A 144,179-nucleotide genomic window follows, 5' to 3' on the forward strand; every position below is an offset into this window, starting at 1 on the left:
TGCTGCCCGGGAGTAGGGACCAGCCTTAACCCTCACCTTTAGCTAACCCTGTTAGTCAGAGTCCTCTTAGGAGGAAGGGTCAGCGGTGGGTGGTGGTCTCCCCTGAAAATCGTGGGGGTTTTAGTGTGGTGACACAGGGGGATGCCTCTGTTGTCAGTCCTTCGAAGAGTTCACCATTTTGTGGCAAACGCATGAGTGGTAATAAACGTTCAGGTCTGGACCTGTGTGTGAGCGAGTTTGTATGGGTGTCCACCAATCACATCCGGTGGAAATGTGCTGCTGGATTCTGGAACTCTGCCATTCTTGGCCCAGCGACCTACCAGCTGGAGTTACCCTCTGTCATGCCCATACACAATTCATTCCCCAGGTCGGTGCTCTGGAGATGTGTGCCGCCTCCGGAACATATATATAACCACATTTGCCATAAACCTGTGAGTCAGGTGTTTATCTAGGTGAACTCAACTGTGTCCAGGCGTCCTCATAATAGGTTTTTTTTTGGTTAAGTGCTTTGTCCTGAGGCCCCTTTTGAGGGAGGGGTACTGTCACGATCTATTTCTTGGATCTGTGTCAGATCTGTATTTCCTCACATTTAAACCTTTTTTACTGTTCAGCCATTGGGGGTTAATATGAGTTTTTTCCCCCGGTGGCCGCTGGTGTTACTACAACTGTAGTTGATCTGCTGATGGGTTTTCCCCCTGGTGGCTGCTGGTGTTACTGCATAGTTACTGCATGGTGATTAATTATCTATGCAGGTGGTGACTACTCCCCCTCCTTCCTATAAGGCTATGTGCACACATAGTGAAAGGTGCTGCGGATTTTTCCACGCAGATTTGGAAAAATCTGCAGGTAAATCCACAGGTCAAAAGACCTGCAGTTTACCTGCGGATTAGCCTGTGGTTTAGTCCTGCGGTTTCGCACCTCTACAATGGAGAAGGTGTGAAACCGCTGCGGATTCCGCACAAAGAATTGACATGCTGTGGATTTGAACCTGCAGCAAATCCACGCGGAAAAATCCGCAGCATGTGCACAGCGTTTTTCATTTTACCATTGAAAACAATGGTACTGTACAAGGCAGCTAAATCTGCTGCGGTTCCGCAGAGCCAGAAATGCTGCGGATCCGCAGCAGAATTTGCAACGTGTGCACATGGCCTAATGGGTCGTCAGGTGCTGTAGATCACTGTTGGTTATACACTTGCTCTTGGGAGACCAACCAAGCTGGAGTTCAGGAGCTGACAGAGTTCTGTGGTGCTTCAGTTGTTTGCTGTTGTCAAGTGGCTACTCTGCTGTCCAGGAGCATTGCAGCAGAGCAAACTAAGTTTTGTTTTGTTTTACCTTGTGTATTGTATCTTTCCTTTGGGTTTTGTGCAGTACACTTTTTCCCGGGATTTGGATGTTTCGCCCCAGCAGTTCGCCCCCAGCAGTTCGCCCACGGGGACATTTCACCCCGCACATTTTGTCCCCAGCATTTGGCCACCAGGAGGTTTCGCCCCCGCACATTTCACCCCCGCACATTTCGCCCCCAGCAGTCCTCAGCAGTTCGCCCCCCGGATGTTTCGCCCCCAGCAGTTCGCCCCCGGATGTTTCATCCCCAGCAGTTCGCCCCCGGATGTTTTGCCCCCAGCAGTTCGCCCCTGGATGTTTCGCCCCCAGCAGTTCGCCCCCGGATGTTTCGCCCCCAGCGGTTCGCCACCGGATGTTTTGCCCCCAGCAGTTCGCCCCTAGCAGTTCGCCCCTGGATGTTTCGCCCCCAACAGTTTGCCTCTGGATGTTTCGCCCCCAGCAGTTTGCCCCCAGATGTTTTGCCCCCAGCAGTTCGCCCCCGATGTTTCGCCCCCAGATGTTTCGCGCCTGGATTTTTTGCCCCCAGCAGTTTGCCCCCGGATGTTTCACCTACAGCATTTTGTCCCTGGATGTGTCACCATCTGATGTTTTGCCCCTAGCATTTTGACCCCAGATGTTTCACCCTCAGCTTTTGGGGTCAACATGCAGGGAACAAAACATCTAGGGCTGAACATACCTGGGGGTAAAATATACAGGACCCCAATTGCTGGGGATTCTTGTGGCTGCCTTTTCAGCAGCTCTATTGGCTAGCCTTAAAGGAGTATTATCACCCTAGAACACAAAAAAACTGACATACTTACCTGTGGCAGCTGCAGCTCCTTGGGTCCCGGAGTGCAGTCTAGCGGTTCCCCGTGATGTCTTCTCCTGCTTCTGGCTGTCTTTTCATCTTGCCTAGATCACTGATCCATGAAGCATGAAGAATGCCGCGGCAGTAAGGCCGCTCACTGACATGACGTCACTCCTGCCCCATTCATCAGTCAATCCAGGGGGCAGGATGCCTCTCCTGTCACCAAAACACTGCTGCGAATGCGCAATGCCGCGATGATATCAGGCAGAAGACAAGGACGCTGGGAAGAAGGAGAGGACTCGTGGTGGCCTCTGGATCCAGCATGGCGATCGCCATCCCACACAGCCAGGAGAAGATCAGACAAAGATAAGCAGAAGACCTCTAGGTAAGTACCAGGAGGGGTAGATTGGCAGCATGCTTACCACAACATGATTGCTGAAAGCATGCTGCATTATTTTGCTGTTCGGCATGAAAATACCTCCTTAATGCAGGCTATGTATGGAAGCAGCGGGACTGTTGACTGACTACAGGGTTAATCCCACCAACCATCTCTGCAGAACTGAGATATTGGCTTTGCTGAACTAAAGTGGTTTTTAACCAGCTTCTACAGAACCTCTATATCAGGTCTTCAGAAGGGGGGTTTTGGGATTAGCCCTCATAGAACACTCTGCCAGTATACCAAAGAATGGAGCAGCAGATAAAAGTGGTATTTTCACTTCAGGATCCCTTTTTCTATTGATGCACATTCCTCAGATTAGGCCAAAAATTGGGTCCAGTTGTATTCTGCATTGAACCAGCTGTTTATCAGCAGCTTTCAGCACCAACGACAAGGACAAGTGACTGGAAGCTGCAGCCATAGCTCTCCATGATTTCAGTGAGATCCAGGGAAGATGTGACAGCGCCTAGTAAAGAGCTGATCGACGGTGACATGCCTTATACAGGGGCATGCACTGCTCTGTGCAGAGAAATGCATGTTCTGGACGGGACTCGATTGTGTGCATCTGGTCTTTCAGTAACAAACGGCCCTTTGGGGACAACTGTTGTGAGTTCATTTTCCCCTTCACCACTGAGGCCCGATGAACTCCCTCTACTTGTAAAGAAAGGTAGTGAGCCTGATTATCAAGCACCTGAGCCTAATGATGATGACTGGCTGAGTGGAGTTACTGACTGGATATAAGGCCGCCAATGCCCTTCTGCCCTGCGGGTGATTTCTCTGAGGGATTCTTGGAGACCAGTCTGAATTCCTGCTCTTCTAAAGCTAAGTTTTCTGCGCTGCTTTTTGCATTTGTGCTTTGACTTTGTTTTGCTTTGTTTTTTCTGGATTTCTGCCATTCCCTGCTGGGGTGAGCTGAATTCCTTTAGCTCTGTCTTCAGAAAATACCTGAGTGCTGATATAGTCTTTTGAAGCCTAGCTGCTTCAGGGTCTTTTTCCATATCAGCCTGTTGGCTTATGTCTTTGATAGGGTTTTGGCAGATTGCAGACAGCAACCTTCCTTTCCTGTCCTGTTTAGTTAGCTTGGGCCCCATCATTTGCTCAGCCTGTCTTTCTATCTGTGTGAGTGTTTTTTCATCTTGCTTCACCGTCATTATATGTTGGGGGCTGTCTTTTACTTTGGGGTCTGCTCTGGGGCAGTTTAGATTTCCTTTTCTGTCTTTAGGCTATTTAGCTCTCCGGCTGTGATCGAGGGGTCTACGGCACCGTAGGAACCCCCCACGGCTACTGCTAGTTGTGTTGATAGGTTCAGGGGTCTGCAATCTGATAGTTGCCAACTTCTCTGGTTTTCTGGACGTAGCTTCTATTTTTGTGTCTGCCTCCTACGGTGACTCATTCATAACAGACAACCTTTAAATTGGTGTGGCCCTTGGTGAATATGAGTTTGACACCCCTGATCTAAGACAAGTGACCATCATTTTACTGTCATGAACTAGTGGCGTTACACTTAATGGCTTCTTTTTGTCATCCACTACATATCATACTATACCTAGTGATAAGCAAACCCGATCTGGAAAGATCAGGTTTCGTATCGAACATTGCCTGCTCGGGTTCAACCACACCGACCCAAAACAGGCAATGTTTGGAGTTTGCTCATCAAAAAAGAAAAATCGCTTCTCTCCCCTTTGCCAAGGTCCCTACCTGTGTGGAGAGTCTTCTTGATCAAGGGAATCCCTAGCTAGGAATAATGAAAGGGATTCCCTCGGGAACAATGACATATTCACACAATGTGGAAGTGCATGGAAGAGGACTGAAGAGGACCCTCCGCGTCTGTCGGTACCTCATAGAACCATAGGAAAAAGGATGACCACAAGGCAATTATTTGTGTGTATAAAAATATAATTTTTATTGAAACAAATTCATTAAAACCATACTGCCAAAACTGGGGAAGTAGGAGACTACAGATACACTCATTGCTCACAGTCACTCATTAAATGCGCAAATCCAGGAAGAGACAGCTACCACGAAAACGGATAGACATAGGGACTGCCAGCAATATATTGCAGCTACAAGGGGCAGAACTGAAAAAGCCCTAATAATAAACTACTACAAATATTAATATAGCCATAATTATATTGCAAGGTGTATAGGCCACATCACAGATTATGATCTAGATGTCCATCATAAAACAATGCCGCTTGCTTGGCAATAACCCTCATACCCATAATTACAATAATACTCCGCAAATATAATCAGGTAACCGTGGTCACTTCTGGTCCGCGCGACTGGAACTAACGCTTACCACCCGGATGTGACACGTCACATCCGGGTGGTTAGTGTCACTTCCGGTCGCGTGGTATACCACGCTGTGGCTGGGAGATATAAATAATGGAGACACATGGTTGGTAGCAGGCCCCTTGAGAAAGGAGCTGAAACGTGCGTTGGGGCGGACGCGCTAGTTAAGGAGGTAGCGGCACCCTGTATAAGAGATACCCAAAGGTAATTTTACCTGATTATATTAAAAAACACACTCCCCTTGAAAAAGCAAATGTGAAACGCGCGATGGGGTACCGCCACCGCTTAAGGTAATGTAGCAACACTTTTTCTTTTATATATCTTCCTTATACCTTAGCTTTCAAATCTCTAATATGTACTCTGGTCATTTCTGCCACATGGATTAACGTTTCTCTACCTGGAGTTGCATATTTTTTCTTGGACACTTAGGCTAGCTTCACACTAATATTACTGGGCGCAGCACAGGGCCGCCGCTAAGCTCTGCCCCTGGCCGCGCCCCCTCCTGTCAGCTGCATGCGATCAGCATACCTTATACTTAGTGTTAGGTAAGCTGGTCGTGCGCTGGTACACTTTTGCCCGTGCATCCGCCCTTTTTGCGCTGCGCCCACGTGCGCCAAACGCACTGTGTTGCATTTTTGTGCGCTCGGGGCAGCGCAAAAAGGGCGGATGCACGACAGAGAATTTTGGGATGAATTCACAATAAATTTTCCTAATCAGAAGCATCCGTTGTTTATATCTCACATTAAAAACTCACATTTAGTTTCAGATTTTCTGATTTTATAACAAAAACATTAAATTGAAGCAAAATCTGGTGTGAAGGAGCTAAACAATAGTTTTTTCTACGACATGTATTGTCCCAGTGGAAAATGATATATTCCTGTTTAAAAATGCCTCCAAGATTCAAAAATGTCACATTTTCAAAGTCGTGAAAGGAATATCGGCGGCAGAAACTAGCAAAATGCTGAATTCCATGATAATAAAAGGTTTACATCAGGAAAAACAAGCAAACATGTAAGAAGTATTTGTGAAAAAAAGCATACTAACTCAACGGTTCATTAGGTCGGGGTCATATGCAGCGTAAATGTCTAAATCCCATCCACATGCTCATGAAAAAATGCACAGTTAAAAAAAATGACATGCAGCGCAGCAGTGGCGTACCTACCATGTAGGAGGGGACGCCACTGCCCTCGGGTCGTCAGGGGCCTGCCGCCAAGGGGTGTAATGCGCCCATGAACAGCGGGCCCCCTGGATCTATCATGCTCTGGTATGTGCCTGTCTCCTCCTGGAGCATGGCAAGGATAAACTAATACCGCCTGCTGCTGCGCTGCTTTCCTCACTCTGCTTTGATACAGATCCTGAGACGTGAGCGATCTCATGATTGCATACATCATTCCAGGTCCTGTATCAAAGCAGCGTGTAGCAGCAGGTGGTGAATATTAATTAGCCTGCCATGTTCCGGTAAGTGACCGGCACCTACCGGGGCATCGTGTACCCTCTTCCCAGCACTAATTCAGCATTGGAACTTCATTTCAGGCTGTTGGCAGGGGGCATGGCTAAAGGGGCAGGGCAGAGGTTAGGAGACATGTTAATGAATCCTTAAGGTCCATTCACATGCACTAAGGAGTTGCAGCAGACAATCTGCAGCTAATTTATAGCAGAACATTCTACACTAAAATTGACATCTAGTGATGCGGGTTTGATGCAACAACCTTGTCCTCTGGCTGTGATTGACAATGGCTGGATACCTGCAAAACATGGTTGGTGGACAAGGTTACCACTCTGCTTATGAACATGGCAGACCACTGTATCTCAAAGGCAGGACTTCTACTGAGCAGAGAATCAGACTGCAACTAAACAAGTGAGGCATAGTTGGAATCAGTAGGCCTCACCCTACATTATACTATCCTCAAAGTTTCCCTTTAAGGTAAAATAATCACATAGTATTCTATATCAGCACTTTGTAATAGATAATTTTTCACATTTGTGCAACATAAACTTTGCAATAATTCTATATAATGGAAATGTTAAATGCTCACCAGATCAATACAAAAATGGTGGGGGGAACAAGAGGCGCAATAGTGCCCTATCACTAGTGACACTAGAAGTATGAGCGGTATAATACAGTTCCACTCACCTATTCCAGTTGTGTAACCCACAACTGGCTTGAGAGCATATCACAGAATCAGCTGCTGCAGGACCTCCACCAACCACTCGCACGTGGAAAAACCTTCAGAAAGTTGTGGGAAGCAGGGTGTGTTGCAGTCCGCGCTGCCGAGATTCACAAATCACCTGGGATGCAAGATGTTGTAGCAGTGTACTCCTTTATTTCCTCCTACGCGTTTCGGCGCCCTTCCTGGCACCTTCCTGTATATCCCTGAGGAAGGTGCCAGGAAGGGCGCCGAAACGCGTAGGAGGAAATAAAGGAGTACACTGCTACAACATCTTGCATCCCAGGTGATTTGTGAATCTCGGCAGCGCGGACTGCAACACACCCTGCTTCCCACAACTTTCTAAATGCTCACCAGAGTCATGTAGAAGGAACTGCTGCTGGATACCATCAATATTGATCCCCTGGAACTCCTGGGGAATAACAAGTTGATCAAGGGTTTGGGGCAACCTTGGAATATTGCCAAGTTGCCTTGATAATCGTATTGTTCTCTTCAGTGATGCTTTCTTTGAGAGAAGTGCTACAACATTAGAATGGGCTTCTGAAATGACTTCTGTGAGAATCTGTGGTGGTGTCTCCTGTGTTGTCCTTGCCCTGGTGACCGCCTCATTGACAAGTCGGATTGCTTCAGGTCTTGCTGCTTGTGCTGCGTGGTTGTGGGGATTGGTTACTTGCAAGTCGACCGTTTTTCACAGACTCAGATGGAATGGACATCGTCAGCCGTCCGTTTGGAAAATACGTAAATGTGATTCTCGTAGACCAACTTCTTCTTCCCACGTTTGGATAGAACTGAATTCATACTTGTAGAAAGTGAATTGCTGTGTAAGCTGACTGATGATTTGTGCTAGTACACCTCTCTCTTTGTAGAGATTTTAGATACTGCTATATTCTGATGTAAAGATGGAATAAGAGCTAGTCTGATGTTTTCAAATAATTTTATTGTTTTTTTAGAAATAAACAGGGTAGGGAAAGGAAGGTAGGAAGGGAGGGAAGGGAGTGGGGAATAAACAACCTTGTACAGGTACGGAAAAAAAAATTAAAAACTAGAGAACCCACAAATAGGCATAGAGTAACATATATCGAATAACAACATAAAAGAAAAAAAAAATCGACAATCCTTATTATGGGGTAACATTCTTGGAAGGAGATACAGCATCCCAGTACTAAAGCGCCCAGGTTTAAACTTCAAAATATAGTGCCTCTTGTTAAGTCTATTTGATATGAAATTTGTTGTTCCAGGTCTTCCATTTTTTTGAGTATTTGTGAATGTGATTGTTGTTAATCGCAAATCTGCGTTCTAAATCGCTGTGTTGGCCTATCTTGTCAAGTATGTCTGTATTGTGCTAACATGGTCTTGGTCACTAAGAGGATGTGTATGATAATGTGTCTTACCGAATCATCAAATTGTTCCATGTCTAATGAAAGAAGTGCTCTTTCGGGTGTAATTGTGAAGTCCATAGCAATGAGGTTAATGTGCTGTGTGACTTGAAGCCAGAGGTTTTTGATTTTTGAACAACCCCAGAAAATATGGTAGAGGTTCCCTTGGTGTCAGAGCTAGTCTGATGTAACTTGCAGGACACCTGACATGAAAATTGTTACATCTGCAACAAAACTTGCAAAAAAGCAGATCAGTGCTGGGTCAGGTAAAAGTTCACAAAATGTTTTGTTTTTAGAGTGGTTTACATTCCCCACCTAAATCAGGCCTTATTCACACTACATTTTTTGAATCCGTTTATTTTTTTCATGTTATGTTTATGTAACACAAAAACGTTTCAGAAACATTTTGGAAAATGTCTTGTTAAAATTGTGGCAAAATGCTCTGACACTATAATGCAATCAGTTGTGAGGTTTACAGATGGAAACAGTTGATTTAAAAGGTCACAAAAGTGCAGCACTCTGTACAGTACTTTTGTGACATGTGAATTGATGACGGACGGGAATTCATGAACCACAAGGACAAACTGGCGAAACATCCAAACACAAAATTCTGGGGGCAAAACAGGGTACAGACATCTGGGGGCAAACTACCGGGGTGAACTGCTGGGGACGAAACATCTGGGGGCGACCTTCCCGGGGGCGAAAGATCCGGGGGCGAAAGATCCGGGGACGAACTGCTGGGGCGAAACATCCGGGGGTGAACTGCTGGGGGTGAAACATCTGGGGGCGAAACATCCGGGGGCGACCTTCCGGGGGCAAAAAATCCGGGGGCGAAACATCCGGGGGTGAAACATCTGGGGGCGAAACATCTGGGGGCGAACTGCTGGGGGCGAAACATCCAGGGGCGAGCTGCTGGGGGTGAAAAATCCGGGGGGGGGGGCGAACTGGCGGGGGCAAACTGCTGGGGGCGAAAAATCCGGGGGCGAAAAATCCGGGGGCGAACTGAGGGGGGCGAACTGAGGGGGGCGAAATGCTGGGGGCGAATTGCGAAACGTACGGGTGCGAAATGTGCGGGGGTGAATCCTCCTGGGGGCGAAATGATAGGGGCGAAATGTGCGGGGGCGAAATGTACCAGGGGGCGAACTGCTGGGGGCGAACTACTGGGGGCAAATTGCTGGGGGCAAACTGCTGGGGGCAAAACTTCCTAAAACCCTTTTTCCCTGTCTCCCCTCCTGGAGAGGGGGTTGGGGCCTTTTAGCTTAGGGCTAAACAGGACACAGGGACAGGTCGGGAACTTGGGCCTCACTACCATTAAGTGTACTCCCAAGTTAAGGAAAGACAGGGCACCCCCTTAGCCTGAGGGGCAGTTCGGGGGCCCTGGTTCCACATCATCTGTTTTCCCCTTACTGCCCCATGACAGAGACAATGACGATGAGGTTGTAGATCCTACTTGGTATGAATCCAGAGGTGTGCAGTTGAGTAGCTCAGCAGAGGGGGTGGAGGAGGAGGAAGACAAGGAGGTTATGTGGACCACTCAGACACAACAAGTACTGCATCCTGTGCCACAACTGTGGCTTTTGCCAGCACCAGTAACGAGTCTGCAGTTTGCAGGGTCAGCAAGGGTTGCCTTGCTTGCGCCTTTTTTGAAACCACAAAGGATGACCTAACTCACGTTATCTGACAAATTAGCAAAAAAAGACTTGGTAGAGGAAAAAAATTTCAATAATTTGACTACTACATGCATGAATCGGCACATGTGAGATCGACATGCCTTAATCTGGGAATCTCACCGGACATCCCATCAACCACATCTGCTGATTTTTTTCTTCTCTGTCATCGTGCCAAGTGTTCTCACACAAGTCTCAGCCAAAGAAACTCCACTTGTTTACCCCCTACAGCCAGGGTGAGTGAGAGCCTGTCAGCTGTTACAGAAGTGGAGATGCCTGTTGCTTTTGTTTACTGAGCACAACACATCTTTCTCAATCCAATATAACATCTCCACCTGCACCTCACTCACAGTCCAGCAGTCTGTCCTGTTTACCCTACTCCACGCTCTCTCAGCACTGCAACCAGGCCTCGGTCCTGCAGTTGTGGTCACATAGAAGAATGTTTCCTCCTACACAAGCCACAGCACCAGTTTCCGAGTTGCCATTACTTCTCTAAGAAAGCTGTGCCTGCGCTACACTAGCATGTTGCAGACAACATCACCCATTTCCTGAAAAAATCTCTTTCTGCCAGAGTGCATTTCACCACAGACACCTGGACGAGCAAACATGAGCAGAAGCATTACATCTCGCTGACTGGGTACTTGGTGACTTTGATGACTCTGGGAGCAGGTGGTTAAGGAACTGCTCCACAAGTCTTTGAATCCCCAAGATTTGTGGGACAAACCTCTGTACTTAACACTTCCTCCACTGCATCTGGCTCCTCCACCTCCTCTAGGACCTCCACCTGCACCCTCAACCTCTACCTTAATGATACACGTGTTACAACAGTGCAGAGAATCCCCCCACCTCAGTTCCAACTAGCCAGGGCTCACCAAAATCAGGCAGTGTTTAAATTAATATACCTTTGAGATCGCAGTCACACAGATCAAGATTTGTGGACATCTATCAAGGCCAAATTTGAGCAATGGCTGTCACTGTATGAAAACTACCAATGATCACACCCCGCAGATCATTGTCTTGCATTGCTACCGAGGTCTTTCAACCTACCGATTAACTGTTTGATTTGTGATTTTCCAACTCAGTGGAATTCCACTCTGCACATGTTGCAGCAACTATGGCAGCAGCGACGAGCCCTCGTGCATTATATCCTTTTGCATAGCTTGGGCAAACCCAGTATGGACGTGGTTCAAATCACGCATGCAGAGGTGGCACAGATGAAGGACCTCAGTATCTTCCAGCACAGTTTCGAAATGCCTACTAAGATGGCTAACACTGATGATCCTGTCATCAGCATCACTATTCCGGCCATCTATATGCTGGAGCACACGTTGAATAGTCTGTATGAGGAGGTGAAAGCTGAGGAGGATGCAGAATGGATAACAATATCTCTAAGTTCCGGACTTTCATTGCCCAGGCAGGTGCCATAGGAGTGTGGATTACAGAGATCGAGAAGGGCTTTTGGGACCAGACACATTGTTAGTGAAGGTGCAGGAGCCGAGGAACGAATGGAGGAGGACAAGGAGGAAGAGATGATTGGCGTGCAACAGTCAGAAGATGAAGAGGATAATGATCCCTCTCTGTTGTCCGTGGTTGGCAGCAGGGGGTGGAGGAAGCCACCTTGACTGTTACCCTGTCAACAACACACTATGGACTTGGATCTCATGGAAGCATCTGACACATGAGCGCCTTCTTGCTGCACTATCTTCATCATGATGCCCATATTCTTAGAGTTAGAAATACTGCTGAATACTGGGTTGCCACTCTGTTGGATCCACGGTACAAGAGTAAATTTTTCCAGATGCTTCCCCCCCTGAAAAGGGACCTGTGCAAACAGGAGTATTGAAACACGCTTGTAGACAATCATAAGGGTGGACAGCAGTGAAGCACACTGTGCGCATTGCAGTTCTAGACTTCCAACACCGGGAATGTCAATGCGTCACTGCAAAAACATTAGCAGCAGCAGCGTAAGTGGCATAAGCACTTTCTGTGAGTTATTTCACACATTTTTTAGAACAGTCCATGCATGAGCAGAACAGAGTACTGACACGTCTGAACGACTGTAGAGAATAGAGCAGGAGTATCTCAAGCTCAATATAAATACCATCAGGGGAAATTTGGACCCTTTTGCATTATGGTCTTCAAAAATGGAAGAATGGTCTTGCCTGTCATGCCTTTGAGGTTTTGTCATGCCCGGCTGGGTAGGGGAGGGAACAGATAAGCGTTAATATTGGAGCATAGCAAGGTACAAGACCTCACCATCTCCACCGTCCGGAGTAATCTAGGGGTAAAGAGATAGCCTAGGGTGTCCCTAGTTTGAGGGATCAGGTAGGTTCCCACAGTCCCTTGTCGCTACATACTCACTAACATGATGATCCAAAGGAAAGCAAATGCCCCATAAAGCACCTGCTAATTTCTCCAAATTAAGAGCAAAAATTGCTTCCCAACTTTACATATGACAATCAAACTAGTGCCCAGGATTATCATCCCATTATAGAATATCCAGTAATATAATAATTATTAAGAAATCTATCCAGGCCCTATTTTAACTTGTCTAGTGAATTGACCATTACAACATCATGTGGTAAATAATTCCATAATCTCACTGCTCTTACAATAAAAATCGCCTTCTGAAATGATCATTAATCCTTCTGCGCTTATTGCCACCTTCACATGTATCTGTTTCTGGTATGTGTGGTATCTGTTTTCATACATACCCGAGAGAAGTATCCACATATACCTATTAAAACCTATGGTGGTCTTCATATATACATTTTTTTTCTGGCAGCATGTATGACAAAGGCTAATACAAGTCAATACAAGCCAAGGGGTCCATGTAAATACATACAGCCCACGGATGACATCCGTGTGCCATCCATGTGACATATACCAGAATAGAATGCATTCAAGAAAGTACTGATCTTTATGTGTTAAAGATGTGCAAAGATATAGATAGATACTGTAGATACATAGATAGATATGAGATGGATAGATAGAAGGACAGATAGATAGATAAAGAGAGCTTATAGTACAGTTTTCTATTAACCTAATAAATAAATAAATTATATCTATCTATTATCTTTGTACATCTTTAACATATAAAAATAAGTAATTTCTTGAATGCATAATATTTATTAATATTATGTGTCACATAGGTGACACACGGATGGTTCACACGTACACACGGATTGTTCACACATACACTCGGATGGCCAACAGAAAACCACTTAGTATAAACGGACCATCTCACAACTACCGTATGTGTTTTTATGTGTTTTTATACTGACATGTGAAGAGGCCTAAGAGCCATCAATTCATATACAGTATATTTACAATGTAATTAGCTCTAAAATTTATATTTTAAATTCTTAATTTAAATGATTTAAGTTAAGGTGTAACACACTAGAATTCTATTGACCTGGCAGAACTACTACCCAAAATTTAACACATTTAGTGAACAGTGCTCCATAAATGATCTTAGCAATATGTTTGATTGTATAACAACTACCTAAATCTAGATATATAAAACTGAGTGTATGTGTGTGTGTATCAAGCCACGCCCACTCCACATAGCAACCAATCACTAAGCATCTTTCATTTCACAAGAGCTGTTTAAAAGATGAATACTGAGCTGTGATTGGTTGCTATAAGCAACAGTTTTCCTTGCAACCAATCACTAAGCATCTTTCATTTCACCAGAGCTATTTAAAAGATGAAAGGTGAGCTGTGATTGGTTGCTATGAGCAACAGATTTCCTTGTAGACAGTTGTGGTAACTGAGGCCTATCATTCTTATCATTTCTATGGTGTTATCATGCTTCTGTAAAGCTGCAAATAACACAATTTATTAGGGTATGTGTCCACAGGCAGGATTGTCAACGCTTTGAACGCAGAGGCTACCCGCCATGCCCAAAGCGCTGCCCCTTTTTGTACACGCGGTAATTCCGCATGTATTCATTGAACACATGCGGAACCACAACATCCTATACATAGACTGTGTTATTTATCTTGCCGAAACTGAGTGTCTTCGCAAGATAAATAGACATGCTGCGGATTATAAAGACGCGCCGCATGTCTGGTTACACACGACTGCCACCTGCGTGTTTGCACGCATAGTGGAGATGGGATTTCATGCAATCCCCTCCACTACACTGTAAAATCTGGATGCTGCAGATTGGACACTGCAGCAGTATGCAGCGTCCAATCCTTAGAAAATCCTGAACGAATCCTGAACGTGGAAACATACCCTTACTGTGCCGACACAGACCACCCTCTGACACAGACTGCAGGGGGAGCCCAGGTGGAGTCCAGTATCACACAGGATAGGATTAGATGCACAGCTCAGCAGACAGTATCACACTGGATAGGATTAGATATACAGCTCAGCAGACAGTATCACACAGGATAGGATTAGATACAGAGCTCAGCAGACAGGATCAAACAGAAGAGGATTAGATACACAGCTCAGCAGTCAGTATCACACAGGATAGGATTAGATACACGGTTCAGCAGTGAGTATCACAAGGATAGGATTAGATACACAGGTCAGCAGACAGTATCACACAGGATAGGATTAGATACACAGCTCAGCAGACAGCATCACACAGGATAGGATTAGATACATGGCTCAGCAGACTGTATCACACAGGATAGGATTAGATAGATGGCTCAGCAGACTGTATCACAAAGGATAGGATTACATACATGGCTCAGTAGACAGTTCACACAAGATAGGATTAGATACACGGCTCAGCATACAGTATCACACAGGAAAGGATTAGATACATGGCTCAGCAGACAGTAACACACAGGATAGGATTAGATACACAGCTCACCAGACAGTATCACACAGGACAGGATTAGATACACAGCTCAGCAGATGGTATCACACAGGATAGGATTAGATACACAGCTCAGCAACAGGATATCCCAAAGGAGAGGACATTTTCATTCCAAAAATTCCACTCATTCTATCTGAATTGCCTTTTAATTTTAAATGCCTCCATTTTCTAGTTCAACTGGCATTTGCAATGTCCATTAACAATGCTCAGGGACAGTCCTTGAAAGTAAAAGGGATTGATTTGCAATCTCCATGCTTTTATCATGGTGAACTTTATGTGGCCTGTTCAAGAGTTGGAACTGCCAAAAATCTGTTCATCTTTACATCAAAATTCTATCATTACTTGGGTATTCATTTAGTTAATTTGTGTTGCAAATCTGTAGTGTTGAATATATGTTGTGAAATGTTTTTATGTGCAATATAATCATTTTAATTTGTTATAACTAACCACAGTTAGTTAGTATGCCCAGGCAACGCCGGGCTCTTCAGCTAGTTCTTAATAAGTTCCATAATATTGATCATTTTGCACCAAAATATTGGAATTACGATATCACCATTTTATAAGAAATTTAGTCTTCAATTCTACTCCAGGGTTATGCAGCATTATAACTTGCCTTACGTAGCATATCACATTCATAATTTATTGAAGCCTTTTTCCTCAAAAGATCTTTTCATTTGCAGACACAACAAAGTCCTACACAGAATTCCTTATAAAATGTGTTCGATTCCAAAGTGTCACCTCTGTGCAATGACTTCTTTCTTAAGATCTGCTGTGATCACAAAGCACCCAAGTAATTAACTCATTCCAAATGAACAGCCAGGGACATAGCACGTGTGCAATGCCGTGTCCCAGGAAACTCATTACAGGAAAGAATTACTTGAATTAGCTAGTTTTTTAAAGCCCCCGTTACACACTGCGATATCGCTAGCAATATCGCTGTAAAGTCACCGATTTTGTGATGTTGCAGCGATATTGCTAGCGATATCGCTCCATGTGATACTTACCTCCGACCGGCTCCCCCGCTGGTTATCGCTGATCGCGCGAGAAGGTCCTGGACCATTCCTCGTCGGTCACTTCCTGCTGGGCTTCTTGTGTGCCGACGAGCGACGCGTGGAGCCGGGCGGGAGGATGCAGGATCGCCGCATCTGACAGGTAAGTAGCGATCCCCGTCCCCAGCGATGTCGCTGGTGAGATCTGCCTGTGTGGCAGCTCACTAGCGACCACCTAGCGATGCACCAGCGATCCTGATCGCGTCATATCGCTGGTCAGGATCGCTGGTGCATCGCTAGGTGTAACGGTACCCTAAGACTGTCTGTTGTTAAAATGCATCAGTGAACTGACAGCCAAAGCAGTCCCTGACAACATTTTAGCATTATTGTCAAATTTTTAGGATTCTTTTTTTTAGCTTTACTAATGTTTTTAATATTCATATATGCATTAATCAGTTATATGACATAAGAGATTTACTAAGTGATTATTTGGGATGGCTGTTATATAAAATACATAACCGTGATGTATGGCACCCCTCCAAGTATGGGCTGCAGAAGAGCTACAAAGTGTGGCTACTCTAAATAATTCCATATTGTAGTTCACATAAATACAAGTGGATTAATGTAGTTCTGCCAGCACAGTATTTAACGGACCCAACTGGCAAAATATATCTATGTGTGTGTGTGCATATATATACTGTATATATAATATATATATACAGTCATATGTAAAAGTTTGTGCACCCCTATTAATGTTAACCTTTTTTCTTTATAACAATTTTGGTTTTTGCAACAGGTATTTCAGTTTCATATATCTAATAACTGATGGACTCAGTAATATTTCTGGATTCAAATGAGGTTTATTGTACTAACAGAAAATGTGCAATCTGCATTTAAACAAAATTTGACCGGTGCAAAAGTATGGGCACCCTTATCATTTTCTTGATTTGAACACTCCTAACTACTTTTTACTGACTTCCTGAAGCACTAAATTGGTTTTGTAACCTCATTGAGCTTTGAACTTCATAGCCAGGTGTATCAAATCATGAGAAAAGGTATTTAAAGTGGCCACTTGCAAGTAGTTCTCCTATTTGATTCTCCTATGAAGAGTGGCATCATAGGCTCCTCAAAACAACTCTCAAATGATCTGAAAACAAAGATTATTCAACATAGCTTTTCAGGGGAAGGATACAAAAAGTTGTCTCAGAGATTTAACCAGTCAGTTTCCACTGTGAGGAACATAGTAAAGAAATGGAAGAACACAGGTACAGTTCTTGTTAAGCCCAGAAGTGGCAGGCCAAGAAAAATATCAGAAAGGCAGAGAAGAAGAATGGTGAGAACAGTCAAGGACAATCCACAGACCACCTCCAAAGACCTGCAGCATCATCTTGCTGCAGATGGAGTCACTGTGCATCGGTCAACAATACAGCGCATGCATAACGCCTTTTTGTATGACCAAACAACTCAATCTTTGTTTCATCAGTTCACAGGACCTTCTTCCAAAATGTAACTGGCTTGTCCAAATGTGCTTTTGCATACCTCAGGCGACTCTGTTTGTGGCGTGCTTGCAGAAACGGCTTCTTTCGCATCACTCTCCCATACAGCTTCTCCTTGTGCAAAGTGCGCTGTATTGTTGACCGATGCACAGTGACACCATTTGCAGCAAGATGATGCTGCAGGTCTTTGGAGGTGGTCTGTGGATTGTCCTTGACTGTTCTCACCATTCTTCTTCTCTGCCTTTCTGATATTTTTCTTGGCCTGCCACTTCTGGGCTTAACAAGAACTGTACCTGTGTTCTTCCATTTCCTTACTATGTTCCTCACAGTGGAAACTGACTGGTTAAATCTCTGAGACAACTTTTTGTATCCTTCCCCTGAAAAGCTATGTTGAATAATCTTTGTTTTCAGATCATTTGAGAGTTGTTTTGAGGAGCCCATGATGCCACTCTTCATAGGAGAATCAAATAGGAGAACTACTTGCAAGTGGCCACTTTAAATACCTTTTCTCATGATTTGATACACCTGGCTATGAAGTTCAAAGCTCAATGAGGTTACAAAACCAATTTAGTGCTTCAGGAAGTCAGTAAAAAGTAGTTAGGAGTGTTCAAATCAAGAAAATGATAAGGGTGCCCATACTTTTGCATCGGTCAAATTTTGTTTAAATGCAGATTGCACATTTTCTGTTAGTACAATAAACCTCATTTGAATCCAGAAATATTACTGAGTCCATCAGTTATTAGATATATGAAACTGAAATACCTGTTGCAAAAACCAAAATTGTTATAAAAAAAAAGGTTAACATTAATAGGGGTGCCCAAACTTTTACATATGACTGTATATATATATATATATGGAAAAAATTGAAAAAACAGCACAAAATAGAAAAAGGATTCGGGTGCAAGCCCTCCAGGTACATACCAAACCTCCAGATAGTCCATCAAAAAAGAAAGTAAAGTGCTGCAGAATATGTTGGCGCTATAGAAATAAATGTATTATTTATTATTATTAAAGCAGCACACCATGTTAGTTTTCAATAAAGTGCTTTTTTAATAGCCCATATGGCTATGTGCCCATGCAGCAACGTTTCGGTTCAGTGGATGTGAACCTTTCTCAAGCATGTATGTATGTATATATATATTATATATATATATATACACTCACTGGCCACTTTATTAGGTACACCTGTCCAACTGTGTGTTAAGACTTAATTTCTAATCAGCCAATCACATGGCGGCAACTCAGTGCATTTAGGCATGTAGACATGGTCAAGACAATCTCCTGCAGTTCAAACCGAGCATCAGTATGGGGAAGAAAGGTGATTTGAGTGCCTTTGAACGTGGCAAGATTGTTGGTGCCAGAAGGGCTGGTCTGAGTATTTCAGAAACTGCTGATCTACTGGGATTTTCACGCACAACCATCTCTAGGGTTTACAGAGAATGGTCCGAAAAAGAAAAAAAATCCAGTGAGCGGCAGTTCTGTGGCCGGAAATGCCTTGTTGATGCCAGAGGTCAGAGGAGAATGGGCAGACTGGTTCGAGCTGATAGAAAGGCAACAGTGACTCAAATTGCCACCCGTTACAACCAAGGTAGGCAGAAGAGCATCTCTGAACGCACAGTGCGTCGAACTTTGAGGCAGATGGGCTACAGCAGCAGAAGACCACACTGGGTACCACTCCTCTCAGCTAAGAACAGGCATCTGATGGCTACTTTCAGCAGGATAATGCGCCATGTCATAAAGCTCGAATCATCTCAGATTGGTTTCTTGAACATGACAATGAGTTCACTGTACTCAAATGGCCTCCTCAGTCACCAGATCTCAATCCAATAGAGCATCTTTGGGATGTGGTGGAACGGGAGATTCGCATCAGGGATGTGCAGCCGACAAATCTGCGCCAACTGTGTGATGCCATCATGTCAATATGGTCCAAAATCTCTGAGGAATAATTCCAGCACCTTGTTGAATCTCTGCCACGAAGAATTGAGGCAGTTCTGAAGGCAAAAGGGGGTCCAACCCGTTACTAGCATGGTGTACCTAATAAAGTGGCCAGTGAGTGTATATACCGTATTTTTCTTATCGCCATTGAGCTGAGATCTAAATCTGCACATGCAGCGCCTACTACAGCCATTTTCCTGAAGCCCACAGCAGAGGGATCAATGTGCAGAGTGGGAACTCTAATCCTACCTCACACCACTGACATTTTCTTGAAGCTCATCACCGGGAAAACCCCTATACCCAGCCCAGGGTTCGCAACATGCCATACTCCTGCCATCGCTGGCTACCTGCAGCGGCGACCTTACCTCCTGTAATCCTCCTCCACCGCTGCTACCGCCCCCCGGTAAGCTACATTCGGACTATAAGATGCACCTCCAGTTTCCTATTTTGAGGGAGAAAAGGTGTGTCTTATAATCCGCAAAATATGGTATACTAGATGGGCGGTAATGTCACGATAGGGGCAGGCTCTGCAGCATTGAGAATCTCTCCCCCCCCATGTGCTCACTCACCTATCCACTTTCTCTTTCCCCATGTGCTGACTTCTCCCATCTGTTCTCTCTTCTTTGACCTGTCTACCCCATGTGCTATCTCCCTTGTCTGCTGTCTCTCTCTTTAACTGACATTACAGCAGGAGATCGCAGAGTATGCATTTTGTGAGGTAAGATATTGCTTAAAAACAGTGAAATATTTTACCTCAAAACATGAGTCCTCTGTGATCCCCTGCTGTAATGTCAGTATTGTCTTTTGCTTCCTTCCCTGCCCAGGAGATGTGGTATGCTCCGTACATGGTCAGACAGAGACAATTTTTAAAATGAATGAACTTTCATTTGTGGGAAAACCCCATTAATGTGACCAGCTTCCTCTGCCTGTAGACACATCGAGCAACTGCCACCAGGATCAGCTGAATGATTCACTGCACCTGCGCGGAATTCACACAGGCGCAGTAAATCAGACCACCGCCATCTTATTTTTTGTAGTTAATGATGAAGTGTATGCACATGTCAGGATAAATTTTGGTCCACTCCTCTTTGCAGATCATCTCTAAATCATTAAGATTTTGAATTTGCCGCTTGGCAACTCGGAGCTTCAACTCCCTCCATAAGATTTCTATGGGATTAAGGTCTGGAGACTGGCTAGGCCACTCCATGACCTTAATGTGCTTCTTTTTGAGCCACTCCATTGTTGCCTTGGCCGTATGTTTCGGGTCATTGTCCTGCTGGAAGACCCAGCCATGACCCATTTTTAATGTCCTGGCGGAGGGAAGGAGGTTGTCACTCAGGATTTTACAGTACATGACTCCATCCATTCTCCCATTGATGCTGTGAAGTATTCCTGTGCCCTTAGCAGAAAAACACCCCCAAAGCATAATGTTTTCACCTCCATGCTTGACCTACTTAAAGATGGTCATCCTTGACCATCACAGCATCAAGGTTGCAGTGGGATAGAGGCATTTGTAATGCGGAACAGCACCTATAGGGGAGAAAACACAAGCGGAGAAACAGACAGAGAACACTGTTCTATGTATCGGGCTGGTGGAACCCCTGCAGTAGACCTCTGGGATCTCCAGATGTCTTGACTATCTTTCAGAGGAATACTTGCTGCAGAAGTTGTAGTAGGCTCTTGTCTGGACTCATCGTCACGTGGCGGCAGTGGTACCTCCAGAAGATTACCGTCTCTGTCTGGCTGAGGGCCCCCCACGGTGTCACGGCCGATCTACCATTCATCATTGATTTCATCAGCAGGCAAGACAGGTTCAGGAGGTGGAGCATCACCCTCAAGCGGCACTGGTACAAGATAGGCCTCGGACCAGCATGGCCGCAGCATATTTCTGTGGAGCACTCTAGGGGCGGACGCCCCATTCTCAACATGCACCTTGTAGACGGGGCCGTCAGCATACACTTGCTTGATTACTTTGTAAGGCTGTATTTCCCATCTCTCGCTTAACTTACCCCTGGGGCATTTCTCTCTGACTAATACTCGGTCCCCAGGACGGAGTGGTATCTCCTGATTCGGTTTACGGCCCGTATGTTCTTTCTCCTGTAGCTGCTGACCCACCAACCACCGTATTGATTGCAATTGTTGCCGATGTTCTTTCACCCATGAACAGGCCCGGATTGGCAATATAACCAACTGGGCATTTTCCCGCTGGGCCGCTGTCATGTGGGCCGCGGGCGGCAGCGCCCCATCATCTGGCCGCTTGCCAGCTGCTGCGGCCACTGTTGCTCCTGCCGCCGGCCCTCTGCGGGCATGGCGGTGATAGTTTCAAGTTCCTCCCGCACTGCAGGGAGATAAGCCGCCACGCCCCCCTCTCGCACCCCATCCTCGCCGTAGCATGAGACCCCCTCACCCCCCCAGCCACTCACAGCGTCGCACTCGCTTGCCTGCTCGCTCTGTTCGCAGGACCTGTGATGAGGTCACAGGAGGGGAGGAGTCAGGGGGTCACATGATCAGCAGGAGCCTTTGTCCAGACTCCTGATCATGTCACCCCTGACTCCGCCCCTCCTGTGACCTCATCACAGGTCCTGTGCGCTCAGCCTTGCCTCTACCGTCTGCAAGACTCTGCTTTGCTGTTGTCATGCTGCTGGTTGAGGTAAGTATGTGTGGGGTCAGGATTTACAGTGTGGATGTAGCAGAGCTGTGTGTGTATGAGGTGTACGGAGCAGAGCCGTGTGTACGAGGTGTACGGAGCGGAGCCGTGGGTGTACGAGGTGTACGGAGAGGAGCCGCGTGTGTACGAGGTGTACGGAGCGGAGCCGCGTGTGTACGAGGTGTACGGAGAGGAGCCGCGCGTGTACGAGGTGTACGGAGAGGAGCCGTGTGTACGAGATGTACGGAGCGGAGCCGTGTGTGTACGAGGTGTACGGAGCGGAGCAGCGCGTGTACGAGGTGTACGGAGAGGAGCCGCGCGTGTACGGAGAGGAGCCGCGCGTGTACGAGGTGTATGGAGAGGAGCCGCGCGTGTACGAGGTGTACGGAGAGGAGCCGCGCGTGTACGAGGTGTACAGAGAGGATCGCCTTGGAATCGGGGATGCCGGCCATGTGAGCGGATCATGATAGGTCCTGCACCGGGAGGCTCAGGTGGGCACTACAATGGGAGCCGGGCTGCTATAGTATCTTTGTAGAATCTCTCTTTATTTCTTTCTCTCTTTTTCTTTCTCTGTTCTTTCATTCTCTGTTCTGTCTTTCCCTCATTTTCTTTCTCTCTCTGTTCTTTCTCTGTCTCTCACTGTTCTTTCTTTGTCTCTCACTGTTCTTTCTTTCTTTCCCCTTTCTTTCTCGCTCTCTCTGTTTTCTTTTTTCTTTCTCTCTCTGTTTTCTCTCTTCCTTAGTGTCAGTCAGTGTGCCCATAATGCCAGCCACTGTGCCCTCAGTACCAGTCAGTGTGATCAGCAGTGCTAAATGGGTGCGATTAGGTGTGGACATGGGTGTGACTAGTTGTGAAATGGGTGTGGCTGGGCGTGGCCAAAATTTGCAGTGGTGCGCTATGCGCGCCGCAGTCTTTGTCCATCTTTCCCTTCTTCAAAAGTTGGGAGGTATGATAGGGGCGGCTATGACCAGGGGGTCTGGTTGCCCAATGGATAGCAGTTCTGCCAGGAATTCTGTCACCGTGCATACAAAAGGGGACAGAGATTTGGGAGGAGTACTGTACCTAAAAGCAATAAATAGGACTGAGCTGAAATACTGGGCACGGCTCTGACTACATGTTATATAGTTGTGTTAATCTCCTCTCACTTCTTGTAAACTACAAGTGTACAAAGATATTATATAGTCACCATGTGACTAGTGGGCCTGTGTAACTTCAAATGCCAGGGCTGAATTTTAGTCCCAGTCCGGCCCTGCCCATGAAGTGATGGTTCGCTCCATCAGCTCTTCTGGCTGTTCTAACTTCAACTCAATGATCTCTTGTCCAGCTCTTCCAAACAGCAGCAGATATGGGGTGTAACCCGCGGTGGAATGGACCCGATTGTTGTAGGTCCAGTCCAACTCTGGCGGGTAGTCTGGCCCGCATGCCTTCTTGTCCTCTTCCAAAGTCATGAGCATTTGCATCAAGGTTCGGTTGAACCATTCACATGCTCCGTTGCCTTGAGGGTGGTAAGGGGTGGTATGGGACCGCTCGATGCCATACAAACGATATAGTTCTTCCATCACCTTGCCTTGGAAACATGCACCTTGGTTAGAATGGATACGCTTTTGACACCGATACATTCGGATGAAGTCTTTGCAAATGGCCCACGCCGCCGACTCGGCAGTCTGATCTCTAGTCGAGGTGACCACCGCAAACTTGGAGAAATGCTCGGTCATCACCAAACTGTACTGTGGACCCCGGGCTGAGTGTCCCACGAGGAGATAGTCGATCATCAAAACTTCCAGCGGTTCCTTAGTGCGCATGGTCTGGTGGGTGCCCTTTGTTCAGTACTCTTAACGAGGTCACCTTCCCGACACTGCCATGGAATCCAACCGGGGGCAGTACACGTACCTCTGTAACCACTGGTAGGTCTTTGTGGACCCAAAGTGGGCTCCAAATTCGTGGGCTTCTTTAGCCACTTCCTGGGCCATTCCTCCTGCGATGACCACCTGCCACCTTACTTCAGTGTCTTTTGGCTGTTGTCTCTTGCGATATAGCACCAATTCTCACACTTCCAGCCTATCCCACTGGTGTAAGACACTCTTCATCTCAGCATCCAGACTATCCCTCTCTTGTTTGCCTGGCTTCTTCTTCAGCGCTACAAAGCATTTCATCTGTCTCAGCCCTTCGTCTTCATCTTGAACACATCCCCATTCTTCATGGGTTCACCCCAGAAATCGGGGAGATGGGCCTGACAGTCTTTCACAAGGATGAGGTCACCAATCCTCAGATTAGACCGAGTAGATTGCCACTTCGTCCGTGACTGCAAGGTAGACAAGTACTGTTTGTGCCACCTGTCCCAGAATGTATTGGCAAGACTTTGTACCTGTCTCCATTGGCACTTGTAGAAGTCCTTAGCATCAAATCCTCCTGGAGGGGTACTGGATAGTCCTGTTTTCTGGGTGAGGAGAGTAGCTGGAGTCAATGTATGAAGTGTAGATGCCTGAGGGCGGATTTCAGCATCTGCATCCTCACCCACTAGTTCAACAGTGTCTGGAAAACGTTTCACAGTGTACAATAGTTTTGTTCCTGAGTGCCATGTTGTGCTTCCTAGTCGACTTGCGTCAACTGCTCTAGTTGCGTGGTCTTCAGGGTTTTGGTCCTTGGGAATGTAATGCCACTGTTTTGGATGAACTGATCTCTTAATTCATAGCACTCTGTTGTTGACATAAACGTAGAATCGTCTAGTTTCATTGTGGATGTATCCCAGGACTACTTTGCTGTCTGAGTAGAACTTGGCTTGTGTCAGGTCGATGTCCTTCTCGGATGCGATGAACTCTGCTAACTCGACGGCTAAGACTGCAGCACAAAGCTCTAACCTTGGTATAGTGTGCTCTGGCTGTGGAGCAAGTTTGGCCTTCCCCATAACGAATCCAATGGGGTTCTAACATTTGGAGTCTACAGTTTTGAGATAGGCAACTGTGGCGCCCCTGAGGCTCAGTCACTAGAGTTGAGCGACTTTTGTTTTTTTAGGGTCGAGTTTCGTTTCATGAAACCCGACTTTTCCAAAAGTCGGGTCGATTAAAATCGCCCGACTATAGGGAAAAGTCGGGGGTCCCACCGAAACACGAAACCCAATGTAAGTCAATGGGGAATTAAAGTCGGCAGTGAGAGGAGGACAGGAAACACACCTACAGTGTCCATTTGAATGCCAAAAGCATCAATTCTTATTACTTAAGCTTGTCAACCTTAATTTACTTCATAATACTAGTTACGTACTGAAAAATGGGGGTTATTTGGCTACAGTTGTGGGGGGGTAGGGCTCCAGGTTTTCGTGGGCCCAGGGCCAAAGAGCGCCCCTTTAACACATACCACAACTCATGATGCTCTGATACGGCAGAGAAATAGCAGTATAGTACAATGAAAAATACTTCACTTCTTACATCTCATGACTGATATCCATTTTAAATTCTCCAATACCTCCAAAAACGGACAGTATATAACTCCATACAGTATTATGGCCAGCGCTTAGAGCGCTGGAATGTCACACGCATGTGAGTAGGAAAACTGTGAAAGCTGATGATAAACCACCACTGCATTTCATTGTGAGTCGACGTCCATAAGAAATGGAAGCCATTGATCATCTGGAGCTAGAGCCCGGCCAGCAGGACAGGGCATAGCTACATCTTAACCATCATCTTTCAGTTCAATCAATTTGTAGTGGCACTCCCAGTGAAGGATTTGACAGCCCAGACTACACAGAGGAGGAGCAGGGAGAGGTAAACATTGCAAATGCTGGGGCCCTGCCCAAGCAAGGGGGGCACACTCGTGGGCGTCGGTACTGGCACTGGGCCCCTCATAGTACGGCGGTGTGTCTGACGGCGGGTGTGCACCACCACCGTCAGAGACACTTGATTGCACTATGAGGGACCCTGTGCCAGTGCCCGTGCCCAAGAGTCGGCCTACCCACCTGTCCAGGGCAACGGCACTCGCATGGTTTCGTGCGCTAGGTGGTGACCCCGGCCATGGGGGGGGGAAGCCCAGTTAGGGCGGTTTACAAAGTGGCATATGTTGATGTGGGACATTCAGCTGCTGCAAAAGGCGGAATAGGTCAAGTTCGCGGAATAGGAGGAGGACCACAGCAAGCCATTTTTCTGGCAACCTATGTGTCATCAAGGGAAGGTGGGACAAAATCCTTGGAAACCCATGCATGGTTCATTTTAATGAAGTTTAGATCATCCACATTTTGGGTTGACAGACGGGTCCTTTTTTCTGTCAGGATTGATCCAGCTGCACTGAAGATTCTTTCCGATAGCACACTTGCGGCTGGGCAAGTGAGCTCCTGTAAGGCATATTGTGCCAATTCAGGCCAGGTGTCCAGTTTAGTGGCCCAATATTCAAAGGGGAATGACCTGTGCGGGAGAACATCGATATGGGAGGAAAAGTAGTTTGTAACCATAGTTGACAACTGCTGTCTCCTGTCACTTTCCATCGATGCAGTATTACCAGTTGTGTGAGCGGTACTTGAAAAATCAGTCCACAACATTGTCATGAAACCCCTGTCTCCAACGCCACTTCTGCTGTGTGCACCATGAACACCTCTGCCAAGCTGCCCCTGGCCCGTACGGCTCGTGTGAGAACCATCACCGCTGCTGTGTGCTGGGAATGCGGCAACCAACCGATTTACCAAAGTTGCTTGTTTAGTAGCCAATATTAGGTCAAGGTTCTCGTGTGGCATGATGTTCTGTAATTTGCCTTTATAGCGTGGATCCAGGATGCTGGCCAACCAGTAGTCGTCATCGTTCATCATTTTGGCAATGCGGGGGTCCCTTTTTAGGATCTGCAAGGCATAATCTGACATGTGGGCCAATGTTCCCGGTGTCAATGATGCACTGCGAGTGCTGGTTGGAGGAGCACTTTCTGGCAAATCCACATCCCTCCAGTCACGCACAAACCCTGTACCAGACCTTGCCATGCCAACATTTTCACTTGCCCCACGAGATGCATCCTCCTCCCCTAAGTAATCATCCCCATCATCATCCTCCTCCTCCTCTCCTTCTTCACCTCGTCCAGGAGAGGTCCCTGAGCAGACAATGGCTGAATGTCATCAAGGATTCCCTCCTCCTCTTCCTCCTCGTCAACATTGGCTACAGACGCCTGCTCCTTAAGGTACGTCAAAGTTTGCATGAGCAGACGCATAAGTGGGATGCTCATGCTTAGGATGGCGTCGTCTGCGCTTACCAGCCGTGTGCATTCCTCAAAACACTGAAGGATTTTACAGAGGTCTTTCAGCTTCGACCACTGCACACCTGTCAACTCCATGTCTGCTCTCCAAGTGCCTGGCCGTGTATCCTCCCACAAATGCATTATAGCCTGCCTCTGTTCGCACAGCCGCTCAACCATGTGCAGGGTGGAGTTCCACCTTGTTGCAATGTCGATAATGAGGCGGTGGTTGGGAAGGTGGAGCAATCGCTGCAGCTTCTGCATACGAATGGAGGGTACAGGCGACCGGCGGATGTGCGTGCACAGTCTTTGCACCTTCTGGAGCAGGGCTGTTAACTCCGGATAATTGTTGAGGAAGCACTGCACCACCAGGTTCAAGGTGTGAGCCAAGCAAGGTATGTGGCTGAGTTTTGAAAGGGCTATGGCTGCCACAAAATTACGGCCGTTATCACTAACTACCTTGCCTGCCTCAAGATGTATACTGCCCAGCCATGACTCAGTTTGTCGCTGAAAGTACTCGGCCAGCACCTCCGCGGTGTGTCTGTCGCCCAAACACATCATCTGCAACACAGCCTGCTGACGCTTTCCACTAGCTGCTCAATAGGGGGACACCTCGTGTGCAACAGTGACAGCTGCAGATGGAGTGCTCGTACGACTGTGCTCTGTGGACGAGCTTTCGCTTCTGGAGGAGGAGGAGGAGGGTTGAACGCCTACAGCCAACTGTTTCCTATACCGTGGGCTAGGCAGCACTGTCCCACCACCATTGTCCCCTGTGGACCCTGCATCCACCACATTAACCCAGTGCGCAGTGATGGACACGTAACGGCCCTGGCCATGCCGACTGGACCGTGGATCTGTTGTGAGGTGCACCTTTCCACTCACTGACTGCTTGAGTGCATGGACAATGCGGTCTTTCACATGATGGTGGAGGGCTGGGATGGCTTTGCGAGAGAAGAAGTGGCGACTGGGTAGGTCATAGCGTGGTACAGCATAGGCCATGAGTTCGCGGAAAGCTGCGCTTTCCACCAACCGATAGGGCATCATCTCTAACGAGATTAGTTTGGCAATGTGGGCGTTCAAACCCAGTGTACGCGGATGAGAGACTGAGTACTTTCTTGACCTACTCATAGTCTCTGGGAGGGTGAGCTGGACTTGAGAGCTGCATATGGTGGAACTAGCGGTGGACAGGGCGGACTGAGAGAGGGTTGACGATGATGATGGAGTTGGTGTTCTTTCTGATGGCCTAGATTCAGTCTTTCGTTGATATAACAGTGGGATTCCCTGACTGCTTTGGCCTTGCAATGACACCTCAACATTTGCTGCTGTGCTAACCGGTGGGCTTACATTGGGTGAAACAATGTAGCATTGCTGACTACCTTCTTTGTGATCAGTTGCACATGTGGTACTTGAGGTTTGGTGTTGTGTCCACGCTTGCAAGTGCATGCTGGTTAAATGTCTAAGCATGCAACTGGTATTCAAATTTTTCAGATTTTTCCCTCGGCTAAAGGTCTTTGCGCACTTCTTACAGATAACCTTGGCCTGATCATGAGGATTTTGTTCAAAAAAGTTCCACACTGCACTCTTCCTACATTGGAAGACATTTTGCGGCCTAGCACGCTGTGCTATTTTGACCGTCTGGACAAGCTGTACAGCAACTCTTTTGATTTTTGCAACCTGTCTTTGGAGTGCTCTGGGCCTGCCAGATAACAGCTGTTGCGATGTCGATGTCTGCGATGTCGATGTCTGCTGTGGATGCTCATCCTCCTCATCTGAGCTATTGGAAGCAGCACCCTCTTCCCCCAATGGATGCCAATCTGGGTCAACAACTGGGTCATCCATCATCTCCTCTTCAATGTCATGTGCACCTTCCTCTGTGTCACCGTGTAAGGTGGTATAGTATGCGGGAAGGGGCACCTGAGTCTCATCAGGGTCAGAATCTGGCTCATTACACTGCGAGGACAATGTAGTGCTCTGAGTGAATGTACCAGCAGAATCATCTATCAGTGGCTGTGCATCAGTGCACTTCATGTCAGATTCATCTTGGCCTGGGTAATTCACCATTTCACTTGATAACCCAGGCATGGTATGTGAAAACAGCTCCATGGAGTAATCAGTTGTATGGCCTGCGTCATCCTTCAATCTTGGTTGGGGTGAAGGACACAAGGAAAGGTGTGGTTCATGAACATGAGCCTCCAATGACGACTCAGTACTTTTATTTTTTACAACTTCAGAAGAGGAGGCGATAGAGCTGGAGGATGAGTCAGCAATGTAAGACAAAACTTTTTCCTGAAGCTTTGGCTTTAAAAGCGGTTTGCCAACTCCTAGAAAACTAAGCCTTCGAGGCCTTGTGTAGCCAGACGATGACGCAAGCTCAACACCTCCTGCATTCGGTCCTATTTTGCTTTTGCCACTACCATCAGATCCACCACCAACACCATCATTACCAGCTGGCAACCCCCGCCCAATTCCACGGCCTCTTCCACCAGCCTTCCTCATTTTTGGCAAAAATGTGCACAAAATCCCACAAACTATATAGTAATGTAAAACAAGGTACAAGGTGTATATAGGACAGGGGAGATGTAGAATTTCTGAACACACTTGTGGACACTGTTGGATTGTGTGGCCCAGTGAATATCACACCGCTATGTCACAGACTCAATGTCGCAGGTGTGAAAAATGTCACTATAGGACAGGGGAAATGTAGAATTTCTGAACACACTTGTGGACACTGTTGGATTGTGTGAGGCCCAGTGAATATCACACCACTATGTCACAGTCTCAATGTCGCAGGTGTGAAAAATGTCACTATAGGACAGGGGAGATGTAGAATTTCTGAACACACTTGTGGACACTGTTGGATTGTGTGAGGCCCAGTGAATATCACACCGCTATGTCACAGGCTCAATGTCGCAGGTGTGAAAAATGTCACTATAGGACAGGGGAGATGTAGAATTTCTGAACACACTTGTGGCCACTGTTGGATTGTGTGAGGCCCAGTGAATATCACACCGCTATGTCACAGGCTCAATGTCGCAGGTGTGAAAAATGTCACTATAGGACAGGGGAGATGTAGAATTTCTGAACACACTTGTGGACACTGTTGGATTGTGTGGGGCCCAGTGAATATCACACCGCTATGTCACAGTCTCAATGTCGCAGGTGTGAAAAATGTCACTATAGGGCAGGGGAGATGTAGAATTTCTGAACACACTTGTGGACACTGTTGGATTGTGTGAGGCCCAGTGAATATCACACCGCTATGTCACAGGCTCAATGTCGCAGGTGTGAAAAATGTCACTATAGGACAGGGGAGATGTAGAATTTCTGAACACACTTGTGGACACTGTTGGATTGTGTGGGGCCCAGTGAATATCACACCGCTATGTCACAGTCTCAATGTCGCAGGTGTGAAAAATGTCACTATAGGACAGGGGAGATGTAGAATTTCTGAACACACTTGTGGACACTTTTGGATTGTGTGAGGCCCAGTGAATATCACACCGCTATGTCACAGGCAGAAATTGGCTAGTGTATGACAAACCACAAGGTGTATATAGAATTGGGCAGAATAGGAATCTCCCTAGAGTGTAGGTCTGTAAACATGTCCTCGACTTATTCTTACAGAGTCACACACAGATAGCTTCACACGGTACTGAGAGAGGAGCGTGCACGTACACCGCTGTCCGGTGTCCGTAAAATTGTCAAGCTCCGTGTTTTTTAAGTATACGGACTGACACACGCTGTCTCTCTATAGTTTTGAATGTGATCAAACAGCAAATATACTTAACTGCATGAAAAACAGACAAAACCAGAAGGTGGAGGTCTGTAAGAACAAAACATGTCCTCGACTTATTCTTAGAGTCACACACAGATAGCTTCACTGTGGCCGTGATAACAGCCGTTACACGGTACTGTGTGAGGAGCGTACACCGCTGTATGGTGTGAAAAAATGCACGCTCAGTACCTCACCAGGACAAGAAAAAAAAATTTGGATTGCTTTTAAAAAAGCAGTTTGCAGAGCAGAGGGAAAACAGCAATGCAGCTATCAGGAAGCCTTATAAGGCAGCCTAACAACCAACACAGCTGATCCAGCAAAATATAGCCTCCACTTGCACTGCACACACAGTGACTGGTGTGTTGTACAGGCAAAATCGCTAGCAGCAGAAGCAGTTTTTGGTGTCTTCTTTCCTGCCTAACGCTCTCCCTACAGAATCAGCAGCAGCTCTCCCTATTCTGAGATCAGCATGAGTAACATGGCGGTCGGCGTGCACGCCCTTTTATACCCCCTGTGACGCCCCCCAAAGCAAGCCAATCACTTGCATGCCCCTCTCAAAGATGGTGGTGACCCCTGCCTATGTCATCACATTGCCCACAGTGTCCGTGGATCCTGATTGGCTGAAAAAGGGCGGAAAACAAACGTTTGAAACGCGACTTTGGCGCTAAAGTCGCCGAGCTCATGGCCAACCTCACCCTAGGGTCGGGTTTCGTCTCATGAAACCCGACTTTACCAAAAGTCGGCGACTTTTGAAATTTTTCGACCCGTTTCGCTCAACTATCAGTCACCACAGAGGTACTGCACCTCCTCCTGAGGTGTGGTACCCCACCATCCAGGTAAGTTGGAGGTTCCTGACCATGCTCCAACACCTGCATCCCACACAACACGATAGTTCAGCAAAGCCACATTGCAGCTCCCTGCTTGTAGTGTAGCAGAGCACCTTTGGTGGCTCCCTGCTTGGAACACGAAACGTGCTGGGAGGCGGATGGGGTTTAGAATACATAAAAGAGTGGGAAGGTTTAGGATTAGAGGTCAGTCTGGAGAGAAAGTCACTCAGTGAGGAGTGAGGGAAGAAGATCCCTGGGAGAGGGATGGAGGAAGGAGGTGCTGCAGCAGACCTCAGTGATCTGGGTCTGCTGGCATGGGAAAGGAAAGAAGGAGAAAGACATTGAACTGAAACCTGATCTTCCATGAGAAGGAGAGATTAGTACGGAACAATGGAGTAAAAGGGAACAGAGGACGTGGGTTAGGAGAGAACCCTGCCTAGAAGTTCTAATCGCAAGGCCGGGGCCCGGTCCCCGAGGTTGTATGGATGCTAGTGGTCCTGCAGCAGACACCGGTGGAGTAGTGGGCTGTAAATGCACTACTCCCATCTAAGACTTGGGGGCACAACAGCAACTTGGATAGTGAGCCGGGGCTCAGGAGTAAGGAGCCCCCAAAGCAGGCTACAGCTGTCTGCCGTACAAGTAGTGTTCTTGGGAACATCTGTCTGGAGGCACTCCAGTGTAACTCAGTACTGGGAGTACTTCACACTTAAAGGCGCTATAAGAGGAGACGTTCAGAAAGGTACATGTTGGCGGAGCGTTGGAAGGGAGCATTCCATCTGGCCTGGAGGTTGATTGAGCCTCTGACCCGGAGGACACAGTACGGAGGCAGGCACCCGTGTGTACTACAGACTGTGAGTAAAGCTTTGGAACTACAAGGCCTGGTGTCCTCCACTGATTCTTGCGCCCACACATCCAGCACTGCTACATCCGAATACCAGCTGCTGCACTGCCTGTGCCTCTCAGCTACCCCCTGCATCTACACTGCCCTGGGACTACAGCTCCACCTGTGGGGAGCTTCACCATCTTGGCTGCAACACACCACCAGTCCCAGAGGATCTGCATGCAGCGTCGGCTTAACATCTCCCTTGCCGAGCACCACAGGTGGCGTCATGAACTATTCCATTAACTACATTCCACCATTCAATCTCCCCTATTGCTTGGGCGCCCAGGGCCACGGACCGGGTCACTGCTGTTGTGACACATCCCGCTGACACCGGCCCAGTACCGAGTACCCCACAGCCCTGGGAGGGTGACCCACAACTGCAGCAATTGCTTTGACAGAAGCATTTGCAAATTCATACAGTCTTTGGCTTTGTATTTCTGTAGACAACACAGGGGTGTTTGGTCTTGGCACATTCAGGTTGTAGAGGGCTGCTAAAGAGTTCTTCCTTACTTCCCACTGGATTCTCTTATCAGGTGGTAGAGGTGCATCCCAGTCAGATGTTTCCCTAGTTAAGTCTCTTAGTATGGCTTTGCCTTGTATAGTAACAGGAGCCGCAAAACCCAAGGGATCGTACAGGCTGTTGATGGTAGACAGGACAACACAGGGGTGTTTGGTCTTGGCACATTCAGGTTGTAGAGGGCTGCTAAAGAGTTCTTCCTTACTTCCCACTGGATTCTCTTATCAGGTGGTAGAGGTGCATCCCAGTCAGATGTTTCCCTAGTTAAGTCTCTTAGTATGGCTTTGCCTTGTTTAGTAACAGGAGCCGCAAAACCCAAGGGATCGTACAGGCTGTTGATGGTAGACAGGACACCTCTGCTTGTGAAAGCCTTTCTTCCTGGCTGACCTGAAAGGTAAAGGTATCTGACTGTAGATTCCAGAGAAGCCCGAGGCTGCGTTGCATTGTTGTGGGGTCTGACCACAGGTCCAGGTCTCTGAGACCGTTACATAAGTCTTAAGAAGAGAATGCGTTCATAAGTTCTTGGCTGTTTGAGGCTATTTTGTGAAGCCTGAGGCTAGAGCAAGCAAGCAACTCTTGGGCTCTCCTGAGAAGACTGATCTCATTTGAAGGCATGGCTTTCAAACAGTCATCAACATAAAAGTCCTTTTCTATGAATTGTCTGACATCTAATTCGTATTCTGTTTCTTCTTCTTGAGCTGACCTTTTGAGACCATAACTGGCGACTGCAGGAGGACTATTACCAAAGATGTGCACTCTCATGCGATACTCTGTGACCTCTTTAGTAGGATCATTGTCTCTGTACCAGAAGAATCTTAGGAAGTTCCTGTCTCTCTCTCACAAGGAAACAATGGAACGTTTGCTGGATGTCCGCGATGAAGGCAATGGAATCCTTACGGAAGCTCATAAATACTCCCAGCAGTTTGTTATTGAGGTCTCGTCCTGTCAGTAGAACATCATTCAGGGAGACATCATCAAACTTATCACTGGAGTCAAACACCACTCTAATTTGGCCCGGTTTCTTAGGGTGGTATACTCCAAACATGGGTAGGAACCAACATTCTTCATAGTCTTTGAGAGTGGGAGCTAATTCGGCATGGCAGTTCTCAAAAATCTTTGACATGAAGGAGAAAAAGTGATCTCTCATCTCTGGCTCCCTTTGTAGATTATGTTTGAGAGAGGAGAAACGTTTTAATGCCTGATTTCTGTTGTTTGGTAGATGTGGTCTGTGGGTTCTGAAGGGAAGAGGTGCAACCCAGCTGTTGGTCTCATCTTTTACAAGTCCCTTGTCCATTACCTCTAAGAACAACTTATCCTCTACCGACATTGCCACTTGGTTGTCTTGCTTAGTTCTCTGGAATACTGTGCACCCCAACTGATCTTCATAGCTCCTTGACACCATACTGCTGTCATGAGTAAAGTCTATTAAATGATTGGGTAGTTGGATGCTGTGTGGTATTTCCTTGACATGGAACTCATTGTTGCAAGGTTGAAACAGAGATGGGCGTCCTTTCTCCAATGTATTTGTTAGCATACTTGTCACAGAACATGGGGAGTGCATATGTCCCAAGCATATGTTTCCTATTATGACCCATCCTAGGTTTAGCTTTTGGGTATAGAGAGCATTGTGGAGTCCATTGATATGACATCTAACTTTATGAACCTGTAGGATATCTCTTCTCAACAGCAGTATTTTCTGTGCCTGATGGTCGAGTTCCCGTATAAGGTGTGCTATGCGCTTCAAGTGAGCGTGATGGATTGCCACATCTGGCGTAGGTATTTCAGATCTATTGTCTGGGATCTGATTACACTCGATGATTGTAGGTAGTGGTAGGCAGAATTGTCTGTCTAAGGACTCAATTTGGTAGTCAGTAGCTTTCCTGCCTGCTGTTGTCACAGTATCTGCACGTCTTTAATGAATAGGGGGGTGCTTGGCCCTTTGATGTTGAATAGGTCAAAGAATGTAGATCTAGCCAAGGATCGATTACTTTGATCATCCAAAATAGCACACAGTCTTACAGCTTTGTCTCTATGACCCTTTGGGTACACTCTGATGAGGCATATTTTTGAACAGGACCTACTGTCTATTGTCCATTTACAGACTTCAGTACATTGTGAAGTGATCTCTGGCGTAGCTGCATCAGTGCTCCTTTCCTCCCCGCCATGCTCACTGTCAGCTGGCGTGTTTTGTGCACTCCATGGAGCTGGGCCAGGGTGTAGAGCAGTGTTGTGATCTGTGGTGCCGCACTCTGTGCATTTTACACTGACCTTACAATCCTTGGCGAGATGAGTTGAGGATGAGCAGCACTTGTAGCAGATTCCGTTCTCTTTCAGGAAGCTTCTGCGATCTGGCAAAGATTTTCCCCTGAAGGCTCTGCATATCAGGAGAGGATGAGGCTTCTGATGGAGTGGGCACTGCCTATCAAGGTCCTGTACCTTTGTCTCTGATTGAGAGCGGCCAGCAGACCTGCAATTGGAACTTGGAGAAGAAACATAAGTCTTGTGCACTTCCACAGATGTTCTGCATGGGTTTACAGCTGGTGATGGTGTGGCATATGACATTGCAAAATCAAAGCTGGGATCATTTCTGATTGTGACTTGTTTGTGTATAAAGTCTACAAAAACAGAGAAGGGAGGGAATGGAACACTGTGTTTGTATTTGTATGTGGAACCATGTGTGAGCCACCTCTCCTGTAGATTGTAGGGCAACTTTTGAACTTGGGCTGTGTCAAGGAATGCAAGTCCTTGTAGGTCACCTTCACATTTGGCAACTAGGACTTCCTTTAGCAGGTCACCTAGTTCTCTAAGCTTCTGGAAACCTTTGTTAGATATTTTAGGAAAGTCATCGATTCTTTTGAACAAGGTTCTCTCTATTACCTCTGCTGAACCGTAACACTCATCCAGCCTCTTCCAGATCTCTTTGAGGCCAATTTGAGAGTGGTTTATATTAATGTCTCTGATCCTTACTGCGTGTTTGACTGACTCTTCTCCTAGGTATTTGACTAAGAGGTATATCTCCTCCTTTTGTTGTAGCCCCAAGTCTCTAGTGACATTTTGGAAGGAAGCTTTCCAAGCTCTGTAACCTTCAGCATGGTCATTGAATTTCATGAGTCCCTCGGCAACCAGATCACGTCATGTGAAGAATTTAGCAAATTCTGTTGTGATCCAGTTGTCAGCAGAGTATACTAGTGATGGGTCACCCTGATAGTGATGTGAGGTGCGTTCATACCTGTTAGTACCCTCAGGGTGGCGCCAGCCATTGTCTTATTGCTTCGGTCTGACGCGAGGTGTGTCAGCAATGTGATTTACGTTGGTTACCTGGTGAGGAGCAAGTTAGTCAATAGCAGAATTGTTTTGCTCCACGTTTTCCTGGAGCTGAGCCTCATGATGACTCTCAATCACTTCACTGGATGTGTCGTGTTCTTGGTTATAGTTTGGATCAGGAAGTTCATTGACATACTGAGATGTGCGTTGTGGCGAATCTTGCAGTGGCAACTTCAGACTTGATGCATTGCTTCGGCTATGCAGCTCAGGGTTGTGCGCGGCTTCTAGTGATTCTGCTTCGGCTAGTGCTGCGGCAGCTTCTCTTTTTACTGCTAGGCTCTCTAAGGCGTGCCTTCTATAACTGCAAATTTCTCTCTTGCTCATCTCTTGCTAAGTATAACCTTCTCTCTTGCTCATCTCTTTGTAAGCGTGACTTCTCTCTTTCTAAGCGTAACCTTCCCTCTTGATCCTCTCTCTCTATGTGTGACCTTCTCTCTTGGTCTTCTAAGCGTGCTTTCTCTAATTTAAGCTCCATCTCTTCTACAGCTTGCTCACATTTTGTCTGCTTCAGCATTTGCGCGAGCAATGGTGACCGTGCTGCTAATGGATATAGTCTTTGAGGAGATGGATGAAACAGATTTTGTCCCATGTGATTTGTGGGACATGGTGTCTTGGAGGAATGCTTGGCTGCTCAGAGATTGCTGTAGCTGTATTAGTCTCTGTGTAGCCGGTGACTTGAATCTCACTAGGTGGATGGCTGCAGTTTCACTAGTTCCTGCAAGCTGGATGAAGGGGTGTCTTTTCCCTGAATTCCACTAGCTGGATGGCCGCTGTTTAACTGGCCCCTGCAGGATGGAAGACTCTTCTTTCTCTGAGTTCCCACTAGCTGGATAGACACTGTTTCACTGTTCCGTCCTCACTAAATGAAACAGACTTCATGTAGCTACACATGCAGCTAAACCGATATACCGGGGGTCCAATAAGGAGACTGTAGGTTGAATCTGTGCTTTATTGAACGTGATGGTATGCGCTGTAAAACTACAAACAAAAACATATATGCATACAATCAATGCTGGGTTCATCAGGGATTCATATATACTAGAGTTGAGCGAAACGGGTCGAAAAATTTCAAAAGTCGCCGACTTTTGGCAAAGTCCGGTTTCATGAAACGAAACCCGACCCTAGGATGAGGTCGGCCACGAGGTCGGCGACTTACGCGCCAAAGTCGCGTTTCAAAAGTTTGTTTTGCGCTCTTTTTCAGCCAATCAGGATCCACGGACACTGTGGGCAACGTGATGACATAGGCAGGGGTCACCACCATCTTTCAGAAGGGCATGCAAGTGATTGGCTTGCTTTGGTGGGCGTCACAGGGGTTATAAAAGGGCGTGCACGCCGACCGCCATCTTACTTCTGCTGATCTTAGCATAGGGAGAGGTTGCTGATTCTGTAGGGAGAGCGTTATGCAGGGAAGAAGAAAAAAAAACTGCTTCTGCTGCTAACGATTTTGCCTGTGCAACACACCAGTCACTGTGTGTGCAGTGCAAGGGGAGGCTATATTGTGGTGGATCAGCGGTGTTGGTTGTTAGGCTGCCTTCTAAGGCTTCATGACAGCTGCATTGCTGTTTCCCCACTGCTCTGCAAACTGCTTTTTTAAAAGCAATCCCAGTTTTTTTTTTTTGTCCTGCTGAGGTACTGAGCGTGCATTTTTTCACACCATACAGCGGTGTACGCTCCTCACACAGTACCGTGTAACGGCTGTTATCACAGCCACAGTGAAGCTATCTGTGTGTCACTGTGGAAGGATAAATGGAGGACTTGTTCCGTTCTTACAGACCTACACTCTAGGGAGATTCCTATTCTGCCCAATTCTACATACATCTTGTAGTTTGTGATACACTAGCCAATTTCTGCCTGTGACATAGCGCTTTGATATTCAGTGGGCCTCACACAATCCAAAAGTGTCCAGTGTCCACAAGTGTCTGCAGAAATTCAAAATCTCCCTTATCCTGTAGTCACTTTTTTCACACCTGTGCCATCGAGCCTGTGACATAGCGCTCTGATATTCAGTGGGCCTCACACAATCCAAGTGTCCAGTGTCCACAAGTGTCTGCAGAAATTCAAAATCTCCCTTATCCTGTAGTCACTTTTTTCACACCTGTTGCATCGAGCCTGTGACATAGCGCTCTGATATTCAGTGGGCCTCACACAATCCAAAAGTGTCCAGTGTCCACAAGTGTCTGCAGAAATTCAAAATCTCCCTTATCCTGTAGTCACTTTTTTCACACCTGTGCCATCGAGCCTGTGACATAGCGCTCTGATATTCAGTGGGCCTCACACAATCCAAGTGTCCAGTGTCCACAAGTGTCTGCAGAAATTCAAAATCTCCCTTATCCTGTAGTCACTTTTTCACACCTGTTGCATCGAGCCTGTGACATAGCGCTCTGATATTCAGTGGGCCTCACACAATCCAAGTGTCCAGTGTCCACAAGTGTCTGCAGAAATTCAAAATCTCCCTTATCCTGTAGTCACTTTTTTCACACCTGTGCCATCGAGCCTGTGACATAGCGCTCTGATATTCAGTGGGCTTCACACAATACAAAAGTGTCCAGTGTCCACTAGTGTGTGCAGAAAATCTAAATCTCCCCTGTCCTATAGACACCTTGTACCTTGTTTTACATTACTATATAGTTTGCTGGATTTTGTCTACATTTCTACCAAAAATGAGGAAGGCTGGTGGAAGAGGCCATGGAATTGGGCGGGGGTTGGCAGCTGGTAATGATGGTGTTGGTGGTGGATCTGATGGTAGTGGCAAAAGCAAAATAGGACCGAATGCAGGAGGTGTTGAGCCTGCGTCATCGTCTGCTCCATAAGGCTTCGAAGGCTTAGTTTTCTAGGAGTTGGCAAACCGCTTTTAAAGCCAGAGCATCAGGAAAAAGTTTTGTCTTACATTGCTGACTCAGCCTCCAGCTCTATCGCCTCCTCTTCTGAAGTTGTAAAAAGTAAAAGCACTGAGTCGTCATTGGAGGCTCATGTTCATGAACCACACCTTTCCTTGTGTCCTTCACCCCAACCAAGATTGAAGGATGACGCAGGCCATACTACTGATTACTCCATGGAGCTGTTTTCACATACCATGCCTGGATTATCAGGTGAAATGGTGAATTACCCAGGCCAAGATGAATCTGACATGGAGTGCACTGATGCACAGCCGCTGATAGATGATTCTGCTGGTACATTCACTCAGAGCACTACATTGTCCTCGCAGTGTACAGAGTCAGATTCTGACCCTGATGAGACTCAGGTGCCTCTTCCCGCACACTATACCACCATACACGGTGACACAGAGGAAAGTGCACATGACATTGAAGAGGAGGTGATGGATGACCCAGTTGTTGACCCAGATTGGCATCCATTGGGGGAAGAGGGTGCTGCTTCCAATAGCTCAGATGAGGAGCATCCACAGCAGACATCGACATCACAACAGCTGTTATCTGGCAGGCCCGGAGCACTCCAAACACAGGTTCCAATAATCAAAAGAGTTGCTGGACAGCTTGTCCAGAGGGTCAAAAGATCACAGCGTGCTAGGCCGCAAAATGTCTGCCAAAGTAGGAAGAGTGCAGTGTGGCACTTTTTTGAACAAAATCCTCATGATCAGGCCAAGGTTATCTGTAAGAAGTGTGCAAAGACCTTTAGCCGAGGGAAAAATCTGAAAAATTTGAATACCAGTTGCATGCTTAGACATTTAACCAGCATGCACTTGCAAGCGTGGACACAACACCAAACCTCAAGTGCCACATGTGCAACTGATCACAAAGAAGGTAGTCAGCAACGCTACATTGTTTCCCCCACTGTAAACCCACTGGTTAGCACAGCAGCAAATGTTGAGGTGTCGTTGCAAGGCCACAGCAGTCAGGGAATCCCACTGTTATATCAACGAAATACTGAATCTAGGCCATCAGAAAGAACACCAACTCCATCACCATCATCAACCCTCTCTCAGTCCGCCCTGTCCACCGCTACTTCCACCATATGTAGCTCTCAAGTCCAGCACACCCTCCCAGACACTATGAGTAGGTCAAGAAAGTACTCAGTCTCTCATCCGCGTACACTGGGTTTGAACGCCCACATTGCCAAACTAATCTCGTTAGAGATGATGCCCTATCGGTTGGTGGAAAGCGCAGCTTTACGCGAACTCATGGCCTATGCAGTACCACGCTATGACCTACCCAGTCGCCACTTCTTCTCTCGCAAAGCCATCCCAGCCCTCCACCATCATGTAAAAGACCGCATTGTCCATGCACTCAAGCAGTCAGTGAGTGGAAAGGTGCACCTCACAACTGATGCATGGTCCAGTCGGCATTGCCAGGGCCGTTATGTGTCCATCACTGCGCACTGGGTTAATGTGGTGGATGCAGGGTCCACAGGGGACAGCGGTGGTGGGACAGTGCTGCCTAGCCCACGGTATAGGAAACAGTTGGCTGTAGGCGTTCGACCCTCCTCCTCCTCCTCCTCCAGAAGCGAAAGCTCGTCCACAGAGTGCAGTCGTACGAGCACTCCATCTGCAGCTGCCACTGTTGCACACGAGGTGTCCCCCTATCGAGCAGCTAGTGGAAAGCGTCAGCAGGCTGTGTTGCAGATGATGTGTTTGGGCGACAGACACACCGCCGAGGTGCTGGCCGAGTACTTGAAGCGACAAACTGAGTCATGGCTGGGCAGTGTACATCTTGAGGCAGGCAAGGTAGTTAGTGATAACGGCCGTAATTTTGTGGCAGCCATAGCCCTTTCAAAACTCAGCCACATACCTTGCTTGGCTCACACCTTGAACCTGGTGGTGCAGTGCTTCCTCCACCCTGCACATGGTTGAGCGGCTGTGCGAACAGAGGCAGGCTATAATGCATTTGTGGGAGGATACACGGCCAGGCACTTGGAGAGCAGACATGGAGTTGACAGGTGTGCAGTGGTCGAAGCTGAAAGACCTCTGTAAAATCCTTCAGTGTTTTGAGGAATGCACACGGCTGGTAAGCGCAGACGACGCCATCCTAAGCATGAGCATCCCACTTATGCGTCTGCTCATGCAAACTTTGACGTACCTTAAGGAGCAGGCGTCTGTAGCCAATGTTGACGAGGAGGAAGAGGAGGAGGGAATCCTTGATGACATTCAGCCATTGTCTGCTCAGGGACCTCTCCTGGACGAGGTGAAGAAGGAGAGGAGGAGGAGGATGATGATGGGGATGATTACTTAGGGGAGGAGGATGCATCTCGTGGGGCAAGTGAAAATGTTGGCATGGCAAGGTCTGGTACAGGGTTTGTGCGTGACTGGAGGGATGTGGATTTGCCAGAAAGTGCTCCTCCAACCAGCACTCGCAGTGCATCATTGACACCGGGAACATTGGCTCACATGTCAGATTATGCCTTGCGGATCCTAAAAAGGGACCCCCGCATTGCCAAAATGATGAACGATGACGACTACTGGTTGGCCAGCATCCTGGATCCACGCTATAAAGGCAAATTACAAAACATCATGCCACAGGAGAACCTTGACCTAATATTGGCTAATAAACAAGCAACTCTGGTAAATCGGTTGCTTGAGGCATTCCCAGCACACAGCAGCGGTGATGGTTCTCACACGAGCCGTACGGGCCGGGGGCAGCTTGGCAGAGGTGTTCATGGTGCACACAGCAGAAGTGGCGTTGGAGACAGGGGTTTCATGACAATGTTGTGGACTGATTTTTCAAGTACCGCTCACACAACTGGTAATACTGCATCGATGGAAAGTGACAGGAGACAGCAGTTGTCAACTATGGTTACAAACTACTTTTCCTCCCATATCGATGTTCTCCCACACAGGTCATTCCCCTTTGACTATTGGGCCGCTAAACTGGACACCTGGCCTGAATTGGCACAATATGCCTTACAGGAGCTCGCTTGCCCAGCTGCAAGTGTGCTATCGGAAAGAGTCTTCAGTGCAGCTGGATCAATCCTGACAGAAAAAAGGACCCGTCTGTCAACCCAAAATGTGGATGATCTAACCTTCATTAAAATGAACCATGCATGGGTTTGAACAGGGTTCTTGCCCTGCACTCACAGGGTTAAGTGTTCGTGGCCTCTTTCTGGATCTGGGAGGGGTATTTATACTCACTCTTTACCAGGGTTCTATGTCAGCTATACTGTTGTTCTGGTGTGTCTGACCCCTGGTGTTCGTGTATTCTGCATTGCTTGTTTGCTTCCCGTGTATGACCCGGCCTGTTTCCTCACTCTGTACTCCGTCTCTCGCTTTGGTACTATTGTCTTCTCCGGTTCTGACCTCCTGGCTTGGCTATCGTTACTCCGTTACAGTTTGTCCCTATTGTACCGTCTATTGCCCGTTCTGGTTTTCTGACCTATTGCTACGTCCTGACTATCCTTTCTGTCTAAACCCTGTGGTACTGTATTTCTATCTTGTTCTTTGACCCTGGCTTCATCTGGTTTCTGTCTCTGTCTATGCCCCTTGGTAACATTGTCCCGTAGTTACCTTTCTAGGAGTTTCCCTGCAGCTCCTAGATCTGTGGAGCTTAGGCCATGCCCCCAGCAGTCATGTGATTCAGGTCCTGATACTCTGAAGCACGCATCGTCACCGCTGCTGCCCTGCTCCACAGGTATCTTTGAGTACTGTCTTTGTACTCAGGATACCCACACTGGCTCAGTGAGCAAGTGCAGTGCGGTGTTCCTGACAATATATTTTGAATGTGTACGCTATCCATACATGTTATCCGGGGATACGGTACCCTTTCTCACCTTTGTGCAATCACGTGCAAGCCATACTGGGCCTAACACCGTCTGAGCCTGCCTCCTGATGTATAGACATATCTTTTGAATGTGTACGCTATCCATACATGTTATCCGGGGATACGGTACCCTTTCTCACCTTTGTGCAATCACGTGCAAGCCATACTGGGCCTAACACCATCTGAGCCTTCCTCCTGATGTATAGACATATCTTTTGAATGTGTACGCTATCCATACATGTTATCCGGGGATACGGTACCCTTTCTCACCTTTGTGCAATCACGTGCAATCCATACTGGGCCTGACACCGTCTGAGCCTGCCTCCTGATGTATAGACATATATTTTGAATGTGTAAGCTATCCATACATGTTATCCGGGGATACGGTACCCTTTCTCACCTTTGTGCAATCACGTGCAATCCATACTGGGCCTAACACCGTCTGAGCCTGCCTCCTGATGTATAGACATATCTTTTGAATGTGTACGCTATCCATACATGTTATCCGGGGATACGGTACCCTTTCTCACCTTTGTGCAATCACGTGCAAGCCATACTGGGCCTAACACCGTCCGAGCCTGCCTCCTGATGTATAGACATATCTTTTGAATGTGTACGCTATCCATACATGTTATCCGGGGATACGGTACCCTTTCTCACCTTTGTGCAATCACGTGCAAGCCATACTGGGCCTAACACCGTCTGAGCCTGCCTCCTGATGTATAGACATATCTTTTGAATGTGTACGCTATCCATACATGTTATCTGGGGATACGGTACCCTTTCTCACCTTTGTGCAATCACGTGCAATCCATACTGGGCCTGAGACCGTCTGAGCCTGCCTCCTGATGTATAGACATATATTTTGAATGTGTACGCTATCCATACATGTTATCCGGGGATACGGTACCCTTTCTCACCTTTGTGCATTCACGTGTAATCCATACTGGGCGTGAGAATGGCTGGCGAGCTGTTAAGCAAGCTACAGCATCTGTGGTTTGCACACGTAAGTTTTTCATTTTTTCAGGAATGACGGTTAGGCCTAATTCCGGAACTGTGGTTGACCTGCACTTACTGGGAAATCATCGTTCGCGGGTAATAATTGTAATCAGTGATCCCCATCACTAACGTTGTTCAGCGGGTTATCTGCACCTGTAAGCGACAAACGCTGGCCTTTTCAGTGTAGCGCACATGCAGCCACGGACATGTAAGGGCATGACACACCAGTTATTGGCCAATCTCATGTGCCAGAGCCTCATGTGTCCCTCTAATAAGCCGGACTCGGACCGCGGGGCATGATGGAGTCTCGTTCGTTAACAGAATTAAGCTTGCAATGTGTGCATCTGTTCTGTAGCTGGCATGGTTGAGGTTTCTCAGGTGGAGTCGAATTTAACCGGAGGCTCCACTCCTGGTGGTGCCCTTCTGGACATTCCTTTAAGGTTCAGCTTTGCAACCATACTGCCCACGTAAAACAAACACTTTGCCTTCATGAACGCTGTTTGGAGGGTCATGACTCGTGGGAATAATGCCGCCCAATCAGTTAACCTGCTAGAGAGATCCTTTGTTGCTCCCAAGCATGACATCACACTCCCTAGGAGGAAGGTAATGCCACTGTGGCGACCGTACTCCTGGGGGCGACACAAGTGCACTGATGCCCAGCCACTGCTCGATGAATCTGCTGGTACATTGACCCAGACCACTACATTCCCCTCGCACGCTACATGGCCTGAATCTGACCCTGATGAAACTCAGGTTAGCCTTCCCATATACAGTTCCATCTTACACGGTGACAAAAAGGAAGCTGCAGATGAAAGTGCAGGTTCGGCCCACCCGCCATCAGACACACCACCGTACTATCAGGGGCCCTGTGCCAGTGCCGTCGCCAACGAGTGGGCCCCCCCTGCTTGCTCAGGATCACAGTACTTGCAAGGTTGAAATACTGTGCAGTGAAATGGAAGATGGGGACGGCGAGGAGTCCAGACTAGTACAGGGATTCCCTAGCGAGGAGACTTATTTGATTGTTTTCAATGTTGGGACAGCAATTTTTGGGGAGCACTTTACTCTGGAGAATGATAGATGGGGCCCACCATACACTGGAACATTCCAAAGGTGGACATCAGACACTGGAGCAGCATTTACAGGGCTCATTATAAACTAGAGCATTACAAATGGGGCCCATTATGTTTGGAGCATTATTTGGGCCCATAAGACAGTGGAGCTTCATCCTTGGGGACCAACATATACTGTAGCATTATGTGGAGCTCATCATATACTGTTTCAAACATTATAAGGGACCAATGATTCTGTATGGAGAAATAGATGGGCCTCGTCATGAGATGTAAAAAGTGAAGTATTTTTCATTGTACTATACCGCTATTTCTCTGCCGTATCGGAGCATGATGAGTTGTGGTATGTGTTAAAGGGGCGCTCTTTCGCCCAGGGCACATGAAAACCTGGAGCCAGCCCAACCCCCCCACAACTTTAGCCAAATAACCCCCATTTTTCAGTGCGTAACTTGTATTATGAAGTTAATTAAGGTTGACAAGCTTAAGTAAGAAGAATTGATGCTTTCAAATGAGCACTGTAGGTGTGTTTCCTGTCCCCCTCTCACTGCCGACTTTTATTCCCCATTGACTTACATTGGGTTTCGTGTTTCGGGACGACCCCGACTTTTCCCTATAATCGGCCGATCTTGCTCGACCCGACTTTTGGAAAAGTCGGGTTTCACGAAATGAAACTCGACCCTAAAAAACCAAAAGTCGCTCAACTCTAATATATACATAATACATCATCTGCACTAATATCTAACCAGGGGAGAACTAACTAAGCAGGCTAATATGAGACAGGAATTGGATACAGGAAACATAAGTACATACCAGCGATGCTGTCACAAGGGGAGAAGAGAAATGAGATGCTTCCTGAATGCAGGCAGAAGGAAAATGGTGGACTGGAGGGAAAATGGGGCTGAACTAACCATAATACTTTGCAAAATACTACCAGGGTGCATTGCAACCTTACCAGAAAGCACTGCAAATGGAGGGAAATAGCAAAGTGAAAGTAAAACACACAATAACACTGCGGTTATGACTCTGGTCATTAGATGGAGCCAGAAAACACTGTAAACATTAACAAACAGAATAATCAGGGATTATGAATTAAATGTCGGAGATAGAACACCCTCAAATTTGGCACGCAGGATGGGACTCCCAGTAATCAAATGTTCATTATGATAAGGAATGGCTTCTCTTCTTGCCTCCCCTGCAGAGTGCCGCGTTACTGCGGGGGTTGGTAGTTTAATGGTGGCTGTGGCTGGCTTTGAGCATAATTCTGGCAGTCTCTGGCAAGGTGCCCTTGTCCTCCACATTCCCAGCACTGGATGCCTCCTCTCTGCCGAGGGGTACCCTGAGCCTGTCTTTGTGCCTCCGATGTCTGATGGGAGGGGGCCTGCACTCACTGATCCCTTATGGGTCGGGCCGAAGAGTGGTTATATGAGTACGATGGGCCAGACTGTTGTTCTCCCATTCTTTGCTCCATCCAGGTTAATTTGTCTTGCATACTGACAAGAGACTGCTGCAAGTCTTGTACTACCTGGACCAGCGCCTCCTGATAATTTGGGTCCCCTCTGGTATTGGCACCCTGGACACGCATTGCCTCAGGTGCGTATCTGTCTTCCTTGTTTCGGGACACTGATTCTGCCAGGATTTGACAGAATGAAAGAGCCGGATCTGCACTGACCCGTTCTTGCAATGCTCTCCTCAAGGATGTGTTGTGCAGTCCCAGAATGAATTGTTCCCGGAGTATCCGGTCTTTGGAGCTCATGCCACCGAGCCCATCCAGCTCTTTCCTCTGCACTTCTGCCAACACTTCTTGCAGTGCTGTTGCATACTGGGAGATCCCCTCTGCTTCCTGCTGCAGTTTAGAGAAAAATTTGGCACGAAGGTGTCCGGCGCTAGCAGTATCACTGTAGATCTTTTCCAAAAATTTCACTAACTCCTTCAGGGTACTACGGGTGAGTTCCGGCTGTAGACAGACGATTTTATGGGCCTCTCCCTCCAAGGCAGTCAATGCAATGTCCACTTCAAGGTCTGTGCTGATGATATAAATCTTCAGGGTGCTTTGCAGCCGGGACACCCAATCAGAAAGGGGCATATTATTGCCGTCAAATTTTGGAAGCACACTAAATATGGTGCCAATAGGGAGTGTCCTTGCAGGCGTTGCACCAATGCCCACAGCATCCCTACTAACACTAGCACTCTTGCCGTTGCCGTCTGCTTGCATCTTGGTGACAGTAACCCTGCTTGCAGCGCCTCTTGAAGCGACGGCCAGGGAACCACCACAATGCAGGGAAACTACAGTACACAAGATGAGGTGCAAGCAACAGAGTTAATTTATTTACCGGCAAGGAATGCAGTGTTTAGGAAAATGCAAAAACAGGGGTATGCAATGAAAACAGACAATTTACAAGGATAATATTCTTTATCTGGGCCGTCAAACAGCACGGAGCACCAACTATAACAGCTCAGTGTATTTATCCAACTGGCAAGACAACACAGTAAAGTACAGTATGCTGCTACTCTAACTATAACCTATCTGACCTCTGTTACACCGGCCACATGGTTGCCATGCTCTATCTATTGCAGCTTATCCTAAACCCTAGCATGTGCACAGAAGAGGCTAACACACAGTAGCGTTGGTATCTCAGTCCAATCCCGGGGCCCCTGCAGCTTTGCAAGACGATGCGCACTTCTTCCTGGAAGCTCTGTGCAACGTGGTCTTTTCCTTGTGTGCAGGTCCAGTGCTGCTCCTAGAAATGGTGGATTCCCTCCTCTGGATTCCTTTCTTGTCTTTTCTTTGTGGCTCCTCACGGCAACATAGGAAAGCCACCATGTTTTCCACAGAAGAGTTTACAAAGTCTTTCCTTCACATCTTAGGCACGTCTCATTCCTGCAGAAATCTCGGCTCTCTCCTCAAACACAGAAAAGTAGCCCCTCCCCTCTCCAGTGCTGGCAGAAGAGACCAAAACAGTCTTTACAGCAGGGAAGTGCAGAATGTCCCACTGCTCTAACCAAGGGGGTGCTGTCTCTTAAAGTGGCAGCTTGTCTCTATGGTCCATAGCAACACCACCCCCTTACACCTACATACAGCATGATGGTCCCCACAGCTCCCTATGCACTGTATGGTGGTCGCCACAGCTCCCTAAGCACTGTATGGTGTTCCTCACAGTTCCCTATGACCTGTATGATGGTCCCCATAGCACCCTCTGCTCTCTATCATAATCCTTACAGCTTCCTACACTCTGTATGATGATCCCCACAGCTCCCTGCGCTCAGTATGATGGTCCCCACAGCTCCCTATTAGAGATGAACGAACTTTTTAAGGTTCAGTTCAGTTTGCCAAACATCCCGACAAAAGTATCTGAACCCCATTAACCCCTTAACTCTCAGAGGTATTTTTGTTTTTGTGTTTTCGTTTTTCGCTCCCCTTCTTCCTAGAGCCATACGTTGTTTTTTTTCCATCAATATGGCCGTGTGAGGGCTTGTTTTTGTGGGCCGAGTTGTTCTTTTGAACGACACCATTGGTTTTACCATGTCATGTACTAGAAAACTAGAAACAAATTCCAAGTGTGATGAAATTAAAAAAAAAGTGCAATCCTACTCTTGTCTTTTGTTTGGCTTTTTAACTAGGTTCACTAAATGCTAAAACTGACCTTCCATTATGATTCTCCAGGTCATTACAAGTTCATAGACACTAAACATGTCTAGGTTCCTTTTTATCTAGTTAAAGCACAAAATTCCCAGTACATATTTTTTTGGACAACTGGATCATGTCATAAGTCCAAAAAGAGAAAAGCACCAGCTCAGAAACAACAAATGCCAAAGCAGAAAAAAAAAGAGCCACTGGTGTCCTTGAAATTATGAATAAAAAGACAGTATTTATTTTCAATAATTAATAATAATAACAACATACAGTACATCTGGATATAAATACACAAGTACCAGTGAGAATGCAGAGTAGGGAACTATCCCTGAGTGCCCAGTAACATCTCAAGCAGATTAAAGGTGTATCACATAGTTAACCTAATCATGGTGAGCCAGAACAATAAGTGAAGGATCAAGCAAAGTAACAGCAAGAATAGTGCTGACCACACAGAGGTCTGGGAATGAGGTCTTTCTGCAAATATTTGTCCAGGAATTCGTGATTCCACCAAATGCGTGTCCTTCTACGTAGCAAATCCTTGAAACATACAATAGCCTCCTGCAGATCTTTTTTAGACCCATCAACACCCTCATCTGCATTGTCCTGGATAACATTATTAATTTGTGTGCGCCAAGTGGCATCACGGGCGTGAAAATCCATTTTTGAAACGGGATAGACTGTGAAAAACACAGAAAAACTGATTAAAGCACAAAATTCCCAGTACATATTTGTACTGGATGAATGGAAATGATAGGACATCAGCAGAATCACTAGTAAAATAAAAACACAAACAAATTAAAATTAAAAACATGTCATATTAAAAACACAACACATTCTCCAAATCAGGGATAGGATAATGTGATGGGAATGGCGGGAGGAATGGAGAGGACGCCACACGGGAAAATAAGAAATTTAAAGAAATGGGGCAAAACTTAAAGACTCGTTCAGGCCATTAGGTCTAACCGTGTCGAGAAGCACAATCCACCTGGTTTCGATTTGGGCAAGGAGTTTTTTGTTGTCCCCACCTCTAATCCCGAGGTGGAGAGCCTCGATCCCCCTGACCCGAAGCAGCTTAGCATCACAATTGTGATGAGCCTGGAAATGCCGAGGGATCGCCTTTAGCTCCCTGATGTCAGTAGCTGCTCTGGCGGCACCAATGTCCACCCTAACCCGAAGCTCCCTAGTGGTGAGACCAACGTAGATCTTGGGGCACAGACAAGTAGCATAATAAATAACGTTGGTAGTCTCACAAGAGATACGTTGATTGATGGTAAAATTTCTAGAGCCATCTGCGGAAGAGAACGTAGAGCAGCGCAGGACATTGGCGCAAGCCAGACAGTGGCCACATAGGAATTAACTGACCTGTGGAATATAAGTGCCAAGATAGGTACTAGGAGCCGGTATATAATGGCTTCTTACTAGGAGATCCCCAAGATTTTTGGATCTTCTAGATGTCATACTGGGGAAACTCCCTAGGACAGACCCCAAGGCCGGATCAGATTCCAGGATGGGCCAGTGTTTTTTGAGAATGGCACGCATATTTTCCCACTCATGATTAAAGGTGGAAATAACCCTTATAGGGCCATCAAGGTCCACCCTGGTCCCTCTTTTTGTGGGGTTCAACAGGTGTTTGCGAGGTGTTTTTCTTGCCTGATCGTACCCAGTTTGCACGCATCTGCGGCTGTAGCCGCGTGCGTGGAATCGGTCCTTGAGGTCCGAAGCCTGTGCCTCAAATCTAGTGTCTGAGGAGCAGATTCATCTCGTCCTAAGGAACTGTCCGACCGGGACAGCCCTAATGGTGGCAGGATCATGTGCTGAGGATGCATGTAGTAATGAATTAACTGACGTTGGTTTCCTGAAGACATCCCTCTGTATGCGTCGATCGATGTCGACCTCCAGATGGACATCCAGGAAATCAACCGTAGTTATTGAAAGTATATGTAAGCTTTATATTAAAATTGTTTTCATAAACCGTCCTCATAAAGTCCTCAAGCTGGTGAACCCCCCCATCCCACAACAACAAGATGTCATCGATATATCGGTACCAGCACAGCACATGGGAGGTGGCCCGCGGGCCCCCATCGCCAAAAATGAATCTCTCCCAGGCACCCAAGAAGAGATTAGCGTACGAGGGCGCACAGGCCGCACCCATGGCTGTGCCACGCCTCTGTAATTAAAAGACGTCCTTCAAGACAAAGAAGTTGTGGGTGAGGATGTAACCCACCAGCTCGATGATCAACTCACACAAAGGGCTGTCCAGGTCGGAGGCCCCCAGGAAGAGATGAACCGCTTCCAGGCCCTGGGAATGATCAATGCAAGTACAGTATGCAAACTCTCGACATCGGCCGTGACCAAAAGAACATGAGGGTCCACAAGGACGCCATCGACCCATGCAAAGACGTCCGTCGTGTCACGAATATAGGAGGGTAGGGTCTCCACCAAAGGTTTAAGATAATAGTCAATAAATTGACAAGTCAGATCGCAAATGCCTCCAATACCTGACACGATAGGGCACCCTGGTGGGTCGAGGGCGTCCTTGTGGATTTTTGGTAGCAAGTAAAATGTTGGGGCTCTCGGGGACTTGACCATAAGACCATGAAAAACCTTTTTGGTAACTATATTACTGTCAACAGCCCTCATCAAGATTATCTGTAACTCGCTCAAAAAGGAAGACATGGGGTTGAAAGACAGCTTAGAGTAGGTGTTAGAATCTCTTAACTGTCGGAAGACCTCCTTCTCATATTTTATATTAGGCCAGATGACTATGTTCCCCCCTTTGTCTGCTGGTTTAATTACAACATCCCTCCATGATTTGAGTTCTCCAATGGCTTGGCGCTGTTTGTATGTTAAACTATCAAATCTGTGCCTAGTTGAGAGTTTTCTAACGTCATTACTGACCAATTTTGTAAAAATGTCCACATTGGAGCTCAAAGACAAAGGGGAAACCTTGTGGACTTAGGAAGAACATGAGAAGGGAAACTACTTGCCTGTGGTGTATTTTGTTCCTTCAGGAGGTCTTCCAGATCATGAAACACATGTCTTTCAACCTCAGTCATAGATTCAAATGTCTGTTTTCTACTATGAAGTTTAGTTAATACCAGTTTGCACAAGAAGAGATGAAGATCCTTCAGGGCTGTGAAATAATTGAAATGGTTAGTAGGTGCGAAGGTCAGGCCCTTAGCCAGAACCTCCAACTGTGGGGTAGTAAGTATATGGGAGGAGAGATTGACTACCTGGAGTCCCCCTTGGGAGTTGGATTGAGGTATACCAGCACCAGGGTTCTTAGTTTTGGTGAACTGTCTTGTCACGATCCTTCTATTAGAGGGCTCTGCGGATATACCGCCCCCAGCTTGAAATTTGGTAGGTGCCATATCTTCCTCATAGTTGGATCTATTGGAACGTGTGGAAGTGGACCTTGAAGGTGAATACGATTCACTCCTGAACCGGGAAAAAGAGCGGCCAGATGGATTCCGCCATCTATATACTCTGCCCGTTTGTTTATCCTGTATATCTCTGTTGAACTTTTTTGTTTTAGTAGTCTGTACATCCGTAACCCATTTTTGCATCTCAATATCAATATCATCATTAAATTTCTTTAGGGAATCACTTATCACATCCCTCCTTAGAATTATTTGTAAATCATCAATTTCAGTCTCAATAGATATCAGAGATTCTTGATTCATCTGTTTAAGGAGGGTCATGAACCCCCTGGAACAAGTATTCGCCAAGCATTCCCAATTATTTCTAATTTCCTCATCTGACACTGGAAAAGAGGGGAAAACCTGTATCCGAAGACCTCTGGGAATGAGGTCTTTCTGCAAATATTTGTCCAGGAATTCGTGATTCCACCAAATACATGTCCTTCTAAGTAGCAAATCCTTGAAACGTACAATAGCCTCCTGCAGATCTTTTTTAGACCTATCAACACCCTCATCTGCATTGTCCTGGATAACATTATTCATTCATTCTCCTCCCATATACTTACTACCCCCCAGTTGGAGGTTCTGGCTAAGGGCCTGACCTTCGCACCTACTGACCATTTCAATTATTTCACAGCCCTGAAGGATCTTCATCTCTTCTCACGCAAACTAGTATTAAGGAAACTTCATAGAAGAAAACACATTTGAATCTATGACTGAGGTTGAAAGACAGGCGCTTCATGATCTGGAAAACCTCCTGAAGGAACAAAATACACTACAGGCAAGTAGTTTCCCTTCTCATGTTCTTCCTAAGTCCACAAGGTTTCCCCCTTTGTCTTTGAGCTCCAATGTGGAAATTTTTACAAAATTGGTCAGTAATAACTTTAGAAAACTCTCAACTAGGCGCAGATTTGATAATTTAACATACAAACAGCGCCAAGCCACTAGAGAACTCCAATCATGGAGGGATGTTGTAATTAAACCAGCAGACAAAGGGGGAACATAGTCATCTGGCCTAATATAAAATATGAGAAGGAGGTCTTCCGACAGTTAAGAGATTCAAACACCTACTCTAAGCTGTCTTTCAACCCCATGTCTTCCTTTTTGCACGAGTTACAGATAATCAGCCCCAACATTTTACTTGCTACCAAAAATCCACAAGGACGCCCTCGACCCACCAGGGTGCCCTATCGTGTCAGGTATTGGAGGTATTTGCGATCTGACTTGTCAATTTATTGACTATTATCTTAAACCTTTAGTGGAGACCCTACCCTCCTATATCCGTGACACGACAGACGTCTTGGCATGGGTCGATGGCGTCTTTGTGGACCCACATGTTCTTTTGGTCACGGCCGAAGTCGAGAGTTTGTATACTTGCATCGATCATTCCCAGGGCCTGGAAGCGGTTCGTCTCTTCCTGAGGGCCTCCAACCCGGACAGCCCTTTGTGTGAGTTGATCATCGAGCTGGTGGGTAACATCCTCACCCACAACTTCTTTGTCTTGAAGGACATCTTTTATTTACAGAGGCGTGACAGAGCCATGAGCGTGGCCTGTGCGCCCTCATATGCTAATCTCTTTCTGAATGCCTGGGAGAGATTCATTTTTGGTGACGGGGGCCCACGGGCCGCCTCCCATGTGCTGTGCTGGTACCGATATATCGATGACATCTTGCTGTTGTGGGATGGGGGGTTCACCAGCTCGAGGACTTTATGAGGATGTTTAATGAAAACAATTTTTAATATATGGCTTACATATACTTTCAATAACTCTACGGTTGATTTCTTGGACATCTGACTCTAGAAATTTTACCATCAATCAACGTATCTCTTGTGGGACTACCAATGTTATTTATTATGCTACTTGTCCGTGCCCCAAGATCTACGTTGGTCTCACCACTAGGGAGCTCCGGGTTAGGGTGCACGAGCATGTGCGGGACATTGGCACAGCCAGAACAGCTACTGACATCAGGGAGCTAAAGGCGATCCCTCGACATTTCAAGGCTCATCACAATTGTGATACTAAGCTGCTTCGGGTCAGGGGGATCGAGGCTCTCCATCTCGGGATTAGAGGTGGAGACAGCAAAAAACTCCTTGCCCAAATCGAAACCAGATGGATTGTGCTTCTCGACACGGTTACACCTAATGGCCTGAATGAGTCTTTAAGTTTTGCCCCATTTCTTTAAATTTCTTATTTTTCCGTGTGGCGTCCTCTCCATTCCTCCCGCCATTCCCATCACATTATCCTATCCCTGATTTGGAGGATGTGTTGTGTTTTTAATATGTTTTTAGTTTTAATTTGTTTGTGTTTTTATTTTACTAGTGATTCTGCTTATGTCCTATCATTTCCATTCATCTAGCCTCGCTGGGACAATGAAATCTAAATGTGATAGAAGGGATTGAGGACTTTTTCAACATGGAGGATACTGAAAATTTTATTCATGATCCTCCGTGGAAATATTGATCTATTTGCACTAGATATGCACCTCCAATGATGTTTTTGTATGACACAATTGTTATTGCATATTAGCCATTTATATATGTACTAGCTGAAGAGCCCGGCGCTGCCCGGGCATAGTAACTAACTGTGGTTAGTTATAATAAATTATAATTATCCTCCATCCCATAGTCCCGTGCCCATATACCCATCATACATATCCACCATCCCATAGGCCCGTGCCCATATACCCATCATACATATCCACCATCCCATAGTCGAGTGCCCATATACCCATCACACATCCTCCATCCCATAGTCCCATGCCCATATACCCATCATACATATCCTCCATCCCATAGTTCAGCGCCCATATACCCATCACACATCCTCCATCCCATAGTCAACCATTATGACATCAGGGCTTGCAACCTATGATGACATCAGTGTCGCCATGGCAACCATTATGACATCATAATGAGGGGCGGGGCTTGATACACACACACTTTTTCCCCATTATGTAGATAGGGGCAAAATTGTTTGGTGAATTGGAATGCACGGGGTTAAAATTTCACCTCACAACATAGCTTAGGGCACTCTCGGGGTCCAGGCGTGTGACTGTGCCAAATTTTGTGGCTGTAGCTGCGACGGTGCGGATGCCAATCCCGGACATACACACACACATACATACATACATACATACATACATGGTTTGACAAAGACGGGTCACCGTTGAAATGTTGCCATCTGAGGATCAGTAAAGTATCCACTTTTTTCACATTTGAGTGCTGCCTATTTTTTTTCCTTTTTTTTTCCTTTTGTCATTTTGGCTGTTTGGACACTGCTGAATAGGTTTTGCACCTGCTGTATTATTTTAGTAGTGCTGCCCTTTTTTCTTGATTTACATACATACATACACACATTGAGCTTTATATATTAGATTATCTTTTCTATAAATGATTTCCATATACTGCTGTTATACATGAACTTTGCTTTGTATTTACATCTATGGATTTGGTGCCTTTGTCCTATTAATTTTGAGCTTATTATATATTTCCTCTCTTTTTCTCGCTCTCTCTTCATGTACTTCTACTCTCTGGTCCCGGAATAGATGGCGGTGACGGTGCGCATGGCAGCGCTTCCGTCAGAGTCCTGTCTGCATCAGGGCGCCTTTACGTTGCATGCACCGCGCACAGGGCTAGTCCCTGCGGTGGATGCTGTGCGCGTGACGCCTCTGGTGCATGCAGGGCTTCTCCGGCGCACTGCGCATGCGCCGCTTGGATCACCTGCCATTGGTCACACACAGCCATGTGACCTCGTTCACGGGGCAACTTGAAGGTCCTGCTCAGACCCTGTTTACTTCCCCTTGAGAAAGCAGCTCTGCTTGGCCGGGAAACGCATGTCGGGGAGCTCCACATCCTCTGCTCTGTCCCTGTCGCCTCTCTCTGGTAAGCCGGACAACGTTCTTACTCCACACTGAGCACTTCACCCATCTGGTACAACCTATGGGCTCTGTGTGGTCAGCGCTATTCTTGCTGTTACTTTGCTTGATCCTTCACTTATTGTTCTTGCTCACTATGATTAGGTTAACTATGTGATACACCTTTAATCTGCTTGAGAGGTTACTGGGCACTCAGGGATAGTTCCCTTCTCTGCATTCTCACTGGTACTTGTGTATTTATATCCAGATGTATGTTATTATTATTAATTATTGAAAATAAATACTGTCTTTTTATTCATAATTTCAAGGACACCAGTGGCTCTTTTTTCTCCTTTGGCATTAGTTCTTTTTATCTAAGCAGTGAAAAAAAATTCCAAACTTTAATAAAAAAATATTGTGCTATTTTCCAATACCCGTTTCGTCTCCATTTTGTGCGATCTCGGGTTGGGTGAGAGCTTATTTTTTGCGCACCCAGATGACGTTTTTAATTATACCATTTTGGCGTAGATACAATCTTTTGATCGCCCATTATTGAATTTTAATGCAATGTTGTGATGACTAAAAATAAACGCAATTCTGGCATTTTGACTTTTTTTCTCTTTATGCCGTTTAGCGATCGGGTTAATCCTATTTTTTATTGATAAATAGGTCGATTCTGAATGTGTGATACCAAATATGTGTATATTTGATTTTTTCTTATTGCTTTATTTTGAATGGGGCGAAAGGGGGGTGATTTGAACTTTTATATTTTTTTATTTTTCTATATTTTTGAAAGCATTTTCTTTTTTACTTTTGGCATGCTTCAATAGTCTCCATGGGAGACTAGAAACTGCCATAACCCTCTGTTCTGCTGCATAGAGGCGATGATCAGTCCTGAGACTGCAACACAGTTTTAGCACAATCTAGTTACATGCTGGAAGATCAATTTCAAACAGGACAAGATCCTGGGTAGCTAATAAGGCTACTTTCACATTAGCGTTTTTGTGCAGCGCATCGTGCGTGTCCATGCACATGTGTCATGCGTACCTATGTTTAACATGGGAGGCGCATAGTCTTGCATTGGCACGCGTTCTTAAGTGTTTTCGTGCGCATGCGTTTTTTCAAGCTGTGCGCCTAGGTGCGCCAGACGCAACCTGTTGCATTTTTGGGGTGTCAAAAAAACGCATGCACACGTTTGCACATGGAATGTGAAAAAATAAGGCATTACAGTCTATGGGAACGCAGGCGTGCGCATGGACATGCGTTTGTCTGCATTTTCAAGCTTATGCATTTTTGGCGTAAAAATGTGTAGACACTGGTTTTAACCCCTAGAGAACGAATGCGCATAAAAAACGCAAACGCATGCAAAAACGCATGATGCATTTTTTGCATGCGTTTCTATTGCGCACGATGCACTGCGCAAAAAAAACGCTAATGTGAAAGCAGCCTTACTGATAAGGTAACTTTCATCAGCAGCCTCTCTGCACTGTTAGGTCAGGATCACACATGCGAGAAACTCGGACGAGTCTCGCATGTTAATACCCAGCACTGCCATCGGCACTCAGGAGCAGAGCGTGCGGCTGCATGTATTGCAAGATGCGAGACTTGTCCGACTTGCTCTCATGTATGATCCCAGCCTTCCACTGATAAAATGGCACCAGCAAAACAAGATGTCCACTTTTTATATAGACAGGGACATGTGACTTTGGCAGCCAATCACAGAAGACTTGTGTCATGACGTTGTGGATGGTTTCTGTGCCCTGATTGGTTAACTGACTGTGCAAACATTAAGATATTACAGAACAAAAAAATTACAGTCCGCCACTCCTCTGACCTAGACACCCCCCCATTTCCTCATAAAACACGTTTTCCCCACTCATCATACAGAATCACTATCCTAGACAAAGTAAAAATAAAAGCATTATTAGAAACGCGATCATTTACCAATGTATGACCAAATTTTGCCGACTGCAAGGAAAAATGCTCTGGAAACCGAACACGAATCCGAATATGCTACGTTTGTGCCGAATTTGAGATTGGCGAACATTTTCCAAACAAGTTTGCTCATCTCTACACACTATGCACTGCATAATGGTCCCAACAGCTCCCTATATCCAGTATGATGGCCACCACAGCTCGCTATAACCATTATAATGGCCCCTAAAACACTGTGTATTCCCTTAACCCCATATATACTGCATGGTGGCCCCCACACACTCTTGTACAGTATATAATGGCCCTCACAGCTGCCTATATACTGTACGATGGCCTCTACAGCCCCTTATACACTATATTATGGCATCCACTTCCATATCTAATATATAAAGCTCAATGTGTGTGTGTGTATGTTTGTATGTATGTGTGTATGTCTGGGATTGGCATCTGCACCATCGCAGCTACAGCCACAAAATTTTGCACAGTCACACTTCTGGACCCTGAGAGCGTCATAGGCTATGTTGTGAGGCGAAATTTTAACCCCGTGCATTCCAATTCACCCAACAATTTGGCTTATTATTCTTATCATTTCTATGGTGTTATCGTCGTTCTGTAAAGCTGGAAATAACACAATTTCTTACCGTGACAACACAGACCACCCTCTGACACAGACTGCAGGGGGAGCCCAGTATTACACAGGATAGGATTAGATACACGGCTCAGCAGTCAGTATCACACAGGAGAGGATAAGACATATGGCTCAGCAGTCAGTATCACACAGTATAGGATTAGATACACAGCTCAGCAGTCAGTATCACACAGGAGAGGATTAGACACATGGCTCAGCAGTCAGTATCACACAGGATAGGATTAGATACACAGCTCAGCAGTCAGTATCACACAGGATAGGATTAGATACACAGCTCAGCACACAGTATCACACAGGAGAGGATTAGACATGGCTCAGCAGTCAGTATCACACAGGATAGGATTAGATACACAGCTCAGTAGTCAGTATCACACAGGATAGGATTAGATAAACAGCTCAGCAGTCAGTATCACACAGGATAGGATTAGATACACAGCTCAGCACACAGTATCACACAGATTAGTGTTAGATACACAGCTCAGCAGTCAGCATCACACAGAACAGGATTAGATACACAGCTCTGCAGTCAGTATCACACAGGATAGGATTAGATACATGGCTCAGCAGTCAGTATCACACAGGATAGGATTAGATACATCGCTCAGCAGTCAGTATCACACAGGATAGGATTAGATACATGGCTCAGCAGTCAGTAACACACATGATAGGATTAGGTACACGGCTCAGCAGTCAGTATCACACAAGATAGGGTTAGATACACGGCTCAGCAGGAGGTATCACACAGGATAGGATTAGATACACTGCTCAGCAGTCAGTATCACACAGGATAGGATTAGATACATGGCTGAGCAGTCAGTAACATACGATAAGATTAGATACAAAGCTCAGCAGAAAGTATCACACAGGAGAGGATTAGGTACACAGCTCAGCAGACATTATCACACAGGATAGGGTTAGATACACAGCTCAGAAACAGGATGTGTCAAAGGAGAGGACATTTTCATTCCAAGAATTCCACTCATTCCATCTGATTTGTTTTTTGATTTTAAACACCTCCAGTTTCCAGTTCAACTGCTATTTGCAATGTCCATTAACAATGCTCAGGGACAGTCCTTGAAAGTAGTAGGGAAAGATTTGCAATCTCCATGCTTTTCTCATGGTCAACTTTATGTGGTCTGTTCAAGAGCTGGAACTGCCAAAATCTGTTCATCTTTGCACAGAAAGGAAAAACCAAAAATCTTGAATGAGTTGAAAATAAAATACTATCAATACTTGGGTAATTGTTTAGTTAATTAGTGTTGCAAATCTGTAGTGTTTAATATATGATGTGAAATGTTTTTATGTGCAATACAATCATTATAATTTGTTATAACTAACCACAGCTGGTTACCATGCCCAGGCAACGCCGGGCTTTTCAGCTAGTATATATACACTCACTGGCCACTTTATTAGGTACACCTGTCCAACTGTGTGTTAAGACTTAATTTCTAATCAGCCAATCACATGGCGGCAACTCAGTGCATTTAGGCATGTAGACATGGTCAAGACAATCTCCTGCAGTTCAAACCGAGCATCAGTATGGGGAAGAAAGGTGATTTGAGTGCCTTTGAACGTGGCATGATTGTTGGTGCCAGAAGGGCTGGTCTGAGAATTTCAGAAACTGCTGATCTACTGGGATTTTCACGCACAACCATCTCTAGGGTTTACAGAGAATGGTCCGAAAAAGAAAAAAAATCCAGTGAGCGGCAGTTCTGTGGCCGGAAATGCCATGTTGATGCCAGAGGTCAGAGGAGAATGGGCAGACTGGTTCGAGCTGATAGAAAGGCAACAGTGACTCAAATTGCCACCCGTTACAACCAAGGTAGGCAGAAGAGCATCTCTGAACGCACAGTGCGTCGAACTTTGAGGCAGATGGGCTACAGCAGCAGAAGACCACACTGGGTACCACTCCTCTCAGCTAAGAACAGGAAACTGAGGCTACAATTTGCACAAGCTCATCGAAATTGGACAGTAGAAGATTGGAAAAACGTTGCCTGGTCTGATGAGTCTCGATTTCTGCTGCGACATTCGGATGGTAGGGTCAGAATTTGGCGTAAACAACATGAAAGCATGGATCCATCCTGCCTTGTATCAACGGTTCAGACTGGTGGTGGTGGTGTCATGGTGTGGGGAATTTTTTCTGGGCACTCTTTGGGCCCCTTGGTACCAATTGAGCATCGTTGCAACGCCACAGCCTACCTGAGTATTGTTGCTGACCATGTCCATCCCTTTATGACCACAATGTACCCAACATCTGATGGCTACTTTCAGCAGGATAATGCGCCATGTCATAAAGCTCGAATCATCTCAGATTGGTTTCTTGAACATGACAATGAGTTTACTGTACTCAAATGGCCTCCTCAGTCACCAGATCTCAATCCAATAGAGCATCTTTGGGATGTGGTGGAACGGGAGATTCGCATCAGGGATGTGCAGCCGACAAATCTGCGCCAACTGTGTGATGCCATCATGTCAATATGGTCCAAAATCTCTGAGGAATGCTTCCAGCACCTTGTTGAATCTGTGCCACGAAGAATTGAGGCAGTTCTGAAGGCAAAAGGGGGTCCAACCCCTTACTAGCATGGTGTACCTAATAAAGTGGCCAGTGAGTGTATATATACACCGAAATCCCGCGGCGCTGATTGGTTTGTAACGGTTTGGTTTGTAATGGTAAGCTACGCCTGCCGCAGCGCTCAATCGGGCGCAGGGCTCTGCAAAAAAAAGAGAATTAAAATAAAAAAAGGTTATACTCACCTTCCGACGGCCCACGATCTCCACTCCACGCGCCCTGCCTCGTGGTCCAAGTAATGCTTTGCACCTTAGACCGGAGATGACGTCACTCTCGCGAGAGAGTGATGCCATCAGCTGTGTTTCGCGCAAAGCATTACTGGGACCGCGAGGCCGGGCGCGTGGAGTGGAGATTGCGGTACGTCGGAAGGTGAGAATATAACTATTTTTTATTTTGACAGAGACCATGCATACCAGGAAAGGGGGGTGATGGGACCATGCATACCAGGAAAGGGGGGTGACGCGACAATGCATACCAGGAAAGGAGGGTGAGGGGGACCATGCATACCAGGAAAGGGGGGTGAGGGGTCCATGCTTACCAGGAAAGAGAGGTGAGAAGACCATGCATACCAGGATTGGGGGGTGAGAGGACCATGCATTCCAGGATTGGAGGGTGAGGGGACCATGCTTACCAGGATTGGAGGGTGAAGGATTCTATGCATATCAGGATTGGAGGTGAGAGGACCATGGATTTCAGGATTGGGGGGTGAGAGGACCATGCATATCAAGATTGGGGGGGTGAGGGGACCATGCATATCAGGATTGGGGCGTGAGGTGACCATGCATACCAGGATTGGGGGGTGAGAGAACCATGCATTCCAGGATTGGAGGGTGAGGGGACCATGCTTACCAGGATTGGGGGTGAGGGGTACCATGCATATCAGGATTGGAGGTGAGAAGACCATGTATATCAGGATTGGAGGTGAGAGGACAATGCATATCAGGATTGGAGGTGAGAGGACCATTCATATCAGGATTGGGGGGTGAGAGGACCATGCATATCAGGATTGGGGGGGTGAGGGGACCATGCATATCAGGATTGGGGCGTGAGGTGACCATGCATACCAGGATTGGGGGGTGAGAGAACCATGCATTCCAGGATTGGAGGGTGAGGGGACCATGCTTACCAGGATTGGGGGTGAGGGGTACCATGCATATCAGGATTGGAGGTGAGAAGACCATGTATATCAGGATTGGAGGTGAGAGGACAATGCATATCAGGATTGGGGGGTGAGAGGACCATGCATATCAGGATTGGGGGGTGAGGGGACCATGCATATCAGGATTGGGGCGTGAGGGGACCATGCATACAAGGAAAGGGGAGTGACGGAACCATGCATACCAGGAAAGGGGGGTGAGGGGGACCGTGCATACCAGGAAGGGGGGGTGAGGGGACCATGCTTACCAGGAAAGAGGGGTGAGAGGACCATGCATACCAGGACTGGGGGGTGAGAGGACCATGCATTCCAGGATTGGATGGTGAGGAGACCATGCTTACCAGGATAGGTGGGTGAGGGGTACCATGTATATCAGGATTGGGGGGTGAGGGGACCATGCATAGAAGGATCGGGGGGTGAGGGGACTATGCATATCAGGATTGGGGGTGCATTATTATTGAACTTCATAAATAAACTACATACATATTCAAGAATACCCGGTGAGTTAGAATTGGTCCACCATCTGATATATATATATATATATATATATATATATAATATATAAAGCTCAAAGTGTGTATGTATGTGTGTATGTATGTGTGTATGTGTGTATGTGTGTGTGTGTATGTTTGTATGTCCGGGATAGGCATCCGCACCGTCGCAGCTACAGCCACAAAATTTGGCACAGTCACACGTCTGGACCCCGAGAGCATCCTAAGCTATGTTGTGAGGCGAAATTTTAACCCCGCGCATTCCAATTCACCAAACAATTTTGCCCCTATCTACATACTGGGGGAAAAAGTGTGTGCGCGTCAAGCCCCGCCCCTCATTGTGATGTCACAATGCCCCTATTTGCATACTGGGGAAGCAGTGTGTGCGTATCAAGCCCCGCCCCTCATTATGATGTCACAATGGCTGCCATGGCGATGCTGATGTCATCAAAGGTTGCAAGCCCCGCCGCCGCTCATTATGATGTCATAATGGTTGACTACGGAATGGAGGATGTGTGATGAGTATATGGGCACCGGACTATGGGATGGAGGATATGTATGACGGGTATATGGGCACAGGACTATGGGATGGAGGATATGTATATGGGCACGGGACTATGGGATGGAGGATATGTATGATGGGTATATGGAACGGGACTATGGGATGGAGGATGTGTGATGGGTATATGGGCACTGGACTATGGGATGGAGGATATGTATGACAGGTATATGGGCACGGGACTATGAGATGGCGGATATGTATATGGGCACAGGACTTTGGGATGGAGGATGTGTGATGGGTATATGGGCACGGGACTATGGGATGGAGAATATGTTTGACGGGTATATGGGCACGGGACTATGGGATGGTGGATATGTATATGGGCACGGGACTATGGGATGGAGGATGCGTGATGGGTATATGGGCACTGGACTATAGGATGGAGGATATGTATGATGGGTATATGCGCACGGGACTATGAGATGGCGGATACGTATGATGGGTATATGGGCACGGGACTATGGGATGGAGGATATGTTTGATGGGTATATGGGCATGGGACTATGAGATGAAGGATGTGTGATGGGTATATGGGCATGGGACTATGGGATGGAGAATATGTATGATGGGTATATGGGCATGGGACTATGGGATGGAGGATGTGTGATGGGTATATGGGCACTCGACTATGGGATGGAGGATATGTATGATGGGTATATGGGCACGGGCCTATGGGATCGTGGATATGTATGATGGGTATATGGGCACGGGACTATGAGATGAAGGATGTGTGATGGGTATATGGGCACTCGACTATGGGATGGCGAATATGTATGATGGGTATATGGGCATGGGACTATGGGATGGAGAATATGTATGATGGGTATATGGGCATGGGACTATGGGATGGAGAATATGTATGATGGGTATATGGGCATGGGACTATGGGATGGAGGATGTGTGATGGGTATATGGGCACTCGACTATGGGATGAGGATATGTATGATGGGTATATGGGCACGGGCCTATGGGATCGTGGATATGTATGATGGGAATATGGGCACGGGACTATGGGATGGAGGATAATTATAATTTTCTATAACTAACCACAGTTAGTTACTATACCCGGGCAGTGCCGGGCTCTTCAGCTAGTATATATATATATATATAAATGAGAAATTGCTAGTCAATTTTTAACCCTTAAAATGTCCTAACATAAAAATTATGTTTACAAAATTGTGCTAATATAAAGTAGACATGTGGGAAATGTTAGTTATTAACTATTTTGTGTGATATGATTCTCTGACTTAAGGGCACAAAAATTAAATTTTGGAAATTGCAATTTTCTAAATTTTGCCAAATTTCTATATTTTTCATAAATAAACGAAGACATATGGAAGAAATTTCACCACTAACATGAAGAATAATATGTCACAAAAAAATAGTTTCAGAATCAATGGGATCCGTTGAAGCGTTCCAGAGCTATAATTTCATAAAGTGACAGTGGTCAGAATTGTAAAAATTGCCTTGGTCATTAAGTACCAAATTGGCTCTGTCATTAAGGGAATAAATTAAAGTCTTTATTATTAAGGGAAAAATAAATATAAAACAATAGTGCTCTGTGTGAAAAAGTGATTGCCCCCACCCTCTTAAAACATGAATTAAATGTGGCTTATCACATATTTTAGAAGCTGAGTTCAAATTCCCTATGTCACGAAAAGGGGTTTGTATGACCTTTGGCCGCGCACGGCTATCACATGTGCAAGGGGGCTTATCTTAGTTATCCCACCGCTGCCAACAATGTGATGAAAACAGCAAGCTAGTCTTGCCCTAATAATTTATTGCATGGGATAATTGTATATATCCCATTGCTGCCACAATATGTCACAAACTGCCGGGATTTATGAATATCCCACTTTCCAGTTCCACTTTGGAACTCGCAGCTCGCCGGTGCCCCCTTACCCTCAGGTCAGTCAGAGAACTGCACCTAGGATAATAAGTCACCAGACGGGCTACTTGTTGTGCATTGGCTATTAGGCCCGCTTGCAGTGATGGAGTTATACAGTGGGGAAAAAAAGTATTTAGTCAGTCAGCAATAGTGCAAGTTCCACCACTTAAAAAGATGAGAGGCGTCTGTAATTTACATCATAGGTAGACCTCAACTATGGGAGACAAACTGAGAAAAAAAAATCCAGAAAATCACATTGTCTGTTTTTTTTTCATTTTATTTGCATATTATGGTGGAAAATAAGTATTTGGTCAGAAACAAAATTTCATCTCAATACTTTGTGATATATCCTTTGTTGGCAATGACAGAGGTCAAATGTTTTCTGTAAGTCTTCACAAGGTTGCCACACACTGTTGTTGGTATGTTGGCCCATTCCTCCATGCAGATCTCCTCTAGAGCAGTGATGTTTTTGGCTTTTCGCTTGGCAACACGGACTTTCAACTCCCTCCAAAGGTTTTCTATAGGGTTGAGATCTGGAGACTGGCTAGGCCACTCCAGGACCTTGAAATGCTTCTTACGAAGCCACTCCTTCGTTGCCCTGGCGGTGTGCTTTGGATCATTGTCATGTTGAAAGACCCAGCCACGTTTCATCTTCAATGCCCTTGCTGATGGAAGGAGGTTTGCACTCAAAATCTCACGATACATGGCCCCATTCATTCTTTCATGTACCCGGATCAGTCGTCCTGGCCCCTTTGCAGAGAAACAGCCCCAAAGCATGATGTTTCCACCACCATGCTTTACAGTAGGTATGGTGTTTGATGGATGCAACTCAGTATTCTTTTTCCTCCAAACACGACAAGTTGTGTTTCTACCAAACAGTTCCAGTTTGGTTTCATCAGACCATAGGACATTCTCCCAAAACTCCTCTGGATCATCCAAATGCTCTCTAGCAAACTTCAGATGGGCCCGGACATGTACAGGCTTAAGCAGTGGGACACGTCTGGCACTGCAGGATCTGAGTCCATGGTGGCGTAGTGTGTTACTTATGGTAGGCCTTGTTACATTGGTCCCAGCTCTCTGCAGTTCATTCACTAGGTCCCCCCGCATGGTTATGGGATTTTTGCTCACCGTTCTTGTGATCATTCTGACCCCACGGGGTGGGATTTTGCGTGGAGCACCAGATCGAGGGAGATTATCAGTGGTCTTGTATGTCTTCCATTTTCTAATTATTGCTCCCACAGTTGATTTCTTCACTCCAAGCTGGTTGGCTATTGCAGATTCAGTCTTCCCAGCCTGGTGCAGGGCTACAATTTTGTTTCTGGTGTCCTTTGACAGCTCTTTGGTCTTCACCATAGTGGAGTTTGGAGTCAGACTGTTTGAGGGTGTGCACAGGTGTCTTTTTATACTGATAACAAGTTTAAACAGGTGCCATTACTACAGGTAATGAGTGGAGGAAAGAGGAGACTCTTAAAGAAGAAGTTACAGGTCTGTGAGAGCCAGAAATCTTGATTGCTTGTTTCTGACCAAATACTTATTTTCCACCATAATATGGAAATAAAATGGAAAAAAAACAGACAATGTGATTTTCTGGATTTTTTTTTCTCAGTTTGTCTCCCATAGTTGAGGTCTACCTATGATGTAAATTACAGACGCCTCTCATCTTTTTAAGTGGTGGAACTTGCACTATTGCTGACTGACTAAATACTTTTTTTCCCCACTGTAAATGCTTTGGCCTCAGCCACACAATCAGCTTTCAAAACCTGCTCAGTTACGGCCAGCTCTACCCACCTAGCCAAAACAAACTTCGCTGCAACCAGCTTCCGTTCTCTCTATTAATATTTAAAATTAATAAAGGGGTGCGAAGCTAACCCAAATTTGTAGCGTAACTAACTCTTAGGCAAGTGAATTCATCACAGAACAAGGAGACAGAACTAATAAATTTTATATTTACTCCAAAATAGGATTGGCAGTGTTTACAGAAGATGAAAAGGTTTTACAATATGAGACAATAACAGTATGTACAATGCGAATACAAATAAAAAAGGATTAAAACAGAAATACACTTACATAATGCTTTGATCATTTCAGGCAAAACCATGCTGGGGGAGGCAGAGCCAGACGTCACCATTCATTTGAGATCTTATTGCCACGGCATCCCAAGCTAGAATGAATAGGGGGTAAGGGAAAATACCTTATACCTTTGGGCTTGTGACATCACTAAAGGGGCTGGTTTTTCCAGCTCCCTCCCCTTGCTTTCAGAGGTACGATCTGGATGAAAACTTATAATAATCATAATTCGCAGAGGGTACCTTGTATAGAAATGCACATAGTATCATCCTTTCACACCAAACACCAAACTAGTTATTTCACACGTTCAGGAGAAATCCTTTTCTCTGGTTCTGTTGGTGCTGGAACCATGAAAAACATGGACTATGAAGCTTAGTCGACGCATGTCATAGAAATGTAACTTTCATATCTTTATCATAAACTCACAGCGTTTTATGACCAAATGATCAGATTCTAATGATAGTCTATGAGAGAAGCTTAGCACATTTTGGAGACAAAGAGATCCCCTGCTTGAGGCGGGAAACCAGTCACTGGTAATTCAGGTTACACTGAATGTGCAGGCTGAGGGGGGATAAAGGAGCTCACACTGGAGTTTCACATTACAGTCAGGCAGAGGGAGATAAAGTTGCAGATCTGTCAGGCAAAGGAAAGAAAGGGGGGTCAAACCCACACCACTGACATAGCAGTGTTCAGTATGTGAATAGAAAAGGTTGGAATGCTCCAGAAAATGTGATAATCAGAGGAATCTTACATCGTATTTTACATTATAGTTACACCTCCCCCTTTTAGAGTGCACTAAGGAGGGTGGACCTGTCGGGACGCATCCATGCGCACCTCATTGGGTTCGTCCCCGAAGAACATCACTTGTTTCTTGGTCCTGGAGGTGGGTCAGGGCACGATTGCTTACACTTTCTCTGGGTTTGGACTCATGGAACCCCCGCCTACCCAGTGTCCCAGGTAGTGGACCTTGCTTATGCCCATTTGGCACATTCCCGGCTTGATGGTCAGACCTGCCTGGTCAATACGCCTGAGCACCTCCTGGAAATGCTGAAGGTGTTCCTCCCAGGTGGAACTGAAGATGGTAATGTTGTCCAGGTACGCCACGGCATACTTCTCCAGTCCCTGAAGCAGGTGGCTGACCATCCACTGGAAAGTGACAGGGGCATCTTTCATGCCAAAGAGCATGACCGTAGACTCGTACAGTCCAAAGGGGATGATAAAGGTGGATCTCTCCTGTGCCGCAGGGCTCAGGAGAATCTGCCAGTCTCCCCGACTCAAATCCATGATGGAAATGTACTTTGCATTCACCAACCACTCAAGCAGATCCTCTATGCGCGACATCGACTGTACATCAGAGGTTGTGATGGCGTTGAGCTCCCTGTAGTCCATGCAGAACCAGGTGGTCCGTTCCTTTTTGGATGTGAGAACTACAGGTGAGGCCCACACGCTCTTGGACCATTGAATCGCCCCCAGCTGTAACATCTCATCGATCTCTTGACGCATAACCTGCTGCACCTCCTCAGAGATCCGATAAGGTGTTTGCTGTAATGGGCATGATTCCCGGTGTCCACCTCGTGGACCGCTAACAGTCCATCCGGGTCGGCTGGAGAACACAGCCCGGAAAAGCTCCAGAGTGGTCAACAACTGCGACCGCTAGGATTCGGATAGAGAGGCACTTACCTCCATGTCCTCAATGGACCCATTGGCCTTGGCTTGGTCCAGCATGACCAGGAGGGGGTCTTCCTCCCCATCCTCGGGCAGGTTGCAGACCGGTAGGACTCAGGCTTCACGTTCGTGGCGAGTCTTCATCATATTGACGTGAAAGGCCTTGCACTTACCCCGAGCGTGGTCATGCATGACCACATAGGTGACCAGGTTGAGCTGTTGGTGGATGACGTATGGACCTTCCCAAGCTTCCTGAAGCTTATCCTTTGGTACGGGGACCAGCACCCACACCTTTTGACCCACCTGGTAGGTCCACTCCCGGGCGTTCTGGTCGTACCAGTGCTTCTGGTCAGCCTGAGCCTGCACCATTTTGTCATGCACCAACTGCGTCAAGGTCTGCATCTTGTCACGGAAGCGCATGACATAATCCACGATGGACACTTCAGAGGGGTTTGGCTCATCTTCCCAGGATTCTCTTACCAACCCAAGGGGTCCCTGGACTCTCCTGCCATACAGGAGCTCGAAGGGGGAGAACCCTGTCGAGGCCTGCGGAACTTCTCTGTAAGCAAATAGCAGGCGTGGGAGGTACCGCTCCCAGTTGCACCCTTGGGTCTCAACCAGCATGCGGAGCATCTGTTTGAGGGTACCGTTGAAGCGTTCACACAAACCATTGGTCTGTGGGTGATACCCACTCGATACCAGCTGAGTCACCTGCATTTTTTTACAGAGAGCCTCCATTAGGCGAGAGATGAATTGGGTCCCTTGATTGGCAAACATCTCCCTGGGAGATCCTACCCTTGAAAAGATGGTTACCAGTGCATCCGCCACCTTATCCATCCTGGTTGAGAGCAGAGCAACTGCCTCTTCGTACCGGGTAGCGTAGTCTACCACGCTGAGAATGTATTGCTTTCCAAAGCTGCTGGAGACAGCCAACGGGCCCACAATGTCCACCACGATTCTCTGGAAAGGCTCCTCTATCACTGGCAAAGGATCAGGGGAGCCTTAAGAGCAGGCCCGCCTTCCCCACTCTTTGACAGGTGGCACAGGAGCGGCATTATTGGGTCATGTCTGTCCCCATCTTGGGCCAATAGAAGTGCTGAGACAGCCGGGTCTTAGTTTTCTGATCCCCAAGTGTCCAGCGAGTGGAATCTCATGGGCAAACCGTAACAACTCAGCCCTAAATTGATAGGGGACTACCAGCTGTCTTTCCCTCAACCACTCCTTTTGGGATTCTCTGGGTACTGTCTCCCGGTACAACCTTCCTCGTTCCCAGAACACCCTCTCCTTATCAGTCATGCAGGTGGGCGTCTCGGCAAGGTGTCCCAGTTTCTCCAGGCTTACATCTGAGCGCTGAGCGGCCTGGAACTCCTGGATGGAGGCAGCCAGAAGTGACATCAAGGTCCCTTCCTCACTGGGACCCTCTGGAACCTGCTCTGGGTTCACCTCTGGTTCAGTCTCTCCTGTGGCGGAGGAAGGTCCAGAAGGAAGGGTGCTACCTGCGTTCCGGGCACTCTGACTGCAGGTGACAGTGGCTACTTATGCTGTCTCCCCGAGGATTTCTACAGACCCATCAGCCGGCGCTGCTATGGTCGCTATCTCCCCATTCAACCCCAACATTTCAGGAGCAGTGCTACTTATGGGCCAGTTACCTTCCTCGGTGACACTGGTCAGTGGCATGGCATCACCTTCCTCATGGGTCCCATGCACCTCCCCATTTCCTGTAGCACCGACGCTTGCTCCTGCTAGGGGTCCCTCAGCCGTCTCGCTCCGCAGAGTGATGGGGTTGAGCACTCCTGTACCTGTGGACACATTTACATCACTATCAGCATCATTCCTAGGGAAAGAATGGTTATCAGTTGCATCATTACTCATCAAAGCATTGTCAGTTTCCCATCATCATTATGGTTAACATTACCCTTATTATCAGATTGGGGAGGGGTGTCAGGGATGTAGTATGCAACCATCCTCCCCAAATCAGTCCCCAATAAAACATCAGTGAGCAGGTTTTCGCACACCCCCACTTCCCTTACCCCGCTACCGGCACCCCAATCAAGAAAAAAAACGGACCATTGGCAAGGACAGCGGGTGCCCCCAATCCCAGTGACAGTTAGGGTATTCCCCTCAATCATCTCCTCACAGGTCACCAGTTTGGGTCGGATGAGGGTTTGTTCAGCCCTGGTGTCCTTGAGGCCTGTAGCAAGACATGCCCCCACCTGGACGGCCTGCACATTGTCACAATCCTCCCAACCACACCACCCACCAAAAGAACAGAGGCATTGGGCCCAGAGGCCTTGGCTGGGGGGTTCTTCTGCCTCTCCGGACAGGTGGCACTGATATGTCCAGTCCATTTGCAGAGAAAACACTGGCAAGGGTCTGATGTAGGCCTGGCGTTGGCAAAGGAGACAGGGCCTCTGGTGTGTTGACTGGCAGGGGCACCGGGGTTGGTTGCAGGCTTACCCCCTCTCCAGCTGGTGGTGACTGGCTTCCATGTCTCTGGTTTCCGGTTGGCCTCAAAATTGTCAGCGATCTGAGCATCCGTTGGCTCTTGGTCTAGTATGAACTGTCGGACCTCAGCTGGGAAAAGATGCAAGAACTGGTCTTTGATCATCAGGTCTTTCAGCAGTTCAAAGGTGTTCACTGACAGTCCGTGGATCCAGTGGTCAAAGTGGGTCCTGAGTCCTTGCACCATCGCTATAACTGTCGTGTGGGCCACGTTGGAGGTTCCAGAACTTCTTTCTGTATACTTCAGCGGTCAGTCGGTATTTGGCAATCAGGGCCTGCTTGATGGCATCATAGTTTTTATCTCGTTCTGGCGGGAGAAACAAATGCCTCCAGAGATTTTCCTTTGAGCCCTCGGGTCAAGTACCTGGCCCATTGTTCCACAGGCAGCTGGTACTGTCTGCAAACTTTCTCAAAAGCCCGCAGAAAAGTGTCCAAGTCCCCATCCTTTTCTATCACAGGAAAATGCTCTGGCTGGGGCTTCAGTATATGAGCGCTGCTGGGCTCACTGCTACAGGCTGTGGGGAGTATTTCCCCTGACCAGGCCATCTCCTGTTCATGGTCTCTCTGAGCTTGGGCCTCCCGCTGCTGGGCCTCTTGCTGGGCTTGGCACTTGGCTCTTTCAGCCTGCCGCTCAGCTCGCTGCTCTTTTTGAGCTTGCATGATCAGTTGCAGACGTCCATCATAGTCTTCGGTATGGAGTTGATGTAGGGCCATTTGCAGATAGCGGTCCACGACTTCCTGGCTGCCGGTCAGGCTGGCCTGCACCAGCTGGACCTTTGAGGCTGCACCATCGGCACCGATCCTGCCTTCTGCGCCCTGGCTCTGCTCCAATTGTACCAGAGCCGCGACCAACTGGTCTTTGGTTTGATCAATCTGGTTTGCCCTGCACAGGGCCCTAAGGGTGTCCTTCTTAAGCTGCTTATAATGAGATTCTCCCCTCATAGCCATGGTTGCCAAATAAAAGATAGGATAGAAAAACAAGGAGAAGGGAGGGGGTAATCGCAAGTACACACAATTGTCTCTGGACTAATAAACACTGAGTTTCGGTCTCTAAAACTTTTGCTGCAGGGTCCTCGTAAGAACCGTGCAAGTCTTTAGTGAAAGTAATGATTGCTCAAACCAGATCACTAATGCTCTATGATCCCACCACTCTGCCACCAAATGTCATGAAAAGGGGTTTGTATGACCTTTGGCCAAGCACGACTATCACATGTGCAGGGGGGCTTATCTTAGTTATCTTAGAACTGCCAACAATGTGATGAAAACAGCAAGCTAGTCTTGCCCTAACAATTTATTGCAGGGGTTTATTGTAGATTTCCCACTGCTGCCACAATATGTCATGAACTGCCGGGAATTATGAATATCCCACTTTCCAGTTCCACTTTGAAACTCGCAGCTCGTCGGTGCCCCCTTACCCTCAGGTCAGTCAGAGAACTGCACCTAGGATAATTAGTCACCGGACAAGCTACTTGTTGTGCATTGGCTATTAGGCCTGCTTGACGTGAGGGAATTATAAATGCTTTGGCCGCAGCCACACAATCAGCTTATAAAACCCGCTCAGTCACTGCCAGCTCTACCCACCTAGCCAAAACAAACTTCGCTGCCACCAGCTTCCGTTCTCTCTATTAATATTTAAAATTAATAAAGGGATACGAAGCTAACCCAAATTCATAACGTAATTAACTCTTAAGCACGTGAATTCATCACAGAGCAAGGAGACAGAACTAGTAAATTTTATATTTACTCCAAAAAAGGGTAGGCAGTGTTTACAGAAGATAAAAAGGTTTTACAATATGAGACAATAACAGTATGTACAATGCGAATCCAAAAAAAAAGGATTGAAACAGAAATACACTTACATAATGCTTAGATCATTTCAGGCAAAACCATGCTGGGGGAGGTGGAGCCAGACGTCACCATTCATTTGAGATCTTATTGCCACGGCATCCCAAGCTAGAATGAATGGGGGGTAGGGGAAATACCTTATACCTTTGGGCTTGTGACATCACTAAAGGGGCTGGTTTTTCCAGCTCCCACCCTTGCTTTTAGTGGTACGATCTGGATAAAAACTTATAATAATCATAACTCGCAGAGGGTACCTCATATAGAAACGCATATAGTATCATCCTTTCCAGCTTGTCACTGGCGATCATTCAAAACCAAACACGAACTAGTTATTCCACACCGTTCAGGAGAAATCCATTTCTCTGGTTCTGTTGGCGCTATGAAGCTTAGTCGACGCACATCGAAGAAATGTAACTTTCATATCTTTATCATAAATTCGCAGCGTTTTATGACCAAATGATCAGATTCTAATGATAGTCTATGAGAGTAGCTTAGCACATTTTGGAGACAAAGAAACCACCCTGCTGTCAGGCGGGAAACCAGTCACTGGTAATTCAGATTATTCAGGTTATTTTACATTATCGTTACACCCTAGCTATAGGCAGGTCTCAATTAGTGAAATAGACCAAAAGATCATCAAAAGCTAGACTGTTGTGAACTATCTCGATTTGACTTCTGAGTCTGGGCTCCCTCTGGAGGTTACTATGGGTAATGGAGCTAGCCGAAGTCTGCCACCTGATGACGATGATTGGAAATCAGGGGTTGCCGACTGGAGTATTTAAGTGAGCAGGCTTACTTTAGTGGCTGCTGGTGATTAGTTTTCTTCCTGTGCATTCTGAGGTCTGCTGTCTCCTGCCTGATCCTGCATTTTTCAGTTAAGTTGTTCATTTGCTAATACTTTGCATCTTATCTGGTTTTGCCTCTTTCTACTTAGCTGTGAGGGTTCAGCGTGCTTCCTGCTGGGGCAGTGCTGGACCCTGCTCCATATGTTACAGCTTGTGTCAGTTTGCTCAGTCCCCTGTTATATTAGTCTCTTTTGCTTTGCTGCCAGTTCGTACCAGAATGTTGATATAGTGGGGGAGAGGTTGTGAGACCTCAGTGTTTTTTTGTACATCAGACGTGTTGGATTTTTAAGGTTTTTGCGTGATTGCAGACAGTGTCTTTCCTTTCCTATCCTATCTAGTCAGTTTGAGCCCCATCATTTGCTCAGTCTATTTTTCTGCCTGCATTTGTGTCTCATCTTGTCTCACCGACAATATATGTTTGGCGGCTATCTATTCCTTTGGAGTTCTACTCCAGGGCAGTTTAGATTTCACCTTTCTTGCTTTAGGCTTAGTTAGCTCTCCAGCTGTGCTGAGGCGTCTAGGGCATCGTAGGTATGTGGTGCTTGCAGGTACGCAGGATGCAGTCACGAGTTGCGAGACAATATGGTGCTCTCTATAATAACATTTATAGAACTAGAGGGAACTTTCCTCAGTCATGGCCTGATCAACAAAAGGGATAACATGGATTGCCCTCGCAGGGGCTCTAAACAAGCAAACACAAACGGGTAGAACGACTACGCCCGGCAATAGCCGGTCACTATAGGGCCGCGGTATGGCCGACTACGGGTCCTTAATTATATTGTCAACTTAGCCATCCAGACGTCCCTCGCCGTTCGGGATGGTGGTCTTTCGGACTGGGGCAAGCGGCAGCGATGTGGGGTGGCGAAGGACAGGCCACCTGTGCAGCTAACGGCTATGACGGGGAGTCCGAAGCAAGCAGAGGCTCGTCCCCTGCTGTGGACCGGAGAGGGACAGTGGTGGCCGCCGATGGCACAGTACTTGCCATGGCCATTGGTGAGAGCAGGGCGGCAGTGGGTGGCGGGAAACAAGCCGCAGCTGCGGGCTGGAGCGAGAGACGGCAGCGACCGCGGGTGGGCCGCAGCCACGGGTTGAAGTGAGGCGGCAGCGGCCGCGGGTTGAACTGGGGCCGCAGTGGCCGCGGGCTGGAGCGGGGCAGCAAGTCTCGGATGATCGTCTTGGCGCCGTCCCTCTGGAGTCCTCAGTGAGCATCTTCCCTGGGTTAGTTTTTTGGAATGACAGTCCTTGTCGCCATACGAACTGGTCCTGTTCGTAATGTTCAGGGGGTTTGCCAGCTGTTGACCGCTCAGAGCGTCAAAGCTCGGGTGTAGTGGAGTCTTCTGGGGTGGTTGAGGGTGGTCGAATAGTTGGTTCTGGTGGAATTCCCGGGTCTACTGTAGTGCCACTACTGGGGTGACCCGCCGATGCGACGGGGAAGTCCTCTTCGTCATCCAGGTCCCAGACCGTGGGTGGGGGGTTGGGGACCTGGGGGGTCGGTTCGAGCCGTGGGGGATCAGTAGACGTACAAGGCCGTAACATGTTATGGTGCACAACCCGAGTGAGAGGCGCGTTGTTTCCTTCAGATCATATTTCGTACACAGGCCCGTCGGGGCTTTTCTGGCGCAACACTCGGTACGGGTTCACCTACCACCGGGGTTCTAACTTGTTTTGGGGACGTTGATCAAGTACGAGTACCCGGTCCCCAGTCTGAAAGTCAATGAGTGGGGGCAGTGCTCCCCCCGGGTGTTCTAGATCCTGGAGCTTTGTATGAATGATTCAGTGGAGCGTCTGCAGCCGGTGCCGGTGGTTTTGGACCCACAAGGATACCCCACTCCAGGGTTGGGGGGTTGGGGTTCCTCTGGGTTCAATTCCACTTCCGTTATCGCTTTGCCTTCCCGTCCGAATAGCAATGAGTAGGGGGTGTAACCAGTCACTCGATGAACCTGATTGTTATATACCCACACCAGCTCGGGGACATATTCAGGCCAGCGGGCCTTGCGGTCGCTCTCCAAGGTGCGCAGCATTTGGATTAGCGTACGATTGAATCGCTCGCAGGCTCCGTTTCCCAGCAGGTGGTACGGCGTAGTCCGAGATTTATCGATACCGTAAAGGTGATATAGCTCTTCCATGACTTTTCCTAGGAAGCACGCTCCTTGGTCCAAATGTATTCGTTGCGGACAGCTGTACACTTGGATAAAGTTTTTACAAATCGCATAGGCGCCGACTTCGCTGTTTGGTCTGTTTGGTGACCATGGCGAACTTGGTGAAATGGTCCACCATAACGAGACAATGTTCATACCCCTGATAGGCCGGACCTATGGTCAGATAGTCCACCATAAGAGGCTCCAGAGGGGCTGATGTTACAATAGTCTGCACCGGGGCTCGTTGCATGGGGGGGTTTAGCGAGCTCGCACGGGCAGCAGGTTCGGCAAGCTTCTTCTACAGGAGCGTGCAAGCGTGGGTAGTACACTATCTGCTGCAACCATTGTAAAGGCTTTTGAGCACCGAAATGAGCCCCCTTCTCATGGGCTTCCCGGGCCAGTTGGTTGAGATGGGCTCCGGGCACGATCACCTGCCATATCGTAGCTGACGTGGTTCGTGACATGGCTGTTCGATATAAAAGTCGCTTTTTGATGACTAGCTTTTCCCACTGGCGCAACATCAGCAACATATCATTTGTTAAAGTCTGTCTCTGTGAGCCCGTGGGCAATTTACTGGTGGCCACCCATCGGCGCAGGAGTCCAACTTCTGTATCTTCCTGTTGCTGCTGAATGCATTTGTCGCGGGGCTGTTCCAGCATCCCTCCTAGGAGTTCCGGATGAGGAGGTTCTTGCGTGTGGACTGTAGGCGCGGCGGTGGTGAGGGCGAATGGCGTCTCTTCTGCTTCTAATTCCTCATCTCGATTTCTCTCTGGGGTGGTGTGTCGGATTCTGGAGAGCGTGTCGGAGTGCACGTTTTCAGCTCCCCGTTTGTAGATGATCTTATAATTGAATTTGGCCATCCGAGCCACCTACCGCTGCGCTAGGGCCCCCAGTTTGGCATTCTCCAAATAGGCTAACGGGTTGTTATCGGTCCGCACTACTACTTCGGAGCCCGCCAGGTACTCTGCGAATCACTCCGTCATTGCCCACACTTCCGCGAGGAGCTCGAGCTTAAAGGAGCTGTAATTGTCCGGGTTGCGTTCTGAGTCGTGCAGCGACCGGCTACCTTAGGCGATTACTTTCTCCCGGCCGTCCTGCACCTGTGACAACACAGCTCCTAGTCCCTGGAGGCTCCCGTCGGTATGCAGGATGAACGGTTGCGAGAAATCCGCATACGCCAATACCGGGGTGTCCGAGAGAGCAGCTTTGAGATCTCGAAACGCATCCTCTTGCGGTTGTGGCCACTGGATCTTCCATCCATTCGCAAAGCCCCCTTGGGCAGGTCTTGCAGGGCTCGGGCTCGGCTTGCAAAATTCTTCACGAACGGACGGTAGTAGTTGGCCAACCCCAAGAAGGCCCGCACGTCTTTCATCGTCTCGGGGGTAGGCCACCCCTGGACAGCAGCGACCTTTTCCAGGGATGGTCGGACACCCTCTGCCCAGGCGGTATCCCCAGGTATTCGATCTGGGTGCGGAACAGATGGCATTTCTGGGGCTTTACCTTTAACCCGTACTTCTGCAGCCGGCCGAGCACCTGCCCCAACCGCCTCAGGTGGTCCTCGAACGTGGCGGAATAGATGATAATATCGTCCAGGTATATCAACGTGGCTTCAAAGTTGAGGTCTCCTAGACACTGCTCCATCAACCGCTGAAAGGTTCCTGGGGCGTTGGCCAGCCCAAACGGCATCCGATTGAACTCGAACAGACCCATGGGAAGGATGAATGCCGTCTTTGCTCTGTCTTCCTCCGACATCGGCACCTGCCAGTACCCACTGGCAGGTCTAGAGTTGAAAGGTACGTCGCGTTCCCCAAGGCGGACAGAGACTCTTCTATGCGGGGCAGTGGATACGAATCCTTGATGGTGCAAGCGTTCAACTTCCGATAATCCACGCAAAAACGCAGAGTGCCATCTTTTTTCCAAACCAGGACAATAGGGGCCGCCCAAGGGCTCTGGCTTTCTCGTATGACCCCCTTCCGGAGCATTTGGGCTAAGAGAGTTTTCACTTCCTGGTATAGCTGCGGTGGTATTTGCCGATATCGCTCCCGGATGGGGGCCGCTCCTGCCATGGGGATCCCATGCGTGATGGCCGTGGTACATCCAAAGTCATCCTCGTGGCTGGCGAAGACAATGTAAAATTGTCCAAGAAGTGCCTACCTGGAGAAGCTGGGCTGGTGCTAGGCAGGGAAGTTCGGCCCGCATTCTCTCCGGGATGGCTCGACCTTTCTCTTGGGCCGAGGATGCGGCAGTCTGTTGGGTTCCTACCGTTACTGCCCAGGGATCTTCGGGTTGCACCCTCAACTGGACTGCGGGGTCTGGCAGCATTTCCTTCAAAGGCCTTACTTGTTTGGCCATTTCGGCCCGGGGCTTCAGGGCGATATCCTGATCTTCCAGGTTGACACAACGCACCAAGACGGTCCCTTCCCGCACTGTGGCCAGGGAGCGGGCCACCAGGATGCCAGGGTGCAGGCGCTCCGAGTAACATGGTTTCACCTGCACCTCCACGCCTCCAGTGGCATCAGGGTGCGGATGGGCAGAGCCACCACCGTCTGCCCCGGAGGAAGCACGAGCGGGGGGGCCGCCGGCGCGATGACCTTGCCCAGCGCCTCACCCTCCTGACAGTCCTGGAGCACTCGTGCCTCCCACTCCAACCGCTGGAAGACCTGCCCCTGGGCCGTGCGAGAACCTCACTGACTTAGGGTCTCCTGCGTGGAATCGTTGAGGAGTAGATTGCCGAACTCCCACAGTATGTTCATGCCCAAGATGATCGGATGATGGTCGTTAGTCTCTCCTTGGGTTAGGACCACTCCCCGGTGGTCGAGGGGTTTACCACAAAATGTCATCTGAAGCCACACCACTCCAGCGACAGGTACCGGCAGTTGGTTTGCGGCCACTAGTCGTATCATGGGCCCCCACTGGGGCCTTGCCGCTTCCGGGAAATGCTGCTGGAAGTAAGCTGCCAGCATGGTCGTTACCTGCGACCCCGCATCCACTAGACACCGAACAGCACGACCCTCGACTTCGGCCCATACTATTGGGCACCTAGCGACCATTTCTTCGGGACTTCCACCACCCCTTGTTGTGGCTTCGGCTCCGAGCGGCTTCCCCCATGCCAGGAGCCCTCTAGTTTAATGTCCGCCGGGGTGGGTATTTCCCAAGCCGTGGACACTCCCGTGCGAAGTGGCCCAGTTCTCCACACTCATAACAACGGGGCGGTGAGGCTCGGCCACCCCGGGTATTGCGAGGCCCCCAGGGCCTGGAATTGTTGCCAGGGCGGCCGGGGCGCGGGCTCCGTTCTCTTCTTCACTTCAGCCAGCTCGCCCCGGATACTCTTCAGTTCTTGTCTCATTTCCTGAATCCATTGAGGCTCTTCGACAACGCTTACGGATGACTCCACGCTCCGGGTCTTCTCCACAGGAGCCGTCATCCCCTGATCTTGCTCAGGTACCCAGGCCTGACTCCCCACTTCGGAGAAGGCTATATGTGGGTTCACTCGGACCTGTTCCCGCAATGCCTGCTTGATTAGTGGTTCCCAGAGTCTAGTCACTAGCAGGTCACGCAGGCTAATGTCGATGGGCCCTACCCCTATTCCATCCTTCCTTTCTATGGCAGTGTATAGCTCCAGTTCATATACTGGGTGATGGTCTCCCCCTCCCCCTGCATCCGACTGAACAACCGGGTTCTCAACTCCCCCACATCTGTTGGATCTCCGTGGGTCTCTTCCAGGATCTGCAAGACCCTGACGAAGGTGTTGCGATGCCCTGGGGTCTCAACATTACCGACTTCTGGGCTTCCCCATCTAGCGCCATAAGGGCCACCTCAGCCTCTAAATCGGGGGTCATGGGGTGCATACATTCTGTCCAGCTGCACAATAGTGCATTGGAGCCAGAAAACCGGGGCAAGTTACTTAGCATAGCCCCCAGGGAGATGCTGGTGAGGGGGCCCCCATTGTCAGCAGCGCCCGTGGCCCCACTCTGATCAGGCGCACCTCCGTCTGCGCTCGGAGACTGCATCCTGCCGACTACGCCAAATGTGGTGCTTGCAGGTACGCAGAATGCAGTGACGAGTCGCGAGACAATTTGGTGCTCTCTATAATAACGTTTATAGGACTAGAGGGAACTTTCCTCAGTCACAGCCTGATCAACAAAAGGGGTAACACGGATTGCCCTCGCAGGGGCTCTAAACAAGCAAACACAAACGGATAGAACACGACTACGCCCAGCAATAGCCGGTCACTATAGGGCCGCGGTATTGCTGACTACGAGTCCTTAATTATATAGTCAACTTAGCCATCCAGACGTCCCTCGCCATTCGGGATGGTGGTCTTTCGGTGTAGTAGTCACTGGGCCCAGTTGCTGAGGCATTGACGAAGTCTTCGCGCGCTCCAGCGCTCTGATGACACTGGAACCTCACAGGCCCCGGCGGAGTCCTTGGACGGATGGGCAGCAGCCCCCGGACTGGGGCAACGGGCAGAGATGTGGGGTGGTGAAGGACAGGCCACCTGCGCAGCTAACGGCTCAGCCCCTGCTGCGGACCGGAGAGGGACAGTGGTGGCCGCCGATGGCACAGTACTTGCCATGGCCACTGATGAGAGCAGGGCGGCAGCGGGTGGCAGGGAACAAGCCGCAGCTGCGGGCTGGAGCAAGATGGCAGCGGCCGCGGGCGACTGCGGGTGGGCCGCAGCCGCGGGCTGAGGTGAGGCGGCAGCGGCCGCGGGTTGAACTGGGGCCGCAGCGGCCATGGGCTGGAGCGGGGCAGCAAGTCTCGGATGATCATCTTGGCGCCATCCCTCTGGAGTCCTCAGTGAGCATCTTCCCTGGGTTAGTTTTTTGGAACGACAGTCCTTGTCGCCATGCGAACTGGTCCTGTTCGTAACGTTCAGGGGGTTTGCCAGCTGTTGACCGCTCAGAGCGTCGAAGCTCGGGTGTAGTGGAGTCTTCTGGGGTGGTGGAGGGTGGTCGAATAGTTGGTTCTGGTGGGATTCCCAGGTCTACTGTAGTGCCACTACTGGGGTGACCCGCCGATGCGACGGGGAAGTCCTCTTCGTCATCCAGGTCCCAGACCGTGGCCAATGTGCCCAAGGAGTGAGAAGCAGACGGTCTATCATGAAAGAGGCCACCCTAAATCCATTGTCTCATCATGACTGGGCAGAAGGAATCTGTGGCCAGAGAAGTTGCCAGATCTGGTCGACCTCTACAATCACATTCCTGTGAATTCCACCAACTGCACTCCAGCCTACCTAATGAGAGCGAGGCCTGGCAAGCTGCCTATGGATTTGGATATGGGAGTCCTTACACCTGAGGTGACATCACCAGATGCTGACCGGGACACAGAGAGGCAGCAGCAGTACCGAAGAGTACAAGAGTGCGTAGAAAAGAGTCTAGCGCAGGCGAGACAAAAGCAGGAGAAAAACTAAAATCAACATGCACCTGCAGTTCCCTTGTCACCAGGAGAACAAGTCCTAAAGAGGAAAAGAAGGATGCATAAATTGGATGACCAATGGGAAGCTGAACCCTACACCGTCCTACCATCAAACTTTGACAACACCAAAGTGTGCCTTATCAGTAAGGATGGAGGAGAAACCTCATCAGCAGTATCGAGGGATCATCTGAAATTGTGCCCTGACCAACTAAAGGACAGAATAGAAGAGCAAAACAACCTTCAGCCCATAGAGGAAGAAGAAGAAAAGGTCAGCACTGTACTTGGAGAATTCCCTGCAAATTGGACTAGAGCGAATCAGGCCATAGTGGTGCCAGTTTTGACCTTTCCCCAACTGGTAGTGCAAGAAGAAGTGACTCAAGACCATCCTGAAAACCAGCAAGTACAGGCAGCGGATGCCACACCAGCAGTGGAACAAGAGAATTCTCACCCTGCCAGTGGTGAATCTGTCATGCCCACATTGAGTAGAAATGGTCCTAGGAAATCTAGTATTCCTGTGCTACACAGAACCAACAGTAATGTATTCAATACAACACACACTACACCAGTAGTAGTTAACACAAGGCATCCAGTAAGATCCCCAACAAGACCAGTGCTACGTAGGTCTGTCCGTAGTACCCAAGGTATACCACCCTTAAGGTTTCGTATATAAATAAGTAATGTGAATGGTAAACTGTAAATGAGCAACTTTTCAAGCTTATGTGCCTACAGAGACTCTGTAAGAACTTTTGAACAATCTCAGTTTGTTTTTGATGGACAATTGCGCCACTGGACTATGTGTGGCCAAAACTCTACTTGTACATAGTTACCAACTGCTCAGGAAATGGACCATGGACATTGACACATGGACTAATCGTCATCAGGACTATTTTTGAGCTTTGGTTTTTGTAATTTTTCATTTTTTTAAATCTTGTTACATTTACAATTGTTCATTTGTTAATATGTTTGCATGTTTTCTTCTGTCCGGGAGTACTGAATTGCACTATGGGGAATGTGGCGCCCCCAGGAGTATGGTCACCATAGTGGCATTACCTTCCTCCTAGGGAGTGTGATGTCATGCTTGGAAGCAATAAAGGGTCTCTCTATCAGTTAAATACAACACACAACACAGGTCCCACTCCAGGCCAGCAGAGGGAGCTCTGAACCAAAACTGGGGGGAGAAGCTGCTCTCTGGGGGCCAGGAAGGGGAGATAGCAGTTCGTGTGAGGAGGGAAACGTGTGTGAATGTGAGGAGGAGAGCTGGAAGATTGAACAGAGTTCAGGCTCACTTCTAGCTGTAGCGCATGATCTGAAGTCCGGTCTCCAAGGTTGTACGGATACTGATGTCCTGCAGCAGAAACCGGAGGAATAGGAAGCTGAAAATGCTCTGTTCCCACATAAGACTTGGAGGCACAACAGCAACGTGTGAGCCAGAAGAAGAAGGATACAGCTGTCTGCCATACGAGGGAGTTCCAAAAGAGAGCAAGCAAGAGGAACTTCAGTGTAACTCAGTATTGTATGTACCTCAAATAAGCACTAGAAAGGAGACTACACAACCCATCTGCATAGAGAGATTCCTAAGTTGCTTCCAAGCTGGCCCGCCTCTGTTCAATCTGTAATCTGGACCCTGGACTGCACTTACAAAGCACAGTAAAGGTAACGGAAACAGCAACCTGTTGTGTTGTTACATTCTTCCTGCAAACCCTCCAGCACTGCTACATCTCTGTGCCAGACACTACACCCTCTTCCTCAACACCTATTACCACTGCCCTGGGACCACAGCTCCACCTGTGGGGAGCTATTACATCTTGCTGCCTTATTCCATCTGTTCCAGAGGATCTGCCTGCAGCGTCGGTTTAACCCCTTCATTGCCGAGCACCACAGGTGGCGTCTCGTATCATCTACTTATAAACTTTAATCAGCCACTCTTAACCTCTTTTACGTGGGCGCCCAGGGCCACGGACCGGGTCACCGCTACTGTGACACTTCCCTTTGAGATACCGGCCCGGTACCGAGTACCCCACCGCCCTGGTGGGCGACCCACTAGATGCTAGCGTTGTACTGAAACAAGATGGACCAGACCAGAGGTACCTCTCTTGTGCTGGTTGCGGAACTATTTGGGTTGTCACTATTGTTGCCCAGGGGAAAGCTTTCCGATCCACACTGACCATTGCACTCCACAGTAAGGGGCATGTCTTTGATAAAAGATGCTATGCGCGGGAAGGGGGGAGAGGAGACTTGGAGGGAAGACAGAGTGCACAGCAGGGGAAGGTTGGTGCTCCATCCTTCGAGCATCGTGATAGCGCAGGCCCGCGCTGTAGATTCCCAGTGTCCAGGGACACTGACTGTGGACAGCAATCTGCTGTGTGCCAGTTGTCCCCCATGGCTGAAAGCTGCAGACGCTCCGGATCGGTGATTGCTGCGACACCTCCCTTACCCCCTGCTTAACCCATTATCTCTCTGTGTGGAGTATACCTTTGTTAATAAATCTGTTAACCCTTGCTCTGCTTCCTGATGTAACTGCATCCTGCAACCTGCTCACACTTGGCATAGTCAGCAGGATGCAGTCCAACAGCACGGAGGCGGCAGACCAAGCAGTTGGTGTGGGCTCTAGGTCCAGTATATCCCTGGGGATGATATTGATCAACCTACCGAAGTTTACTGGGAACAATACTATGCTATGGAGCTGGACTAAGCGGATCAGGGAGATGATGAGGATGCACCCCTTGACCCCTGCTTTAGAAGCAGAGGTTCCCATGATGGCTTTAGATGGAGAGGCGAGGGATTATGTCATGCTACGACCCCCCCACCAGGAACAAAACACCTTTAACATAGTGTTACAAAGACTGAAGGAAACCTTTGAAGACCCCACGGATGTAGTGGAGTTATGTATGCGCTTATTTTGCCGGGTTCAAAGGGAAGGGGAGATGGTGACCCAGTACATGAACGTGCTACAGGAAATCCATGCTGCCATTACTAGAAAAGACGGCATAGGCATAGCGTCTACTGACATAGTGCTGCGGGATCGGTTGGTGACAGTCTTGCGAGACGTGCTGTTGAAACAGGCTTTGCGGGAGCGCTTGCAGGTAAATCCATGCATGACCTTTTCTGAGATGGGAAGCGAAGCGCACACGTGTGATCAAGAGAAGGGGGTGACAGTCCCGGCAGGGAAGGTCCGGAGCAGAGAGGTATCTGTGACAATGTTCACCGAACCAAGATTGGTGGAAGAGTTGCGGGAGGAAATTCAGGATATATGAGAAGAATTGGCTGATTCAAAAAAGAAACCAGCAGTTTCATCAAATCCGCCTAGGGGCAGAAATGGTCCTGAACCTCATCGCGAAACAAGAACGTCACGCCTAGAGGGATTCCCACATGTTCTAACTGCGGTGGAACTGGACATTTGGATCGGGGGGTTAGCACGACGGAATAGGCCCCTTCAACGCCGTCCGTTAAACTAGGAGGCTTGGAGCTTGGGGGACGCCGCCCAGAACCTGAACAGTCAAGAAGGACTAACAGAAGTCCCACAAATCTAGTTTCCATGTGTCCTCTCTTTTGGGCTGAAATGGATGGTCAGGCTGTACGTTGTCTGGTAGACACTGACTCACAGGTGACCATGATGCCTGAAACATACTTCCAACGACACTTTCCAATGTGGCATGAATGGGGATCAGTGATAAAGTTGACGGCTGCCAATCACTTGCCCATCCCGGTCACAGGGGTGGTCTGGATGCAAATAACTGTCTGCGGTAAAGGCCTGGGTTGGAAGGGAGTGGTACTTCTGACCTCTGGAGACACAGGTAATGGACATGGTGTCACTCTAGGGATGCTGAAAAAATTTGGAAGTCTTCTCATCAACGACTCCCCGGATGTGTTCCTGAAACAGTGGAGCCCCCGCATTCCCCAAAGGAGAGTGTTTCAACAGCTAATCCATGTGGCTCAAGCCCAAGAGACCTCTAGTAGCGGGAAGATGTTGAGAAAAGTGATTGTTCCAACCTCTGCCAATCTTGCTTTGCCACCGGGACAAACAGTGCTCACCCTGCCGTCCAGGCTTGTACCCCTCTGGAAGGAGTCAAGATACTGATAAAGTCAGCTATAATGGAGCAACTACCTCCAGGGCTCCTTGTTGTGAGGACACGAGCCACTGTACATAATGGGGCGGTCCCAGTACGATGTGTAAATTTGGTAGAAAGTAATATCATGCTCCCTTCCAGGAGTGAAGTAGAGCAAATTCTGGGCATGCCAGAAGAACTGATACGATCATAGACTGTGCAGTTGATGATGAAACAGGGAGATCCTGGGACCGTGGCTGTAGATACATCTTTAACACCAGAACCTCAGCACCTATGGAAAGGGCGCCGTGTACTAGAACAAATGACAGAACTAACACCGCAACAGATCGAACGGGTAGAAGCTCTCTTAGGGCGATATCTGGTTGTGTTCGCACATCATGAGGACGATTTTGGCTGCACTACAGCAATCACACACGAGATTCCGACTGGAAATTCCCATAAGAGAACGGTACTGTACTGAAAAAATTCCACCACAAATGTACCAAGAAGTGAAAGAAATGCTGACCCAGATACTACAGAGTGGTGTTATTCGAAAGAGTCAGAGTCCGTGGCTGCTTCCATTGTGCTGGTGCAAAGGAAAGATGGTACTTTACACTTTTGTGTGGACTATCACAAACTCAATGACTGCTCTGTGAAAGATTCTTATCCGTTACCAAGGATCGAAGAATCTTTGTCTGCCCTAGGAAGCGCAAAATAGCCAGCGGCTATTGGCAAGCAGGATCGAGCAAAGACAGCCTTTTTACTCCCCATGGGTCCATACAAATTCAACCAGATGCTATTCGGCCTGGATAATGCTCCTTGTACTTTCCAACGATTGATGGAGAGGTGTTTAGGCAATTTGAACTTTGGGGCCACTCTTATGTATTTAGACAATATCATCGTATATGCTGCCTCGTTCGAGGAACATCTCCAAAGAATGGAACAGGTGTTGAGCGGTCTTCAAAGGCACGGTTTGAAAGTAAAGCCTCAGAAGTGTCATCTGTTTCGCACCCAAATTGAGTACTTGGGACATGTCATCTCTGCTGAAGCGGTGAGACCGTCCAGTGAGAAAATTGCTGTAGTGCAGGATTGGCCTACTCCGAAGACTGTGAAGGATGTATGGACTTTCTTAGGGTCTACTGGCTATTATCGGTGATTTGTGAAGAATTTTACTCGCATAGTGAACCCGCAGTTAGAACTTTTGAAGGGGTGCTGTCTGGTGTGAAGAACAGAACTATTCCTTTGGGAGAATTCCAGGAGAAAGCATTTCAAGCTCTGAAGTTGGATTTGACTGAAGCACTAGTGTTGGCCTATGCCGATTTCTCACTACTGTTTATTCTCCACACTGAGGGAAGCCTGCATGGATTTGGAGCTGTGCTGTCCCAGATTCAAGAAGGAAAAGAACGAGTAATGGTCTACACGAGTCAGTCTCTCCATGACTCTGAAAGGAATCCAGACAACTACAGTTCATTTAAACTAGAGCTGGTGTTATTAGTGTGGGCCATGACGGAGAAGTTTGCACTGACAATAACCCTTTAGCCCATCTGGAAGATGCGAAACTAGGGGTCCTGGAGCAGCGCTGGGTGGCTCGGATGGCGAAGTTTCGATATAAAATTGCCTACAAGAGATGAGCTGAGAATACTCATGCCGACACCTTATCCAGAGAGACATATGGGAAACCTGGGCCCAACCGAGATGAAAAACTGGAAGCTGAAGAGGTCCCTGAGTTTCAGGATTCTGCCAGAATGGTCGCAGCTACGCAGGAGCAGTTGAAGGTAGTGTCCCGAGAATGCATACTGAGACGGTCCCATGTTGAGTGGGTCAGGTTACAGCAAGAAGATGGGGAACTCACCCATGGGAGACAGTGGGTGACATAAAAGCAACTTTCTAGTCAAAGAGAGAGAGACATCCTGTTCCTGAGGACTCTGCAAATCCTTCTGCAGTGGGAAAGGCTCCACCTAAGAAATGGGTTACTGTATTAGAAGATTCAACTTCAGCGGGAGCTGGGTGTCACCTTGCAGGTGTTGATCCCTGAGATGCTGCTATCCAAAGTAGCCACAGAAGCGCACAAAAGAGGAGCTCACTTTGGTCAGGAGAAGACCTGTCACGAAGTGACTGGCCCTGTGTGACACAACCCTGCAATCGGTCGATCACCAAACAGCCAACAAACAAGGGAACACAATTACAATGGTGGGCCCTGTGATAGGATATGGGGAAATGGACACCTCCTGCACTCACCTGAGGCTGTGCCCTGGACTATCCTGACGTCTCTATGTGGCTTCTTTCAAACCGTCGCCGAGCAGGATACCTTAGCCCTCACTTGCCCTGCACCTATCCCTCAGTAGGGAATTGGCAAGTGCGGACACTGGTCCCACGGCTGCACTAATACAACACCAAGGGAAAATATAACAGACAAGGTAAGGCAAAGAACACTTAGCTTTCTCTGCTGCAATGCACCACACAGCAGAGTAAGGCACCCGATCACAGCATTCAGCTGAAGCACCACTGCACCAGAAAGCTCCTTTCTTCAGCACGGTTGGTTTCCAAAGGACCTGTATAACCAACAGTCAGGAGTGTGGGAGTGGTCACCACCTGCATCAGCAAAACTGACCAGCCATGTAATTACACCAGCTGCCACCGGGGGGAAAAACTGATATTAACCCCCAAAGGCCGGAAAGGAAAAAAGTTTTAATGTAAGAATCCAGATCTGACACAGATCCAAAAAATGGATCATGACAAGACCTTTCAGTGGCTGCAAAGATTAGTTTATCCACACTCAGGGAAATGAGTCCTGTGAACGGTTCAACCGCACTCTGATTCAGATGTTAACGATGCTGGCGGAAGACTGAAAGGCCCAGTGGCCTGAGTTCGTAGCTGAGTTTGTGTGGGTGTACAACAACCGAATACATCGCACCACCGGTTACACTCCTTAGACCCTGCTGTTTGGCCGTCCAGGAAGAGAGAGTACTGAGCTGGAGCTAGATACAGAAGAGGACTACCCACAGACAAGGGTGTCCACCTGGGTCCGAAAACATCGTCATCGTCTGCAGACTCTACATCGTCTGGTGCAGACCAGATTTCAGGAACTATAGCATCCAGAAACAATTCCTCTGTGAGGGACAGCTCTCCAAGCTGGGGACCGGGTGTTGGTTCAATATAAACGTCCTCGAGATAAACTGGGGTTCCGTTGGGAGAAGAACCCATATCAGGTGATGGGGAGAATCAACTCTGAAGGACCCGTCTACAAAATTCAATCAAAAGGCAAAGAAAATGATTCCACTCTAATAGTTCACTGGAATATGCTACGACTCTGTTTGTCAAGAGATCCTGACCAAATAGGGGAAGTGCAAAATGCTCCTGAAATATCCCCGCCAGTCGTTGCTGATTGTGATGAAGAAGAAGGTCCTGAACAACCACCTGTAGATCTAAGAGTGGGACAAGAGCTTGAAGCCCCTGAAGTGGCAATCCCATTGACTTCTGACTTACAGCGCTCCAAACGGACAACAGCTGGGATACTCCCAAACCAATACAATCAAGACCAATTTATTTGGCAACAAATTGTTCAAGAAATAGGAGAATGTCAAAGTGTATTACAAGAGCTCTCGCCCATGGAATGGCGAGCAAAAGGAGAAGGGGAGTGTAAGAAGATGGACCAGACCGGTGGTACCTCTCTTGCGCCAGTTCCGGAGCTATTGGGGCCGTCACCATTGTTGCCCAGGGGAAAACTTTTCGACCCTGACCGACCTTTGCATTCCACAGTAGGGGGCATGTTTTTGATAAAAGGCGCTGTGCGCAGGAAAGGGAGAGGAGACTTGGCAGGAAGACAGAGTGTGCAGCAGAGGAAGGTTGGTGCTCCATCCTTCGAGCATCATGATATCGCAGGCCTGCACTGTAGATTCCCTGCATCCAGGGACACTGACTGTGGACAGCAATCTGCCATGTGAACATTGTCCCCCATGACCGAAAGCTGAAGACGCTCCTGGCCGGTAGTTGCTTCCCATGTGCCGCCTAAGACGTACCAGGTGACTCATTTTGAACTGTCTAATACCTCACCCGCATACTATTGCCCCCCTGAGTCACACTCCAGCAGTAGCACAGACTGCTCTGCATCCCGTATGTCGAACCGGTCAAGGATCAAGGACCTCGCTTAGGACAACGAAGACTCATCGCTATCACTGGGAACCAAATCCCCATCTTCTTCAGGACAACACCAGAGACTTCCCGTGCCACTTGCGTGGGTGCCACCATTGAAACCTACAGCTCGGCAGCCAGGAAGCCGGAGGTCTGATAAATTAACCCTTTCATGAACAGTTTCTTTACCTTATACCTCACCTTGCACCCATATCATGCTAATACCACCTCCCTTATCCCCTGCTTAACCCATTATCTCCCCGCGTGGAGTATACCTCTGTTAATTAATCTGTTAACCCTTGCTCTGCCTCCTGTCCGTCACTGCATCCCACAACCTGCTCACAGTACGCCTGAAAAAAAATATTTGATGCCATTCAACCTCATAACTCTGCTAACAAATTATTCTACAGCTCCACAATAATTACCTTAAACTTCTAGAACTTTTGTTATTGTGTCATTTTATAAACTTTGCTTCTGGAGAATTGTTATTCTGTAATCAATATAACATGTAAATTGAGAGTGAAAGAATCAATGGACTTTTCACCATAGCGAGAGGCTTCTTTCCGCTACATTTTAATGCGCTTTTCACCATTTGTTAACAACAGGCAATCAGCTGTGTTTCTATAATTCCAAATGAATCCAATTAGTGATCACTCTGTCATCAGATCTAATTTTTGGTTGCAATCTTCTCTAAGTCAATGTTTGCTCATTTCTTCCATTTGCTTCTTTATCTCTTCCTGCAGCAGAAATTTTCCCAGGCATGTAATTGCATCTTATCTGCTGACTTAAACCTAATAATTGCTGTATTTTACCTCACCTCTTTCAAAAACCCAGCTGGAACCTCATCTTACTTGTTCCTAGTTTTGCATGTGAAATATAAAGTAAAATATAGCCAAGATATTTCTCAATGACATTAGTGCAATATGGGTAAACCTTGCAAAATTTTTACTTGCATAAAAAGACTAAAGTACTATTGTGCTAAATATTATTAAATTGGTTTTCTTATTACTTGAAATGGGAAAATTTGTAAAGTGCTTAAAAAAAATTCTAAATATTACTCCTCATTGCCTAGGTTACCCACCACCTCTGCAGTCTATCAGTAATTTCCTGTTCAGGAGACAAGCCTTTATACTATAAAGCTTGCAATCGCTGCTCTGAAGCTCGGTGGATTACTGGATCTATCTTGATTCAATGTCCCTGCAATTCTCTAGAGGAAAAGTTGTCTCTTCTAGTAGCATTAAATAGCATGTAATTCAATCTCAAACATGTCTCTGGTCCAAACTATTAATCTTTAGGAAAGCATCGCTTAGACGCCATCTAGAAAACAGAAGGTCAAGAGGCAGGGTAGTAGTGAACTTCTTAAAGGGGTTGTATTATGTCTTGTGTCTTTGTACATATCGTAAATATAATGAGATGCCCGGCACTTTAAAATGTGTGATATATACAGTATATTATTAAGGCAATCCAAAAATAACAATGATTTTTCAAAGGTCATTAGACATGGGCCTTCATTAAACTCTGTGCGACCAGATTGTCATTGTGATGTGGCTGACTTCTGAAAAGCAGCGCTATGGAGTCGCAACACTAAGCTGCATAGTGAAACAGTGCCCTTCACAATGCTATTGTTATATATATATATATATATATATATATATATATATATATATATATATATATATATATATATATACACAGTATATATACAGTACAGACCAAAAGTTTGGACACACCTCATTCAAAGAGTTTTCTTTATTTTCATGACTATGAAAATTGTAGATTCACTCTGAAGGCATCAAGGCTATGAATTAACACATGTGGAATTATATAATTAACAAAAAAGTGTGAAACAACTGAAAATATGTCTTATATTCTAGGTTCTTCAAAGTAGCCACCTTTTGCTTTGATTACTGCTTTGCACACTCTTGGCATTCTCTTGATGAGCTTCAAGAGGTAGTCACCGGAAATGGTTTTCACTTCACAGGTGTGCCCTGTCAGGTTTAATAAGTGGGATTTCTTGCCTTATAAATGGGGTTGGGACCATCAGTTATGTTGTGCAGAAGTCTGGTGGATACACAGTTGATAGTCCTACTGAATAGATTGTTAGAATTTGAATTATGGCAAGAAAAAAGCAGATAAGTAAAGAAAAATGAGTGGCCATCATTACTTTAAGAAATGAAGGTCAGTCAGTCCGAAAAATTGGGAAAACTTTGAAAGTGTCCCCAAGTGCAGTGGCAAAAACCATCAAGTGCTACAAAAAAAACTGGCTCACGTGAGGACCGCCCCAGGAAAGGAAGACCAAGAGTCACCTCTGCTGCGGAGGATAAGTTCATCCGAGTCACCAGCCTCAGAAATCGCAGGTTAACAGCAGCTCAGATTAGAGACCAAGTCAATGCCACACAGAGTTCTAGACGCAGACACATCTCTACAACAACTGTTAAGAGGAGACTTTATGCAGCAGGCCTTCACGGTAAAATAGCTGCTCGGAAACCACTGCTAAGGACAGGCAACAAGCAGAAGAGACTTGTTTGGGCTAAAGAACACAAGGAATGGACATTAGACCAGTGGAAATCTGTGCTTTGGCCAGATGAGAAAAAAATTTGAGATCTTTGGTTCCAACCACAGTGTCTTTGTGCGATGCAGAAAAGGTAAACTGATGGACTCTACATGCCTTGTTCCCACTGTGAAGCATGGAGGAGGAGGTGTGATGGTGTGGGGTTGCTCTTCTGGTGACACTGTTGGGGATTTATTCAAAATTGAAGGCATACTGAACCAGCATAGCTACCACAGCATCTTGCAGTGACATGCTATTCCATCCGGTTTGCGATTAGTTGGACCATCATTTTTTTTTTCAACAGGACAAACACACCTCCTGGCTGTGTAAGGGCTATTTCACCAAGAAGGAGAGTGGTGGGGTGCTACGCCAGATGACCTGGCCTCCACAGTCACCAAACCTGAACCCAATCGAGATGGTTGGGTGTGAGCTGGACCACAGAGTGAAGGCAAAAGGGCCAACAAGTGCTAAGCATCTCTGGGAATTCCTTCTAGACTGTTGGAAGATAATTTCCGGTGACAACCTTTGAAGCTCATCAAGAGAATGCCAAGAGTGTGCAAAGCAGTAATCAAAGCAAAAGGTGGCTACTTTGAAGAACCTAGAATATAAGACATATTTTTAGTTTTTTCACACTTTCTTGTTAATTATATAATTCCACATGTGTTAATTCATAGTTTTGATGCCTTCTGAGCGAATCTACAATTTTCATAGTCATGAAAATAAAGAAAACTCTTTGAATGAGAAGGTGTGTCCAAACTTTTGGTCTGTACTGTAAATATATATATATATATAATCACATTTTACAGTGCTGAGTATCTCATTAGATTTGTTGTGACATGAAGATGAACCCTTTCTCGAGCACCTGTATCATGTTTTTAAGTGCCATATATCCATTTGATTTTGTATTAATTGTGTCATGTGATGTTTGCCTGTATAATTTGTGGTGAAGTAAGATAAGTAATTTTGATAATGTTGATAATGTATAGTGTACAGTGTAGAGAAAGACATTGTTTAGGACTTAGGACTTAAGGCCCCGTCACACATAAAGATGCAACAGCGATCCCGACAACGATATGACCTTGTCAGGATCGCTGGTGCATCACTACATGATCGCTGGTGAGCTGCCAAACAGGCAGCTTCACCAGCGATCAGCACCAGCGAGGACACTGGTCTCTAAGGTAAATATCGGGTTACTAAGTGGCGCCCGTCACTTAGTTACCCGATGTGTACCTTAGAAACCTGCGTGCTCGCACCAGGAGCTGCCAGCACGCAGGTTTCTAAGGTACACATCGGGTAACTAAGTGATGTGCGCTGCTTAGTAACCCGATATTTACCTAAGAGACCAACTCCCAGCGCCTGCTTAGAGCGCTGGGAGCCTCGCTGATCGTTGGCTCCCGCTGCCACACGCACCAATGCGTGCTGGCCAGCGGGAGACCAGCGATCAAAAAATGGCCCAGGCCGATCGAGCACGATCAGCGATACCTGGCAGGGGGGCAGTCGCTGATCCCTGTCACACACAGCGATCTCGCTGGCGAGATCGCTGTGGCGTCACAAAATCAGCGATCTCGCTAGCAAGATCGCTGTGTGTGATGGGGCCTTTATAGGTTTAAGATAGTTGACAGTAGTTAGGTCACAACATTAGGGTAAGATAGAGTTAATGTTTTGGATTAACCCATAGTGGGAGGATCTTAGTGGTAAGGCAAGTGACTGCTTTCTGTAGATACTAAGATAGGATCAAATTCAAGTAGAAGTAGGAAGTGTTATGTGAGCATTGCTACCATATTGGGTGAACTACTGAAAAGCAAAACTAAGGGACAAGGAAATAGCGCGATTCTGATGTGAGCAAAGAGATAGTATGGCCTTCCAGAAAAGGAGTCCTTGGATAGGACGATGTGTCACGAGAACCCCTATGCTTGCAAAATGCTCAAGGTAGTGGCCTTCAACAGGACTGAAATCATGGGACAAGTGGAGATTTCAAGCTGTAGAGATAAAACAATGTCAAACACAATTTTCATCCTTATAGTTGACAACCATTTGATTCCAGTTTACTAAAATCACCAGGAAAATGGCATCACAATGACCATACAGAAGTAATCATACGTAAAAAAAATTCAAAACTTTTGGATGCCACTGTACTTCCTTCACAATACCTTTCAAGGTTCTAGTAATTTTCTGGACTGACAGACCTTCATGTCTTAAAGTAATGATGTAATGTAATTTATCTGTATTTAATTCTGTGGTTCTAGCTACAGTATATTCTGATTTAGATCAATTGTAGAATGGGGTTCAGCACTATATGAAACTGTGCATTCGAAAAACAAACCTGACGATCACAAACCTCTTTGTAAATGTTTCCAAACTGAGAAAGAGTCCAGCAATGCAGAAATAATCCCATGAGACCTTACACTTATTCCATTATGGTTAAAATAAAGTATTAAAAACTATAGAAGCTCATGGACATATAGGCCAGTTCATGGGCTTCTGCATTTTTTTATAACTTATTTTACCCATGATGGGACAGACATTAAAGGGAAGGTGCCATCCAAAAAAATTTTTTTTAGCAATTGAAAAAATGTAAAGAATTAATGTTTACATTTTCTTAAAAAATATTATCGTTTGTTTTTAATTTTGCAAAATATGAAAAATAATTTTAAAAAGTTTGGCATTTCCACTTGTTAACACTAGGGGGAGCAGCTACTGAAATCTGGCACAAAAACCTATGACATCTATAGACACAGTGAGCAGCCATTTTGATGGGGCTTGCAAAGTTACTGACTGTCTTTGCATGTAAAGTCTGGATCAGAACAGGCCATCAATCAGCAGAAATGTTTCCTGGATTTCTGTGGAGCAGACAAGCAGACGGTCCATCCATATGAATAAAACACAGCGCTCTTTGTACAATCCCTGGCACCGAACAGGGCGCCCCCCACAGACCAGCACACTGCTCTCCTGAAACACTTTGTGGTGCTGTCGCCCTGCTCCTTCCACCATACATCAGGCCCCTGTCCCCTCGGTTTCACACATCGCCAGGACGGGATCTGAGGAGAGGAATGGGGTCTTCGGTCACCGAGGATGGCAGGCAGCAAGGATTCTGGGAGCAGGGTGACAGCAGCACAGAGTATTTCAGGAGAGCAGTATCACACGGGATAGGATTAGATACACGGCTCAGCAGGCAGCATCACACAGGAGAGGATTAGATACACGGCTCAGCAGGCAGCATCACACAGGAGAGGATTAGATACACGGCTCAGAATACAGTATCACACAGGATAGGATTAGATACACGGCTCAGCAGTCAGTATCACACAGGATAGGATTACATACACGGCTCAGCAGTCAGTATCACACAGGAGAGGATTAGATACATGGCTCAGCAGGCAGTATCACACAGGAGAGGATTAGATACACGGCTCAGCAGGCAGTATCACACAGGAGAGGATTAGATACACCGCTCAGCAGTCAGTATCACACAGGATAGGATTACATACACGGCTCAGCAGTCAGTATCACACAGGAGAGGATTAGATACATGGCTCAGCAGGCAGTATCACACAGGAGAGGATTAGATACACGGCTCAGCAGTCAGTATCACACAGGATAGGATTACATACACGGCTCAGCAGTCAGTATCACACAGGAGAGGATTAGATACATGGCTCAGCAGGCAGTATCACACAGGAGAGGATTAGATACACGGCTCAGCAGACAGTATCACACAGGAGAGGATTAGATACACGGCTCAGCAGAAAGTATCACACAGGAGAGGATTAGATACCCGGCTCAGAATACAGTATCACACAGGATAGGATTAGATACACGGCTCAGCAGTCAGTATCACACAGGATAGGATTACATACACGGCTCAGCAGTCAGTATCACACAGGAGAGGATTAGATACACGGCTCAGCAGTCAGTATCACACAGGAGAGGATTAGATACACGGCTCAGCAGGCAGTATCACACAGGATAGGGTTAGATACACGGCTCAGCAGGCAGTATCACACAGGAGAGGATTAGATACACGGCTCAGCAGGCAGTATCACACAGAAGAGGATTAGATGCACGGCTCAGCAGGCAGTATCACACAGAAGAGGATTAGATACACGGCTCAGCAGACTGTATTACAGATATGCCCACACTGGTGAAACTTCCAGCCCCCCCCAATTATACACAAGACTATGGGCTGTATAAGTCACTGTCCTCCTCAGACAGCCATAAAAGCAAAGGTGTCAGATTACCGGAGATCACTGGGGCTGTGAGTGAGGAGGCGGAGACAGAGCAGGAGGACGCTGGAGCAGGAAGCACAGGGCTGAGCCTGGAGTAAGCAGTACAGAGGAGCATAGATGAAAGTCACCCGCACTCACCACTCTCCATCCTCCGGCTCCAGTGAGCGCTTCTCTCCTCTGCTGACCACCTTCTCCTTTTCTTCAGCCTCTCCTCACAACACAGGACCCGTTATGCCACAAGTGGTCCTGTGATAGAGGGTAAGTGGAGCTCAGCAGATAGCACTGGGCTACAGTAAAATGGCGCCCAGCCACACCTACAGCAGTGAATGGTGCAGCCCACAGGGGAGTGCCCAGTTCTCTGCTACTGAGGCTGCAATGTGCGGTCGGAAGCCGACCGCAGTCTCCTATGTGCAGGGACGGCCATATTTGCAGACTGTATGAGTCCTCCACAGATCTGCAAATCAAGATGTCAGCGCCCAGTGGCTACATGAAAACATTATTACAAACAAACCATAAATCCTGGTTAGTACAACATTTGCTGAAACAACATGTTTTGTAACTTACTATTTTTTTGCAAATTATATAAAATTGCGGCACCTTCCCTTTAAGTCTTATGGGATTACCTCTGCATTTTTTGACTCTTTGTTTAGATTTGGAAAGTCTGCAGATCAATGCAGAAATCTGTTCACGCTGTGAGTTCTCCATACACTAGAGGTTAGCTGAATTTTGGTAAGTTTTTTCTTATTCTACAAATGAACTCTTACTAAGCATATCACTTAAGTAGAAGACATTCCAGATGAATAGCTGATGATGCTGCTCGAAAGAATGCCAAAGGTGTGTAAAGTAAAAGTGGGGTACTGTGAATGGGATTTTTTACATGTTTCTTTACTTTTTGTTTCCCTATGTGTTCCTTTGTACTTTTGTGTCTTTCTGTTTGAGTCTACAATTAATTTACAGTAAGAAAAAATGACAGCACCAAAAGCTGGATAAAGCAAATAACATCATATTAGAAGTGCTCATTGTTACGTGTTACAGAACCACTCAGCACCCAGAATATGTTGTGCAGTTATATGTATGTATAATAGGTTCCATGTGAGATGCATGTCCCTAATGCATCAGTTCACAGGCTGCGCCCCTGGGCAGAGGGGATACGATATTCTCCTTTTGTCCGCCCTCTCCCCAACTTTGTAATTCCCACAGTAAACATCGGCAGGCTCCGGCCACCTGCGGCTTTTGTAATGCATGTCTGGCCTGCCGCTTTTCTATTGGCCTGCCCTCTGTATCTGTGTGATATATTCTGTGTCCTGTGAGTAAAGGGTTGTCAGACTGGAAATACATGGAGAAGCAGTGATCTTTTATATGCGCTCATGTAACCAAGGAATTCCAGCCAGCTTCATTCATTCAGACTCCAGCCAACGCAGAGCGGACCTCCGAAAACACGGGGTGGTACTGAAAGAGGTACCCCAGCTTGGTAGACCCCGTTACACTCATAAATAAGAATAATGAAAATAAACACTCCAGCTCATTGTAGGGACAGTGCAGGACACACTGCAAAAGTATACATATAAACCAAAGAGAAAAAGCAATGCAAACAGTCCAAAATATGTTGTGGTTAAAAAATCACAAATCTTTATTGGAATACCAGGTAAGTAACATATGTGGATTAAAAAAGTGACACATAAACAGACAGCAGTGTGGTAGTACAGAGTACTCCTTATTAAGTAGCGTCATAAATATGACATAAACCTGGTTGTGTGAATAAATTTAAGTAACATTCATATGGCCACAAAAACAGCCACCAAAGGCTTACTGTAAGTAAATGGACAGCATATTAACAAATGTAGGGGAAAATCCCAGGCTGATCACCATTAATATTAGTATACAAATATTAAAGCCATATAAACCAAATGAGTAGATCAAACACATACCAGGATGGAAAGGACACTGCACACCTCACACTGCAAACCCCAATGCACGTTTTGGAAAAAGTTCCTTCCTCAGGGGGCTGAGGAAGGAACTTTTTCCAAAAGTTTATAAATTAAATTTATAATTTAATTTACAGTGTCCACATTTCAATAAGAACAAGAAAAACATTGCTGGAACAAGTGTGTCCAAAATTTTGACTGGTATTATCAAGAAAAGGAATAGAATTAGACTGAAACTAAGGTACAGTTACACTTAGCGATGCACCAGAGATCCCGACAACGATATGGATCGCTGGTGCATCGCTAAGTGGTCGCTAGTGAGCTGCCACACAGGCTGATCTCACCAGTGACATAGCAGCGGTTGGGGGTCGCTACTTACCTGTCAGACGCGGCGATCCTGACGTCCTCCCGCCCGCATCCACGCGTCGCTCGTCGGCGCCACAAGAAGCGCCCGACGAGAAATGGTCCAGGACGTTCTCGCGCGATCAGCAATAATCAGCGGGGGAGCCGGTCAGAGGTAAGTATCACATGTAGCGATATGGCTAGCGATATCGCTGCTGCATCACAAAACCAGTGATGTTACAGCGATATTGCTAGCGATATCGCTATGTGTAACGGGCCCTTAAATGACAAATGTGGAAAAGACAAATAAGCAAACACAAAAAGAGCAAACAGACAATAATTAATGTTTGCCAAAGAAAATAAAAACATGCCTCTGTACTATGAAAAATATATTTTTCTAATCCCAGATACCACTTTACGATAAAAATGAGTTGCATGTCTTTCATATTTGCTTTAGGCTTCTTAGTTGAGACAGACATACCAAAACTGAAGTAATGAATAATAAATATAGAGACATTATTGAAAGCTATGTTGTTATTTAGTGTCACTTTGCTGAAGACATAGTACCCAATATGAAGTAAGATCAATGAGTCTTCTTTTGCTGTAAAACCATCTCTGAAGCTACCAATGCACATGAGCATCATGATAAATCCTAGGACTTGCCAAAAACAAGTGTCATTTTGGGTCATTTGACATCCTTTGGCATTTAGTGAGTTGGATTCATAAATTAATGCAAACCTGGTAGCAGGATTTTGCTAAATATTCGGTTGGCAGTGGTAAACTGATTAAAATGATACACGGGGTGAAAAAATCCGTCATGTGGTTCTTGTGTAAGGAGAAGGAACTAACTAGGCATGTCTCCTCCGTGAAGGGTCCAGAACCGTTGGGGCTGTCACCTATATTGCAGGGTAGAAAGCTTGAGACTATAGACCATACTCTGTGTTTGAGAAAAGGGGTGTGGCTAAGCAGACAAAGCTGCAGCGCTCCAGTGACCAGACAATTTGGGCGGTAACTTCGGGTGCACGGGACGCCTGTGAGGTAAAATCAGCTAAGAGTCATCTGGGCAGAGCAGGGCAGAGCCTGGGATGGCAGAGCGCTTTGGCAGGAGATCGTCGACTGAGTACCGCTCAGACACCGCTGTTCCAGCCGACATCACTGCCATCACTGAGACCGCTGACACAGCCGACAATACTGCCACCGCCGCGCCCGCTGACACGTATTGACCGTGAGAGACAAGGTCTATGAACGGGACTTAGGCGTGTGTTGATTCTGCACAGCGAACCGGGCTGCCCATTGTAAACTGTGTTTGGGCAGTGCTGCAAATCTCCGTAGTGTTGGGACCCTCACCGCTGAGGATTATGCTGTATCCCTCTTCATCACCTCATCTGCTGGACCCAAGACTCGCATCAGGATCCCAAGGATTCCCCGCCATTGTCAGGACCGCGGGAGGACAACGCCAACATCAAAAGATTCTACGTCATTTACCTCAGGATTGTGACAGACCCCCACTGCAATGCAATCTAGGCAGCACCAGTCACAGACAGAAGTTCAACTGTGACTGGCGCCTGAGTGATAAGTTATATTTTACTGTATTTTTGGCTTTACTTGTCCCTGTTCCTTAAGTTATCCCCATTAGCCTTTTGCTGTATTAGAGAATATTATCCCTCTGTTTTCTCCCTGCGTGGAGTTTCTACTGTATAACAAACCCCTTTCACCCATGGTCTGTGTACAGTCCATTACTGCATCCTACGTGCCTGCAGTCTCCTCATACTTGTGTAATCAGTATTAGAAGTTTTCAGTTAATGAGATGCCAGTGCTCCAGGGCAGAATTGTAGGTAGGGTCATATCTTTCTGCTCTAAGCCAGAGAAACCAAGAAAAGACCTACCCACAGGCCTGCCCTGAAGCACAAACATTTTCCTCATCATACAGACAGGCTAATTGTGCTTTGGGGCTAACCTGTGGGCAGGTCTTTCCTTGGTTTCTCTGGCTTTATTTCGAAGGCTCTTTACTGGGTAGCATGGGCTATACTCTTGTTAATCCATCATCAATTAGGCATGTAAAAGGTCTGGAGCTGATTCCAGAGGTGTCATTTACATTTGCAAACTGTTGCTGTGAACCCACAACATATACACTTGCATAAGGCGAGGCCGTGCACTGACTAGTGATGCGTATGTCCAGTGGGCATGACCAACTAGCAGGCATGGTCAATTAGAAGGCGTGACCAACAAGAGGGGGTGTGACTGACTAGAGGGCTTGGCTGACTAGAGGGCATGGCTAGAGTAAGCAGCCTAAACTTTTATATCTACTCAAAAAATGTGAGTGGACACAGATATATACATAAAGAATATAATTTTATTCAATCAATAGATAGAAAACAGGTAAGAAATGGTAAAAACACATAGGGAGAAAGAAGTCATATACAGGGAAATCATTGCAAAACATATAGGTAGTGGGTATAATGACTATACAACATTTACACTTCCACAATGTGGCCTTATGGTCAGAACAGTAAAAATAAAATGCATGAAAGCATATTGGTATAGCATAATAATTCAAAACAGAGTGGTGAGTCAAGCAGACCATAAGCATCTTATAAAATAGACCATAAAGGAAGTAAAATATGGGAAGGTTTAGTTACCAGTTGCAAGTACCCAGTGACCAAGTACGGACTGGGGCTGAAATTCAGAGCTGGCATTTGAAATCACATAGGCCCATGTTGTCCCTGTCCCCAAAGAACCAGATGGGGTATATTACTAATATTACCCTGGATGGAGGAAAGGAAGTTTTACTACAAGACCAATATTTCTAATGATACACGTGGCCTGCTGGGGTAAGTGATGGAGTCAGCGACTTTGTGCTCTGTCACAACTCTTAACAGTATGGGTGTCTTGAGAACACTGATTCTGTTAACAATGTAGCAGACAAGGCAGCCCACAACCAGACAGGCCCTTCTGGGTTTTGCCAGAATTGCCAGATGGCCAGTCCGGCCCTGCCAGTGACTCCAAAGTACATTTCGCCTGGTGGCTTTCTCAAGGCAAGAGGCAAATTAACAAGTTGTTTACATACTATACATATATATATATACAACCCAATGTCAGAAGGTATTTCCATATAGTGTAAACATGTGGAGACAAAGTACTGAGGGGTAAATTATAACATAAAGCGCAAGACAAATTTACCATGCCACATGTCCCTGCTTCAAGGTATATGTAGTACTGGCATCACAACAGCTATGTATACGGGTGAAGGAACAAGTTAGGGACATTATAAATACCCAAAAGGTTGAGGACCCTAGCACATTGAAAAAACTCCCTAAGCATTTCCACACTTTTTACGACTGTTATCCGAAAGGATTAAGGGTTATTGGTATTGATCGTATATACTGTGGTATTAGAGGTGAAAATGTTAAAGGGAACCTGTCAGCAAGATTGTTCACAGTAACCTACAGAAAGTGTCAGGTCGGTGCCGTTATACTGATTAAAATGATACCTTGATTGATGAAATCCGTCGTGTGGTTGTTTAATCTTTAACTTCAGTTTTGAGGTAAAGATACAGTATGCTTGTTCTTCAGGATCAATGACCTATCAGAAGCAATACTAGAGAATACCTAATCAGAGCACCACATGAAGAATGTCCACCACAGGCCGCCCCTAAGCACGAGCATATCATTAGCTCAAAACTACAAATAAAGATTAAACAGCAACCACAAGACGGATTTCATCAACCAAGGTATCATTTTAATAAGAATAACAGCGCTGACCTTACAGTGTCTGAAGGTTACTCAGCACAATCCTGCTGACATGTTCCCTTTAAGTGCATTTTGGCTCAAACAAAATGTAAATGGATTGTTACCTTGAAAACCATGTCTCCTGTGGGATTGAATGTAAAACTAAGCTTTGCCCCATATTTAAAATAGCCCCCACGTTTCATCATCCAACCTTGCCCTATGAGCATATCTCTCTCTATTGATTAGGATTTTATCTCTTTTTTTTGTTATTCATTGTTGTATTTTTATTCTTAGATCAAGGCTGAGGTTCTTAGTTGTGCTAAGGTGATAATGCCGTGCATATAAATCGGAATAGTGGATGGCCATGAAGAACTTTTTGGTGAAAGGATCATCTGTATATTCCAGTTTGAGAACTAAAAACTGATCATGTTTAATGATATAGCTGAACCTAATAGAATGGGGATATGTAGCACCTTGTTATAAAATGTAATAGTATATGCAATAAACAGGGTTATGCGTTAGAGTAAATGAGACTGTAAGAATGCATTAATTAACAAAGATGTTATAGTATATGAACACAAATATTTGTCTTTTACATAATTGTTCACTGTATTCACTTAACATATATGTGCTATGTATTTATCTGACACCTTTTCCCCCATTTTTTCATACACGTCAATTATTGCTAAGTTTTTTATTTCACTGTGCACAATTTATCAGTTACTGTTTAGATACGTATTATGCCAATTACTATATCTTTTTCTAACTTTTTATCACACATTGTTATCAATCATATTAAATATGCATAGTTTGATGACAGCTAATTCTTGCATTGTCCTCCATCTTTTGGGCTCATTTTTAAATTTTGTAACTATCAGGTATCTTAGACGTATAAAGAGTACACCTTAAATATGGCGGAGCTTGAACCTCCACTTTGACTTCATCAAATGGCCACCGATCTGCGCATGTGGCCTACGGCTTTCGGCTGGATCTCACATTCACGGCCTCAATACACCCAGATGCACATGTTCATGATGTCATCAGGAGATGTTTCCATGACATGCACGCCTGGTGAGTACTAGGATGGGAGGATCTATCTTTGGGGGAGAGGCCAGCGTGCCTTCACAGTTGAATGTGCAACCTAATTAGCCAGAGCATATTAGACAGGCCTTATACATAATATCTTACTCCCTGTTTAAAAAAATACTGCAAAACGTGTGTCGGGATTGAGCCAGGTCCTGGGGGGCATCAATTGATAACATGGGTAAGTATCCTCAATGATGATCTATATCCTCTGTATAACCACACTATTAGTATTTCATAATGGTGGTGAAAACAATCTTGACAACAAAAAATAAGATGTTGTCTACATGGAAAAGAGGACAAATGGCATATTAAAACACTGTATACCTGAAACTTCTATGTAGACAATAATTATAAGTACATAGATTATACTTGGAGCAAAGATTGTAAATTAAATAGATTATGACTTTTTTATAGCCTTACATGGGGATCATCAACAATTGTTGTCCACTGTGACTATATACAAGTTGCTTGTCTGACCCAGGGCCTAGGTTTTTTAATAGGCTCAAAATATAATAGGAATATGCAGAAAAACAGCACTCACCATTACTTAAAAATAGTAGAAAAAGGAGAAAGTAGGATGGCACTCACCGTTCTCATAAAGCAGTTCACTTTATTTCATTTAAACAAGGCATAGGCATGGATATTGGCACGGGAGAAATGTAAAAGACTTTGGTTTTTCATTACTTAAAAATGGTAATGTCTTTTATTTACAGTGGCATTTAAAAGTTTGGGCACCCCTGGTCAAAATTACTGTTATTGTGACCAGTTAAGCAAGTTGAAAATGGAATGATCTCTAAAAGGGCTAAAGTTAAAGATGACACATTTTCTCTGTATTTTAGGCCAAAAAAATTATATATTGTCATTTTTTACATTTTAAAAATTACAATAAGGAAAAGAGGCCAATGCAAAAGTTTGGGCACCCTGCATAGTTAGTACCTAGTAGCACTCCCTTTTAAAATATCACAGCTTGTAAACGCTTTTAGTAGCCAGCCAAGAGTCTTTCAATTCTTGTTTGATGGATTTTCATCCATTCTTCCTTGGAAAATTCTTCCATTTCTGTGAGATTCCTGGGTCGCCTTGCATGCACTGCTATTTTGAGCACTAGCCACAGATTTTCAATGATGATCGAATTGGGGGACTGTGAGGGCCATTGAAAAGCCTCTAGCTATCGCCTTTTGAGGTAGTCTATTGTGGATTTTGATGTGTGTGATCATTATCCATTTGTAGAAGCCATCCTGTTTTCAAATTCAGCTTTTTTACACATGGTGTTATGTTTGCATCAAGAATTTGTTGAAATTTCATTGACTCCATTCTTCCCTCTACCTGTGAAATGTTCCCTGTGCCATTGTCTGCAACAGAACTCCAAAGCATGATTGATCCATCCCCATGCTTAATGGTTGGAGAGATGTTCTTTTCCTGAAATTCTATGCAATTTTTTCTCTGCACATACCTTTGATCATTGCGACCAAAGAGTTTTATTTTAACTTCAACGATTCACAGGACTTGTTTCTAAAATGCATTGGGCTTGTTTAGATGTTCTTTTGCATACCTCTGATGCTAAATTTTATGGTGAGGGTGCAGGAGAGGTTTTCTTCTGATGATTCTTCCATGAAGGCCATATTTGATAAGGTGTCTCTGAACAGTAGAACAATTACCACAACTCCAGAATCTGCTAAATCTTTCTGAAGGTCTTTTGCAGTCAAGTGGGGGTTCTGATATGCCTTTCTAGCAATCCTACAAGCAGCTCTCTCTGAAATTTTGCTTGGCCTTCCAGACCTTATCTTGACCTCCACTGTTCCTGTAAACTGCTATTTCTGAATTACATACTGAACTGAGGAAAGGACAACTTGAAAACGCTTTGCTATCTTCTTATAGCCTTCTCCTGCTTTTTGGGCCGCCACCATTTTCATTTTCAGAGTGCTAGGCAGCTGCTTAAAAGAACCCATGGTGGCTGTTTTTTCGCACAAGGTTAGAGGAGGCTATGTGTTTCTAAACCTGTGGAATCTGCATCAGCTGGCCTTTCCTAACATTGAGGGTGAACAAGCCATATCCCTTACAGGCTAATTAAGGTCTGAAGCCTTGGTCAAAGTTATCTGAGCACACAAATCTCCAAAGGTGCCCAATCTTTAGCATCGGACCATTTTTCTTTTTGTAATTTTTAAAATGTGAAAAAATTATAATGTGTATTACTTTTTAGCCTAAAATACAAAACTAATGTGTCATCTTTAACTTTAGGCCTTTTAGAGATCATTTTATCTTCAACTTGCTTAACTGTTCACAATAACAGTAATTTAGACCAGGGGTGCCTAAACTTTTGCATGCTACTGTAATGTGACAGGACAATCCTTAAGGAAGTAGGGGGAGTGGGGAAGTGAAGGAGGACAACAGCCATTTTGCGCCTATTCCAGCGCTTCTTTGGGTTCAAGCATACCAATACTTCTTGGTAGTTTTACAACTGTCAAGGACAGCTCTACCAAAATAAGGTGAGCTGGGGTGGGATAGAATCATAGAATCATAAAATGTTAGAGATAGAAGGGACCTACAGGGTCATCATGTCCAATCCCCTGCTCAATGCAGGATTCACTAAACCAACCCAACAGCTTCTGTTTAAAGACTTCCAGTGGAGAACTCACCACCTTTCATAGCAGCCTGTTCCACTCATTGATCACTCATCACTCTCACTGTCAAAAAGTTTTTTCTGATATCTAATCAGTATATTCTCCTTTTCAGTTTCATTCTATTGCTTCAAGTGTTTCTATGTGCAAATGAGAGTAAGGATCTTCCATCTACACTGTGACATCTGTTCAGATATTTGTAGACAGATATTAAGTCTCCTCTTATCCTTCTATTTTGCAATATAAAAATTTTCAGATCCTTTATATGGTCCTCGTAGGACACACTTTGCAGTCTGCTCACCATCCTGGCAGTTCTTCTTTGAGTGAGTGTGGCAAAGCCCGCCCAGCAAATTCATCATGCTTACACCAACATTGTACGCCAGCGCCTAACTGGAGTAACATTTCTGGTGACTGTACATGCCTATTAATAAATCTGCACATCTTACATCAACATTTTATTTATTAAGACTGGCATGGATGCAGGAAAAGTGGGTTGAATGCTCTTCTGAATAAAGGGGTTTTCCACTACTTTAACATTGATGGCCTATCATTAGGATAGGTCAAGAATATCTAATTGGTGAAGGTGTGACACCTGGAACCCCAGTTGAACAGCTTTTCTCTGTGCACAGCACAGTTCCATCTACTGAATAGTAGCCATGGCTGGGAGTTACCCACCTGCCCCGTATTCAAATTAATATTGAGGGGATGTGCAGTACCCAGATGCAGCCACTATACAGTAAAAGGAGCTGGTCTGTCTATCCAATTCTTTAACTGGTCAGTTCCAGCTGCCACCGACACCAAGAATAACTGATCAGTGTGGGTATCAAGTGTTGCACCGCCACCGATCTGACATTGATGATCTATCCTAAGGAAAGGCCATCAGTGTTAAAGTAGTGGTCTCATTAACGCATGGGTGATGTTTCAGGCCCCTCAAATTAGTTAATTCTTGTTAGAACCAGATTCTTAATAGGAGCTGACAACAGCAAATGTGTTAAAAATGTTAACATCCTGGATTTTGGTTCTTTCCTTGGGAACCTAAGCTTAAAATTTAACCATATTCTAAGGATGTTTTAAGTAAAAAACAATTAAAACCAAAAATAATTGACAAATTTTAAGCAATTTCCAAACCTTAAGTTAATAAAAGGAGAGATATCTATTATGTAAAAAGACATTTGTTATGTATGCCTATTCTGAATGTTATAGCACATCTAGCTATAGAGCGCAGAAATGATTGGAAAGATTGCATTGAATAATACAACAGATGGGACAATTAAGCGAGCAACATCTGCGCAGCTATTTAATGTATTTATACTCATATGGATATTATATACATCCACGCATGAAGAAATAGAAGGAGATGGATTTCTTCCAAAAAGTCTGTGGTGAAGTGTCCTTCTTTAAGGCATACTAATGTGAGTCTTCAAATCTATAATTTGGCTGCATTGTCAGTCGCACTGCAGAATAAGTGCCTCTTAGAATAATCAAACATGGCCATATAAGCAAAAAAGACAGGGAATGAGCTGTGGATTGCAAACTGCTGTCAGCCTGAACATCCCTAAATATGACGTTTATTGCTGCCAAAAGCCCCTCTCCATTAAAATAACTTCCGTGGAAGATTGAATCTATTCCCAAACGAGACTCTCTTTTTCTCTAGAATAAATTGCAATATTTCTGGAAATTTCCCCTGTAGAGTCTGATGAGATGGATCGGGTCTGTAACTTGTTGGTTATTTGGTTTTTCATTAAGGCAAATCTCAGAGCGTTTCGCATGTTATCTTAGCGTGCCATAACCAATTTAACCGTTTCCATGCTTTGTTTGCCTGTTAAATAAATGCAATAAATATGGTTTTGTCCTTGTTACCTGCACACGCAAGTAAAACTACAGTCACACTAGGCACAGTTTGAAGCTAAATATGTTGAGTAAAACACAGATAATAAATAAAAATACAATTTTTATACTTTTAGGTATACGGTACATCACTTTGTTTCTTACAATACCACTGAAAATTGAAAAATAATCTACTGTAAATTAATGCTTGAGTATATTAAAAAAAATAACAACCCTGCATTGTTTGCAAAACATTTAGAAATACACTTCTCGTATTTGCCGCACGTATATTACAGCTGCTTCTTTGACTGATGCTTCTTTCAATCAGAGTCAATGAGATGTCACTTCTCACTACTGAGCAAACATTTTTGCTGCGTCGCTGTCATAAGCTATCTGCAAGTTCTCTTAAATCTGTTCAGAGCTTCTGTGATTAACCCTGATGGAATAAGAGTTATTCATACAGTAAAACTAGTCACTTTCAGTTGCCGAGATGTGTCATTTGGAAATGCGATGAAATGTATCCAATCCAACACTAAAAGGACCTGCTTATGCATGATTTGAGAGACCCCACCCCTCTCTTGTGTGACATGCACATAAGGAGCTGTCTTGCATCACGTGCCCATACCAGAAAGCGCCTGTCTTAATCCTGCTCATTTAGACACTGTTCATATGTTCAGGTATTAAATACATTAGATAGGGTCTGCTTCAATACGGGTTACCTTGACGTTGGTGAGGCAGCTTGGTATACATTTTTTTGCAAAAAAAGTATCGACTAAATACCCTGTGTTTGTTATTACCTTTTATCAGCACTTGCTGACTACTGTTATGTCTTATTGCAAGGTATTTTTGCACATTTGTCATTCTGTGCTTTTTGTTTGTGTTTCAGTCAGGGTGGAGTGAACATGGTCCAACAGACTTGTTCACATTGTGCATGTCACATGTGTGTTTTTAATCCTTTTTTTTACTAAAAGGACCTGATAGATTCCACATTATCGAATATTCTAAATGACTGATTTACCTTAAAAGAAAGTTTACACAATTTTATAGCCTTTTAACACATGCCACAATTCATGATCCTCTGATACGGCAGAGAAATAGCGGTATAGTACAATGAAAAATACTTCACTTCTTACATCTCATGACTGATATCCATTTTAAATTCTCCAATAGCTCCAAAAACGGACAGTATATTACTCCTTACAGTATTATGGCCACTGCATAGTGCGCTATACAGAGTAATGAGGCCCATATATTTCTCCATACAGAATCATTGGTCCCATACAATGTTTGAAACAGTATATGATGAGCTCCACATAATGTTACAGTATATGTTGGTCCCCATGGATGAATTAGGCCTAACCGGCATTCCAGAAAAAATGAAAAAATTAAGTGTCCAAACCACAGGTGCTGTAGCTTGCTTAACAGCTGGGCTCCTATGATGAGTAGCACGCAGTTCTTACATAAACAGGTGGCATAGCTTGGTTCACTGGTGGGCTCCTCTGCTGACAGTGCTACAAGGCCCAAAAGGATTTTCTGGACAAGATGCGGTAAAAAATAATTAGAAACACACAAGGTGTAGCTCCTTGACAGGTGTACTACACCGCTTGCTACCACACACCGGTACTATGCCATGAAACATTCTATTAACATTGAAAACCATTATTAATGTGAAAATGAAGTTAAGCTTTTGTTGAACGAACCGTTCTTGAACGGAACCTCGAACAGCCGAATTTTAAGCAAAGTGTTCGAGTTCAACGAACGGCTCAAACACCGCCCAAAACAGCTGGAAATTTAACTTGGCGAACAGGTCGACTAGAACACCGCACCTCTCTAATCAGGAGGCAGACTCAGACGTTCTCAGGCTCAGTATGGATTTGACAAGATTGTAGAAAGTTGAGAAAGGGTACAGTACCACCCGATAACTGGTATATATAGCATAGTTTACACATGAAAAGCCTATGTCTATATATCAGGAGGCAGACTCAGAGTCTCCGGCCCAGTATGGATTTGACGTGATTGTACAAAGTTGAGAAAGGGCACAGAATCACCGGATAACAGGTATATATAGCATAGTTTAAACATTAAAAACCTATGTCTATATATCAGGAGGCAGACTCAGAGGGTCTCAGGCCCAGTATGGATTTGACATGATTGTACAAAGTTGAGAAATGGTACAGTATCACTGGATAGCAGGTATATATTGCATAGTTTAAACATTAAAAATCTGCCTGTATATTTCCGGAGTCCGACAAAGACACTCACAGCATCAGTATGGATTAGACAAGAATCTAAAAAGTAGAAAAAGGGTTATGTATTCAAAACGTACACCAGTACACACTGTTGGGGTATTTTCAATCTTCAAGTATATTTCAGTCTCAGTAAGACAGTCCAGACTCTCCGCAAGAGGAAACGAGATGGATACAAGTACAGACGGAAAGTCGACTGATTGCAGAAATTTTAGATTTACTAATCACGGTAAAAACTCCAGGGAGAATTCTCAGAGGCGATGCTGACCCTGAAAACTGAAACTGAAAACAGTTCTTGTGAAGAAAGGTTTGCTGTATCGCAGTACCGTGGAACCCATCACCGTTACTCATCTCCATCAAATTGTGATCACAGGGACAGATGTAGACATTGTCCTCACTGCCTATCATGATCTGTCAGGTAACTTTGCAGTGCAAAAGACACAAGCCACATGCCGTAGGCGATTCTATTGGATTGGCATGAGAGGACACATTTAAAAATGTGGGCAGGAATGTCACACGTCTGTGAGTCGTAAAACCGTGAAAGCTGATGATAAACCACCACTGCGTCTCATTGTGAGTCGACATCCATAACAAATGGAAGCCATTGATCATCTGAAGATAGAGCCCAGCAGGACAGGGCATAGCTACGTCTTAACCATCATCTATTATTTCACCAAATTTGTATTGGCAGTCCCAGTGAAGTATTTAACAAGCCAGACTACACAGTGGTGGAGCAGGGAGAGGTAAGTATTGCAAGTGCTGGTGCCCTGAGCAAGTAGGGGGGCCCACTCATGGGCGGTGGTACTGGCACAGGACCCATCATAGTACGCCGGTGTGTCTGACAGCGGGTGTGCACCCCCACCATCAGAGACACTTGATTCTACTATGAGGGACCTTGTGCCAGTGCCGTTGCCAAAGAGTGTGCCCACCCACCTGTCCAGGGCAACGGCACTTGCACGGGGGCGTGCGCCAGGTGGTGACCCCGGCACTGTGGGAGGGAGGCAGCACAGTTAGGGAGGTGGAAAAAATGGCATATGTTGATGTTGGACATTCAGCAGCTGCAAATGGAGTAATTGGAGAAGTCCGCGGAAGAGGAGGACAAAAGCAAGTCATTTTTCTGGCAACCTACGTGTCAGCAGGGGAGGGTGGGAAAAAATCCGTTGAAACCCATGCATGGTTCATTTTAATGAAGGTTAGATCATCAACATTTTGGGTTGACAGATGGGTCCTTTTTTCTGTCAGGATTGATCCAGCAGCACTGAAGACTCGTTGAGATAACACACTAGCAGCAGGGCAAGCAAGCTCCTGTAAGGCATATTGTGTAAATTCAAGCCGGGTGTCAAGGTTACTGGCCCAATAGTCAAAGGGGAATGACCGGTGAGGGAGAACATCGTTATGGGAGGAGAAGTAGTTTGTAACCATAGTTGGCAACTGCTGTCTCCTGTCACTTTCGATCGATGCAGTATTACCAGTCATGTGAGCGGTACTTGAAAAATCAGTCCACAACATGGTCATGAAACCCCTGTGTCCAACGCCACTTCGGCTGTGTGCACCATGAACACCTCTTCCATGTTGCCCCCTACGGCTCGTTGGAAAAACATCACCGTCGCTGTGTGCTGGGAATGCCTCAAACAAACAGTTTACCAGAGTTGCTTGTTTGTTAGCCAATATTAGCTCTAGGTTCTCCTGTGGCATGATGTTTTGGAATTTGCCTTTATAGCGTGGATCCAGGATGCTGGCCAACCAGTAGTTGTCATCGTTCATCACTTTGGAAATGCGGGGGTCCCTTTTTAGGATCTCCAAGGCATAATCAGACATGCGGGCCAATGTTCCAGGTGTCAATGACGCACTGCGAGTGCTGGGTGGAGGAGCACTTTCTGGCAAATCAACATCCCTCCAGTCACGCACAAACCCTGTACCTGACCTTGCCACGCCAACATTTTTTCTTGCCCCCTGAGAAGCATCCTCCTCCCCAAAATAATCATCCCCATCATCCTCCTCCTCTTCCTCTTCTTCCTGCACTTCGTCCACAAGTCTTCCCTGAGCAGACAATAGCTGACTGTCATCAAGGCTTCCCTCCTCCTCTTCCTCCTCGGCTGCAGATGCGTGCTCCTTAATGTGCGTCAAAGTTTGCATGAGCAGACGCATAAGTGGGATGCTCATGCTTATGATGGCGTCGTCTGCGCTTACCAGCCGTGTGCATTCCTCAAAACACTGAAGGACTTTACAGAGGTCTTTCAGCTTCGACCACTGCACACCAGACAACTCCATGTCTGCCTGCAAACTGCCTGCCCGTGTACCCTCCCACAAATGAATTACAGCCTTCCTCTGTTCGCACAGCCTCTGAACCATGTGCAGGGTGGAGTTCCACCTTGTTGCAACGTTGATAATTAGGCGGTGCTTGGGAAGGTGGAGCAATCGCTGCAGCTTCTGCATATGACTGGAGTGTATGGGCGACTGGCGGATGTGCGAGCACAGTCTTCGCACCTTATGGAGCAGGGCTGTTAACTCCGGATAATTACTGAGGAAGCACTGCACCACCAGGTTCAAGGTGTGAGCCAGGCAAGGTATGTGTCTGAGCTTTAAAAGGGCTATGGCTGCTACAAAATTCTGGCTGTTATCACTAACTACCTTGCCTGCCTCAAGATGTAGACTGCCCAGCCATGACTCAGTTTGTCGCTACAAGTAGTCTGCCAGTAGCTCTGCGGTGTGTCTGTTGTCGCCCAAACACATCATCTTCAACACAGCCTGCTGACGCTTACCACTAGCTGCTCGATAGAGGGACAACTCGTGTGCAACACTGGTCGCTGCGGATGGAGTGCTCGTGCGACTGCGCTCTGTGGACGAGCTTTCGCTTCTGGAGGAGGAGGAGGAGGGTCGAACGCCTACAGCCAACTGTTTCCTATACCGTGGGCTAGGCAGCACTGTCCCACCGCCGCTGTCCCCTGTGGACCCTGCATCCACCACATTAACCCAGTGCGCAGTGAAGGACACATAACGGCCCTGGCCATGCCTACTGGACCATGCATCTGTTGTGAGGTGCACCTTTCCACTCACTAATTGCTTGAGTGCATGGACAATGCGGTCTTTCACATGCATGTGGAGGGCTGGGATGGCTTTTCGCGAAAAGAAGTGCTGACTGGGTAGGTCATAGCGTGGTACTGCGTAGGCCATGAGCTCGCGGAAAGCTTTGCTTTCAACCAACCGGTAGGGCATCATCTCTAGCGAGATTAGTTTGGCAATGTAGGCGTTCAAAGCCAGTGTACGCGGATGAGAGGATGAGTACTTTCTTGTCCTACTCAGAGTCTCTGGTAGGGTGAGCTTGACTTGAGAGCTGCATGTGGTGGAACTAGCGGTGGACATTGTGGACTGAGAGAGGGTTGGTGATATTGATTATGTTGGTGGTGTTGCTGATGGCCTAGATTCAGTCTTTCGTAGCAATAAAATTGTGATTCCATGACTGCTTTGCCCTTGCGACGACACCTCGACATTTGCTGCTGGTGGTGTGCTAACCGGTGGGCTCACAGTGGGGGAAGCGATGTAGCATTCCTGACTACCTTCATTTGGAGTAGGTACACATGTGGTATGTGAGGTTTGGTAGTCCGTCCACGCTTGCAAGTGCATGGTGGTTAAATGTCTAAGCATGCAACTGGTACTCAAATTTCTCAGATTTTTCCCTCGGCTAAAGGTCTTTGCGCACTTCTTACAGATAACTTTTGTCTGATCATTAGGATTTTGTTCAAAAAAGTGCCACACTGCACTCTTCCTACTATGGAAGACATTTTGAGATCTTGCACGCTGTGCTAATTTGACCGTCTGGCCAAGCTGTCCTGCAATTCTTTTGGTTTTTGTAACACTTTTTTGGACTGCTACGGTCATGCCAGATAACAACTATTGCGATGTCGTTGCCTGCTGCGGATCCTCCTCCTCCTCTTCTGAGCTATTGGCAGCGGCACCCTCTTCCCCCAATAGATGCCAATCTGGGTCAACAACTGGGTCATCCATCACCTCCTCTTCAATTTCATGTGCACCTTCCTCTGTGTCACCGTGTAAGGTGGTATAGTATGCGGGAAGGGGCACCTGAGTTTCATCAGGGTCTGATTCTGCCTCAGTACACTGCGAGGACAATGTAGTGCTCTGAGTGAATGTACCAGCAGAAAAATCTAGCAGTGGCTGTGCATCAGTGCACTCCATGTCAGATTCATCTTGGACTGGGGAATTCACGATTTGACTTGTTAACCCAGGCATGGTATGTGAAAAGAGCTCCATGGAGTAATCGGTAGTGTGGCCTGCCACATCCTTCACTTTTGGTAGGGGTGAAGGACACAAGGAAAGGTGTTGTTCCTGACCAGGAGCCTCCACTGACGACTCAGTGCTTTTATTTTTTGAAACTTCAGAAGAGGAGGCGAGAGAGCTGGAGGCTGTGTCAGCAACTTGTTCCTGAAGCTCCGGCTTTAAAAGTGGTTTACCTACTCCCAGAAAAGAGAGCCTTCGAGGCCGTGTGGAGCCAGACGATGATGCAGGCTCAACACCTCCTGCCTTAGGTGCTATTGTGCTTTTGCCACTACCAACAGATGCAACACCACCACACCACCATAGGGACCAGCTGGCAACCCCCGCCCACTTCCATGGCGTCTTCCACCATACTTCCCCATTTTTGTGAAAATGTACCCAAAATACCACCAGCTATATGGTACTGTAAAACAAGGTAGAAGGTGTATCTACTATTGGTGGAGGGTGTCTATAGGATTGGTGAGAATTTAAATCACACTATAGATTTGAGGACGCAGAACTATTGTCTCAGGCCCAGGAGAGATTATACCTCAATACAACAGGCTGAAATTGGATGGTGTATGACAAGGTGGAGGGTGTCTATAGGATTGGTGAGAATTTGAATGTCAGTATAGATTTGAGGACGCTAAACTATTGTCTGAGGCCCAGGAGAGATTATACCTCAATACAACAGGCTGAAATTGGATGGTGTATGACAAGGTGGAGGGTGGCTATAGGATTGGTGAGAATTTGAATCTCACTATAGATTTGAGGATGCTGAACTATTGTCTCAGGCCCAGTAGAGATTACACCTCAATGTAACAGGCTGAAATTGGATGGTGTATGACATGGTGGAGGGTGTCTATAGGATTGGTGAGAATTTAAATCTCACTATAGATTTTAGGACGCTGAAGTATTGTCTCAGGCCCAGGAGAGATTACACCTCAATGTAACAGGCTGAAATTGGATGGTGTATGACAAGGTGGAGGGTGTCTATAGGATTGGTGACAATTTGGAGCTCACTAGAGATTAGAGGACGCTGACAATGATGCTCTCAGTCCAAGTATGGACGCAGGCAGCCTAATAAGCAGGACAGCTGCACACAAAAGGGTGGAAAAATGAACGCTTGGTAACTGTGCAGAAAAGAGGAATAAAAGTATTTTTGCTTTTAAAAAAGCAGTTTGCACAGCAGTGTGCAAACAGCAATGCAGCTATCAGGGAGCCTTACAAGGCAGCCTAATAACCAACAGAGCTGATGCACAAAAATAGAGCCTCCTCTGTCACTGCACACAAAGTGTTGTGTTGCAAGTGGAAATCGCTAACAGCAGAAGCAGTTTTTTGGTTCTTCTTTCTTGCCTAACCCTCTCCCTTATTCTGAATCAGCAGCAGCAACAACCTCTCCCTAATGCTAAGATCGGCAGAAGTAAGATGGCGGTCGGCGTTCACGCCCTTTTATAGACCCTGTGATGCCACACAAAACCAGCCAATCACTTACATGCCCTTCTCAAAGATGGTGGTGACCGATGCCTATGTCATCGCGTTGCCCACAGTGTGCGTCCTCCATCAGTGGCTGAAAAAGGGCGCTGGAAGCATCTTTTGAAACGCGACTTTGGCGCTCTGGTCGCCGACCTCGTGGCCGACCTCACGCTATGGTCGGGTTTCGTTTCATGAAACCCGATTTCAGCAAAAGTCTCCGACTTTTGAATATGACCGACCCGTTTCGCTCAACTCTAGTCATGACCATTAAGTATAAAAAAAGCATACCATTATGTTTCATTAGAGGTTATAAGGAATCTTTCATTTGGTTCTTTATTTTTGTCTAGAAGGAAATGATAAGTAAGAATTATATAAATTTATTGATTAACCTCTTAACACAAAATCACGTATATGTACATGGGGGATGGGGTGCACTGTGAAAGTTTAATAGAAACTTCTGCTTCCCACACCAGAGACATGCAGCTAATCAGCCAGGGACCAATCATCACTGTGATTGATCTGTCAGTACAGACAGACCAATCACAGTGAAGCAGGCTGGTTTCCCCTGCTCTTCTGTCTTTGATCTTGTTGGTGATATCACAAAAGCATAAGGAACGTTGTCAGTTGGTCTCTTTCCTGTAGCGTAGTCTCAGATGCTTTTTCTCTGTACTTTCCATTATAGTGGCGAACCTGAAGAATGACCTTGCTTCTTTTTTTAATTGCTTTATGGTTTCTGACCCTTGAAGCATTTAAGGCTTGGTTCATATTTGCATGTGTTTGCTTGCAGATGCGTACGCATGCGTTATTTCACTGTTAGCGGCGAATGCAGCATGTTGCATTTTTTGCGGCATCAAATATGCGCAGCCATACGCATGCGGATGAAGTGCGTCATAACAAACCATTACTGTCTATGGGAACGCATCTGTACGCAAGGACATGCGTACGCATGCGTTTGATACGCATGCATTCTTCAGAATGAGCAGGTCCAGAAAATGTTAAATTAAACTGTTCTGTCCTCACTGAATAAGGCAGACTTTATTTGCAGTTATACAGATCAGCTAAACTGCTATACCGGGGTCCAATAAGGAGAATGTAGTTGAATCTGTGCTTTATTGAACGTGATCGTATATTGATGCGGTGAAACTACAAGCAAATATAATATATACAATCAGTCAGTACGGGGTACATCAGGGATACATATTATACATAATACATTATAAATCAACATCTGCACTAATAGCTAACCAGGGGAAGGGCTAATTAACCAGGCTAATATGACACAGGAATTAGATACAGGAAGCATAAATACATACCAGCGATGCTATCACAAGGGGAGAAGAGAAATGAGATGCTTCCTGAATGCAGGCTAAAGGAAAATGGAGAACTGGAGGGAAACTACCATATACCCTTGCAAAAGGCTACCAGAATGCACTGCAAAACTTACCAGAATGCACTGCAACGGAGGGAAAAGTACAAGCATCAAAGTGAAAGTAAAATAACACAATAACACTGCGGTTATGACTCTGGTCACTAGAGGGAGCCAGAAGCACTGAAAACATTAACAAGCAGATAATCAAGGATTATGAATTAGATGTTGGAGACAGAACATAAACACTGTTTTTATTTTTGTTAATAAAAATTATTTTTTTTTCACAATCCCTATCTCCCAGTGTTTTCTTTATCTCTTTATTTAAACATGTGCGTATTGTTGACTGAAGTATTAACGGGTGTTACAGTCAAGGTGTTTAGTATCAAAGTTACAGTGAAGGTGTTAGTATTAAAGTCAGCAAAAATTACAGGTACATTTTACTTATTAGCGGCTTAAACCATTTTGTCTTGCCATGCCACACATCTAGTATCAGAAACAAAGTAAGCAGCAAATTTGTCCCTCATTTTGGCAACTTTAACTGTTGTCCTTAGTGGGTGATCTTGGTAATCTTTCAATGTGGTAGCAACAGGTTCATCAAGTTCTAAGTTGGGTCGCTCTTTTGCCATGATGTATTTGTGCAGAACAACACACGCTTTCACAACCTTATCAATTGTCTCAGTTTTTAGATAGATAGGTGTTCTCAAAATGTGCCATTTAGATGCCAGCAAACCAAAGGCACAGTCCACAGTTCTTCGTGCCCTTGTAAGTCAGTATTTGTAAATCCGTTTGGTGTGATTAAAGTCCCGACTTGAGTACGGTTTGATGAGGTTTGCACACATTTCAAAATGCCTCATCCCCAACCACAACAAACGGCATTGATGTTCGAACCTTCAGTGTTCGGAAGAGTTCATGGCTGTGGAAAACTGAAATTATTCCCAAGCAAAGGTTGGCCCATGTCAGAGTTTTTGAAAGTCTGTGAGTCGTTTCTTCGTCCAAAAGAGCCAACGTCCACGGCGACAAATCGACAGTCAGCATCTGCAATTGCCATGAGAACAATAGAAAAATATTTTTTTGTAATTGAAATACTTGGATCCACTTACAGCAGGTTTCCTAATCCAAATATGTTTGCCGTCCACAGCCCCCAAAGAGTTAGGAAAATTACAAATGTCCTGGAATTTTGCAGCATTTTCCAGCCAGAGTTCAGTAATGGGTTGGGGGAGGAATTCCTCATGCAGAACAACACAAAAAGCATGGCAGGTGTCTGCAACAATGCAAGAAAGGGTGGACACTTCAATGCGGAATTGAAAATGTAGAGATGATAAAGTCTCTCCGGTAGCCAGGAATCTGCGTAACAGAAACTGGGAAAAAAAATCAATACAAGGCTTTTAAAACAATGGTATTAATGACAGGTGTTTCTTTTTCAAAATTACTTACCTTAGGGTCATGAACAGGCATTCCTCAGCAGGAATTGCTTGACGTAGCTGTGTGTCCTGCCTGGTGATGGATCCTCGGACACATTGCAGCAAGTCATGGAAGCTCTGGTCCGACATCCTTGTGTAATCGAAAAACTTCTGAGGGTTTGCACGCAGCTCGGTGTACAATGAGTGGTAGGCTCCACAGCTCTCTCAGACTTCAACAATGGGTTGTTGCCAGTAGCGACGACGACGTCTTCTCCGTCTTTCTCTTCTTTCTTCACAAGACACTGCAAAGGAAACAGCCAATTTCAAGTCCAAATCCAGATTACAATAGAAGCTCTCCATGCCAAGATCCATCTTGCACCATCAAAAGTTGAGTATTTCATCTGTACAAGGGTCTATATACAGAATTTCCATGAGACACGCCCATTGGATGTGGCTTCTGTCAAGGAAATTCTCCTGGAAGAGCATTGTCCTATCGAACACATGCACATTAATATCACAAATGCATGCAAAAATGCATGTAAATGCCGCTTTTTTGGCATCATTCGTAAGATGATGCCGATAAAAAACACTGCTTTGCATGTGTTTTGGCATGCATTTGCGCATGCAGATGATACTCTGCGCACAGATACGCAAATGTGAACTTAGCCTAAAAGAGGCAACAAAAGACTGAGCATGTGCACAGCACAATTGCTTTTACATTGCTATGCTTCACACTCATTTTTGCAGCAGTTTTCTGGTGCCTTTTGAAGTGGTTTCCATACTCAATTGACCTGAAAAATACATTATGTGCGCATACCATTGGCTCACTCAAAGGTGTATCTAGGTTTTCTAGCACCCGGGGCAAGAATTCAGTTTGCCCCCCTAAGCACATATGCGATTTGCACACTTAGGCCTCTTTCACACTTCCGTTTTTGACCATCAGTCAAAATCCGCCAGGTTTTGAAAAAAACGGATCCGCCATTTTCTTTTGCGGATCCGTTTTTTTCCCAATTGAGCTGCATTACTGGCGGATCTTGACGGATCCACAGACCACCTCCAAAGACCGGCAGCATCATCTTGCTGCAGATGGTGTCACTGTGCATCGGTCAACAATACAGCGCATGCATAACGCCTTTTTGTATGACCAAACAACTCAATCTTTGTTTCATCAGTTCACAGGACCTTCTTCCAAAATGTAACTGGCTTGTCCAAATGTGCTTTTGCATACCTCAGGCGACTCTGTTTGTGGCGTGCTTGCAGAAACGGCTTCTTTCGCATCACTCTCCCATACAGCTTCTCCTTGTGCAAAGTGCGCTGTATTGTTGACCGATGCACAGTGACACCATCTGCAGCAAGATGATGCTGCCGGTCTTTGGAGGTGGTCTGTGGATTGTCCTTGACTGTTCTCACCATTCTTCTTCTCTGCCTTTCTGATATTTTTCTTGGCCTGCCACTTCTGGGCTTAACAAGAACTGTACCTGTGTTCTTCCATTTCCTTACTATGTTCCTCACAGTGGAAACTGACTGGTTAAATCTCTGAGACAACTTTTTGTATCCTTCCCCTGAAAAGCTATGTTGAATAATCTTTGTTTTCAGATCATTTGAGAGTTGTTTTGAGGATCCCATGATGCCACTCTTCATAAGAGAATCAAATAGGAGAGCTACTTGCAAGTGGCCACTTTAAATACCTTTTCTCATGATTTGATACACCTGGCTATGAAGTTCAAAGCTCAATGAGGTTACAAAACCAATTTAGTGCTTCAGGAAGTCAGTAAAAAGTAGTTAGGAGTGTTCAAATCAAGAAAATGATAAGGGTGCCCATACTTTTGCACCAGTCAAATTTTGTTTAAATGCAGATTGCACATTTTCTGTTAGTACAATAAACCTCATTTGAATCCAGAAATATAACTGAGTCCATCAGTTATTAGATATATGAAACTGAAATACCTGTTGCAAAAACCAAAATTGTTATAAAGAAAAAAGGATAACATTAATAGGGGTGCCCAAACTTTTACATATGACTGTATGTTGTAATGCATCTCAGCATGTTTTTAATTCACTAATGTCACTTAGACAGCAGCTGTGGAGGGAGGAGGTACGGAGTGATGTGATTTCCATATGAACCCGGCACTTCCCCCCACTGTTTGACCCGTTGAAGTGCTCGAGCAGCGCGAAACGACCGTTGTCAGCCTTTCTTGCACTCCTTATGTCACTCCCCCGACTTGACATGTTCATGATATGTCAATAAATCAGTGAAACTTCCATCTCGATGAGTGCGACCTTTTCTCTTTGCATGAATTCCCAGGATTGACTGTTTCCAGGTCTGGCACCCGAGATTCCCAGCTGCTGGGCTTCTGTATGCCGCACATAATTTGAAGTCACACGGTAACAGCGGTGCCGTCCGCTTTTTATCTTGAGTTTTTTGACAAATAACATTTACATCGAGGTACCTTATAGATTACATCGTCTCTGGAGTCTCCTGCTTTTTTTCATCTTGTCCAGACCCCATGATGAGTTTTCTCATCCACAACCGTCTCTGCAGGCTTCCATCCTCTCCGCTCTTTTGCAGAAAATTTCCACATGATGCCTTTAAAGATAGAAGTGTCATTATAAAGCTCCTATACAAAAAAATGCCCCTCACTATATTGTCTGCACAAAATATGACCCCATGCTGTCTCTCTTATGGTACATGCTGTTTACATTGATCTCTATTTTCCATACTGGCCCCCCTCTTCACACTATCCTCTCACACTGTGTACTGCCCAGCCTTTATACTGTACTCTCTCATCACATTCCCCCTCCTTGGTATACTGTCCCCACCTGGCTGTGCCCTTACACTGTCTCCCCATGTTACGCCCCCCACTACTCAGTTTCTATTCTGTGCCTACTCACTTTTCTTCCTTCATATTGTCTCCTCACACTATTCTCCTCCCTCCTCATACTGTCTCCTCTCACATCCCTCTGTTCACTATACTGTCTCCTCATATATTTACCCCCTCGCTTTCTATACTACCTGCACATACATACTCCCAACTACACATACTGTGTCTGAAAACATCCCATCACCTTCACTCCCCATACTCTGTTCATACATTTTTCACATCACTGCTCATACTGTGTCTGCAGATATTCCCCGTTCGCTTCCCATACTGTCTACACCCATCCCCACTCTCCATACTGTGTCTGCACCTATCTCCCCATACTACTTACTCTTACATGCCCCCATTCCCCCATACTGTTTCATTGTACACACACCCCATTCCCCAGTACTGTTTCTTCATACACGCCCCCATTCCCCCATACTGTTACCTCATACATGCCCCCCATTCCCCCATACTGTTTCCTCATACATGACCCCATTCCCTCGTACTGCTTCCTCATACATGACCCATTCTCCTGTACTGTTTCCTCATACATTCCCCCTTACTGATTCTTCATACATGCCCCCATTCCCCTGTACTTTTTCCTCTTACACGCCCCCCATACTGTTTCCTCATACATGCCCTGCATCTCCCCCTTTGCTCCTCATTTCATGCCCTCAAATCTCCCCTCATACAGTAAATCCTCCATGCCCACTCCAAATCTCCCCACACAAATTAAATCTCCCATCCTCTCTCCACACACATTAAATCCCCCATCCCCACTCCAAATATCCCTACACAAATTAAACAATCCCATCCATACTTCAAGTCTGCCCTGCCCCCACACATAATAAAGCACCCCATTCCCACTCCAATTCTATCCACACACATTAAACACTCCCATCCCTACTTCAAATCTCCTCTGTCCCCGCACACAATAAGTCCTCCATCCCCACTTCAATTCTACCCACACATTAAACAGTCCCATCCCCACTCCTAATCACCCCTATCCCCACACACAATAAATACCCCCATCCCCACTTCAATTCTACCCACACACATTAAACACTCCCATCCCCACTCCAAATCTCCCCTGTCCCCACACACAATAAAGCCCCCATCCCCACTCCAAATCTCCCTACACACCCTCCATGCCCTTAATCTTCTTTGTCTTCAGCTCCACTAGAGCACTTACCACCAATGCACTGTGCCCCCCTGCTAGCTGCACCAGGGGCACATGCCCTGGCTGACCCCCCTAGATACGCCTCTGTGCTCACTTCACCTTTATCCTGTGATCTATGCTGAGCATTGACATTAGGGATTCAGATGAAACTCCAGACCAAATATCAATGCTAAATATCATGAGGTAGATGGAGTCACTCCTGGGTTTTTCTCTAGCAGTGTACCAATATTTTAGACATCTTTTTAGCACAAAAAAGTGTGATAAGTGTGATAAGCTGCATTTTCGTGCACAACAAAAGGATGGGACAACACCAGAACAGAGGCCAAAGGGAGTTCATCTGTTTCTTTATAATGAGTGGTTACATTAGGGGTTTCATCTGAGTCCTGTTTTTTGGGAACTTAGACTGAAACCCTGATAAAAGTGCTCAGCATCGAGCACAGGATAAATGTGAACCAAGCCTTGTGCTAAAAGTGCTGAAAAAATATTATGTACCCCAAAATATTACCAATAGGGATGGGCGAGTCTACTTGCTAGGACTCGTTACTCGGCGAATAGTAAGGGACTCGCTGGACTCGTTAATCGGCGAGTCTCCCAGTGATTACTCGCACAGTAACGAGTCCAATGCAAGTCAATGGCGATCCTAGTTTTGTCAGAGTTTTTTTTTCTCACTCGCTAGACTCGCTATATCACATCGCTGTCAACAGCGAGTCTGAGCGAGTCTGAGCGAGTCTACGATTCCGAGTCCTGTATACTGGATTCGGGACTCGCTTATACAGAATCTGTTATGTTCCTACAAGTTTCCAAGACAGCCTATGTCAACACACAGCGATTGTGAGCGAGTCTGAGCGAGTCTACGAATCCCGAGTCCTGTATACTGGATTCGGGACTCGCAAATATAGAATCTGTTATGTTCCTACAAAGCTTCCGAGACAGCCTAGCGTGTTAGGTCAGAAAACTTTTTTAGATGGACAAGCATGTTAGCCAATCATATTCAGTAATGTTGGTTGTGGCAGGACTATGATTGGCTTCTGTCCATCGTGATGCCTATGTCATGTATGAGAGGCGAGGCTGTATATAAGCCTTTTCCACCGCCATTTCCTCTACATTCCTGAGAGATCTGAGATAGAGCAGGGTGAGGTAGATGCTTGAGCAGATCATAGGGATTGTCAGTAAGTGTAGGGAAACTTCAAGATTCCTTATATTAAACCCAAACAGCTCTTCTGAGAGCTACCAGGAGGACAGAGGAGTACTGTGTAGACTGTAGGCAGGCAGGCAGGGAGGATCAAGCCTTACAGTGCAGTGCACAGTGCAGGGACTAGTGTGCAGCTTCACTGCTAGGTGTCAGCACACACACTTACCCTGCCAGCAAGTGACGCCTACAGCACCACCTAACTCCATCTCGGTGACTGTGCATTTGTTAACAATGTCACAAAAACCACAATTTCCCAAAAAAGAGGTTGCAAAGGGACGAGGTTGTGGCCATAGCAGTGCAGGGAATATCACTTGAGCGATCTCCCTCCAGGCTGTAGTCCGCTGGATGTTATGCCCATAGGCAGGGTCAGTGGGGAGCCAAAGCAGGGGCCGAGCCTCCACCAGATCAATCAACTGCAGCGTGTTGACAGTGACACGGGCCATGATTGTTCTGTATTGCTCTGTGTGTGTGTGCATATGTCAACTCGACTCGGATTATTTCCTGTTTGCTCAAAGCATGGTGTGTGCTAGAGAAAATCGCTTCCCTCGCCTCATCGGCGCTAAATAAGACAAACAAATGCGAGTTTGGACTCGGACACAGCAGCAACAAACTGTTGCGAGTGGGGTTTACAAATCGCCAATGCAAGCGCTTTCCGAGACACATCTGCGATTTGTAAATCGCACATTACTCGCTAAGACTCGCTTCCCCATTCATTAACATTGGACTCGCTAGACTCGCAACGAGTAGCGAGTCCTGGGCTCGGACTCGCTAGAGTCAAGCGATTCCGAGTAATTTAGGACTCGCCCATCACTAATTACCAATAAAAAATTCAAATCAACCCACTGAAAACAAGCCCCTACTCAGGTCTATCATTGGTCAATGGAAAAATAAAGGATTTCCAAATTAGGACAAAGACTCTATAAAAGCAATATGGCACCTAAAAACTAACTGAGCAGAATATGCACTCCCTCTTCCTCTCTGATGAGACCAGCAATGTGTATAAACCCAGAGGTGTATCTAGGTTTTCCTGCACCCAAGGCAAGAATTCAGTTTGGTGCCCCCCTACTATATGTAACTTTAGAGGTTTGAGTAGTGGTCATGTGACCGCTCATATGCAATTTGCAAACTAAGGCTGGAATCACAGTAGAGTATGGCATCCAATGCGATGAGCTGAGTGTCATGCTACTGTGCTCTGATCCTCTCGCATGGGAGAATCACAACACAGGTGCTGAGGACAAAAGTGCAGTCCGATATTTCACACGCACCCATAGACTTGTATGTGTGCGTGTGAGCTGAGTCTCGCTGCCAATCACAGCATGCTGCGATTGTTCTCTCATGGCAAATCGGTCTGAGAAAATAATTGCTGATTTGCACTGCCCTATAGAATAACTTTGGGCTGAATGCTATCCGCTAAAACATTGGATAGTGCTCTGCCATGTTAAACGCTAGTGTGACCCTGGCTTTAAAGTCATGTGGTGACAACAATTTGCTGTAAAAAAAATGTATGAGTTTTATTAGCATTATTTTTTTTCTATGTGCTTAAAGGCTTTTTCGGAAAAAAATGTTATCCTATATCGACGGAGCAGAGGAGCACATGCTCGACCTCTGCTGCATTCATTGTGTATGATACTGACAAAAAAGCCACAAACAGTGCTCGGCTTTCTGTGACAGTCCCATAAACAATGAATGGAGTGAAGGTCAAGCGTTGCTAACTTCTGCTCCATTGAAGATAGAATCATAGAATCGTAGAGTTGGAAGGGACCTCCTGGGCCATTTGGTCCAACCCCCTGCTCAAAGCAGGATTCGCTATATCATCCCAGTCAGATGTCTGTCCAGCCTCTGTTTGAAGACTTCCATTGAAGGAGAACTCACCACTTCTCGTGGCAGCTTGTTCCACTCATTGATCACTCTAACTGTCAAAAAGTTTTCTCTAATATCTAATCTGTGTCTCCTCCCCTTCAGCTTCATCCCATTGCTTCTAGTCTTTCCTTGTGCAAATGAGAATAAAGTTGATCCTTCTACAATGTGACAGCCCTTTAGATATTTGTAGACAGCTATTAAGTCTCCTCTCAGTCTTCTCTTTTGCAAACTAAACATTCCCAAATCCTGCAACCTTTCCTCATAAGACAGGGTTTGCAGACCGGTCACCATTCTGGTCGCTCTTTTCTGAACTTGCTCCAGTTTGTTGATGTCTTTTTTAAAATGTGGTGCCCAAAACTGGACACAATATTTCAGATGAGGTCTGACCAAAGAGGAGTAGAGGGAAATAATGACTTCACGTGATCTAGACTGTATGCTTCTGTTAATACATCCTAGAATTGCATTTGCCTTTTTTGCTGCTGCATCACACTGTTGACTCATATTCAGTCTGTGATCTATTAGTATACCCAAGTCTTTTTCACATGTGCTGTCACTTAGCCCTATTCCTCCCATTCTGTATATGCTTTTTTCATTTTTATTGCCCAGATGTAGTACTTTGCATTTCTCCCTGTTAAAAACCAGTCTGTTAGTTGCTGCCCACTTCTCCAGTTTATTTAAATCTTTTTGAATCCTCTCTCTCTCTTCTCTAGTATTAGCTATCCCTCCTAGCTTTGTGTCATCAGCAAATTTAATCAGTTTACCCTCAATTCCTTCATCTAAATCGTTGATAAAGATGTTGAACAATACAACGTCTTGGGATGCCTGAGCATCAATTTTGGGATCACTGGGGATCCCAGCAGTAGGACCCTCTGGGATCATAAAGTTATTATTATTATTTATTATTATAGAGCCATTCATTCCATGGTGCTTTACATATGAGGAGGGTATAAATAATAAATGCAAGTACAGTAATCTTAAACAATATAAGTAACGACTGGTACAGGAGGAGAGAGGACCCTGCCCGTGAGGGCTCACAAGTTATTTCATATCCTGTTTTTTGGGGGGGAGAGGGAGGTAGAATTAGAGGGTAGGGGGTAAAGAAGGGAGTGGACAGAATAACCCTTTAATGCATTTATTTATATCTTGCAAAAGCGTCATTTTATACAAGGAGTGATGGAAGATCACTCATCACAGAATTTCCTCCTTTCCTTGCAGTTGGAAAGCTCCGTCACTGCCCGAGGGTGATCCAGAGTCACGTAAACACGACACTCCCCCAGGACTATTACCACACTAGCCACACATCACTAATACACTACACACAATGCACAAATACACCTTTGGCATGGAGCACACTTCACATCACAGTGCATTTTTTGATCTTTTAAAATTCTGTCAAGCACCTGTGGGTTAAAAATGCATACCACACTCTTAGATCAGTTTATTGAGGGTTTTAGCTTCCAAAATGGGGTCACTTTCTGGGCCTTTTTTTTCTGTTTTGTCACCTAAAGAACTCGGTAAATGTGACATGGTGTCCACAATCTGTTCAAGACAAATTGACACTCCTTTCTTTCCGAAGTCTGTCATGTGCCTAAATATCAATTTTTTTTACATATGTGATATTGCTACATTCTGGAGCAGATGTGTAACATAATACATGATGCATCTTCTTCTATTATCCTTGTAAAAATGAAAAACTTAAATCGAACGAAACATTTTTGTTGAATTTTTCATTTGTGCGTCCCAATTTTATACACTTTTGTGAAGCACTTGTGGGTCTAAAACAGTCACTACAGTATAGATTCCAAAATGAAGGTAGTTAATGCTGTTTTGGCTCCTCAGCAAGGGCTTTGGTAAAGCAATATGGTGTTAGCAATCTATTCCAGCCAAAATTGCACTCCAAAAGTCAAACACCATACAAGCCATGGTATGGCCGTAGGAAAAATAAAAGTAGTATGTGGTCTCTTCGACTGGTTTCACATTTGCGTTTTTTTGCGCTGTATTTTAGCGCTAAAAAGCACATGCGCTTTTTTTTCCTATATTTTGCATGGGATGCGCTTATGTGCGCATACACATGCGTTTGTATGCGTTTTTACGCGCATGCGTTTTTTTGTGGTGTGCTCTCGGGCGCACAAAATGCATCCTGTTGCATTTTTTGGGCGTCCGACTTGCCTCAAAAAAAGCATGTGCGCACAATGCGTTTTTTTACAGCAAGACACCCATTATAAGTCTATGGGTGCGCATATGTGCGCACTGGCATGCTCATGTATGCGTTTTTTTGCGCATGCATTTTTTTGTTGACCATTGGTTAGACAATGGAAATTAGGGGTTTGGGTTAGAGTTAGGGTTAGTTAAGGGGTTTAGGGTTAGGGTTTGGGTTAGGGTTAGTATGGTTTGGTTAAGGGTTAGGGTTTAGAGTTAGTTAGGGTTTAGGGTTAGGGTTAGGGTTTTGGTTAGGGTTAGTAGGGTTTGGTTAAGGGTTAGGGTTAGGGTTAGTATGGTTTGGTTAAGGGTTAGGGTTAGGGTATGGTTTGGTTAAGGGTTAGGGTTAGTAAAGTCATGGTTTGGGTTAGTGTGAGGGGCCAACTAATGTTGGAAAAAAACGCAAATGAGGTAAAAACGCACTGAAAACGCATACAAATGAATTAAAACACTGCGTTTTTTCCATGCATGCGCATAAAAATGCTTGAAAAAAACGCATTTGTATGCGTTTGTATGTGTTTTTTCCATGCGATTTTTTTGCGGGAAAAACGAGCTGCAAAAAAAGCAAGTGTGAAAGTAGCCTTCTGGAGGTGTCATTGTGTTCAAGAAAAATTGTATAACAAACTATGGGGTTAATAAACTCAATGAAAGGTGTTTATACTAGCGCTCCCGCTGTCAGTACACAAAAACTCTGTATACAGATTTGCATATACTAAAAGCATGAACTGCTTATGTGCTGATTAAAATTAATAACCTATATTATGCATGAGTGGATATATGCTAATGTGCTGAGGTGTGAAAAGAAAAGGGGGAGACAGGGCGCTTCCAATGCGTAGGTCTGTAAGGAAAGTAGATGAGTGCACAGCAAGTGTTAGGCTCACCTGATAGGGTTGTGAGAGTCGCAACACCTATAATCGCATAAAACAGCTGCAGCAGTCTGCACGAGGTCCAAGGACTTGGTACAAAGAGAAGGCTGGTAGTGCAATAAGAGACTGCGCTGCTGTGGTAGAGTTCAAGGTAACTTTATTGCCAACGCGTTTCCTGAGCCAGTCCCAGCTCACTTCATCAGGGCATGTTATAGAAGTTCATTGCAGGGGTATATATATACATAAAAAAAAAAAAAAGGGGGGAGGCGCCAAGAAAGGTGACACGTCAGCATGGATACATATACATGAATCATACAAAACAATAAAACTTTATTACAACCATATTAAAAACGATGTTTAAAATGCCATAAAAAGAGTGTTGGTATAAAAAACGTGATTAAAAAATAAAAAGACACGGGGGGGGATCACGAGGTAAAAGATTAAAAAAATGGCTCGCGAGTCCTGGGGTGGATTAGAACTTGCCTCAGAGGATATAACTCATGGAATTAGTCCACTATGCTACATGTGAAACTGGAAAGTAAGGAGAAAATGGTTAAAATCATGTGTAAATAGCTAAAACTAGTCTCAAATATCTTTTTTCTAGGTGGAGAAAAGAGAAGAACAACAAGAAGAAACTCCCTGGAATAGGTGATATAAAAATGGTTAAAAATTGAGTGTTAAGACATAATAAAAATAAAAAAAATAAAAAAAAAAAAAATCATGAGTGAAAAAAAAAAAAAAAAAAAATGCATAATTTTTTTCTTTAAAAACCGAAGATCATGATATAAAGGAATTGAAAGGATAAGATATTAAAACACAAGGTCAAAATAAAATCAATAAAAAACATCATTGATGATATTAAGACCATTGGGCTCAATAGATTTGAGTTTGTAGATCCAAAAAACTTCCTTTCTGCATAGTGACTGAAACCTATTGGGGATGTGGTCTGGTATGTGATCAATGGGATAAATGGTGGCTTTACTGAAATCTCTGGAATGTGTGGTGTCAAAGTGTCATGAAAGTCAATGTTTTTGGAAGCCTATTTTCTTATTGTGATGGTGTGAATTCATGCGACAATGTAGTGCTTGTGTAGTGTGACCTACATACAATCTGGGACAAGGACAGGAAATGACATATATAACATGAGAGGAATGACAAGTGAGGTGGAATTTGAGGGGAAATTTTGCAAGTGTAATGGGGTGGACAAACACAGACGTGCAGTGTGAAATGGTATGACAGCAAGCACAATTAGGACGGTGACACTTATAAATCCCTGGTGATGAAATGGTATGGGTAGTAGGCTTCTGGGGTAGAAGTCTACTTGGAGCCAGAATATTCTTTAATGACCTGGCCTTTCGGAAGGTGATAGCAGGTTTGTCTGGAAGGACCCCATTAAGTATGGGGTCCTTCTTAATGATGGGCCATAAATTATTTAGAACATCTCTTATCCTGTTCTGTTGTGAACTGAATGTTGTAATAAAATTTGTTCTAAAGAGTTCAGCATCATCTTTCTTTTGTTTAGCCAGAGATTTGCTGAGGAGAATATTCTGATTAAAATTTTTAAAAACATTATCACATGTAGAACTAATGAGTTTTTTGGGATACCTCTGAGCAAGGAACCTTTCCCTCAGGACCTCGGATTGTGTGTTAAAATCCTCATCATTAGTGCAGTTCTTTCTTATCCTTTGGAACTGATTGTGAGGAATATTAAAAAGCCATTTTGTGTAGTGTCCACTCTTAAAATGTACATAACTATTAGAATCCACCTCTTTAAATAACTTTTTACTGCAAATCTTGGAATCCCTGATGAAAAATGTGATGTCTAAAAAATCCATGGACTGATTATTAACATGTGGGGTAAAAGTCAAGCCCCATGGATTATTCTGGATGGAACAAATAAGAGCACCCACATCTAAAACGTCATTGTCCCAGATTAAGAACAGGTCATCAATGTATCTTCTGTATAAAATGATGCCTTTATTAAAAGTCTCATTGGTGATAAAATTTTGTTCAAAGACCCCCATAAAAAGATTTGCATACGTAGGTGCTACTCGTGATCCCATAGCGGTCCCACATGTCTGGTGATAAAATTCCCCCAGAAAAGTAAAAAAGTTATTATGCAAAATAAAATCCATCCCTTTGTAGATAAAAGCTTTTTGTGCAACAGATAAACGAATGTGTGATAAAAGGAACCTGTTAAAACATTCAAGACCCAACTCATGTTCAATGTTTGTATATAAAGCAGATACATCAAATGAAATAAAATAATAAGAGTCTTTCCATAACACATCATGAACCAGATACTGAAGTGGTGAACCTTATCAATGATAGAAGGAAATCTGCTTCCTTCCCACTCCCCTTCTTTAATTCTCCCTGTTCCTCTCCTACCCCTACCACATCTGCTCTAATAGTCCTTGATTGTCAGGAACCTGAAGTTTCTCCTGACACTCCAGATCTCTTGGATCTCTCTATCCATCCCACTGATGAGACCTTACCTTCTACCATTCCTGAAAAAATTGTAATAGACAACTCCACTGCAGGATCTTCAGTTGCTGTCTCTTTTTTACCTGCAGCACTGAATCCTGCACAGAAAACACCCAAAAAGAACAACATAACCCATTTTTTTCAAAAGGTCCAACAAAAACGAAAAAATCCTTTAGAGGATGCAGAGGAAAGGGAATTGAGAAAAAAAGGCAAAAACGATCATTAACACAATCTAAATCTAATATCTTCAACCTTTCCTCCCATGTTCTTTCCTCTGAAGAAATCAGTCTACTGAATAAAGGTTTGTCTTTTTGCCCCACGTCCAGGAGTGATGGATTTGATTTGTTTTTGGACACCCAAAGATTTATCAGGAAAATCACACTCCTCAGACACTTTGAGATAAAAAAATCTCTTCCTCCCACTAATGGGGTTAATTCTACTGATTCCTCCTTCCACTTGGATGTGAAAGGCAAATCCACCTTTTACCCTGTGGAAAGTAAAGGCCACCATCTAGAAACTTTCTCTGATCTACTTCTAGACCAGTTGAAAGATCTAGATAAGGAGCATACCTCTATCAACAAAAATCTTACTAATAGGGAGCAGTCAGCATTGACTAAGCTTGAGAAAAACTGCAATATTATCATCAAATCTGCTGATAAAGGCGGTGGTATTGTAATACAGGACAGGAAAGACTATGTGCAGGAATCCTACAGGATTTTATCTGACACCAATTTTTATGAAAAACTCCCCCACAATCCCATCCCTTCTGCCACCATTGCTTATAACCTTTTAATCAATGAAGCTTTTACTGAAGGAACCATCAATGATCAAGAGAAGAAATTTCTGGTCAATAAAAATCCATCCACTCCCTTCATTTAACATCTTCCTAAAATACATAAATCTACAATCAACCCCACAGGTAGACCCATAATTTCTGGCATAGGGTCCCTTACAAGTAACTTGTCCTTTTTTATTGACCGAATAATGCAACACCATGTTCTCTTGTTACCCAGCCACCTGAAGGACTCCACTGAATTGATTAATCTGGTTCATGATGTGTTATGGAAAGACTCTTATTATTTTATTTCATTTGATGTATCTGCTTTATATACAAACATTGAACATGAGTTGGGTCTTGAATGTTTTAACAGGTTCCTTTTATCACACATTCGTTTATCTGTTGCACAAAAAGCTTTTATCTACAAAGGGATGGATTTTATTTTGCATAATAACTTTTTTACTTTTCTGGGGGAATTTTATCACCAGACATGTGGGACCGCTATGGGATCACGAGTAGCACCTACGTATGCAAATCTTTTTATGGGGGTCTTTGAACAAAATTTTATCACCAATGAGACTTTTAATAAAGGCATCATTTTATACAGAAGATACATTGATGACCTGTTCTTAATCTGGGACAATGACGTTTTAGATGTGGGTGCTCTTATTTGTTCCATCCAGAATAATCCATGGGGCTTGACTTTTACCCCACATGTTAATAATCAGTCCATGGATTTTTTAGACATCACATTTTTCATCAGGGATTCCAAGATTTGCAGTAAAACATTTTTTAAAGAGGTGGATTCTAATAGTTATGTACATTTTAAGAGTGGACACTACACAAAATAGCTTTTTAATATTCCTCACAATCAGTTCCAAAGGATAAGAAAGAACTGCACTAATGATGAGGATTTTAACACACAATCCGAGGTCCTGAGGGAAAGGTTCCTTGCTCAGAGGTATCCCAAAAAACTCATTAGTTCTACATGTGATAATGTTTTTTAAAATTTTAATCAGAATATTCTCCTCAGCAAATCTCTGGCTAAACAAAAGAAAGATGATGCTGAACTCTTTAGAACAAATTTTATTACAACATTCAGTTCACAACAGAACAGGATAAGAGATGTTCTAAATAATTTATGGCCCATCATTAAGAAGGACCCCATACTTAATGGGGTCCTTCCAGACAAACCTGCTATCACCTTCCGAAAGGCCAGGTCATTAAAGAATATTCTGGCTCCAAGTAGACTTCTACCCCAGAAGCCTACTACCCATACCATTTCATCACCAGGGATTTATAAGTGTCACCGTCCTAATTGTGCTTGCTGTCATACCATTTCACACTGCACGTCTGTGTTTGTCCACCCCATTACACTTGCAAAATTTCCCCTCAAATTCCACCTCACTTGTCATTCCTCTCATGTAATATATGTCATTTCCTGTCCTTGTCCCAGATTGTATGTAGGTCGCACTACACAAGCACTACATTGTCGCATGAATTCACACCGTCACAATATCAAAATAGGCTTCCAAAAACATTGACTTTCATGACACTTTGACACCACACATTCCAGAGATTTCAGTAAAGCCACCATTTATCCCATTGATCACATACCAGACCACATCCCCAATAGGTTTCAATCACTATGCAGAAAGGAAGTTTTTTGGATCTACAAACTCAAATCTATTGAGCCCAATGGTCTTAATATCATCAATGATGTTTTTTATTGATTTTATTTTGACCTTGTGTTTTAATATCTTATCCTTTCAATTCCTTTATATCATGATCTTCGTTTTTTAAAGAAAAAAATTATGCATTTTTTTTTTTCACCCATTAATTTTTTTTTTTACATATTTTTTATTTATTTTTTTTTATTTTTGTTATGTCTTAACACTCAATTTTTGACCATTTTTATATCACCTATTCCAGAGAATTTCTTCTTGTTCTTGTTCTCTTTTCTCCACCTAGAAAAAAGATATTTGAGACTAGTTTTAGCTATTTACACATGATTTTAACCATTTTCTCCTTACTTTCCAGTTTCACATGTAGCATAGTGGACTAATACCATGAGTTATATCCGCTGAGGCAAGTTCTAATCCACCCCAGGACTCGAGAGCCATTTGTTTAATCTTTTACCTCGTGATCCCCCCCCGTGTCTTTCTATTTTTTTATCACGTTTTTTATACCAACACTCTTTTTATGGCATTTTAAACATCGTTTTTAACATGGTTGTAATAAAGTTTTATTGTTTTGTATGATTCATGTATATGTATCCATGCTGACGTGTCACCTTTCTTGGCGCCTCCCCTTTTTTTTTTTTTTCTATGTGTATATATATCCCTGCAATGAACTTCTGTAACATGCCCTGATGAAGTGAGCTGGGACTGGCTCAGGAAACGCGTTGGCAATAAAGTTACCTTGAACTCTACCACAGCAGCGCAGTCTCTTATTGCACTACCAGCCTTCTCTTTGTACCAATGTGCTGAGGTAAAATACAGTGAAGGAAATAAGTATTTGATCTCTTGCTGATTTTGTAAGTTTGCCCACTGACAAAGACATGAACAGTCTTTAATTTTAAGGGTAGGTTATTTTTAACATTGAGAGATAGAATATTAAAAATAAAATCCAGAAAATTATATTGTATAAATTATATAACTTTATCTACATTTTGCAGTGAGAAATAAGTATTTGATCCCTCTGGCAAACAAGACTTAATACTTGGTGGCAAAACCCTTGTTGGCAAGAACAGCAGTCAGACATTTTTTGTAATTGATGGTGAGGTTTGTGAATATTTTAGGAGGAATTTTGATCCACTCCTCTTTGTAGATCATCTCTAAATCATTAAGATTTTGAGGCTGTCGCTTGGCAACTCGGAGCTTTAACTCCCTCCATAAGTTTTCTATGGGATTAAGGTCTGGAGACTGGCTGGGCCACTCCGTAACATTAACGTGCTTCTTTTTGAGCCACTCCTTTGATGCCGTGCCTGTATGATTTTGGTCATTGTCTTGCTGGAAGACCCAACCATGACCCATTTTTAATGTCCTGGTGGAGGAAAGGAGGTTGTCACTGTAAATAAGATTAATGCATCAATCAGACCTGAAGGTATGAGTCCAAAGAGTCCCATTCTGATCTGTAAGTGTGATTCTTCTATGCAGGGAGACAACCTCAAAGTCAATGCCAGTAAACAGCCATGGATTTTCTCCGTTCTTAACTGGGTGAATGGATCAACCAAAGTCAGTGGTGCTATCAATGCTCAATGCGCCAGGCCAAATACAGTATATCTTGAATTAGGACATGATTTTATGGCTGTGCCTGTAGCGGAAGAGGAGTCTGGAGTTTGGAGAAAATGAGCGAGCAGCAAGGAAAGTGCCTGGATAGAAGTCCGTAGCTGGTGACGTCACTACAGCATAGGGTGGCAGTTTTTTTGCATAGTGGGAGGCTTCATCCAGCGTGACCGGCCTGAACGTTGAGCATTCATAGCACCATGGACTTTTGTTGATCCACTCACCCAGCAGAGAGTAAAAAAAGATCAATATGTATCTACTGGCATTGACTTCGATGATATCTCCCTACATAGAGGAATCACACTCAGAGATCGGAATGGGACTCTTTGGACTCATACCTTCAGGTCTGATTGCAGCAATCATCTTATTTATTTTCCCTCGGTACATTAGTGCATATCCTCTCATACATAAATTACGGGATTAATTTTCTCATTTTTAACCCTTTGTGAAAATGAAAAATTTTTTTGTAAAGCAATAGTCTTGTGAACAAAGTTCATATTTTATTTTTGCAACGCAATTTTCTAAACTTTATTAAATTGCCCTACTTGTTTGCAGGATGTGAAGAATAAAAAAATACTGTTATGAAGGTGCTGTACTGAAGTATACCACAAAACAATACATTCACAGTCCCACTGACGATACAGGTGCAAAACTTCACTGTATCATTTGAATTTTTGGAATACAATTTACAGATGACCTTAGCACTGCCGTAGAGCACAATCAGAATAAGGCCATGATCAAATGTTCATTATTTTACATCAGTATTTGTAAGCCAAAACAAAGGGTGGGTGATAAATGTAGAAGTGGTGATGTGTTTCTATTACTTTTCCTCTGATTTTTCCACTAACGATTTTGGCTTGCAAATAATTATGTTAAATACTGACCAAATACTGAACGTGTGAACGTAGCCGTAGGCTTTTTCTATCCCTAAGTATAATGAGCTGTTCGTTCTGACTTCTTATTCCCAAACTGTAAAACCTTAAAGTTTAGGCAGACCCTCATCTTTTTTAGTGGCTATGATAATCCTTCTAGATTGGCTGCCCTAGGCCATGTTATATGATAGCTGCAAGGCAAAATAGGGAAGCCCATAGCCTGACATCATTAACCTACTATCTTGCTGCTGCAGTCTTCATCAGAGCATGAAATGACACCGGCAATTTAAATAATAAATTGTTTGAATTTGTTGGGATCTATGTACCGTACTTCAAGAAATTTCAGTGGAAGTCAGTCCGCAGAAGATCCATTCGCTCATCTCCAGCTGCAACATTTCTGGTAACTGTTGCTTAGTCTTCTACATTGGCTTGAATTTTGTCCCCTCCCTCACTGTAAAACACCTTTAACTCTGTTATGTTGGTGTATTTTCTCCCATAAAATGCTTGCTCCAGGTCCTTCCGCAATATTCTATGGGATGGCCGTTTCAAAACCTTAACTTTATTCCTCTTCAATCATTCTTTTTTAGACCAACTTTTGTGCTTTGGGTCATTGACTTGCTACATAGCTCATGTTCTACTGACATTCAGCTTATGGACAGAAATCCTGACATTTTCCTTGAAATTTTTTGGTATAATACAAAATTCAAAATTCATTGTTCTCTCAAAGCAAAATAGGCCAGAACCATGATGTTTTGTGATGAAATGATTTTGGTAGATCTCTGTTCTTTAAAGGGTTTTCGCTACCTCATCTGAGAGCAGCATAATGTATGAAAAGAGGCCCTGAATCCAATGATGCATAACTTAGTTTACTGGGTGCAGCATGGTGTGTATGTTCAACAAGTCTCTCTCAGGGGGCCAAACGTGTGGTACCACCTTAATATACTGTACATTATAGTAAAAGCAGGTTTTAGAAAGAAATCAATATGATTTTATCAAGACATGTAATATAGGTCAATGGCAATGCATAAAAGATAAATCAATCTTAATAGTGTTTGAGCCAATCAAAATATATTAATTACATCATTTATATAATACTAGATGTGGGCCCGATGCTATCGCAATGGAAGGGCAATGACATCACGATGGGGGCAGCTTTGTGGCACTGGGGGTAGTGGCCCACCCACCTCCGTGCAGTCATAGCCGGCAGGAAAGATGGTGTTTTGCGGCCTGTGCTGGAGATGGGGTGCGGCACCACCAGAGGGCACCTGCACCCCATCTCCAGCACAGACTTTCCTGCCGGCTGTGACTGCACGGAGGTGTGTGGGCAGGCAGCGGGGGGGGATCCGGCGCGTGTAGTCAGGCGGCGGGTCCTGGCGGAGGTCTGGCGGTGGCTGCATCCCTCTCATTACTACCCCCTCATTATACTCCCTTCATTATACCCCTCTCGTTATACCCCCTCTTTACACCCCCCTCATTATACCCCTCTCACAGCTGGCAGGAAAGACAGTGTTTTGAGGCCTGTGCTGAAGATGGGGTGCGGCACCACCAGAGGGCGCCAGCACCCCATCTCAGCACAGGCCGCAAGCCGCAGTCTTTCCTGCTGGCTGTGATTGCACGGAGGTGGGTGGGCAGGCAGCGGCAGGATCACTTGGGTATATGGCAGTCGGCGTACTTCCGGTGCAGCGTGGTGGATTGTGGGATTAGAGGACATCCAGACGGAAGTGGATGACGGACAATTTAAAGCAATTATATAAATAGAAGACATGTTATTTATTAGTAATGCCAAGATGCTTCCCTATAATATATTTTTTGATATGGTCTTCTGTTTTGGGTCCCCAATGACATGCCTACTTGCATAATTCTGTGGTTAATTGAAATTTACTAGCAGAAGTCAGAATACAACAAGTAAATCAAATATATACTTACACGATACGTCAGCACCATGTGACAAATAATAATAATAATAATAAATTTTATTTCTATAGCGCCGACATATTCCGCAGCACTTTACATTTCAGAGGGGATTTGTACAGACAATAGACATTACAGCATAACAATAATCACATAGATCATAACAGATACCAAGAGGAATGAGGGCCCTAGAGGAATGAATACATGAACTACAGTATTGCAGCGAATATTAAAAACGTAAAAGGCACTTAGTAAAAGGCACTGCACTAATTAATACATGATCTGCAATATTTCTGCAAATGTTAAAAATGTAAAAGGTACTTGTGTAGCATTTTTTGATCAAAGAGCACAAAAGCCATCCAACACATCAAGGTGACCTTTTAATATGGATGATCCCAATCCAATAAAGGTCTTATAAAGCAAAAAAGTAAAAATAAAACTCAAATATATATAATTTACCAACGGCGCTAGTGTGCAGGGTTGATTCAGCAGCGAGTAAGAAACCCCCACACCACCAGGGGTGAAAATAAACAATTTAAACAAAATGATACTCGCGCTGTGAATCAATGGAGAATAAAAATATATATATATATACAGTGGGGCAAAAAAGTATTTAGTCAGTCAGCAATAGTGCAAGTTCCACCACTTAAAAAGATGAGAGGCGTCTGTAATTTACATCATAGGTAGACCTCAACTATGGGAGACAAACTGAGAAAAAAAAAATCCAGAAAATCACATTGTCTGTTTTTTTTTCATTTTATTTGCATATTATGGTGGAAAATAAGTATTTGGTCAGAAACAAGCAATCAAGATTTCTGGCTCTCACAGACCTGTAACTTCTTCTTTAAGAGTCTCCTCTTTCCTCCACTCATTACCTGTAGTAATGGCACCTGTTTAAACTTGTTATCAGTATAAAAAGACACCTGTTCACACCCTCAAACAGTCTGACTCCAAACTCCACTATGGTGAAGACCAAAGAGCTGTCAAAGGACACCAGAAACAAAATTGTAGCCCTGCACCAGGCTGGGAAGACTGAATCTGCAATAGCCAACCAGCTTGGAGTGAAGAAATCAACTGTGGGAGCAATAATTAGAAAATGGAAGACATACAAGACCACTGATAATCTCCCTCGATCTGGTGCTCCACGCAAAATCCCACCCCGTGGGGTCAGAATGATCACAAGAACGGTGAGCAAAAATCCCAGAACCACGCGGGGGGACCTAGTGAATGAATTGCAGAGAGCTGGGACCAATGTAACAAGGCCTACCATAAGTAACACACTATGCCACCATGGACTCAGATCCTGCAGTGCCAGACGTGTCCCACTGCTTAAGCCTGTACATGTCCGGGCCCGTCTGAAGTTTGCTAGAGAGCATTTGGATGATCCAGAGGAGTTTTGGGAGAATGTCCTATGGTCTGATGAAACCAAACTGGAACTGTTTGGTAGAAACACAACTTGTCGTGTTTGGAGGAAAAAGAATACTGAGTTGCATCCATCAAACACCATACCTACTGTAAAGCATGGTGGTGGAAACATCATGCTTTGGGGCTGTTTCTCTGCAAAGGGGCCAGGACGACTGATCCGGGTACATGAAAGAATGAATGGGGCCATGTATCGTGAGATTTTGAGGGCAAACCTCCTTCCATCAGCAAGGGCATTGAAGATGAAACGAGGCTGGGTCTTTCAACATGACAATGATCCAAAGCACACCGCCAGGGCAACGAAGGAGTGGCTTCGTAAGAAGCATTTCAAGGTCCTGGAGTGGCCTAGCCAGTCTCCAGATCTCAACCCTATAGAAAACCTTTGGAGGGAGTTGAAAGTCCGTGTTGCCAAGCGAAAAGCCAAAAACATCACTGCTCTAGAGGAGATCTGCATGGAGGAATGGGCCAACATACCAACAACAGTGTGTGGCAACCTTGTGAAGACTTACAGAAAACGTTTGACCTCTGTCATTGCCAACAAAGGATATATCACAAAGTATTGAGATGAAATTTTGTTTCTGACCAAATACTTATTTTCCACCATAATATGCAAATAAAATGAAAAAAAAAACAGACAATGTGATTTTCTGGATTTTTTTTTCTCAGTTTGTCTCCCATAGTTGAGGTCTACCTATGATGTAAATTACAGACGCCTCTCATCTTTTTAAGTGGTGGAACTTGCACTATTGCTGACTGACTAAATACTTTTTTGCCCCACTGTATATATATATAGCTACCTGTAGGATCAAGGCAATAAACTCATAAGCATTAGATGTTAGAAGATACTGAGTATTGATGGATCAGACTACAAAAAGACAAAGCAAAACATAAGTTTTAAATCTGAAAATGCAAAGTCATATAAAAAAAAAAGAGAAAAAGTGTGAAGTGTCTGGGTTAGACTCTAGTGACTAAGAGCATGGTCGGTATTGCATTCTAATAGTTAATTAAAAAACATCATCTGTTTGTACTAGCTATTCATTGCTGAGCCAAGGGTATTTAACCCCACCGAGTGCATGATGAGCCATCCCTGAGGAAGGAATCCGTGCTATTCCGAAACTAGTTGGAATTTTGGCTCAAGCAGCACTCTTGTTATCAGACATCACATGACTGCACGCCTCACATGATCTGGATTATCATCGCAGGTCCTGCTGCACTCACACCACGCTGACCGCGGGTGTCTACAATCTATAATGCGGCTGGTATGCTGACCGCCGTTCGACTGTGTCTACTTTGGTGAGTGATCATCTATGCTCTTTTCCCTGCTCTCACGCCATTCACGCGGGATCTATCACTATCGGAGAATTATCGGACGTTTGCCTGCACCTGGAGCCTGTTACCGGCCGGAACAGAGCTCAGTGTTTTATTTGTTTTTTATCTACTGATTGAGAGACTTCCTAAACGATTAGCAAGTATAAGCCGCTGGCTTCTACCACTTAAAAGTCCGCTATCAGCGGTGCATCTACTGCTTAAAAGTCTGTTCACATTAGTGAACCACCGGGCGTTTCCCACTGCACTCCTATTCAGAGGTAATAGTCACAGTGGGGGTATGTGCAAGGTACACTTATAGCACTTTATGGTTCCCCCAGTGTGTTTGTTTCTGTTTTTATTTATGTCTGCATAGTTAGTTTTTATCTACTGATTGAGAGACTTCCTAAACGATTAGCAAGTATATGCCACTGGCTTCTACTGCTTAAAAGTCCGCTCACAGCGGTGGATCTACTGCTTAAAAGTCTGTTCACATTAGTGAACCACCGGGCGTTTCCCACTGCACTCCTATTCAGAGGTGATAGTCACAGTGGGGGTATGTGCAAGTTACATTTATAGCACTTTATGGTTCCCCCAGTGTGTTTGTTTTCTGTTTTTATTTATGTTTGTACTAGATTATGGCCCGATGCTATCGCATCGGGAGGATGCGATAGCATCACACCTCTTGCCATGTTAACCCTCAACACACACACTCCTCTCACCTTTCACCATCTCCACTCACTCTTTCACTCCACATACGACCCCTTCTCTCACTCCGTCTCTCATACTCACGCCGTCATCGCCACTGCTCCACGATCCCCGACATCTTCCGCCGGCGCCATCCTGGATCCAGACATTGTCCACGCCGGCGACATGTCCTTGCAGCGGCGCCATCTTGAGTATCGTGAAATCCCACGATACTCAAGATGGCGTCGCCGGAAGAACATGTCGCCGGCGTGGACGACGTCGGGATCCACAATGGCGTCGGCGAAATCTTGCGAGTTTTCGCCGACGCCATTTAGAATCCCGACGTCGTCCATCACTTAGGGTACCGTTGCACTTAGCGATGCACCAGCGATCCCGACAACGATATGGATCGCTGGTGCATCACTAAGTGGTCGCTAGTGAGCTGCCACACAGGCAGATCTCACCAGCGACATAGCAGGGGTCGGGGTCGCTACTTACATGTCAGATGCGGCGATCCTGATGTCCTCCCGCCGCGTCCACGCGTCGCTCGTCGGTGCCACAGGAAGCCCAGCAGAGAGCCCGACGAGAAATGGTCCAGAACGTTCTCGCGCGACCAGCGATGAGCAGCGGGGGAGCCAGTCGGAGGTAAGTATCAGAGATAGCGATATCGCTAGCAATATCACTGCTACGTCACAAAATCAGTGACATTACAGCGATATTGCTAGCGATATCGCTATGTGTAATGGGGGCTTTAAGGGTCATTGTCGGACAAGGAGGCAGGCACTGAAAGAAAATGAGCATATACCCTACAGCAATTAAATAAGTAAATTGTAGTCCCAATAGCAAAGGGTACTTAATTAAAGCTAAGCAAAGCCAAAGAAATGAGCTAGACTGTAAGATGGCATACCAAAGTATAAGAATATTTTCACATTGTGGCCACTTCACAGACCAGAAAAAAAATCAAAAAACAAAATGAATATATAACCTACCTCAAGTAAATAAGTAAACAGTGCATGTAAGTAACATAGAGTGCTAAGTTAATGCTATTTTGAATTAAAGCATAGGCTTCATGCCACCACCACAAGATGTACCCATCGGGATGGTATAAACCTGTCTCTAGTATTAAAACCTTAAATTGTGTCAAATAATCTCAATGTGAATAAGGGCAGAGCATAACACGGTCCCTACTGGGATTTCTATCCATGGGAAGGTATACATATTAAATACTTTACTCAGAGACGGGGGCCATGCCCCTGTTTGTACAAAGTATAAGAGACTACAGCAAAACCACAGAAATGAGACGGACTATAAGCTGGTATCCATGGAAAGTGTAAGATCATGTTCTCACTGTGGCCATTTCACAGACCAAATCCAAGAAAAAAAATGAGCACATAGTCTACAGCAAGTGAATTGTAATGGAACATGTAAATAACATAGGATACTTAGTTAACAGTATTTTGATTTTATAAAAAAGCATAAAAGCTATCACACCATAACAGGGTGTGCACATCAGGACAGTCCTAACCTGTCTCTAGTATTTAAACTTTGACTTGTGTCAAATGACTTCAGTGTGAATAAGGGCAGAACAGCAGCCTCTGACTAGCTTGATAAAGACCCACCAGTAACATTGACTCTTGGGGTCCACTGTTCAGCTACATGTAAAAATAGCTTTACCCTAATACACACAAATTCACAAATTTATTTTTGCTTCTATATAATATTAATTCAGCTAGCTTGTTTAATGAATGATTAAATACATTTTCTGTAAATTGTGAATCAAGTGGATTGGCACTACTTATTAGCAGTCCTTCACAGGGGCCCACCAGAGGATTCTCCTGTTCTCCTGTGGGCCAGTCTGAGCCTGAAAAGCAGAACAGGGTCCTGATTGAGACACTCATCCATAGGAAGCTATGCATATTAAATACTTAACTCAGAAAGGGGGACCATGCCCCTGTTTGTACAAAGTACAAGAAATTACAGCAAAACCAAAGAAATGAGCTGGACTAAACCTTATCCCACTTAGTCGTGGTGGGATGGCTTTATGCTTTTTGATTAAGATAGTTGGTCAACTAAGTTCCATATGTAATTTAGAAGTACTATTACAATTTAATTATTTACTTGTTGTAGGG

Source organism: Dendrobates tinctorius, unplaced genomic scaffold (assembly GCF_039654945.1).
Source record: "Dendrobates tinctorius isolate UK_male_01 unplaced genomic scaffold, ASM3965494v1 ptg000042l, whole genome shotgun sequence".
NCBI classification, from domain to species: domain Eukaryota; kingdom Metazoa; phylum Chordata; class Amphibia; order Anura; family Dendrobatidae; genus Dendrobates; species Dendrobates tinctorius.